This window comes from Hyperoodon ampullatus, assembly GCF_949752795.1.
Source record: "Hyperoodon ampullatus genome assembly, chromosome: 6".
Classification (NCBI taxonomy): Eukaryota; Metazoa; Chordata; class Mammalia; order Artiodactyla; family Ziphiidae; genus Hyperoodon; species Hyperoodon ampullatus.
In genome coordinates, this window is record NC_136919.1 from 77,306,352 (window position 1) to 77,450,530 (window position 144,179).

The window sequence follows — 144,179 nt, forward strand, 5'->3', positions numbered from 1 at the left end:
GCCTGGGGCTCAGCTCACGTTTACTCACAGATGCCTCGGCACCGTCCCCCAGCTTTGCAATGAGGACGCTCCTTGAGGGGGGGCTGCTGGCTGCATGGGAGACGATTCCCCACCTCTGACCAACTTCAGAATTGTTTACCACTGGAGCAAGTGCCCTGATAGGGTTTTCCTCTGTATAACTGGTGGGTTCTGGGTTTTTTTTTTCTTTTTTGGTTCAAGGTAGATTTTATTCCTCTTTTTTGTATTTATAGATATAAGCATGGAAATAATTCATTCATATAAATACATCTATGTGAAGGGAAGAACTTTTTTCTGTTTTATTTTTTTAATTTTATTTATTTTTTAAAAAAATTTTAATTTAATTTAATTAATTTTTTTATACAGCAGGTTCTTATTGGTTATCTATTTTATACATATACATGTATACAGGTCAATCCCAATCTCCCAACTCATCCCACCACCACCACCCCATGGCTTTCCCGGCTTGGTGTCCATACGTTTGTTCTCTACCTCTGTGTCTCTATTTCTGCCCTGCAAACCGGTTCATCTGTACCATTTTTCTAGGTTCCACATATATGCATTAATATACAATATTTGTTTTTCTCTTTCTGACTTACGTCACTCTGTGTGACAGTCTCTAGATCCATTTACGTCTCTACAAATGACCCAATTTCATTCCTTTTTATGGCTGAGTAATATTCCATTTTATATATGTACCACCTCTTTATCCATTCGTCTGTCTGTGGGCATTTAGGTTGCTTCCATTACCTGGCTATTGTAAATAGTGCTGCAATGAACATTGTGGTGAATGTGTCTTTTTGATTTATGGTTTTCTCTGGGTATATGCCCAGTAGTGGGATTGCTGGATCATATGGTAATTCTATTTTTAGTTTTTTAAGGAACCTCCATACTGTTCTCCATAGTGACTGCATCAATTTACATTCCCACCAATAGTGGAAGAGGGTTCCTTTTGTCCACACCCTTCCCAGCATTTGTTGTTTGTAGATTTTCTGATGATGCCCATTCTAACAGGTGTGAGGTGATACCTCATTGTAGTTTTGATTTGCATTTCTCTAATAGTTAGTGATGTTGAGCATCTTTTCATGTGCGTCTTGGCCATCTCTGTGTCTTCTTGGAAGAAATGTCTATTTGGATCTTCTGCCCATTTTTGTTTTGGGTTGTTTGCTTTTTTAATATTGAGCTGCGTGAGCTGTTTGTATATGTTGGAGATTAAACCTTCGTCCATTGATTCGTTTGCAAATATTTTCTCCCATTCTGAGGGTTGTCTTTTCATCTTGTTTGCTTTGCAAAAGCTTTATGTTTCATTGGGTCCCATTTGTTTAGTTTTTTTTTTATTGCATTACTCTAGGAGGTGGATCAAAAAAGATCTTGCTGTGATTTATGTCAGAGTATTCTTCCTATGTTTTCCTCTAAGAGTTTTATACTGTCTGGTCTTACATTAAGGTCTCTAATCCATTTTGAATTTATTTTTGTGTATGGTGTTAGGGAGTGTTCTAATTTCATTCTTTTACATGTAGCTGTCCATTTTTCCCAGCACCACTGATTGAAGAGACTGTCTTTTCTCCATAGTATAGTCTTGCCTCCTTTGTCATAGATTAGTTGACCATAGGTGTGTAGGTTTATCTCTGGGCTTTCTTTTTTTTTTTCCTTTTACACATTTATTGGAGTATAATTGCTTTACAATGGAGTGTTAGTTTCTGCTGTATAACAAAGTGAATCAGCTATACATATACATATATCATGATATCCCCTCCCTCTTGCATCTCCCTCCCACCCTCTGTATCCCACCCATTTAGGTGGTCACAAAGCACCGAGCTTATCACCCTGTGCTATGTGGCTGCTTCCCAGTAGTTATTGATGTTACATTTGGTAATGTATATATGTCCATGCCACTCTCTCACTTCGTCCCAGCTTACCCCTCCCCCTCCCCGTGTCCTCAAGTCCTTTTTCTACGTTTGTGTCCTTAATCCTGTCCTGCCCCTAGGTTCTTCATAAACTTTTTTTTTCTGTAGATTCCATATATCTCTGTTAGCATACGGTATTTGTTTTTCTCTTTCTGACTTACTTCAGTGTGTAGGACTGACTCTAACTCCATCCACCTCACTACAAATAACTCAGTTTTGTTTCTTTTTATGGCTGAGTAATATTCCATTTTATATATGTGCCAGATCTTCTTTATCCATTCATCTGTTGATGCACACTTAGGTTGCTTCCATGTCCTGGCTATTGTAAATAGAGCTGCAATGAACATTGTTGTACATAACTCTTTTTGAATTATGGTTTTCTCAGGGTAGTTGGATTGCTGGGTCGTATGGTACTTCTATTTTTAGTTTTTTAAGGAACCTCCATACTGTTCTCCCTAGTTGCTATATCAATTTACATTCCCACCAACAGTGCAAGAGGGTTCCCTTTTCTCCAATAAATGCCTCTCCAGCATTTATTGTTTGTAGATTTTTTGATGATTGCCATTCTGACTGCTGTCAGGTGATACCTCACTGTAGTTTCGATTTGCATTTCTCTAATGATTAGTGATGTTCAGCATCCTTTCATGTGTTTGTTGGCAATCTGTATATCTTCTTTGGAGAAATGTCTGTTTAGGTCTTCTGCCCATGTTTGGATTGGGTGGTTTGTTTTTGTGATATTGAGCTACATAAGCTGCTTATAAATTTTGAAGGTTAATCCGGTGTCATTTGCTTCATTTGAAAATATTTTCTCCCATTCTGAGGGGTGTCTTTTCGTCTTGTTTATGTTTTCCTTTGCTGTGCAAAAGCTTTAAAGTTTAATTAGGTCCCATTTGTTTATTTTTGTTTTTATTTCCATTTCTCTAGGAGGTGGGTCAAAAAGGATCTTGCTGTGATTTATGTCATAGAGTGTTCTGGCTATGTTCTCCTCTAAGAGTTTTATAGTGTCTGGCCTTACATTTAAATCTCTAATTCATTTTGAGTTTACTTTCGTGTATTGTGTTATGGAGTGTTCTAATTTCATTCTTTTACGTGTAGCTGTCCAGTTTTCCCAGCACCACTTACTGAAGAGACTGTCTTTTCTCCATTGTATATCCTTGCCTCCTTTGTCATAGATGAGTTAGCCATAGGTACGTAGGTTTATCTCTGGGCTTTCTATCCTGTTCCATTGATCTATATTTCTGTTTTTGTGCCAGTACCATATAGTCTTGATTACTGTAGCTTTGTAGTATAGTTTGAAGTCAGGAAGTCTGATTACTCCAGCTCTTTTAATTTCCCTCAAGACTGCTTTGGCTATCCGGGGTCTTTTTGTCTCCCTACAAATTTTAAGATATTTTTGTTCTAGTTCTGTAGAAAATGACACTGGTAATTTGATAGGGATTGCATTGAATCTGTAGATTGCTTTGGGTAGTATAGTCATTTTCACAATACTGATTCTTCTAACCCAAGAACATGGTTTATACCTCCATCTGTTTATATCATGTTTGATTTCTTTCAGCAGTGTCTTATAGTTTTCTGAGTACAGGTCTTTTACCTCCTTAGGTAGGTACATTCCTATGTATTTTATTCTTTTTGTTGCAATGGTGAATGGGATTGTTTCCTTAACTTCTCTTTCTGATCTTTCATTGTTAGTGTATAGGAATGCAAGAGATTTCTGTGCATTAATTTTGTATCCTGCAACTTTACCAAATTCATTGATTAGCTCTAGTAGTTTTCTGGTGGCATCTTTAGGATTCACTACGTGTAGTACCGTGTCATTTGCAAACAGTGACAATTTTACTTCTTCTTTTCCAATTTGTATTCCTTTTATTTCTTTTTCTTCTCTTATTGCTTTATCTAGGAATTCCAAAATTATGTTCAATAATAGTTGTGAGAGTGGACATCCTTGTCTTTTTCCTTTTCTTAGAGGAAATGCTTTTGGTTTTTCACCATTGAGAATGATGTTTGCTGTGGGTTTGTCATATACGGCCTTTATTATGTTGAGGTAGATTAGCTCTGTGCCCAATTTTTGGAGACTTTTATCATAAATGGGTGTTGAATTTCGTCAAAAGCTTTTCCTGCATCTATTGGGATGATCATATTTTTATTCTACAATTTGTTAATATGGTGTATCACATTGATTTATTTGTGTATATTGAAGAATCCTTGCATCCCTGGGATAAACCCCATCTGATCATGGTGTATGATCCTTTTAATGTGTTGTTCAATTCTGTTTCCTAGTATTTGGTTGAGGATTTTTACATCTATATTCACCAGTGATATTAGTCTCTAATTTTCTTTTTCTGTAGTATCTTTTTCTGGTTTTGGTATCAGGGTGATGGTGGCCTCATAGAATGAGTTTGGGAGTGTTTCTTCCCCTGAAAATTTCTTAAGAGTTTGAGAAGGTTGGGTGTTAGCTCCTGTGTAAATGTTTCATAGAATTCACCTCTGATGCCATCTGCTTCTGGACATTTTTTTGTTGGAAGATTGTTTTTGTTTTTTTTTTTTTTTGCGGTACGCGGGCCTCTCACTGTTGTGGCCTCTCCCATTGCGGAGCACAGGCTCCAGATGCGCAGGCTCAGCGGCCATGGCTCACGGGCCCAGCCACTCCGCGGCATGTGGGATCCTCCCGGACCGGAGCATGAACCCAGGTCCCCTGCATCGGCAGGCAGACCCTCAACCACTGCGCCACCAGGGAAGCCCTGTTGGAAGATTTTTAATCACAGTTTCAATTTCATTACTTGTGATTGGTCTGTTCATATTTTCTATTTCTTCCTGGTTCAGTCTTGGAAGGTTATACCTTTCTAAGAATTTGTCCATTTCTTCCAGATTGTCCATTTTATTGTCATAGAGTTGCTTGTAGTAGTCTCTTAGGATGCTTTGTATTTCTGTGGTGTCTGTTACAACTTCTCCTTTTTCATTTCTAATTTTATTGATTTGAGTCCTCTCTTTTTCTTTTTTTCTCTTAAAAAACTTTATTGGAGTATAATTGCTTCACAATGGTGTGTTAGTTTCTGCTTTATAACAAAGTGAATCAGTTATACATATACATCTGTTCCCATATCCCTTCCCTCTTGCATCTACCTCCCTCCCACCCTCCCTATCCCACCCCTCCAGGCGGTCACAAAGCACCGATCCGATCTCCCTGTGCTATGCGGCTGCTTCCCACTAGCTATCCACCTTACATTTGGTAGTGTATATATGTCCATGCCTCTGTCTTGCTTTCTCACAGCTTACCCTTCTCCCTCCCCATATCCTCAAACCCATTCTCAAGTAGGTCTGTGTCTTTATTCCTGTTTCACCCCTAGGTTCTTCATGACATTTTTTTTCTTAAATTCCATATATATGTGTTAGCATACGGTATTTGTCTTTCGCTTTCTGAGTTACTTCACTCTGTACGACAGACTCTAGGTCTATCCACCTCATTACAAATAGCTCAATTTCATTTCCTTTTATGGCTGAGTAATATTCCATTGTATATATGTGCCACACCTTCTTTATCCATTCATCTGATGATGCACACTTAGGTTGTTTCCATCTCCATGCTATTGTAAATAGAGCTGCAATGAACATTTTGGTACGGGACTCTTTTTGAATTATGCTTTTCTCAGGGTATATGCCCAGTAGTGGGATTGCTGGGTCATATAGTAGTTCTATTTGTAGTTTGTTAAGGAACCTCCATAGTGTTCTCCATAGTGGCTGTACCAATTCACATTCCCACCAGCAGTGCAAGAGTGTTCCCTTTTCTCCACACCCTCTAGAGTTTATTGTTTCTAGATTTCTTGATGATGGCCATTCTGACTGGTGTGAGATGATATCTCATTGTAGTTTTGATTTGCACTTCTCTAATGATTAACGATGTTGAGCATTCTTTCATGTGTTTGTTGGCATTCTGTATATCTTCTTTGGAGAAATGTCTATTTAGGTCTTCTGCCCATTTTTGGATTGGGTTGTTTGTTTTCTTGTTATTGAGCTTCATGAGCTGCTTATAAATTTTGGAGATTCATCCTTTGTCAGTTGCTTCATTTGCAAATATTTTCTCCCATTCTGAGGGTTGTCTTTTGGTCTTGTTTATGGTTTCCTTTGCTGTGCAAAAGCTTTGAAGTATCATTAGTTCCCATTTGTTTATTTTTGTTTTTATTTCCATTTCTCTAGGAGGTGGGTCAAAAAGGACCTTGCTGTGATTTATGTCATAGAGTGTTCTGCCTATGTTTTCCTCTAAGAGTTTGATAGTTTGGGGCCTTACATTTAGGTCGTTAATCCATTTTGAGCTTATTTTTGTATATGGTGTTAGGGAGTGACCTAACCTCATACTTTTACATGTACCTGTCCACTTTTCCCAGCACCACGTATTGAAGAGGCTGTCTTTTCTCCACTGTACATTCCTGCCACCTTTATCAAAGATAAGTTGACCATATGTGCGTGGGTTTATCTCTGGGCTTTCTATCCTGTTCCATTGATCTATCTTTCTGTTTTTGTGCCAGTACCATACTGTCTTGATGACTGTAGCTTTGTAGTATAGTCTGAAGCCAGGGAGCCTGATTCCTCCAGCTCCGTTTTTTGTTCTCAAGATTGCTTTGGCTATTCGGGGTCTTTTGTGTTTCCATACAAATTGTGAAATTTTTTGTTCTAGTTCTGTGAAAATGCCAGTGATAGTTTGATAGGGATTGCATTGAATCTGTAGATTGCTTTGGGTAGTAGAGTCATTTTCACAATGTTGATTCCTCCAATCCAAGAACACAGTATATCTCTCCATCTATTTGTATCATCTTTATTTTCTTTCATCAGCGTCTCATAATTTTCTGCATACAGGTCTTTTGTCTCCTTAGGTAGGTTTATTCCTAGATATTTTATTCTTTTTGTTGCAGTGGTAAATGGGAGTGTTTTCTTTATTTCACTTTCAGATGTTTCATCATTAGTGTATAGGAATGCCAGAGATTTCTGTGCATTAACTTTGTATCCTGCTACTTTACCAAATTCATTGATTAGCTCTAGTAGTTTTCTGGTAGCATCTCTAGGATTCTCTATGTATACTATCATGTCATCTGCAAAGAGTGACAGCTTTACTCCTTCTTTTCTGATTTGGATTCCTTTTATTCCCTTTTCTTCTCTGATTACTGTGGCTAAAACTTCCAAAACTATGTTGAATAAGAGTGGTGAGAGTGGGCAGCCTTGTCTTGTTCCTGATCTTAGTGGAAATGGTTTCAGTTTTTCACCATTGAGGACGATTTTGGCTGTGGGTTTGTCATATATGGCCTTTATTATGTTGAGGAAAGTTCCCTCTATGCCTAGTTTCTGCAGGGTTTTTATCATAAATGGGTGTTGAATTTTGTCAAAAGCTTTCTCTGCATCGGTAGAGATGATCATATGGTTTTTCTTCTTCAATCTGTTAATATGGTGTATCACGTTGATTGATTTGCATATATTTAAGAATCCTTGCATTCCTGGAATAAACCCCACTTGATCATGGTGTGTGATCCTTTGAATGAGCTGTTGGATTCTGTTTGCTTGCATTTTGTTGAGGATTTTTGCATCTATGTTCATCAGTGATATTGGCCTGTAGTTTTCTTTCTTTGTGACATCCTTGTCTGGTTTTTGTATCAAGGTGATGGTGGCCTCATAGAATGAGTTTGGGAATGTTTCTCCCTCTGGTATATTTTGCAAGAGTTTGAAAAGGATAGGTGTAAGCTCTTCTCTAAATGTTTGATAGAATTTGCCTGTGAAGCCATCTGGACCTGGGCTTTTGTTTGTTGGAAGATTTTAAATCACAGTTTCAATTGCAGTGCTTGTGATTGGTCTGTTTATATTTTCTATTTCTTCCTGATTCAGTCTTGGCAGGTTGTGCATTTCTAAAAATTTATACATTTCTTCCAGGTTGTCCATTTTATTGGCATAGAGTTGCTTGTAGTAATCTCTCACGATCTTTTGTATTTCTGTAGTGTCTGTTGTTGCTTCTCCTTTTTCATTTCTAATTCTACTGATTTGAGTCTCCTCCCTTTTTTCTTGATGAATCTGGCTAATGGTTTATCAATTTTGTTTTTCTTCTCAAGGAACCAGCTTTTAGTTTTATTGATCATTGCTATCGTTTCCTTCATTTCTTTTTCATTTATTTCTTATCTGATTTTTATGATTTCTTTCCTTCTGCTAACTTTGGGGGGTTTTTTGTTCTTTTTCCTCTAATTGCTTTAGGTTCAAGGTCAGGTTGTTTATTCGAGATATTTCCTGTTTCTTAATGTAGGATTGTATTGCTGTAAACTTCCCTCTTTGAACTGCTTTTGCTGCATCCCATAGGTTTTGGGTCGTCGTGTCTCCATTGTCATTTGTTTCTAAGTATTTTTTGATTTCCTCTTTGATTTCTTCAGTGATCACTTCGTTATTAAGTAATGTATTGTTTCGCCTCCATGTGTTTGTAATTTTTACATATCTTTTCCTGTAATTGATATATAGTGTCATAGCATTGTGGTAGGAAAAGATACTTGATACAATTTCAATTTTCTTAAATTTACCAAGGCTTGATTTGTGACCCAAGATATGATCTATCCTGGAGAATGTTCCATGAGCTCTTGAGAAAAATGTGTATTCTATTGTTTTTGGATGGAATGTCCTATAAATATCAATTAAGTCCATCTTGTTTAATGTATCATTTAAAGCTTGTGTTTCCTTATTTATTTTCATTTTGGATGATCTGTCCATTGTTGAAAGTGGGGTGTTAAAGTCCCCTACTATGAATGTGTTACTGTCGATTTCCCCTTTTATGGCTGTTAGTATTTGCCTTATTTATTGAGGTGCCCCTATGTTGGGTGCATAAATATTTACAATTGTTATATCTTCTTCTTGGATCGATCCCTTGATCATTACGTAGTGTCCTTCTTTGTCTCTTCTAATAGTCTTTATTTTAAAGTCTATTTTGTCTGATATGAGAATTGCTACTCCAACTTCCTTTTGGTTTCTATTTGCGTGGAATATCTTTTTCCATCCCCTTAGTTTCAGTGTGTATGTGTCTCTAGGTCTGAAGTGGGTCTGTTGTAGACAGCATATATATGGTTCTTGTTTTTGTATCCATTCAGCCAATCTGTGTCCTTTGGTGGGAGCATTTAGTCCATTTACATTTAAGGTAATTATTGATATGTATGTTCCTATTCCCATTTCCTTAATTGTTTTGGGTTTGTTATTGTAGGCCTTTTCCTTCTCTTGTGTTTCTTGCCTAGAGAAGTTCCTTTAGCATTTGTTGTAAAGCTGGTTTGGTGGTGCTGAACTCTCTCAGCTTTTGCTTGTCTGCAAAGGTTTTAATTTCTCCATCAAATCTGAATGAGGTCCTTGCTGGGTAGAGTATTCTTGGTTACAGGTTTTTCTCCTTCATCACTTTAAATATGTCCTGCCAGTCCCTTCTGGCTTGCAGAGTTTCTGCTGAAAGTTCAGCTGTTAACTTTATGGGGATTCCCTTGTGTGTTATTTGTTGTTTTTCCCTTGCTGCTTTTAATATGTTTTCTTTGTATTTAATTTTTGACAGTTTGATTAGTATGTGTCTTGGCGTATTTCTCCTTGGATTTATTCTGTATGGGACTCTCTGTGCCTCCTGGAGTTGATTAACTATTTCCTTTCCCATATTAGGGAAGTTTACAACTATAATCTCTTCAAATATTTTCTCAGTCCCTTTCTTTTTCTCTTCTTCTTCTGGAACCCATATAATTCGAATGTTGGTGCATTTAATGTTGTCCCAGAGGTCTCTGAGACTGTCCTCAGTTCTTTTCATTCTTTTTTCTTTATTCTGCTCTGCAGTAGTTATTTCCACTATTTTATCTTCCAGGTCACTTATCCGTTCTTCTGCCTCAGTTATTCTGCTATTGATCCCTTCTAGAGTATTTTTAAATTCATTTATTGTGTTGTTCATTGTTGCTTGTTTCATCTTTAGTTCTTCTAGGTCCTTGTTAACTGTTTCTTGCATTTTGTCTATTCTGTTTCCAAGATTTTGGATCATCTTTACTATCATTATTCTGAATTCTTTTTCAGGTAGACTGCCTATTTCCTCCTCATTTGTTAGGTCTGGTGGGTTTTTATCTTGCTCCTTCACCTGCTGTGTGTTTTTCTGTCTTCTCATTTTGCTTATCTTACTGTGTTTGTGGCCTCCTTTTTGCAGGCTGCAGGTTCTTAGTCCCTGTTGTTTTTGGTGTCTGTCCCCAGTGCCTGAGGTTGGTTCAATGGGTTTTGTAGGCTTCCTGGTGGAGGGGACTAGTGCCTGTGTTCTGGTGGATGAGGCTGGATCTTGTCTTTCTGGTGGGCAATTCCACGTCTGGTGGTGTGTTTTGGGGTGTCTGTGGACTTATTATGGTTTTAGGCAGCCTCTCTGCTAATGGTTGGGGTTGTGTTCCTGTCTTGGTAGTTTTTTGGCATAGGGTGTCCAGCACTTTAGCTTGCTGGTCGTTATGTGAAGCTGGGTGCTTGTGTTGAGATGGAGATCTCAGTGAGATTTTCGCCATTTGATATTATATGGAGGTGGGAGGTCTCCTGTGGACCAGTGTCCTGAAGTTGGCTCTCCCACCTCAGAGGCACAGCACTGACTCCTGGCTGCAGCACCTAGAGCCTTTCATCCACAGGGCTCAGAATAAAAAGGAGAAAAAGTAGAAAGAAAAAATTAGTAGAAGAAGAGAGAAAGAAAGAAAGAAAGAAGATAAAGTAAAATAAAATAAAGTAAGATAACAAAATAAAGCTATTAAAATAAAAAATAATTATTAAGAAAAAAAATTTTTTTTTAAAAACGGATGGATAGAACCCTAGGACTAATGGTGGAAGCAAAGCTGTACAGAGAAAATCTCACACAGAAGCATACACATACACACTCACAAAAAGAGGAAAAGTGGAAAAAATCATAAATCTTGCTCTCAAAGTCCACCTCCTCAGTTTGGGATGGTTTGTTGTCTATTCATGTATTGCACAGATGCAGGGTACATCAAGTTGATTGTCGAGCTTTAATCCGCTGCTTCTGAGGCTGCTGGGAGAGATTTTCCTTTCTCTTCTTTATTCTCACAGCTCCCGCATCTCAGCTTTGGATTTGGCCCCGCCTCTGCGTGTAGGTCGCCGGAGGGCGTCTGTTCTTCGCTCAGACAGGACGGGGTTAAAGGAGCAGCCACTTCGGGGACTCTGGCTCACTCAGGCCGGGGGGAGGGGGGGTGCGGAGGCGGGGCGAGCCTGTGGCAGCAGAGTCCGGCATGACGTTGCACCAGCCCGAGGCGCGCCGTGTGCTCTCCCGGGGAAGCTGTCCCTGGATCCCGGGACCCCGGCAGTGGCGTGCTGCACAGGCTCCCCAGAAGGGGGGCGTGGATAGTGACCTGCGCTCGCACACAGGCCTCTTGGCGGCGGCAGCAGCAGCCCCAGCATCCCACGCCCGTCTCTGGGGTCCGCGCTGTTAGCCGCAGCTCGTGCCCGTCTCTGGAGCTCCTTTAAACAGTGCTCTTAATCCCCTCTCCTCGCGCACCAGGAAACAAAGAGGGAAGAAAAAGTCTCTTGCCTCTTTGGCAGGTCCAGACTTTTTCCCGGACTCCCTCCCAGCTAGCCGTGGCACACTAACCTCCTGCAGGCTGTCTTCACGCCACCAACCCCAGTCCTCTCCCTGCGCTCCGAAGCCCGAGCCTCAGCTCCCAGCCCCGCCCGCCCCGGCGGGCGAGCAGACAAGCCTTTCAGGCTGGTGAGTGCTGGTCGGCACCAATTCTCTGTGTGGGAATCTCTGTGCTTTGCCCTCCGCACCCCTGTTGCTGTGCTCTCCTCCGCGGCTCCGAAGCTTTCCCCCTCTGCCACCCGCAGTCTCCGCCCGCGAATGGGCTTCCTAGTGTGCGGAAACCTTTCCTCCTTCACGGCTCCCTCCCACTGGTGCAGGTCCCGTCCCTATCCTTTTGTCTCTGTTTATTCTTTTTTCTTTTGCCCTACCCAGGTACGTGGGGGACTTTCTTGCCTTTTGGGAGGTCTGAGGTCTTCTGCCAGCGTTCAGTAGGTTTTCTGTAGGTGTTGTTCCACATGTAGATGTATTTCTGGTGTATCTGTGGGGAGGAAGGTGATCTCCCCGTCTTACTCTTCCACCATCTTCCCTGGAAGTCCCTCCCTCTTTTTCTTGAGTCTGGCTAAAGGTTTGTCATTTTTGTTTATCTTCTCAAAGAACCAGCTTTTAGTTTTATTGATCTTTGCTATTGTTTTTATTTCATTTATTTCTGCTCTGATCTTTATGATTTCTTTCCTTCTACTAACTTTGGGTTTTGTTCTTCTTTCTCTAGTTCCTTTAGATGTAAGGTTAGATTGTTTATTTGAGATTTTTCTAGTTTCTTGAGGTAGGCTTGTATTGGTATAAACTTCCCTCTTAAAACTGCTTTTGCTGCATCCCATAGGTTTGGGATCATCGTGTTTTTGTTGTCATTTATCTCTATGTAGTTTTTGATTTCCTCTTTTATTTCTTCAGTGATCTCTTGGTTATTTAGTAACGTATTGTTTAGCCTCCATGTGTTTGTGTGTTTTACGTTTGTTTCCCTGTAATTGATTTCTAGTCTCATAGCATTGTGGTCGGAACAGCTGCTTGATATGATTTCAGTTTTCTTAAATTTACTGAGGGTTTATTTGTGACCCAAAATGTGATCTATCCTGGAGAATATTCCGTGTGCCATTAAGAAGAACGTGTAATCTGCTGTTTTTGGATGGAATATTCTATAAATATCCATTAAATCTATTTGGTCTATTGTGTCATTTAAAGCTTGTGTTTCCTTATTAATTTTCTGTCTGGATGATCTCCATTGGTGTAAGTGTGGTGTTAAATTCCCCCGCTATTATTGTGTTACTGTCAATTTCCTCTTTTATAGCTGTTAGCAGCTGCCTTATATATTGAGGTGCTCCTATGTTTGGTACATATTTATTTATAATTGTTATATCTTCTTGGATTGATCCCTTGATCATTATGTAGTGTCCTTCCTTGTCTCTTGTAACATTCTTTATTTTAAAACCTATTTTATCTGATACGAGTATTTCTACTCCAGCTTTCTTTTGATTTTCATTTGCATGGAATATATTTTTCCATCCCCTCACTTTCAGTCTGTATGTGTCCCTAGGTCTGAAATGGGTCTCTTGTAGACAGCATATATATGGGTCTTGTTTTTGTATCCATTCAGCAAGCCTGTGTCTTTTGGTTGGAGCATTTAATCCATTGACGTTTAAGGTAATTATCGATATGTATGTTCCTATTACTATTTTCTTAATTGTTATGGGTTTGTCTTGGTGCGTACTTTTCTTCTCTTGTGTTTCCCACTTAGAGAAGTTCCTTTAGCATTTGTTGTAGAGCTGGTTTCGTGGTGCTGAATTCTCTTAGCTTATGCTTGTCTGTAAAGCTTTTGATTTCTCCAATGAATCTGAATGACATCCTTGCTGGGTGGAGTACTCTTGGTGGTAGGTTCTTCCCTTTCATCACTTTAAATTTATCATGCCACTCCATTCTGGCTTGTAGATTTTCTGCTGAGAAATCAGCTGTTAACCTTATGGGAGTTCCATTGTATGTTATTTGTCATTTTTCCCCTGTTGCTTTCAATAATTTTTCTTTGTCTTTAATTTTTGTCAGTTTGATTACTGTGTGTCTCAGCATTTTTCTCCTTTGGTTTATCCTGCCTGGGACTCTCTGCACTTCGTGGACTTCGGTGGCTATTTCTTCTCCCATGCTAGGGAAGTTTTCAACTATAATCTCTTCAAATATTTTCTCGGGTCCTTTCTCTCTCTCTTCTCCATCTGGGACCCCTATAATGCGAATGTTGTTGTGTTTAATGTTGTCCCAGAGGTCTCTTAGGGTGTCTTCATTTATTTTCATTCTTTTTCTTTATTCTGTTCCACAGCAGTGATTTCCACCTTTCTGCCTTCCAGGTCACTTATCCGTTCTTTGCCACAGTTATTCTGCTACTGATTCCTTTTAGTGTATTTTTCATTTCAGTTATTGTATTGTTCATCTCTGTTTGTTTGTTCTTTAATTCTTCTAGGTGTTTGTTCCTTAATTCTTCCAGGTCTTTGTTAAGCATTTCTTGCATCTTCTCGATCTTTGCCTCCATCCTTTTTCCAAGGTCTTGGATCATCTTCACTATCATTATTCCGAATTCTTTTACTGGAAGGTTGCCTATCCCCACCTCATTTCGTTGTTTTTCTGGTGATTTATCTTGTTCCTTGATCTGGTATAAAGTCCTCTGCCTTTTCATTTTCTCTATCTTTCTGTGAATATGGTTCTCCTTCCACAGGCCGCAGGGTTGTAGTTCTTCTTGCTTCTGCTGTCTGCTCTGTGGTGATTGAGTCTATCTTAGAGGCTTGTGCAAGCTTCCTTATGGGAGGGACTGCTGGTGGGTAGAGCTGTGTGTTGCTCTGGTGGGCGGAGCTTTAATCTACATAAACCTCTGGTGGAGGGGACTAGTGCCTGTGTTCTGGTGGATGAGGCTGGATCTTGTCTTTCTGGTTGTCAGGTCCACGTCTCGTGGTGTGTTTTTGGGTGTCTGTGACCTTAGTATGATTTTAGGCAGCCTCTGTGCTAATGGTTGGGGCTGTGTTCATGTCTTCCTAGTTGTTTGCCATAGGCTGTCAAGCACTGTACCTTGCTGGTCATTGAGTGGAGCTCGGTCTTGGCGTTGAGATGGGGATCTCTGGGAGATTTTTGCCATTTGTTATTACGTTTAGCTGGGAGGTCAGTGGTGGAGCAATGTTCTGAATTTGGCTCTTCCACCTCAGAGGCACAGCCCTCATGCCTGGCTGGAGCACCAAGAGCCTGTCATCCACACGGCTCAGAATAAAAGGTTGAAAGAAAGAAGACAAAATGAAATAAAATAAAATAAAAGTTATTAAGGTAAAAAATAATTATTAAAAAAAGTTAAAAAGTAATAAAAAAGAAAAGGAAGAGATCAACCCAACCAAAAAAGAAATCCACCAGTGATAAGAAAAGCTAGAAATTATACTAAAAAAAAAAAACGGAGAGAAAGAACCCTAGGACAAATGGTAAAAAGAAAGCTATACAGGGCTTCCCTGGTGGTGCAGTGGTTGAGAGTCTGCCTGCCGATTCAGGGGACACGGGTTCGTGCCCCGGTCTGGGAAGATCCCACATGCCGTGGAGTGGCTAGGCCCGTGAGCCATGGCTGCTGAGCCTGCACGTCCGGAGACCGTGCTCCACAATGGGAAAGGCCACAACAGTGAGAGGCCCGTGTACTGCAAAAAAAAAAAAAAAAAAAAAAAAAAAAAAAAAAAGCTATACAGAGAAAATCACACACAGAAGCATATACATACACACTCACAAAAAGAGAAAGAGGGAAATATATATATATATATCATTGCTTCCAAAGTTCACCTCCTCAATTTGGGCTGATTTGTTGTCTATTCAGGTATTTCACAGATTCAGGGTACATCAAGTTGATTGTTGAGGTTTAATCCGCTGCTCCTGAGGTTGCTGGGATAAATTTCCCTTTCTCTTCTTTGTTCGCACAGCTCCTGGGGTTCAGCTTTGGATATGGCCTTGCCTCTTTGTGTAGGTCACCTGAGGGCATCTGTTCTTCGCTCAGACAGGACGGGGTTAAAGAACCAGCTGATTTGGGGGCTCTGGCTTACTCAGGCGGGGTGGGAGGGAGGGGTACGGAGTGCGGGGCGAGCCTGCGGCGGCAGAGGCCACCGTGACATTGCAGCAGCCTTAGGTGCACCATGCATTCTCCCGGGGAAGTTATCCCTGGATCACGGAACCCTGGCAGTGGCAAGCTGCACACACTCCCGGGAGGGGCAGTGTGGATAGTGAGCTATGCTCGCACACAGGCTTCTTGGTGGCTGCAGCAGCAGCCTTAGCATCTCATGCCTGTCTCTGGGGTGTGCTCTGATAGCTGCAGTTTGCCCTGGTCTCTGGAGCTCGCTTAGGTGGCGCTCTTAATCCCCTCTCCTCACGCACCCTGAAACAATGGTCTCTTGCCTCTTAGGCAGCTCCAGACCTTTTCCCGGACTCCCTCCCGGCTAGCTGTGGCGCACTAGCCCCCTTCAGGCTGTGTTCACGCAGCCAACCCCAGTCCTCTCCCTGGGATCCGACCTCCAAAGCCCGAACCTCAGCCACCAGCCCCGCCCACCCCGGCGGGTGAGCAGACAGGCCTCTCTGGCTGGTGAGTGTTGGTCAGCACCGATCCTCTGTGCGGGAATCTCTCTGCTTTGCCCTCTGCACCCCTGTTGCTGCGCTCTCCTCCGCGGCTCCGAAGCTTCCTGCCTCCACCACCCCCCTTCTCTGCCCGTGATGGGGCTTCCTAGTGTGTGGAAACCTTTCCTCCTTCACGGCTCCCTTCCACTGGTGCAGGTCCCGTCCCTATTCTTTTGTCTCTGTTTTTTCTTTTTTCTTTTGCCCTACCCAGGTACGTGGGGAGTTTCTTGCCTTTTGGGAGGCCTGAGGTCTTCTGTCAGCATTCAGTAGGTGTTCTGTAGGAGTTGTTCCACATGTAGATGTATTTCTGATGTATTTGTGGGGTGAAAGGTGATCTCTACGTCTTACTCTTCTGCCATCTTGAAGCTCCTAAATCTAACCATTTTTAAGTGTAAAGTTTTGTGGCATTAAGTACATTCCCACTGTTGTGCAGCCATAACCACCACCTGTCTTCATGACTTTTCCCACCTTCTCAAATGGAAATTCCATACCCATTAAACAAAAACTCCCCATTCTTCCCTCCCTCAACCCCTAGCAACTACCATTCTTCTTTCTGTCTCTATGAATTTGTCTTCTCTAGATATCTCATTAAAGTGAGGTCATGAAGTATTTGTCCCTTTGTGACTGGCTCATTTCACTTGGCATAGTTGTATTAAGGCTTCTTCCATGTTGTAGCATGTGTCAGACTTTGCTTCCTACTTAAGGCTGTATCATATTCCATTTTATATGTATACCACATTGTTTATTCATTAACCCTTTGTTAGGTACTTGGGTTGCTTCCACTCTGACTATTGTGTATAATGCTGCTATGAACATGGGTGCCCAAATATCTGTTCGAATCCCTGCTTTCAGTTCTTTTTCTGTGCTTTATTTTTCTGTGTAGCATTTATTATCATCCAACAGTTCTCCTTCTACCCCCAACTAGAGATGCAAATGATTTTTGCTTAGAAAAGATAATCCCAAAGTTATAGTTGTAGGTCCTTAAAGGACATTAACCAATTATATCTAACCTAGTAATTTCATTCTCTTTCATTTTTTAAAAATCGTAGTTCTTCAGAGTACTCTTTTGAAGAGCTTTACCATCTTGTTTCATCATAAATGATTAATAAATCTTTGATGTGTTCATTCTATATTTGTATGAGTTAGATTTTTGTTTTTTAATTATTTATTGAAGTATAGTTGGTTTACAATGTTGTGTTAATTTCTGCTGTACAGCAAAGTGATTCAGTTATACATATATATATATATAATATATATATATACATTCTTTTTAAATATTATTTTCCATTATGGTTTATCACAGGATTTTTTTTTTTTTTTGCGGTACACGGTCCTCTCGCTGTTGTGGCCTCACCCGTTGCGGAGCACAGGCTCCGGACGCGCAGGCTCAGCGGCCATGGCTCACGGGCCCAGCTGCTCTGTGGCATGTGGGATCTTCCCAGACCGGGGCACGAACCCGCATCCCCTGAATCAGCAGGCGGACTCTCAACCACTGTGCCACCAGGGAAGCCCATATCACAGGATATTGAATAGAGTTTTCTGTGCTATACAGTAGGACCTTGTTGTTTATCCAGTCTTTATATAATAATTTACATCTGCTAACCCCAACCTCACACTCCATCCCTCCCCCAACCCCCTCCCCCTTGGCAACCACCAGTCTGTTCTCTATGTCCATGATTCTGTTTCTCTTTCATAGTTAGGTTCATTTGTGTCATATTTTAGATTCCACATATAAGTGATATCATATGGTATGTTTCTTTCTGACTTAGTATGATAATCTCTAGTTGCATCCATGTTGCTGCAAATGACATTATTTCTTTCTTTTTTATGGCTGAGTAGTATTCCATTGTATATATACCACATTGTCTTTATCCATTCATCTGTTGATGGACATTTAGGTTGTTTGCATGTCTTGGCTATTGTGAATAGTGATGCTATGAACATAGGGGTGCGTGTATCTTTTTGGATTAGAGTTTTGTCTGCATATATGCCCAGGAGTGGGATTGCTAGATCATATGGTAGTTCTATCAATATTTTTAGTTTTCTGAGGAACCTCCATACTGTTTTCCACAGTGGCTGCACCAACAGTGCAGGAGGGTTCCCTTTTCTCTCTCCAGCATTTGTTATTTATAGAGCTTTTAATGATGGCCATTCTGACTAGTGTGAGGTAGTACCTCAATGTAGTTTTTTTTTTTTTTTTTTTTTTTTTTTTTTTTTTTTTTTTTTTTGCGGTACCCGGGCCTCTCACTGTTGTGGCCTCTCCCGTTGCGGAGCACAGGCTCCGGACGCACAGGCCCAGTGACCATGGCTCACGGGCCCAACCGCTCCGCGGCATGTGGGATCTTCCTGGACCGGGGCACGAACCCGTGTCCCCTGCATCGGCAGGCGGACTCTCAACCACCACGCCACCAGGGAGGCCCCTCAATGTAGTTTTGATTTACACTTGAGAGTCAGATTTTTGACTTTTAAAAATTTATGCATTGACATTCCAGAAGTGTTTACTAGGAACTAAAATCTGCATTTGTGGAAAATTAAATGAATTACTAGTTCATAGTACTCTGCAAGCAAGCTAGGCTGGGGCTGCAGGTGTGCTGGTGTCCCCAGAACTAAGTGGAGACACCAACAGCATATACACTCACAGGGTTGGGGGCCCTCCTGAGTCGTGGCCACTGCTTGTACAGTCCGGGGACATGCAAATCCTGGGGGAGCTTATGAAGACCTGGATCTCTGGGGCCCCTGATCCTCACACAGTCCCCACGAGGTAGATGCCATTTTGTAGATGAGGAAACAAGCTCCGAGGGGTTAAGTAACTGAAATCATGGTATAAGGGGAAATTAGAGACGAAAGACTAAAGTGAAAGTTCTGTGATGATTCTCAATGAATGGTTCTGTGTGCATTGCAATGGTTCGGTAGATTTTTTCTCTCTTCTGCAGTTGCAGCAGAGATAAAAGCTGAGAGGGGAAAGCATGAGGTCTTATCTGTGGTAGAGGCAGCCTCAGCCATGGGGACAGACACCACCTGCAGGGGACAGCACACCTCCAGGGGGCTTGCTGAGAGGTGCCAAAGAAGAGGATCCATCACCAGCTGCCGCTCCCACGTCATCCTGGTGACATGAGGATCGTGGCAGGGTGCTGCCATTGGGGGAGAGCAGAATGTAGGAAAGGAGCTCTTTACACCCCTTCATCCCATGGGGTGAGGAAAGAAGTATTTCTCCTGCCCCAAGCCAAGGGAGGTGAACCCCAAGAGAATCACTTGTGAATTTTGGGTGCCCCAGCCCTCCCCCCACACTGGTGACCATCTTATCTGAGGGACCGGCTGGTGGAAAGCATTGTTGATGGAGACATGGCTCATGGGATGGCCAAGTGAGAGAGGTCAAGGGTCCCCAGCCACGTGTCCTCTGAGGGATGAGCGAAATAGATGTCAAACGAGTTTGCTGGCTGGTGGGACTGGGGGCTGCAGACTTGCTGGGGACATAGCTTGGGTTGAGGATGTGTACACTTTAGAGAACTGTGGCCTGAGGGCCCAGTGGGAGGCTGGGGCTGAGGGCTGGAAGGACCCCCAGTGCCTGGGGGCTGCTCACCGTTTGTCTACGTGGAGTCCCTAGTCAATGAACTGGATCAGCAGAAGGACCCAGACAGGGAGAGGCCTGTGACCTTTCCAAGCCCAACATCTAAAGTTGGGAGATCTCTGCCCAGCTCCCACCCATGACCTTTCCTTAAAGGGGTCATGCAGAGAGGGAGGGAGACAGGGGGAAAGCTAAGCCCCCCCACCAGCACCTGGATCCAAAGTCCAGCCTGGAGGTGGGCAGCTCTTTTCTTTTTTAAATTGAAGTATAGTTGATTTACAGTGTTGTGATAATTACTACTATACAGCAAAGTGATTCCGTTATACATATATATACATTTTTAAAATATTCTTTTCCATTATGGTTTATCATAGGATACTGAATATAGTTCTCTGTGCTCTACAGTAGGATCTTGTTCTTTATCCATTCTATAATAGCTTACATCTGCTAACCCTAACCTCCCACTCCATCCTTCCCCAACCCCCTCCCGCTTGGCAGCCACCAGTCTGTTCTCTATGTCCATGATTCTATTTCTGTTTCATAGATAGGTTCATTTGTGTCATATTTTAGATTCCATGTAGAAGTGATAGCATATGGTATTTGTCTTGCTCTTTGTGACTTACTTCACTTAGTATGATAATCTCTAGTTGCATCCATGTTTCTGCAAATGGCATTATTTTGTTCTTTTTTTAAAAATAAATTTATTTATTTTATTATTTTATTTTATTTTATTTTTTGGCTGCTTTGGGTCTTCATTGCTGCATGCAGGCTTTTCTCTGGTTGCAGTGAGCGGGGGCTACTCTTTGTTGTGGTGCATGGGCTTCTCATTGCGGTGGCTTCTCTTGTTGCTGGCATGGGCTCTAGGCGGGCAGGCTTTAGTAGTTGTGGCTCACGGGCTCTAGAGTGCAGGCTCAGTAGTTGTGGCACACGGGCTTAGTTGCTCCACGGCATGTGGGATCTTCCTGGACCAGAGCTCGAACCCATGACCCCTGCATTGGCAGGTGGATTTTTAACCACTGAGCCACCAGGGAAGCCCCATTTTGTTCTTTTTTATGGCTGAGTAGTATTCCATTATATACATATACCACATCTTTATCCATTCATCTGTTGATGGACATTTAAGTTGTTTCCATGTCTACGCTATTGTGAATAGTGCTGCTATGAACATAGGGGTGCATGTATCTTTTTGAATTGTAGTTTTATCTGGATATATGCCCAGGAGTGGGATTGCTGGATCATATGGTAACTCTATTTTTAGTTTTCTGAGGAAACTCCATACTGTTTTCCACAGTGGCTGCACCAACTTACATTCCCACTAGCAGTTAGGAGGGTTCCCTTTTCTCTCCACCCTCTGCAGCATTTGTTGTTTGTAGACTTTTTAATGATGGCCATTCCGACTGGTGTGAGGTGGTACCTCACTGCAGTTTTGATTTGCATTTCTCTAATAATTCGTGATGTTGAGCATCTTTTCATGTGACTATTGGCCATCTGTACTGCTTCTTCAGAGAAATGTCTGTTTAGGTCTTCAGCCCATTTTTGGATAGGGTTGTTTGGTTTCTTGTTGTTGAGTTGTATGAGCTGTTTGTATATTTTGGAAATTAAGCCCTTGTTGGTCGCATTGTTTGCAAATATTTTCTCCCATTCTGTAGGTTGTCTTTTTGTTCTGTTTATGGTTTCCTTTGCCGTGTAAAAACTTGTAAGTTTGATTAGGTCCCATTTGTTTATTTTTGTTTTTATTTCTATTGCCTTGGGTGACCAAATTAAGAGCACATTGGTATGATTTACATCAGAGAATGTTTTGCCTATGTTCTCTTCTAGGAGTTTTATGGTGTCATGTCTTAACGTTTACATCTTTAAGAGGTGGGGCAGCTTTGAATGAATAGGAATTGAGGTTTGCAAAAGATAGAAACCTGGAAAGAAAACAGTGTAAGAACCAAGAGACCAAAAAGTATAATGCTGAGTTCATCAGCTGTGACAGAACGGGAAGTCCTAGCACAGTTGGGAGCCATTGGAAAAATAAACATAAGTCCTTGAATTCTCTGTGCCTCAGTATAAACATAAGTCCTTGAATTCTCTGTGCCTCAGTTTCCTCATCTACAAAATGGGCATACTAGTGGCATCTACCTCTTAGAGGTGCTGTGAGGATTAACTGAGTTAATCTGTGTAAAGTGCTGGAACAGTGCCTGGCACATAGAAGGTACTTAAAAGACAGGCTTTTGGTCATTTTCCAAGTTGTAACTTCTCCACACATCAGTAAGATGTGTTTTCTTTCTGATTTCCTTGACAGCAGGCATCTCTATGTGGTGAGATCTGCCTTCTGTGAGAGTGGAGAAAGGAGGGGAGGGAGCCCCTGGGGCCAGGCTGCAGGACAGCCAGAATGGCCACATTCTTTCAGCAGCCCTAACTCATGGACCCTCAAGAGCTGGGACTAGGCTTTGTAGAGGGAAGACTGGGCAGTTGTGTCCACAGAGGACAAGCATTAAAGGCATTTTGCTTTAGAAACATGGCTAGATACTCTGTGTTGGGGAACTGGGTGCCCCCAGCCCATCATTGGCAGCAGGGAAGTCATGCGCAGCAAGCTTAAAAAGCAGAATTATAAAGAGCACCAGAAGAGCCTTCAGCCAGGCCACATGGGAGAAACGGGACAGGGCAGAGTTTCCCTTCCACTATCCACTTAACCAAGGCTACCTCCCCTCATTGGACATTTCTTGAGAAAGGTAATTAACCTCTATTTCTCTTCCTTCCCTTAGAAGTCCAGAGGGTTCCTCTCTCCCATTCAGTGAACTCCAAGGAGGCTGACAAGACTGTGGATTATCGGCTTTAACAGGTGACACAGCCTATTGTGTTTTTTCTTCTCTTATAGGTAAGTTTTCTGAGTTGTGGTATACAGATGAATTTATTTTTTATTGGGGTATAGTTCTTTTACAATGTTCTGTTAGTTTCTATACAGCAGGTTCTCATTAGTTATCTATTTTATACATATTAGTGTATATACATTAATCCCAATCTCAGTTTCTATACAGCAGGTTCTCATTAGTTATCTATTTTATACATATTAGTGTATATACATTAATCCCAATCTCCCAGTTCATCCCATGCCCCCCTTTCCCCGCTTGGTGTCCATACATTTGTTCTCTACAACTTTGTCTCTATTTCTGCCTTGCAAACCAGTTCATCTGTACCATGTTTCTAGATTCCACAAATATGCGTTAATATATGATATTTGTTTTTCTCTTTCTGACTTACTTCACTATATATGACAGTCTCTAGGCCCATCCACGTCTCTACAAATGACCCAATTTCGTTCATTTTTATGGCTGAGTAATATTCCATTGTATATATGTACCACAACTTCTTTATCCATTCATCTGTCGATGGACATTTAGGTTGCTTCCATAACCTGCCTATTGTAAATAGTGTTACAATAAACATTGGGGTGCATGTGTCTTTTTGAATTATGGTTTTCTCTGGGTATATGCCATTATTACTCAACATAGTTTTGGAAGTCCTAGCCACGGCAATCAGAGAAGAAAAAGAAAAAAAAGGAATACAAATTGGAAAAGAAAAAGTAAAACTGTCACTGTTTACAGATGACATGATACTATACACAGCCACCAGAAAACTACTAGAGCTAATCAATGAATTTGGCAAACTTGCAGGATACAAAATTAATGCACAGAAATCTCTTGCATTCCTATACACTAACAACGAAAGATCAGAAAGAGAAATTAAGGAAACAATCCCATTCACCATGGCAACAAAAAGAATAAAAATGCCTAGGAATAAACCTACCTAAGGAGGTAAAAGACCTGCACTCAGAAAACTATAAGACACTGATGAAAGAAATCAAAGAAGACACAAACAGGTGGAGAGATATACCACGTTCTTGGATTGGAAGAATCAATATTGTGAAAATGACTATACTACCCAAAGCAATCTACAGATTCAATGCAATCCCTATCAAATTACCAATGGCATTTTTCACAGAACTAGAACAAAAAAATCTTAAAATTTGTATGGAGACGCAAAAGACCCTGAATGGCCAAAGCAATCTTGAGAAAAAAAAAATGGAGCTGGAGGAGTCAAACTCCCTGACTTCAGAATATACTACAAAGCTACAGCAATCAAGACAGTATGGTACTGGCACAAAAACAGAGATATAGATCAATGGAACAGGATAGAAAGCCCAGAGATAAACCCACGCACCTACTGTCAACTAACCTATGACAAAGGAGGCAAGGATATACAATGGAGAAAGGACTGCCTCTTCAGTAAGTGGTGCTGGGAAAACTGGACAGCTATATGTAAAAGAAGGAAATTAGAACACTCCCTAACACCATACACAAAAATAAACCCCAAATGGATTAAGGACCTAAATATAAGGCCAGACACAATAAAACTCTTAGAGGAAAATATATGCAGAATACTCTTTGACATAAATGGCAGCAAGATCTTTTTTGACCCACTTCCTAGAGAAATAGAAGTAAAAACAAAAAATAAACAAATGGGACCTAATGAAACTTTAAAGCTTTTGCACAGCAAAGGAAACTACAAACGAGATGAAAAGACAACCCTCAGAATGGGAGAAAATATTTGCAAATGAATCAACTGACAAAGGATTAATCTCCAAAATATACAAACAGCTCATGCAGCTCAATATCAAAAAAAACAAACAACCCAATCAAAAAATGGGCAGAAGACCTAAATAGACATTTCTCCAAAGAAGACATACAGATGGACAAGAGGTAGGTGAAAAGATGCTCAATATCACTAATTATTAGAGAGAAGCAAACCAAGACTACAATGAGGTATCACCTCACACTGGTGAGAATGGTCATCATCAGAAAATCTACAAACAGTTAAGTGCTAGAGAGGCTGTGGAGAAAAGGGAACCCTCTTGCACTGTTGGTGGGAATGTAAATTGATACAGCCACTATGGAGAACAGTATGGAGGTTCCTTAAAAAACTAAAAATAGAACTACCATACGACCCAGCAATCCCACTACTGGGCACATACCCTGAGAAAACCGTAATTCAAACAGACACAGCCTATTGTGTTTTACAGCTGTGTTGGTTTCACAGAACCTGCCCATTTAGGAAATGGTGTCTGGGCTGTGAGCAGGTCCCATGGGATGGGTAGGAGATGGCCTTTTGGGATGATGTCATCTTTCCCCCACTTTCAGTCTTGTCCCTCCCCTGAAACAGTAAGACACTCAGCCCGGGCCAAGAGGTGAAGTTCTTGTTTATTGTTGCAGCAACTCTTACAGACATTAGCGTTCAGTTAAATAAAGGAAGAGAACACATTAAATACATCACAACCCCCAAAACGGTACGGAGGAGGGGAGGGTGGGCCAGCCCGGTGACCAGACTGTCAGAGGAAGTACATTCAGTGGGTGTGCGGCATCAACATTCCAGGCTCACGTGTATATAGATCTTATTTATATATTTATTTATATTTATATATAGAGATCATTGAGTTTTGTGTATACAAAGAACCATATTGTTACAAATACAATACTATACTTCTCCCAGCGCTTTACAATAAGCTCTATTTCACCCTCTTTACAGAACAATAGTACAAGTTCATACTCTAGGGACTGCTGAATATGTACACGGAATTTCCTTCTCACACGGTCCTCACGACTGCCTTGATGGAGGGTCGGGAGGTAAGGTCAGGGTTGTGTGCTCAAGTCGGACTCAACCAGGGAAGGAGCAGACAGACATGAAACTCAAACCAGCAAGTGGCCTTGTAAGTGGGAGAGTAAACACACCTAAGAGGAGGTGTCCTTGGTTGTAAACATTGTTAACAGCCTCACCGCTGGGCTGAGGGACCCAAGAAGGGCTTGTGGGTGGGTCTCATCTGCGTGCAGACGGGGTGACGGGTGTGAAAAGGGGTGGTGGGAGTGATGGGGAGGTAGTAGGTTACTCTGGGACTCTCTGAGGCCGGTGCTGATGGGCAATGTTCAGAAAGCAGACCTGACTGCAGGGACTCGGAGTCCAGTGCCCCGTGATGGGCTCCAGGCCTGGAGGAGCTGCTCCAGTGAGGGGAGTAGGCTCCAGGCATTGGTCTCTGGGGGCTTCGTCCTCTCGTGAACCCAAGGCTGATGGTGGCTCCCTGAAATGCTCACATTTGAGAAGGCAGAGGCAGGGTGGGTTCTGGTGCATCCTGGCTGGACCTGGAGGGGTCGACGGATCTAGGAATCTGTCCCCAAAGCTGAGTCACCAGCATGTCCTAGCCAAGCTGCAAGAGTGGCTTTCTGCCCGCCCGGGGCCATGTTTGGGAAGGCTTCTCTGTACATAGTCTTCCCCATTACATGGGGTTTCAGATATTTACATATGTAACTATATATACTGGGATGTCAGAAGGGAAACAGACCACCACCTCCCGTGGGACTTTCAAAAACAGAGTTACTATTAAGATTCTGGCTCCTTGGTTAACTTCCGAAGGTGGGCTGATTCCCTCCATCCAGTGGGAGCAGGGAAAAGAATACACTACAGCCCGCTGAACCTGGACCAAGCTCCAGAAACATTCGCTATCTGGGCGTGAGGAGCCACTTTTACAAACACAAAGGTACGTGGTGGGTAATCTTATGCTGAAATGTTAGCCTTCTAGGAGAGTTCACCTCACTGGCCTTTTCAGCACCTGCCAAACTTCCCAAGATTTTTGTGCAGTAGCAATAGAAAGTATATTCTGTCTCCCTCTCCTCTGGGTGAAGAGCCTTATGTAATTATATGGGAGGCTGCCCAGGGACATGCTGGTGGGGTTCCCGTTCCCTGGCCGATTGCGGGGGCTCGGAACAGGCCCTCGGGCAGGTGGCTCAAGCGGTCACCCTGGGAACTGATGGCATGAGCCTCTCTCCAGTGACTTCCCAAGGCTCCTCATGCCTGAAAATACCACCCAGAATGCTTCATTCCTGTTTTACCCGCTCCTTCTGGCAAAGGAAAGATGAACTTAGGACTCTTTAGTATTTAATTATATGTCGTCAGACACTACGGTTTGGTAAGTGGAGCTGAGGTTCCCGGCCTCTCACGTTTGCAGTGGGTCAGCCTTGGGGCTGGGCTCCCAGCAGCATTCAGCTCAGTGTCCTCAAAAGTCATCCAGGGGTCCCAGACTGCCCAGCCTGGACCCTTGGAGAAGGGGCAGCCCCTTCCTAAAGGGGACATGCGGGCAGCACAGCCACTCTTCAGCAGGGCCTGTCTCACGGTCACACTGGGAGTCCAGCCACTGACGCTGCTGAAACCACCAGCTTTCCTGACTCTAAGCAGAAAACTCAAGACAGCACAGAGATCCTAGGGGCACTGACCACACAGCTCTCCGGTGCAAGTATCTTGTTCCCAATCTTTTCATATTCACTTTCTCCCTCCCTGAAATCCCTCCATTCGACGTGTAAATCCATACTATCCAACACGTGCTCACCGGGTTCCTATTTCCATGGACACAACATAAATAACGCAGATGTTGAGAACAGGGACTATATTAATATCACAAAATATATTAAGTTTCTCTTCCTGTCTTTGCAGAGGTCACGAGCAAAACAAAACAAAAACCAAACCAAGCCACACCCCACCCACATGAAAACAAAATGCTCTTTGGACCAAGAGTAAGTGAAAACTGGCTCAGAATCATGATATTACTAAAACATCTGCACCAAACTGAGACAAAACCCATGGACATGAGGCACCTGATAAAACACGTAACGTTCCACACCAAATAAAAGCTTTTTCAGGCCCACGAGGCAGCAAGATGTTTCTGGAACACATTTGGGGCTTCTTAGGCATTGCTTGAGGTCATGATTGTCCCCTTAGTTTTGTGGTTTATATACTGTTCTGGGCTCTCAAAGGTCACGTCCTGCCTCATGGTCCTGAGTGGAGAACAAGGCTGGTCCCACCTTGGGCCAGGAAGCATAACATGATTCCACCGGGCCTCATCTTCAAGGGGAACAGTCCACCGCCCCCAGACTCCCAGTGTGGGATGTGTGTGTCCGGGTGGAGGCGCGAGGGGAGTCCACCAGAACACTTCCAGCCAAGGCGGTGCTGGCAGGGCCGGGCCTCAGCCTCAGAGGGGCGGTTCTCTTCAGACAGGGCTCACCAGTCCCTGCAGGCCTCACCTGCTGGGGGAGGGGGCCTCACAGGGAGGTGACGTGGGTTTTCCAGGGGCTCTGGGTGCCTCGCTGGCGGCAGGGAGAAGGGAAGGCTGAAATATAGGCAAGTGAGACTGTGTGTGTACGTGTGATGTAGAAGGAGGCAGGAAGCACCTGCCTGTGTTTAGCTAATGGTTGGTAACCTTGGGAAGCCACGGATGCCCTGGGAATCGCCCAGTTCTCTGCAACACGAAGGTATTCTTGTCCACGGCAGTTCCCCTTCTATCCTGGGTGAAAAGGTTCGCATTAGAAAACACAATTATGTTGAAACTAAAACTATAGAAGAGGCATAAGGTTGGCTCAGAAATTCTGGGCAGAAATAACGTATGATGCCCCACGTACATGGTGGGCAGGCATTTCCGTAAAGACACAGGCTGGTCCTCTCTGTTACTACCATATTCCCATAAATTGACTGGAGGAGAGCAGAGATCAGCGGTTGGATCGTAGGCACTGCTGAATCGGCTTCTTCACCACCCCTAGGAGTTCCTTCTAAGAGGTCTGCACCTCTTGGGAAGGGAAGATCCTTCCTGAGCGGTGACAACCCTCTTCAGGACCCCCAAGGGTCCTTCAGGATGGTCCTGGGCAGATTCTGGGTGGATACTGGCTGCTCTCCAGCCTCAAGGGAGTGCATACAAAACTTCCCTGGTGTTAAAAAAAAAAAAAAAAAAAGCAAACTAGAGAGAGACAGAGAACAGAGAAGAAGGTCTCTGTGGATTCTTTTCCTTCTGTGTCAAACTGAGTGCTGGGTATGAGAGGGGAATATCTCAGTGGGCACACAGATGTAGCACGAGAAACACAACCACAAGTGAGGAGAGTCCTCCATGCATGCTGCCCGGGGGGGGCGTGGCCTCAGATGTAGACGGGCTGTTCCTGGGCCGTCAGCAGTCTGTACATGGCAGCCGGCATCGTCTTCATGTGAATCTGAGGGCAGAAACGCACTTTAGCGGGGGGGCTGAGGCTCCGGGAGCTGTGTGGGCACTGCCCCAGGGCTAGCGGGAGAGGCGGCACCTCTTGCCATGGGACTCCTTTGAAGGTACACCCCTCGTCCCCCCACCATTCCTAACAGGGGCCTGACGCAGGTGGCCTCCAGGAAGTACGGAATCCATGGGCTTCTAAAAAGTTAGGAGTGACAGAGAGTGAACAATGAAAACCAGGTAAGGTGGTTTATTTCCCAAAAGCTCTTGCTCTCACCAGGCCTTTTTTTTTTTTTTTTTTTTTTTTTAAAGGAGAAAACCCTTAAAACAGAAGGACTACTGTGGGGTTTCGGCTGCTCCTGCCTCCCTCCCTCCCCCGGCAGGAAATCAGCCCCAGAACAGCTGTTCTGACCCCTGCCCGGCCATACCAGGGAACTGTCTCTGGGGAGCTGTTGATTAGATTTGAATCTGACTTAAAATCTTCCAGGCACATTTGGCGGAATTAGCTGGAAAAAATGGAGAGAACTGGGGCAGCTATGGCGAGAAGATGCCGACTGGAGAACTAAAGAGAGGAGGTGGAGAAGTGATGCCAGAGGAGAAGGTTGAGGGTGACATGACGGGATTCTGAGGAGCAGCTCTAAGATGACCACTTGTTACCAGGCTTAAATTCTGGTCCGAGACAGACTGTTCAGTATGGAGGTGTGCTGAGGACAGGGAAGGACACTCAGGAGGGCTTCGTGGAGGGGGCGAGCGCACCAGGGGACCCCCAGCCCCCGACTCTCCCTTACCTCCCCAACAGCGTTGGAGAGGATGTGCACGATCTTCTCGTGTGGGGTGGCGACCACACTCTGCCCGTTGATTTCAATGATGCGATGTCCCACGCGGACACCTCCTCTCTCTGCTATTCCCCCTCGCATGAGGCTGCAGATCTATCAGAGTCAAAAGCCAAGTTACCCACCCTGGCCTGCATCGCCTGCTAGGGAACTGGGTGGGGGTGGAAGACTGTCTTTTCTAGAACCCTCCATCCCCAGCACTCTCATCTCTGAGGAGCTGCCATGGTCAGGCTGTGGACATTTACATCTCTTTGTTTCTTTTTATAAGAGATAGGACTCTGGATGCCCAGGTGGCCCCCTTTTTCTCGCACTCTGCGTAGGGGATGCAGCACGTCACTGGATTTCGCGGCACAGTGAATTCTGAGTATTTTTCATCCCAGCTCGGTCTTGGTAAAAAGAGCTGTTTGGGCCTGTCACAGAGCTGCCAATGTTTTCAAACTGTCAGCCTGTGTAACACAGTTTAGTATTATCTGGGACTCAAACACTGAACTGTGTAATGCTAGCAGCCCACTTTTTAGGGTCACAGTTACCTGAGTTAAAATGGGGCTAGAACCCCACTTCATGTTCCAAAGTGTGGCCAGCTAGAAGGCAGAAGCTCCCTTTGGCTGTCCCAACTCAGTGGTTCTTGTTCAAACTCCCTTCTGGCAGAAATGGTAATGTGGCTGGTTTTCGTCTCAGTGCAGCCAGGCACTGCAGTGGGCAGAGGCTGCAGGCTTGGGGAGGGCTCTGGGCTCAGGGCTGCAGGCTATAGACACCCCTACCTCACACACAAAGCAATCAGAATTTCCCAAAAGAACATGGTTTGAATTTACAGAGCTGGCTTTTTACTCCTGACTGTGCACCTTTCTTTAAAAGCCTATGCAGGGGACTACCCTGGTGGGGCAGTGGTTTAGAATCCGCCTGCCAATGCAGGGGACACAGGTTCGATCCCTGGTCGGGGAAGATCCCACATGCCGCAGAGCAACTAAGCCCCTGCGCCACAACTGCTGAGCCTGCACTCTAGAGCCCGCGAACCACAACTACTGAAGGCCGCACACCTAGAACCCATGCTCCACAACGAGAAGCCACCGCAATGAGAAGCCCACACACCACAGCGAAGAGTAGCCCCCGCTCGCCGCAGCTAGAGAAAACCCGTGCGCGGCAATGAAGACCCAATACAGCCAAAAATAAATAAAATAAATTTATATAAAAAAAGGGAGGAAAAAGAATAGGGTTTTTCTATCTGCAAAGATGAATGCAGAGAGAGGGAGGGCACATCCAAAATCTATAATATCAAGAAGGTTACAGGTTTGTCACCAAAGCCCAGAACTACTATGAGTCCATAACAAAGCAAACCAGGACAAAAAGGGAGTAGTATTGAGTATGGAGTTGCTGCTTGGGATGAAGAAAAAGTTCTGGAAATAGCACTGATGGACACAACCACTTTTTGAATGTACTTAAAGGCACTGAACTGTATGCTTAAAAATGGTTTAAATGGCAAACTTAATGTTGTGTATGTTTTATCACAATAAAGGGGGAAAAAAAGGAAGTATTTGAAGGCAGACATCCAGGTGATGAAAGTACTCTTTATCTCCCAAGTGCCAAATTCAGGTTAAAAAGGCAAGGCAGAGATCATTCAGGCATAACCCACAGGGCTGGGTTCTCAGCCTGGGCTGCGCTGGTATCACCAAGGGTTTGGAAGCCCAGCCCCCAGGGCTCTTCACCCCCTGCCCTGGGAAGCTGCTGGTTGGGGGGGGGGGGTTGGGAAGGTGGATACCTCAAACTATCTCAAGCTGGCAGCTGGGAGGGTCACCCTGCGCATCACAGAGTCGCTGGGCTCTGGGGCACATGGATCTGGGAGGGTCCCTCTCTTCCCCCACAGAAGGCACAGAATTCTCTGCCCATGGAGGAAGTGAGTCTGCCTTCACCCATTCGTCCCTTCCTTGCTGGATTCTTTCTGGAAAATGACCAGCTTTCAAGAACAGCCCCAAAACCCAAACCCTGGGCCACGGTTTCGTGTGTCAGACTTTTGGAAAAGGTGTGGGGTTGTACTTACGATTCCGTTCTGGACACTGAACCCCAGCTGGTAGCGAAGGTCTGGTCTCCTGATCAACACGGTGGTCACTGGGGGACACCTCACGATATTCAGCTTGACCCGGGCCTGATTCTTCAAGCCCTGAAATGTGAATAAAGCACAGGGGATTCGATGACCATTGATGCCAACAAGAGATAAATGCAGACAGCACCAAAGGCAAAAGATGCTGCACTGAGCCTCGGTTTCTTCGTTGACTCCACAGTGCCCCGCGTCCAGCCTGATAGCGCCTGCGTCGGACAGTCCAAGCTAGATTCTGTCAACCTAGGGGAGAAAACCATTAGGTTTACATGGAGCCCTTTCAGCCCACGCAGAGACCAGTTTCTGTGGGCAACGTCTTCATTTTGGGAAACGGGCTGCATTCAAGTCATCTGGAAAAAGCGATCGTCTGTGCAGCTAAGAGGAAAACTGCCACATGTGCATTTTGGCTTGAAAGATGAAGGATGCACAATCTCTCTCCTGGTCAGGTGGGGGACAAGCACGAAAGGAACTTTTTCTCTGAAAGGCATACTCGTAGCAATTCTTCCTTTTCTAACAAAGGACAACTAATTCACACAACAGCCCAATTCATCAGGGCTTGCTGTCTGTCGCCCCTGGTGGTCCTGCTTCCCCATTCTCTCTGCCTGTTAGGGATTCTACAGTTTATCAACATTCCCACGAGCATCTGGGGAGAAGCAGGGCACAGAGGCAGGACTGCAGTCAGCGAAGGCCTCCTTGGGAGAATGAATAGGGTGGTAGGACCGGTGCTGGTGGAGAGGGAAGTAGGAGGAAATAGGGCTTAATGGTCATCTCCGATTTCATGCTCCCTGGTAACTCGTCCCTCCCTCTCAATTGGAATGGCGTATAGAGACAAAATTGGTTTTTAAAGATTAAGAGGGACTCCATCTGGTTTCTGAGCCTATTTAGAGTGCTTCCTCCACCCCACTCTGATCTAAGCTGAGCTCAGGCCTGTCTTCCTGCCCCTTGAACACATGCTCAGCAGGGACCAGAGCCCGGGTCTGCACAGGAGAACCCCTAGAAAATCATCACAAAGCTATGCTTTCCCTCATTCAGGCGGTGGGAAGGTTCTTCTCCTGCCGGTCCTGCCACCGACTTGTGAGCCTCACCCAAGAGGAAGGTGCCAGACAAAAGTAATTCAGTCCTGAAATGAACTCTCCCCGCCCACTGACATCTCCCCAGCCTGCGTGCTCTGCCTCAGGCAACTCCCACTTGCCAGATGGTCCAGACCAAATGGCCAACAGCAGGTGCTTTCCAACCCGCTTCCATCATGGCACACAGGGAAAGGGCCAGGGTAGAGAGACCACACTGCTTGTGGCTGGAGGCCCTGCTCTGAGAGCTGAGACGGGGAGGACTCAGCACTCCCGTCTGATGCCTGTCTCACTGCGCTCCCAGCTCGCGAGGCCAGCTGATTGGGAAACAGCGCCAGGCCTGCCAAGGTCCACTCCTCCAAAGGGCCGGAGCTGAGGGGAGAAGCTCTTCCTAAAAGACGGTACTGTGGGGTGAGTGGACAGCCTCTCCGCCAGCAGAGGAGGGACAGGCAAAGGTAGGCTCTATTCCACCAAGTCTGCCGTATCCCCTGGAGACACCCGCCCCCCATCAATTCACAGATGGGTCCAGTGTGTGCCCTCTATCGGCGAAGTGGAAAGAGAGGCCTGGGAGGACAATGACAAATCCATTTCAGCCAGAAGGGTGATCGCCTCTTATTCTATAAATAGAAATCTGTAAATTCCACAACGCTGCTGTCAACTGTCACCCTCCGACCAGTCTGCAAACTCTGTGGGAGGTCAGGACTTCTGCTTCACATTTTACGGATGAGGACGCAGACACGGACATTAAACCTGCCTTGTCTGAGGCTCAGTGGGGTCGGGACGGGGATAATGGAGCCTCTGCCTTCCTCACAAGCACCTTGCCAAGCAGAGAGGTGAAAGTGGTGTTAGATGACTTTGGTGCCAACAGAATTTGTGGCAAGAGTGTAACCTGCCCCTCTGAGTGGCAGGAGGGACCCACACACCTTTTGCTTCTAAGTAATGAAGATACACTCTAAACTGAGGGATGGATAGGGGCTTTTTTGGCCCCTATGCTCGGCCAACAGGTCCTCAAAGTGGGACACCCCACACCAGCAGCACCAGGACATTTTTGTTATAAATGCAGGGTGGGGGGAGGGATAAATTAGGGGGCTGGGATTAACATATATGCACTACTGTATACATAACATAGATAACCAACAAGGACCTACTGTATAGCACAGGGTACTATACCCAATATTTTGTAATAGCCTATAAGGGAAAAGAATCTGAAAAGGAATGTGTATATATATATATATATATATATATATACACACACACACACACACACACACACACACACACACACACATATGGATAAACGAATCACTGTGCTGTACACCTAAAACTAACACAATATTGCAAATCAACTATACTTCAATAAAAAAAAATGCAAGAGTCTAGGGTCCACCCAGACCTACAGAATCCGAAACTCCAGGGGTGGGACTCAACATTCTGTGTGTTAATGAGTCTTCCCGGTGACTTGATACACACTTCCTGGCAATACACTCAATTTTTGAGAACTGATACAGACCACTGCCGCAGAACAATGAACTCACATGCACTCAGGGATGATCAGAGTCAAAGATGTCAGTTTACTACTCATACCTGTGGCCAGTGTGCTCCGTGAGAGCATGGACTAGCCATGCCAGGGGGAGGGTGACAGAGAGCCAGTTGGCCTGGTGCCCAGTCAGCCACCCCCATGTGTGTGAGCACCCCTAAGGTCACTGTCCATCAAAAACCACCCTGATGACGAAACTAGCCAAACCACCTGTCACTGCACGCTGACTCTTGCCAGGCACCGACCTGGAGTCACAGGAGCTGTCTCCTTTAATCTCCTTGACAAACTGGCAGCTCTAATTATGCCCATTTTATAGAGGAGGAAACTGCAGCTTCACCACTCACCCAAGTTCACCCACAGCAAGATTCTCTCCCAGGTCTATTTGTATTCAAACCCAGAGCATTTTCTCCTACGCCGTGATTCCCCATATAGACAATGGAAGGGTGTGTGTTATTCATGAGTAAAGCCTGCTGGACAGAGAAGCCAGGGAGAGTGACAGAAGGATGAAGCTGTGCCCACAACCTTTTCGCCCAGCCTTGCGCAGGGCCGTGTTTTTAGTTTACTCGCCTACCTGGCGAGACTTCAGGGCTCCGGCTCCCAGGCTGCCCCACTTCATTCGGGTGATTCCAGCTTGTCCTCTCAACGTGTGAGTTTTGAGGAGGTCAGTTTAATTCCCCACCCCCAGCTGTTCCCTCAGTCTCTGGAGTTGCTGTTTTCTGCAGGACTGGAGCCTCCCAACGGCTGTGATTTGGCTTGTGGTGACGTGTGTGCACTCGCAGGCAGCTGCTACCAGCATCTCTCCGTGGTTTCTGGAACAGCTCTAGGAAACTTCTCCGGTTCAAGAAATGTTTCCAAACAAGAGCAACAGAATGTGCCGAGGGCGATTCTCCCGGGGTAAAGGAGGTCTGCGGAGATCGGGGCCTCCCGCACAGCAGCAGGTCCTGTCACCCATGCCCACGGGGATGTGCTGGAATTCTTCCCCTAACAGTGGGACCAGCGGGGCTGGGTGAAGAGGCGTCTTCTGTGTCAGGAAACCTGGGCTGCAGCTGTGTTTCCTCCACCACAGCCCGGGGGGTCTTAGACCCTCTATTCCACCTTCTACCTCAGTCTCCACATCTTCAAAACAAATGCTGAAACCTCCTAAGAGCTCTTCCACTTCTAATTGCTACAATTTCAGCCCTTGTTATGCATTTTTATTCTTTCCTAAGCATGTCTGCTGACAACACCACATCTCAACCATCATGCCCGGAAAAAGCTATTTCTAACATTACAAATCGGCTTCTCTTTTGGGGGTGTTGCTCAGATACCATTCGTGCATATATTTCTTTTTCCCTTGAGAGCCCCCTCTTTATCATTCAATCAGTAGATATGTATGAATCACCTGCAATGTGCCAAGCCATGTGTTAGGCGCTGGGAGTTGGTGGAGCCAGGCCTCTGGGAGCTCAGGGGAGGGCTGCAGGCACAGGCAGGGCAGCCAGAGTCCATTCCCCTTTCTCTCCCCACATCACAAACTACAAGACCAGGAGTGTGTGGGAAACAAGAGCAAAGGATGACGAAAACGAGGAGCACGTTGTCAGAAACACAACCCTCCAGACAGAGCAACCCGCTTTAAATGTTTACACCTACGAAACACTGCGGTTGTTCAGGTATGTCTGTGAGGTACAGGAAAACCTTGGAGAGCTCCTGAAAAGCAAGAGAATGACTCTATTTTCTCTGTTACCTAAAAAGTCCACATCGCTCCGGTGGGTTCTTTTGTGTACATTGATTTAAGATGCTGATTTGTCCCTCAGTGAAAGAATTTCTAGACTGGGGATATTTGCTGCAAGACGAAGCCCAGAGAGATGGCAATCTGAAACAACCAGACCACGCACTTGCTCTGCTGTTCCTCATCAACACTTCAAGTTGGGTCCCATTAACTCGGATTTCTCAGCTGCCACTTTATTGGAGGTGCCAATTAAATAAATGGTCATTTCGTCCCCATGACAACAGTGGAATGGTGTAGCAAATTAAGAAATATGGTGGGAGGGAAGAGTAGGGTAGAGGGAATGGGAGAGGAGAGAAGCCAGAATGGTCTCTATAGCAACGGGAAAGCAGACTCGTGATGATCCTGTGGAAGGTAAGGAAGCGGTGCTCTAGTTTCAAAAAGAAAACAAATCCGGAGGGCAGGACCATGGAGGCGAGGGCATGAACAGGCGGTCTGCTAACACGCTTTGCCTACCAATAATTATGCTTCAGGAACTATGACAGGAAAATAAGAACTAGGGAAGAAAGAAAATAATTCAATACCTGTAATCTATTCTAGAAACGTACTCTATTCCCTATAACCAGGGGAGAGGGAAGGTCAACATGCACTAAAGTGGCAAGATGCAGGACACTCGAAGCCCATTAATGGCGATGTCATCACCGGGGAGTTTGTTGAACATGCAGAATCCCACCCCAGACCTGCCGAATCAGAGCCTGCAGTTTAACAAGATCCCTGGGTGATTCAATCAAAGTTTGCTAAGCACTGATTTTCCAGGATGAGAGCGGCTCGTTAAATTCATCGCAAGGAGCACTGAAGTAACACTGAAACAAGCAATACTAATGGGAAGCCTTGAAGAAGCCCAGAATGCTCCCCTGCGGGGGCCTAGGAGTGAGGGTGGGGCACTGTATCTGCTCAGGGACAGGCAAAAAAGATATGTTTTTACAGAACTTAAAAACCAGGAGACAACCCATTAAATGTCTTCTTCGGTACTGGCAATTCTAGCTGAAATCAGTAGGAAGATTCTCGGGGTGGGGGGAGAAGGGGACAGGGCCAATCACCCTTTTCTATTCGACAAGGCAGCGCATCCTGCAGCGCCGGGAAAGGGCAGCTGTGTCCTAGCTGGGGCCTGCCTGCTACGTACTTCTCTGCCGAGGGTGGCCACAGAGGTGCTGGTTTTCTTCCTCTCCATCTTCATCAGTTACATCTCTTTCATCACCACATGGCCTTTTAATTTTCCGATTCCAGAGAGACTCCATTTATAGACATAAAAGGTCAGCTACTGGTGCAAACAAACCTTTTCCCCTTAGGAAACTGCTCAGACAGTGCGCCAATTGCGCCCTGCGCTAGTCTGTTTCCACCTTGATGTGTGATGCACTGGACAGAAGACCAGTCCCCGTGTGGTACCAGGGGAAGGCAGGCCATGGGTCTCACAGCCTCCCTCACCGTGTCTGCCTCCTTTGTGCAGAGGCAGGGAGGGGTGGACGGGGATCTGGACTCCGTCAGCTGGGGTGTTCTGGGCATGCTGTCTGCACCTTCTGAGTAGCTGATGACTCATCTGTGAACCAGGCATTTGCCATCACCCTCCCTCACAGGCTGTTTTTTATGAAGAGGAAGGGAGGTGACCAGTGCCTAGGGCTGGGCACTGCCGGGCAGGTGTGTAAATGGGCTCAGGCATGCAGCCTTGGCAGTCCTCAGGAAGGTCTGCTTATTCCCACCCAGGCCCCAGCCCCACCTGTGCTCAAGTTATCCTCTCTTCTGGCTCCTCCTCCCCAAGACTTTCCAGATGTAGATCAACTCCCCACCCTTCCTCCCTCACTGACCTCCCTTTCTCCAGATTTCTCTCCCACACCTGAACTATCTCCTGCAGGCAGGCTTTCTCAATCTATTGACATTTGGGCTGGATAATCCTTAGCTGTGGGGACTGTCCTGTGCATTGTAGGATATCTGGCAGCCTCCCTGACCTCCACCCACTGGATGCCAGGAGCATCTCCTTCTCCCTAGTCGTGACAACCCAAACTGTCTTCAGACATTGCCAAATGACGCCTGGGGGGTCAAGATCCCTCAGGTTGAGAACCACTGCCCCAGGGTCTGACCACAGACACCGCTGGAATGATATCAGGGTGGCCGAGTGACCTGGCTGCACTACTGACACACTGTGTGACCTCGAATGATTACGTCATTTTCTGTGCCTGTTTCCTAACTTGCACAATAGTACCTACCCTACAGAAGGCTGCCGTAGGGTTCTGCGAGTGAACACACACATTCTCAGAATGGTCCAGGCGCACAGCACTCAGTCACTGTTATTATCAGTCCTTTCATTCACTTCTCCCCATCGAGGCCAAGCTCCTTAGGGCACGGATTGTGTCTGAGGCATCTTTGGTTCCCATGGCCCCTCGGCAGTTCTCACACATGCATGGGTGTTTAATAAGTAACTTGCTCCCTGGTATGAGAGGGTATCTGTGAAGCTTGGCATGTGTGAGTGAGAAGCCAAATGTGGGTGCGTCCTTTCTTCCTACTCCTGGCCCTCCCTGGCTTCTCCACATTATCACACCATCGGATCAGCCTTCTCAGGCTGGCTCAGACCTGCCTCTCCCAGCACAAAGCCAGTCCACCATCCATCAATTCCAGAAGAAACTCCCAAAGGCCACTTTCCTTTCTGCTATCCACCTGAGTCTAACTCCTCCTTCAAGGCCCACCTTAAAAATCAGGTAGGGCTTCCCTGGTGGCACAGTGGTTGAGAGTCCGCCTGCTGATGCAGGGGACACGGGTTCGTGCCCCGGTCCGGGAAGATCCCACATGCCGCGGAGCGGCTGGGCCCGTGAGCCATGGCCGCTGAGCCTGCGCGTCCGGAGCCTGTGCTCCGCAACGGGAGAGGCCACAACAGTGAGAGGTCTGCGTACCGCAAAAAAAAAAAAATCAGGTAAGATTCTCTGCTCCCCCACTCCAAATGCTCTTAGTATTTCACCTCTATGTTGCCATTAGGGCCCACTGAACCCTTTCAATTATAAATTATCCTCCATGCGCATACTGTCATTCTGGCTTCTTTTTTTATTTTTATTTATTTTTTTCATTCTGGCTTCTTCACAGTTCAGCTCAGGCTAACAGAAGCCCAGTTAAACATGTTTGAATGAATATACATGTTCAAACTAGGACCTTTAATCTTATCTTTAATGCATGTTAAGCAAGAGGTAGAATTTATTTATAACAAAAAGAAATGAGCCCAAAAAGGACTATTTCTTTCTGAGTGTGATTATCTTATAAGGATTTAGATTTGTTTCATTAAAAATAAACAGGCAGGGCTTCCCTGGTGGCACAGTGGTTGGGAGTCCGCCTGCCAGTGCGGGGGACAGGGGTTCGAGCCCTGGTCTGGGAGGATCCCACAAGCCACGGAGCAACTCGGTCCAAGCGCCACAGCTACTGAGCCTGAACTCTAGAGCCCACAAGCCACAACTATTGAAACCTGCGCACCTGGAGCCTGTGCTCTGCAGCGACAGAGGCCACTGCAATGAGAGGCCCTCACACCTCAACGAGGAGTGGCCCCCACTCGCCACAACTAGAGAAAGCCCCCACACAGCAGCGAAGACCCAACACAGCCAAAAATATATAAATAAAATAAATAAACTTAAAAAAATAAACAGGCAAAACAAAATGAAAAGACAACCTACAGAATGGGAGAAAATATTTGCAAACAATATGACTGACAAGGGCTTAATTTCCAAAATATACAAATAGCTCACACAGCTCAAAAACAAAAAAACCCAATCGAAAAATAGAAGACCTAAACAGACATTTCTCTAAAGAAGAAATACAGATGGCCAATAGGCACATGAAGAGATATTCAGCATCGCTAATTATTAGAGAAATGCAATCAAAACTACAATGAGGTACCACCTCATACCAGTCAGGTTGGCCATCATTAAAAACTCTACAAACAACAAATGCTGGAGAGGGTGTGGAGAAAAGGGAACCCTCCTACACTGTTGGTCAGATAGCCACTGTGGAAAACAGTATGGAGGTTCCTCAGAAAACTAAAAATATATAGAATTACCGTATGATCCAGCAATCCTACGCCTGGGCATATATCCCAACAAAACTATAATTCAAAATATACATGCACCCCTATGATCATAGCAGCACCACTTACTATAGCCAAGACATAGAAACAACCTAAGTGTCCACCGACAGATGAATGGATAAAGAAGATGTGGTACATATACACAATGGAATACTACTCAGCCATAAAAAAGAACAAAATAATGCCATTTGCAGCAACATGGATGCAACTAGAAATTATCATAATAAGTGAAGTAAGTCAGAAAGAGAAAGACAAATACAATATGATATCACTTATATGTGGAATCTAAAATGTGACACAAATGAACCTATCTATGAAACATTAACAGAATCACAGACATAGAGAACAGACTGGTGGTTGCCAAGGGGGAGGGGGTTGGGGGAGGGATGGAGTGGGAGGTTGGGGTTAGCAGAGGTAAGCTTTTATATATGGGATGAATGAACAACAAGATCCTACTGTATAGTACAGAGAACTATATTCAATGTCCTATGATAAACTATAATGGAAAAGAACATATTTAAAAAAGAATGTATATGTATGTATAACTGAATCACTTTGCTGTATAGCAGAAATTAACACAACATTATAAATCAACCATACTTCAATAAAAAATACTGATAAAAAAAGCAGGAAAAAGAAAAAAAAAGATGAATTCCTATATAACAACAAACAAACAAAAAACGCAAAGAGGTAGACATGTCTGGCCTATACACTCACCTTGACCTCCCCTCCATCCCAGGGCCCTTGGCCAAGGATGTTGTCTTTTGTGATTTTCTTCTGCTTAGAATAACTATTCTATAAATTCACATTTATTCTCTCTCTCTCTTTCTCACACACACACACACACACACATACAGAGCTATATTCTAGTTAACAGTCTTTCAGGAAACCCCAAGGAACCAAAGAAAGTCATAGGATCCTAGTCTGCCTGTACCACACTGCTTGGTACAGAGCTGGCAGGGTCTACAGATACTGTAGTGAAGGAAAAATATACTTGTTCCTACTTCCCACGCAATCAGCAAGTTCCAGTGCGCTCAAGAGACTACACATGGATACTTCAATCCTAAGAAAATCTAATTTCTTGCCCTCAAATACTCATATTCAATTTTCCTTTAAGTAGCTCTTCTCAGCCTCACGCAACAGTATCAATTCAGGCTGAACAAGAAGTAATTATGTTCAGGTTTTAGGAGTATACAGACTGTACCAGTTTCCTTCCTTTTACGTGGCATGTGTGGCTCATGTTACGCAGGCTCTGGGGAGGATACACTCACCTGGATCACATCACAGTGAAGGAAAGTGCCCTGGGATCTGAAGCACTTCCATGATTTGTAACAGGGATGGCAAGTCATCTCAAGAACACCCAGCTGACTATAAGTGATTGCCTTGATTACTGAGCTGAGGAAAATTCTGTTGAGGCTGAGTGGGGGCTTAATGGGACAGAATGCTGTGATTGATTAGTGATGCCTGCGAGGGCATGGTGTTAGTGAGTGGTGTTCTGTGAGCCAGATACACCATCCCTGAAAAAAAAATTTCAGGGAGGAATTGGTAAATAGCAACTTGATGGTAAACAACCCAAGTGCAAGTCCATGCCTTTTGTATTTGTGTCCTTCTCAGTGCCTGACACTTAGAATATGCTCAAATGTTGATGACTTCATATCACTTCAGGTCTACAAGAGAGGTTGATTTTTCCCATCTCCAGTTACCTTAATAATGCTCTGGCAGGTCGACAGAGGCAGGCCCACCAGGCTGGTGCCATTTATGGACATGATCTGGTCCCCAATATTCAGCTTCCCCGATTTCTCCGCTGGGCCTCCATGCATCATGTTAGCTATGATCACGGTTGGCAAGATGGATCCCCAGCCAGACTCCACAATCACCACACCTAGGATTTCCCCTTTCTGCTTCTCTATGAAGACCTGAAAGGAGGAAAACATGTAGAAAGCCTGAATCAGCAACCATCCAGGGTAGCGACAGAAATCAAAGCATTTTCCCTATTGCTGTCTTGACTAAACATGACAGACATTTCCCTGATGACTCCAACCGAAACGCGTCCTGTCGTCTCTATATTCCATGGCATATATTACCTTGTTTGGAGATAGGATCTTTTCACAGGCAGTCAAGTTAAAATAAAATAATTAGGGTGGCTCCTAGTTCAATATGATTGGTATCTTTACAAAAGGGGGAAATTTGGACACAGAGACATGCACAAAGTGAAGACACAGGGAGAAGATGACCATCTACAAGCAAATGAGAGGCCTGGAATGGATCTTCCCCCTCAGAAGGAACCAACCCTGCGGACACCTTGATCTCGGGCTTCCAGCCTCCAAAATTGTGACACAATACATTTCTGTTGTTGAAGCCCCCCGTCTGGGGAACTTTGTTACGGCAGCCCAAGCACACTAACACACCTCCGTCTGACCTTGGTGTCAATGATTGATTAGTACAGGCTACAAAGGCCTGCCAGCTCTTTTGGCTCTAGGTGGGACAAGGTCCGTCCTGCGATGTGTGAGCTGGAGCTTCCCTTTGGATCAGACTGATGCTCATCTCCAGCAAGGCCACATTCCTCCCTGGCATCCCCACCACCCTGCTGCCCACACTTAGTTTTTCCTGAGTGCACCCTTCCCCCAAATCCCATGAACAAGAATTCCCATCTCAGGCTCTGCTTCCAGGGAGCCTAGGACACTTAACATTCATTAGTGGATAGAAAGATCACTTTCTCACACCTAGTGGATAAAGTCCAGGCCCCTCACCACAGCTGGACTCTCAAGCCCTCCAGTTCTGACCCAAAGCCTGTACTGGCCTCTTCACATCCTCTCCTATGCACAACCCCTGCTGCAGCCTGGCTACCTCATTCATGGCTCCCCAGACAATTCCTGAGCTTTCGGACCCTCATGCTTCTGTTACTTTGGCTCAGCCCTCTGCACTCCTCTACACTTTCCAAAGAATACCCAGACCTCAGACCAGATCAGATGGCCCCATTTTCCTCCAGACACTCCTGTAGAGCTCGGTCCCTGGGGGAGCACAGCACTTATCATCTGAGACCTGAGAGCCGAGATCAGCTCCAATCTGCCAAGTACAGCTGTCTCTGACCAGTGCCTATACCAGCACCATCATTTAAAATCTTCTGTGCCCTTTCCTAGAGTGTGGGCTTGGTAAAGGGCAGGGTTCAGGTCCTGTCTGCCTCTGGAACCCACCCCAAAGTCAGCTCTGGATTGCAGGCAGCAGACAACGCCCTGTCTCACTGGCCATGGCCCTCGGCTGCAGTCTTTATCGGGCCTCATGTGAGGTGAGACAGAGATGGGCCTGAACTCACTCTTCAACCCAGCCACTCTGCCTTCACTTCTATCACGGGTGGGCCCGGCTGGCCCAGCTCAGAGAACAGCTTCTGGAAAGTACCTACATCTTTGCAGTTTTCCGACTTGGAGAAGTGGATCAGGTCATCGTTGTACATGTCCTGGGTGTTGAGCAGGTCGCTGTATTCCTTCTGGCTGAGATCTTCGGGGTTAATCCCGTTGGCCCTGAGGAACTCCTGGTATGCCACGCTGAATGCCTGCCCGATGGACTGTGCAATTAGCTGAGCCTGGAGAGGAGCCGGAAAGGGGAGACGGGGTCAACAGGGCAGCACTGCTGTTGGGCGACCTGGGTCCCTCAGGACTACCGAGCTCTAGGCAGCAGCTAGCCCAGTGGGTTGCCATGGGGCAGCAGTGCCTGCTAGAGGTCATTTTCAAAATTAGTGGGGACAATTTAGTCTATGACAATGATCCTGATGGAGCTCCTGGCATTTGATGGACAGGAGTCAGAGATGCTGGACCTACTGCCGTGCAAAGGACAGACCTACACAGGATGAGCTGTTTTGCATCCTGCACAATTTTCAAATATCCCACTGGACATTCATGTACATATAACAACTGTGTCTAAAGGCTGGGACTCAACTCTAATTTATATAAAAACACAAGACTTTAATTGCACGCTCTAGTACACACTGAACAGTCCAAGAATACAACTATTCTGTAAATTGAGAGAAGACGGTATTTTGTTTTGTCCAACACTTTCCCACGAGTAAGCTTCATGACTTTGGAAAATCATCAGCATCAATGCTATTCGTGGGATGTGGGTTGCCAATAAATCACATTCCCATCAGCCTGCACACTGGACGTAGAGTCTGGTGGTTCTGCATGTGTGTGTGAGTGTGTGTCCATCAACCTATTTTACTTTAGCTTGCTTTCCTTTTATTTCTCCTTTGTGTTATATTTATGGCAATACTTTGGTTATTTTGTGAAACATTTTTCAAAAAGGGAGGTTACATTATCTATGAATTTCATTTCATTCATATTATCTATGGATGGGACATTACAAAATATTATGCATTTTCCAGGTGAGGAGATTGCAGCCAGAGACGTGAGGGAACCTGTTCAAGGTCACACTGCTCACAGGACAAGAACTCTGCTTCTATTCTTTCTCCTGCACTGGGCTTTGATAATCTTTCCCTGCATTAATTAACCAACATTACAACCTGGGAGAGACACCAGCAACTGAGCCTGTGCTGTGTTAAATGCTGTAGAAGCACCGTCACATAAATCCTCACAGCAAGTCTAAGACGTTAAGTATGACTCGTCCATAAGCCCTCATCCTAAGCTCTGAAGGCAGTGTTTCAGAATTCAGAAATGTTCACATTTTAGAAAGGTAACAGGGTGCATTTATCATACATTGTGTAAAAACCCCATTAGAGCCTGGAGAAGTGCCTAAACACAGTAATGTTCCTGCAACAAATGTGTAAGATTCACGGTAAGCGGGACAAATCCTATAAAGTGTCTCATGGCAGCTCAAAGCAGGTTTATCAACCAATTGAGTACAAAAATCCCTTGTTTCTCAGAGCTCTTAGACTTCGGATCTGTTTTATTTGCTCCCATTGGGCAGATCAGGAAAAAGAGGTTGAGAGCTTAAGCTGGGGTGGGGATGGGGGCTGAGAATCCTGGCAGCCTGATTCCAGAGCCCACCTCCTGCCCACCATTGGGACTGCTGCTCTGTCTAATAATAGTGGGTAGAAAGCGCGCAAAACAATAAAAAGCTCTAGGGCAATGTTTCAAACGCACACAACTCTAATCTCCACTCCTCCTTTCCCTACCTTTGGTAATTTTTGCTGAAAGCAGCTAATTAACTGTGATATCAGAAATTTCTGTGTGGCTGGCAGTGGGGAAAGAAATGCTCAACTTTTCTCACTCTGAGAATCTGGTGACGTCACCTGCCACTAGTCACATCAAGGACCACCATGCTGCCTCCTGCCAAGGCATCACCGTGGGCATCACAGGCTCGTGTGAACAGACGGACTAAAAAAAGTGTATCTGAGAACACGGCCAGCGGTCCTCCCGTCACGCGTGCATGCACCGGGCAAACACACACAGGCTACTGATATCTCTGCCGTGTCCACCTGAGCCGCACGGCAGCCTGTTCTACAGAAGCTCAGCAGCTGCACAGCCTGAGCTTCTGTAGAATGGGAGACGGGATCCACATCCAGTTCTCCCAGTTCTGCAGCCCATGCTCTCCCCCTTCTGTCCTGGGCTTTGGAAGCAAAGCAGTAAGATTCCCAGGTCCACTCTTGCTTCCTCATTCTTCCTCTTCATCATCTCCCCCTACAGACCCAAAGGAGCCCCAAGGGAAAGAAAGCCCTCCTTAGGAGCACCAAGCCAGAGGGAGGTGGCAGAGGGTCATACCGGGACCCTCATGTCTGGTGAGCAGAGCTAACTCCACCTTTTCACGTGCCTGCAGGACACATGAAACTTAAGATTCTAAATGTAACTCCTTTGGAACTTTCCGAGAACCTTCTAAACTCATTTTCTCCCAGTTTGCAGGTTTGGCCTCAGTTTTAAAGGAAAAGCGGGGAGAATGGCCAGGACAGGTGCTTCAAGTTCTCTGCCTTCTCAGTGACTGTGTCCCTGGGGCTGCTTTCTAGAGAACCAGACAAGTAAAAGATGGTACAAAAGTGTAAGCGTCTCCTCCTGTCTGTGGCTTCAGCCATGTCAGCTCTGTTTCCCTGGAGAAAAGCAGCTCGCCTCAGACTCCTAACTTCTCAGAGGAAGGCCATTTAAAGCAGCTGGATGAACACTCTTCTGGAGAAAAATGGTCCCTTTTAAGGAGCCAAGGCTACTGTAGGCAATTTTCTTTAAGTATATAAGGGTTCCCTGCTCAATATGAGAAATACAGCTTACTCCACTGTGGTAGGAGGAAAAGTTAGACCAGTCAACGGCACCAACACGGCCCTCCCGGGGAGGCTTTGTAGTTCAAAACCATCGTGGGGGGAATTCCCTGGTGGTTCAGTGGTTAGGACTCTGTGCTTTCACTGCCGAGGGCCTGGGTTCAATCCCTGGTGAGGGAACTAAGATCCCGCAAGCCTCATGGCTTGGCCAGAAAAAAAAAAAAAAAAAAAAAAAAACAAGGCCCAGAGGGAGTTTCCAAGGCCTGTCGAGCTTTGGGAGAAGTATGATGCTAACACAGCTTGAAGCCTGGTGTTCTCGCTTGCAGTTCCAGGGACAACTGGGTAAGAAGGCTGAATGGAAGAATGGGCCCCACCTCTGTTGTACGCTGACTTCCTCTGCTGACTTTATCACCTGGAGAGATGGGCATTAGGGATCACTAGCTTTGTGACTGGAAGAGCAGCTGGTTTTGCTAAGGAGTGGGTGGCTGGTGCTCTTGCCATCTGGTGGGAAGGGTCAGGGATGCTAACTTTCCTGTTAGGAAAGGGCAGTCCTGCGCATCCAAGAACTGTCCTCCACAAATGCCCTAGTGGCCAGGTGAGACCTGTTCGGGCCCCTGTGGGTCTGGCTGAATTCTTCCCACCCTTCTGTCCTCTCCAGTGGCTTGCCTCCTTGCCTTCCCTCAACCTCTGTCAGCAGGCCCCTGTCTCAGGGCCTTTGCACCTGCTCTTTCCTCACTCTCAACTCTACTCAGGTCTCTGCTCAAATGTCACCTCAGAAAGGACTTTGTTCATCACTCTACCTGAAATAGCCCCTGGCCCCTCTATCCCTTGACCTAGTTTTTCCTTATCAAACCTTCCACTACCTAACTTTATATTAAGTATATTTATCTATTTGTTTTCTGTCTCTCTACAACCTTTACAATGAGTATCTTGTCTATTTTACTCAGCCTTATATCCCTAGCACTAGAACAGTGCTTGACACATACTAAGTGCTCAATAAGTATTTGTCTCACATATGATTAAGGTTCTGAGAACTAGAGGGAACCTGGTCACCCAAGGGCAGCCCAGATCACATGGAAGGGAGGCCACCCTTACGTCCTCAGATTCAAAGACGTGGCAGATCATCTTGTACTGCCTTTTTCCATCCTGGGATGGGTGGGAGGCTTCCACGTTCTCCTGGGAGTTGGAGCGGGGCATCCGCCTGCGGGCCATCAGCACAACGATGTTCCCGATGTCTGCAATGTAGGAAATGGTCCTCAGAGGGTGGTCCATCATCGTCTCCTGGAAGGCAGCAGGGAGAGGATGGTATGTCCAGTGCGGCATCTAATGACCCATGAGACAGTCTGTCACCCCACAGCCCAGCCAAGTGCGGTCCACACGTGGGAGCTCGCTGCAAACACCCTGTTGGCAGACTTACATGAGCCCGCCCAGGCCTGGGAGCAATTCCCTTGGCTTGTGATAACCCACAGCAGGAAGTGGTCTGTAGTATGTGAAAAGGAATTTCAATCATTTTACAACCAGTAGAATCTCTGGTGGGGAAGTTAAAAAATAAAAAATCTGCATGTGATGATTGGATGATTGTATTGTGTGTGTGTGTGTGTGTGTGCATGTGCGTGTGTGTGATTTTAAACAAAATTTCTTAAAAGGCTAGTTTGTTCATGAATCTTCTGATAAAAACTTATGAGAGGGCTTCCCTGGTGGCACAGTGGTTGAGAGTCCCCCTGCCGATGCAGGGGACACGGGTTCGTGCCCCGGTCCGGGAAGATCCCACATGCTGCGGAGCAGCTGGGCCCGTGAGCCATGGCTGCTGAGCCTGCGCGTCCAGAGCCTGTGCTCCGCAGTGGGAGGGGCCACAACAGTGAGAGGCCCGCGTACCGCAAAAAAACAAAACAAAACAAAACAAAAAAACTTATGAGAATTATTAGCAAACAATATCCAAGACTTATTTTTTCCTTTGATCTTTAATAGCCCCAATCCTCCCTACCAAGTCCCTTCCCATCCCCCAGCCCCCAGCCCGGCAGCAGGCACTGCATACACAACCTTCTAGCTTGTGTGGAAGCCAGCATCTGGGGCCAGCTGCTCTACAGACAAGGGCACAGTCTCCTAGTTGTCATGCTAAGCTTCACCCCCGAGGAAGGTGGGAGCCAGCTAATACCTGCGTGTCGGCATTCAATACTTTGATTCTCTGGGTAGAAATGAAGAGATCCACTTCAGTCATTGGCTGAGATTCACCTTCAGGAGCCTGAGAAGGAAAATGCACCAAGAGAAAGCTCAGTACGTTACTCTGACCCAGGTGCGTGCAAGCAAGGTTAGCTCATACACAGAGGCATTGAGACACAGTCACCAGAACAGCGATGCAGACTTCAGAACTAGACTGCCAAAGCTGAAGGGACCACACAGTGGATGACACGGGGACGGGAGTGAGCATCTCCAGGTTACAGGGAGAAATGCGGACCCCTCCTTGCTTCTTCTGCCATGGAAGCAGTAACTAGTATATCTGACTCCATGAACAATGGTCGTGAATGGCACTGTCTGCAAGGGTTTCAGAGCCCAACAGATTGAAGGAACAAGGGCAACTGACGCATACCCCCAGGACCTTGGAGAAGTCAGAGTTTGCTCCTGGGGGACAATGCTTACAGCAGGTGCAAACAAGGCAGTTGTGGTAAGAGGGTCTTCGTGTTCCCACACACCACACACCACAGAAGCAGTACCCACTCCTGAAGCTACCCCAGTAAGAGCAAGCCCCAATGCCTCAGTGTCCCATGGGTAGCTCATAAGCACCTAGAAGCTTCACAACCAAAAAAGCACATTAGTCTGATTCACTCAGGGCTTGATTCTGCACACGTGTGGTTATTAGCGAGTTTTCTTTTTTGCATCCAGCAATCTGACAAATCCACAAATCAAACATGACTAGAATTGAGCAGACCCAGGTCCCTGCCACGTGAATGCTCCTGAATGGTGGGCACTTGCACACTACTGCAGGATCCCTTCAGCATCCCCAATCTGCTCCCTGTCATTCCTCTGGAGTGAGATGACTAATGAGCAACAGAAAAACAGCCACTTTGGGCAACTGAGTTTTGAGAAACGTTGGCTTATGGGGCGGTTCAAAAAGAAATCTGAACAAAAACTTGCTGGATGCAGAAAACAAAAACACGAAATAAGAAAAAAGGCAAAACGTAAATAAATGGGGAAAAAAAAAACAGGCATAACACCAAGCTGATGAAGTTGTTTGTACTGCACCTTCTTCCTGCTTTTGGCTAATTTCTGGGCCATCTGCTTAGCATGGAACAAACAGAGACAGGAGAACAGTTAGAAAAGAATTTGCAGAGACTCAGTTGAAAAGGGAATCAACAAACTAATATTGACAGCGGTATAAAGCATTTCTGTGGGAGGAGGACTGACAAAAAAATCCCACTCTATAATTGATTTCCTAGATCAGAATTTAGTAGCTGCCAGGGGCAGCAGTAGGAAGGACATGTATTGAGGTGCTTCTTATACTTCACTGCAATTGATGTTTTCAAAGAACCAACTTTTGATTCTGTTGACTTCCTTTACTGTATGCCTGTGTTCTATTTCACTGATTTCAGCCTGTACCTTTATTCCTTCTTTTTTCTTTGGCTTTAGTTTGCCAATTTTTTTTCTAGCTTCAGATGAAAACTTAAAGTATGGATTTTCAAACTTTTTTCGTTCCTGATATATTTATATAAGACTATGAGCCTCCTCTGATCTCTGCTTTAGCAGTATCCCACAAATTTTGATGTTGCAATTTAATTATCAATTCATTCAAAACACTTTCTAATTTCCACTGTGATTTCTTCTTTGAACATTATTTAGAACTGTGTTCTTCTTAATTTTAATATATTTGAAGATTTCCCAGCTATCTTTTTGTTACTGATTTCTGAATTGTTCTCCCTCTTTATCTCTAGTAATACTTCTTGCCTTAAATTTGTGTAACGTTAATAGAGCCTATACCTACATAGAAATGGATGTAATATTTATTCAAGATAGAATAGTTCATAAAAATAGAAACTGAGGCCAGACTGTCTAAAACTGAGTTCTGGCTCTGCTACCTACTAGTTGTGTGACTTGGAACAAGCCACTTCATTTCTCTGTGCTTCAGTTTCCTCAACTGTAAAATGAGGGTAAAAACAGTATCGACTTCATAGGGCTGTTGTGAGGATAAAATGAATACAGTTGACTCTTGAACAATGTGTGCGTTAGGGGCGCCAAAACCACCGCAGGGTCAAAAACCTGCGTATAACTTACAGTCAGTTGGCCCTCTGTATACGCAGTTCGGTTCCTCTGTATCTACAGTTCTACATCCTCGGATTCAACCAATCACAGCTTCAACCAGTCTTGGAACATACAGTACTGTAGTATTTACTACTGAAAAAAACCCACATATAAGTGGACCTGTGGTCTTCAAGGGTCAACTGTATATACAATGCTCTCAGAACAGTTCCTGGTGCATTATAAGCACTCTCTTTGTGTTTGCTCTTATATGATTATGATGTTAGATGATTATAATCTGCCTATGTCAGGGTGCAACCTCTTGGCTTTGGTAGGGCTTGGTACATACACACAGATGTTGCTCAAACGATGGTGAGTCAATCGCCAAACCATGTAACTGCTGTGCGGATGGGGATGGGGTACAGGGAGAGCTGCGCCCTCATATCCTTGGTACTCACCTGGTGGGAAAGCTCTTGCTCTCAGCAGCATGTCACTATTTGATTAGTGACTAAATGTGTTGTCTGTACTACCTCATCGTGGAGAAACTGGATGAGTCAGCTATCCAAACACCAAATGGCTAATCTTGGTGCACCCGGGAGACTAGGGCAGCCCCACTCCCACAGAGCCACCCCACAGCTTGTACAGGTGGTCATGAGTTCGTGGTGAACAGCCTACTCTGGAAAAGTCTGAAGGCAGCAACTGCAGGCATCATCCTAACCACTGTACATGACGGTGGAAAGACTTGCACATCTGAGGAGTGGCCCTGTGCTGATGCTGTGCCACAGAGATTACGGGGTGGAATCTCAGAGTTCTGCCAGGGATGCTCTGATCTGCACCAGTTATAATCCTCAAGATAAACAACTGCTGTGAGATCCTAACATCTGTTTGTCTTCTACTACCGCCCCTGAATGATATGGCAGTAATATATAAATTTCCATTATTTTTGATACCAAAACCTAATAGCTATTGGTCAAAATTCTTCACTCTCAGGAAGAGTGATCTGAAAGGGCCCTTTTCAAAGGAAAGTAAGTCTGCCACCTTACTGGAATGCCCACATTCTGTTTTTTACTGGAATGGGTGATGAGGAAGAGAATCCAAAAGGCAAACTGAGTTTCATGAAAGGCATTCTGAGACAATTTTTATGAAGCTAAAAATATTTTATGCACTCAGAGTGACACCACCTTTAAATCGCTTATGATATTCAAGTGCCCTGAAACAAATTAAAAATTTAGACATAACATTGGAAATGATGATGGGCTTGGGGTCAGAATGAGAAGCTGGAACAGCAGAGAAAGGTCTAAGAGAGCCTTAAGGCCAGCATGCATCTTGAAGCAGGGAGTGACAACATCCATTTAAATCCTTGTGTTTCATGAGACTGATTATTGCTTACCACCAGCAGGCTGTGGTGCACAGGACATACTGCAGCACTGTCCATCCTATCACTCGATCTGCAATGTGTACTGGGCATCTGCTGTTGTTAACACCCTTTAAGTTTAGTTATGCCGGGGATCCTCCTGGCTATTCTAGCTTTTCTTTCCCCAGCTGACATTTACTGAGCACTTGGTATACGCCAGTATCCTTCTAAGCATTTCATGTGTACCAATGTAAAAGCTTACAACAACCCTGTGAGGTAGGCGCTACATTATCCTCATCTTTCAGGAGAGGAAACTGAGGCACAGAGAGGCTAATTAACTTGCCCGAGGTCACACAGCTATTAAGTGGCAGAAGAGATATTCAAACCCCGGAAATCTCACTCTATATTCCAAATTGCTACTGTGCCATCTGGACAAGTTTCTCATCTATAAACTTCTAAGGCTGTCTGTAAAATGGGGTTAATGATACCTACCTCACAGGATTCCCCACTCCCTCCATTTGGAAGAGTAAATGAGATCATGTACGTGAAGGGTCTGCTACCAGTGTCAATATCGTCTTTATCAACCACAGACTTCAAGTCAGATGGGAAATCAGATGGCTTAGACAACGCTACACTGATAGAAATTTTCATTCTACAATTAAAGCATAATTTTTAATGCTTAAAGAAAATCTCTCTATAAAAGAATGGAAAAATCTGATCTTTTGGGGCAGTCTAGTAAAGACAGAATAACATTTGATAATGCATGCTTCTTACAAAAATGCATGGATCAAAAAATATCAAAACGCCATTTGAGAGCTTCACAAATGGAGAAAGAAAATGGAGACAAACACACCACACTCTGCATGGACATGAAGCAGTTTCTACGGCTCAGGCAGAATTTAGCACATCACCCCGTCTTCCGGCTGAGGAGCAGAGAATGAAGTGGGAATGAGGGTGGAACGAAGCACGGAGATGTAGTGAGAGGAAGGGAGGCGAGTGAGCTAGCTGCACTGGCTTCCCGTTTGGTTCTCTAGGTAGGGTTAAGGCAGGATTCCCACCCTGGGCTGGGGCGGGGGGCTGTCTCTGCATAGTGCACTTTTGATACTGATAGCATGTAGGGCAAAGCTCTCTCCAGAATTTTTCCCTAAAACATGTTTAAAAGAATCCTAGCAACAAGACTATCAGGTACCACCACAGCGATAATGTATTCTGCATTCAAGTAATTGTAGAAGCTTCTGGTTAAACAAACTGAATTAAATTTCCTCAGTACAGGACTTTTCAGAGCCTTTAATAGGAAAACACATGTGGCAAATACCCAAAAAGATCTGTTTGGCAGCGTTTCTTGCGCTTATTTGCCAATGGAACCCCATCAGAGAGAAGCCCTCGGCTTGACCGGAACGTGCAGAGCACAGCTGGAGAACAGAGGCTCCTTCAGGCTGGATGATCCACCCATCTCTCAGGCAGTGGCTCCCAAACTATAGCATACATCACAGTCTCCTGGAGGGCTTATTTGAAAACAGATTCCTGGTCTCTACCCCCATGAGTTTCTGACTGGGGTGGGGCCTGAGAATCTGCACTTGTAACAAATTCCCAGGTCCCACTTTGAGGACCATTGCTCTAAAGCATTTCTAAATCATATGGGAAGCTTCCTGGAAGGATATTACTACTTCTCAAAAATTAGGAACAAAGGCAGAAAGAATATATTAGGGAGGGTGCAAAGATGAAAAAAAAAACTTAAAAAAAATGGCAGATGTCCTGTAATTCTGCTATTGCATTCAGATGCACCTTATTTCTTACATTTTGGTGGATGGAAATGTCTTTTAATTTCAGGTTCCTCAGCCTGCCTTGTATTACTGTTACCTAAACACTCTTCTTGGCTCCCTTATTAAAATGCATGTTTCTCAAGGTCAAGGAATTGGTTGATTTTTATCTCCTAAGATGCCTATCACAGGATCCTGCATAGGGACAGTTTGCTTTTTGAGCCAAATTCATCCCTAGCCAAACCACAACTCCAAACTCGCCTCCCATTTTGGCAAATAAACCTATACATTCTTTGTTAAATTAGGAAAATCATAATTCTTAAGACTCCAAGTGTAAATTCAGTATCATTATTCAATTCCAGTCCATGGTTGGTGCTACGTGAGTGACAGGCACCATGTAATGGATGGACAGACCAGAAATTAAAGCCTGCTTTGAAATGGAAACCCAAACATCAGGTTCAGTGCTTGCTCAGAAAGAAAGCACCAAAAACACACAGCCACAGCTGGACTCCTGGTGAGGTAGGTCTCACTGGCATCCACATCAGGTCAAACAAACAATGCAGGCAGAGGAAAGAGAGGGGCAAGATGGGATCCCTGCGGGGAGGAAGGGAAGAAGGAATCGGAAAAAGAAAGGAGGAAACTCCTCTGTCTCTGTGCAGGTGAGAGCACCAAGCCAGGAATTACTCATCAGTTTGTGGTGAGGTTATTACTGAAGGGACTTCCAAGTACATTTCCCCCCCTTCCTTCCTGGATGGACGTGGCTATAAACTCTGCAGCCTCATTCTGTTCTGCATGTCTCTAGAGGTGGCCCAGAGTAACTCATTCCTGAAAGGGCAGCCTCTCTTTAGGAAACAGCGTGGCACCACCTCCCTCAGAGAAGGGAGCTTGTGTGGGCACCGCAGTGCACGCTCCCCTTGAGACCACCCGAGTGATCTGGAGAAATGCGCTCGGCCCCTCGGTTCCCTGTGCACGCAATGCAGTCTCTGTGCACGATCCTGACGCTAACTTTCTAGGGGGCGTGGAAATAAACCATGGGTTCTAGACGCAGCCTTCTCCACCTACAATTTGAAAAAGCGTCAGGCTGGGTGTAAAGGCAAACAATCTGACAGGCATTTAAATGGATGTAAAAGGAACATGAGGCAGAAAATATATAATGTTAGGCAACAGTTCCTTCAGATGCAAGAAGCACATTGTGAAACGATACTTATAAATGAAATGCAACCATTTAATCTTATTACTCTATAATGAATTCCTCACACTAGAGTAATTTGCTGTAAAAATAAATATATGTTTTCCAAATGCTTTCTCTGCTCTAGGCAGGTCTAAAATGGATTTATAATCAGAGAGCCTCTGTGTTGCCTGTTCTGATTGACAAAGCCATCTAATTTTTTGTTCAAATGACCTGTGGAACTTCTGGATACCCATCCTTTGAAGATTCAAAGTAAGCTTTCTGGGTTTTCATTAGGGAGCTGCACTTTAAAGAAGGGAAAAAAACACTGTCAGAAACCACTGTGGAAATCAGAAAATGCACAGAACACTTGGCACTGGGCAGGATCTGGTACTGGGATGTGGCGTCTTTCCTAAGCGCTGCTCTATGTTCAGGTGATGTGTCTGTGCCTGCTCTCCCCTCAAGGTCACTGAGTACACATACGTGTCACAGGGCAGGGGAAAGACAGAGAGACTCTAGCTGTAGGAGTCAAGGGGACCTGTCAGGAGGCCAGTAAACAGAACCTAGGAAAAACTCATCTAAAAGCAACATGCAGTTTTTGGTCTCAGGGGTCTTCAGTACTATCTGGGGGTGGACTGTTGCTTTTTCTGGAGGATTCATCTGAATGGGCCCTGGTAGTGTTCCTTGACAGGGAAGTGCTCTGGCATTCTGGAGGAGATAAATCTTTGTCATGTGGCTCCGTTCTGGACATTACAGGGTATCAAAGATCTCTGGTTTTGGCCACTAATGCCAATATAAATGTCCCAGACACTGTGACAACCAAAAGCACCACCCCATTTCCAAACACATGGTTCTCTGACAGGGGGTCCCTGTCTGTCAGAGAACCACTCCGGGTCCTTGCACGCCCACTGACCCTGGGGGAGATAACAGTACCATTAACCTGGGAAACTAAGTGCTGGGTTAAGAGTTCAGCTAAGTTACTCCACGGTATTACTGCCTCAGCATCCATCTGGTTTGGCCAAGCAGCTTGCGTGGGCCTTAAAATGACATTAGCTCCTTCATGCAAGCAAATGCTGTGGAGAGCGGCCCGCAGAGTCACATGCAAATGTAAGCTCCTGAAAGGACCCCCTCGATGGCCCTTGTGAACAAGTCTCCCCCTGCCTCCCAGGGCCTTCCCCGTTGGTGCCCCTTAGGTAAGACCCCCATGGAGCTCACCAAAACCCCATTTTGGTTTGAAGTGAACAATCCGGCCTTAGTCTGGCAACCTCAAAGCATTCCACCCACAGACCCCAATAAAGAAAGGCTTATGCCCAGGTCCTGCCTTGACCTCCCCACGTGGCCCCTCCAGGTGTGCAGATAATTCCTCCAGGACCTGTGAGTCATAAACTTCTCTATCTCAATTTCTCTTGTGGTACTTTGCTCACCATCTGGCACTCTGGGGGTTTACTTAGCAAATGTTAATGTAACAAAATCATAACATATTTGGAAACTGTGGGATGGGAGGGGTCAGAAGTACGTCCCTAAAGACTATGTTTTTAAAGTTCTCTGCTCTGTATGAAATAAGGCAGGACAATGCCTGAAAAGCAGCTCCTTCTCTCAGAGAGGTTTGTGCTTTCTTGTTCTGAACGTTGTGCCTGGGAGATACTACATTAAGATGGAGAAGGCTGTGGGGACATCTGTGGGTATTAATGTCACCTCTTTAAGATAACGGAGACAGTGAAAAAGAATCAGGCCAAGCTTGGCTGGGCAGCTCAACAGGAACCTGATGTTCTACCAGCAGCATTACTGAGTCTGAAAGATGCGGAGGGCAGGAAGGTCAGCTTGATACATTGCCAGGGAGTTGTCTTGCTGGGAGTCGCAGGACAAGATGCATCTCTGGGGGTAAGATGTAGCTGTAAATTACTCTCTGGCTTATCCATCCTACTTCCTAAAATGTCGATAATATTATCAAAAGTTGCAGTGTGGGCTTACTGTGCTGTGATAGGTAGTGAAGGGAAGGGCCAGCGCTGACCTTGTTTCATATTCAGCGCATGGCACAGCCTCCGCATGTGAATAAGATGGGAATCAGCCCCAGAGGACCAGTAGCACAGCCCCTGCTGTGTGACCTCTGTGACCTCCGTGGTTGCTGCTCTCCCCTCCCTTGGGCTTTCAGGCAGCATCTCACCTCTCAAGGTCTCTCCGCACTCCTGTGGCCCTTAGTACCTGACACCCCTCTCTCCTCCTCTGGCACCCCCTGCACATACGCTGGCTTGGTTCACTTCTCATTTGTGCTACTGAGCTTGAGGGTAAGGATCTCACTTTATAAATCACTATTTTCCCTCCCTCAGGAGACCTTGCACAGCCTTGCACACATAAGTGCTCAAGAACTATTTTTCCCTTGATGGAGACAGTAAGGACTCTCACGTACAGCCTTCTACTCGTGCTTCTAATCCCACATGCCACACAAAGCCCAGGATGGAACTTGGGGATGTGTGAGAGAGAAGACATGAAAAAGGGACTGGTCCCTTGAGGAGGGAGTTGATTCTGACCAATGGACACCAGACAGAACCAAATCTGGGAAGTCATAACCTATTCCAACTCACTCGAAACACCCGGCTCTGATTTCAATGGTGATGCGATACCTGTGGCTCTACAGGGAAACAGCCTCAGGGGTTCTAGGTGCTGGTGGCACTTAATGGCACTTGAATTACATGATGGCACCATAAGGGTCCCTGTCGCCCTTGGCTTGTCCATGGTTCTAGGTGGCACTAGCATCATGGTGGAGATTCTAGAGCTCTGCATTTCTATGGGATCAAACCAGTTCTGGCTGGTTCAAACTAGCTGTGAATGATTTAAACTAGACATAAGTGCTTCTTCAGGGATCAGATAGGCTCTTTCCTTTTAAATCTTGATAAGACAGATTCAAACAGGTTATGACTGGTTTGCACTGAGTTACCCTTGCACTGACTTGGTTCAGACTAGCCAGGGTAGATCTGATCAAATGGCTCGTTTTAGGTGAAGCAAGCTAGTTCAATCTAGCTTGAACAGGATCAACCGGTTCAAATGCAATGACAGCTAGTTGGAACCACATTGTATCACGGACGTTTTAGTCACTGGTCTCTAGCTGTACAAGGAAATACAGTGATACAGTGCTCAGATATTATAGTGGAAATATAATACTTAAAATGTTATCCTTCCTCATCTTTTCAACTTTTCAAAGCTTATCACTTTTTCCTCAAGACTGGCCATTAAGAACAACCATACTTTGGAAATCTTTTTTCTGTTTAGAACTGTTGGCAGGTACGTGTATAAGCACTGCCTGCCATGTCACCTCAATCTCCTCTCCTCTAAGCTCGGGACATGAGGTGTGGGGTGACCACTACAGCCGGCTCAGGCACCCACATCTGCCCGCTGCCCCCCTCGGAGCACACGGTGCCCCCTCACCTTGATCCTGCTTACTGCTTCCTGGGCCTGCATCATGCGCACGTTTTTGGAGGGGGTTTTGTCTGAGAGAAGCTGGGTGGAGCCAAGGTAATTGGCAGCAAAAATGATTCCATCGATCAAGTCCTCAGGGTCACAAGGTCCAGGAACTGTAACACACAGAGCCACAGTGGTGAGTGAAGCCACCCTCTACCCCCCGATCACACTACCTCTTCCCCGCCGCTCACCTCCAGCACAGGTGGGCCAGTTCCAGAGACCCCTGAGCAGGTGCATCAACCTGCGAGTCCAGAGCATCTCTCTGGTCTACCTTCACTCAGCCCTCATTTGCAAATAGAAGGAACAATTTCTTCTTAGAGAAGCTTATTTCAGCCAGTCCATTTATTGTGAGAAACAATGTGAATATTTATTTAAACATGAAACATAAAATTCAGTGATAAAGGATGTTGTTTTGCCTGTTAGACTGCGAGCTCTTTGGGACAAAGAGCATGTCACAGTCATCTCTGGCTCTCCTGTGTCTAGTCAGTGTCTGTCACCCAGTGGGTATCAAATAAATGTTTGCTGGACAAATGGTTAGGTGAGCAGAAGGCCGTCTTATTAGAAAAACTCATTTTACAGCAGTTCCTTTACTCGCCACCCGTGCATATCACCCCCTTCCATTTTATCCATAATGGGGGAAACAAATTTTATAAATCAGAAAAATGAGTATTTGTTGCCAAATGTTTGGATTCCCAAAATAGCCTCTAACCTGAAATCTGCAAGACAGGTAACATTACCCTAAAGCCATGGTCTCATGCTGCTAACCTTGCTGACTTACAGGCTATAATGTTCCCGGCCTGCGTCTACATACATATCAACTCCAAGGAAAATTGGAATTTTCTGTTCTCATTCACCAGCCTTTTAAATCAAACCTTAGTTTTAAATATTTAAAATGGGGGCATCTGATTCTAACCACAATCACCTGTAAACCCTACTGGAAATTAAAACATGTTTCGGAATAATACATAACTTTACAACAGATGTGCTAAGAAAGGCGTTTTAATTCTGCAATGAAAATATATGTATTTTCTTTGGCTTGAATGCCATATTTGGAAAGACTAAAATATACTTTTTAACCCACTGTTAATTAAGACCTCAGGGTCTTAAATTAGATAACTTGAAATGGAAACAATTTGCTTTTTCCTCTTGGAGAGCTAATCTGAAATGGTTTTTATCTTTATCCTTACACATCCAGCTCATCTTGAGCTTAAACAGCTGCTTCCCACGATAAGCTACTTATCAGGGTACAGCCTTAAAGTAATCTATTCATTTTCCTAAAACCAAGTTGGTGGTGGAAAAAATGAAATTTAACAATGTTTTAGGAAAGGCCTTCACAAAGCATGTGTGTAGTAATTAAGTCAGGAAACCCGTTAGTTTTCTGATTCTCAAGTTTTCTGATTCTCAATCTTTCTGAGAAAGACTCTGGATAAACACTGAGTGGTACACAGCCAAAGCTGCCTCCACCACATACCAGTCACTTACATGCTTCTCAACAGCTACACCCTTCCTACCCTGAAGCTTTTATAGATATGAGAAGGATGCAGGTCATTTACAATGTACAACTTTAGGTATATAGCAGGGAAACGCTGTCAAACTAAAATAATACATGGACAAGTTTGGATCCACACTATGCCTTGTAAAAAGTAAGAGATTATCAGTCTTCTCTCAAATTCCAGTGATAGATTTATAATGTTACATAAACATAATCATTTTTGACAATCCGGTATTGAGGAAAAAAAGGTCTCACCTGGAATAGCAACTTTTAAAAAGCTTCCATTTATTTTGTGAAAATAATGAATGTTAAAAGAAAAACAAAAATGCAACATCTTCTCTATGGGACTTCCAATATCATATATTCATCAGTGGATTTAGCTCTATTTACTGAAAAGGGTCCTTCTTTAACCATAATGAGTATGGATATGCAGATATGTTTAAAAGCAATCCAGATAATATTTAAGTGACTGTATAAATGTCAGGCAGCCAAGAGACAGAAATATTGGACCTAAACAAATATATATTTGAGATATGATCTTATGTCAATTATCCTCTGGGGAAACTGACTAGAATCAAATGTCACAGTATTACACTCACAAAAAACAGCCCGAATTTCATAAGTTCATTTTAGGCTCAGTGCTAGTGTATTTTTTAAAAGTTAAAAAAAAAAAGGTATAATGGTCCTAAGTCAAAGAATTGCAGGTTTTCCTTTTCAGTGCTGCCTTTATGCTGCTCTGTGGGTGAACGAGCACACACGTTGTATCTTCACACTCATGTTAATGCCGAGCTTGAAAATCTCTAGGCCTAGAGGAATGGATATGAAGAATAGTTTTGATTATTCTGAAACAGTCAACTTCTGAAAACTCCCCAAGGTACTCTTGTGGAGTTTTAGAGCTTTGCAAAGATGGTGGAAATAATTTCCAAGTTACTCAAGAAAGAAACCTGAGTAACAACCAAACCTATGAGCTTGTCCTGGGCTTCAGGCCCAAGGGTTCAGGTAGGTTTATGAATCCAGGTAATTCATTCTTGGGCAGTGGAACACACCAACTGTTCATGCACAGGATCCAAAGGCCAGACACGATGTCTGGGCATCCTCTGGCCCCCAGAAAATCCTCCTTCAAGGAAATGACAATCTACCCTACCCCCCAAATCATCTGCTGTCCTCCCTGGTAGAGGATCAGTAGCACACTCTAGTTGTGTGGCCTGACCTCAAGCTGGGATGTCTAGCCCGGATTGAGTTTTGGCCCCACCAGGCCTGTTGACAGGATACGTTTGTGCGGTGAACAACCTGCACAACCATGTGTGGCAGTCCTGCATCAGGTATTTTTTTTTAGGTTAATAAATTGTAATTTTATTATAAATGAATTGAGAAGTCAGAGGAGGGTGTTAGACAAAAATTTACATAATTTGTTTAGCATTAAAAAATTACTTTGGAGGATTCTAAGAAGATGGTAGTAGTAGCATAGTTTTTTATTCTCTCTTAATCACCACCTAAAACAAAAAAACTAGATAGGGAAACCAAAAACCATTGGAATATATTTACAACAAAACTAGGTGACAAGATATTGCCAGGAACAGCAAACTACAAGCAAATTGCCAGAATCCACAGGACCTGCATAATATCAATATTTGTGTGGCAGAAAATAAAGGCACTGCATCGGATACTGATTACAGGGAGAATGATGAAGTCAGACTTCTGGTTCCCAGCCTGTCTCTGCTACTCTAACTGTGGGATCTTGGGAAGGTTGCTCACACCCCGCATGCCTCAGTTCTCTCAGGCATAACATGGGGATAATGATAAAACCCACTTCACAAGATCAATGTGAGGATTCAATTAGTTATTACATAGAAAGTGCTTAGAACAGTACCTGGCAGACAGTAAGAGCGAGCTTGATAAATGTTACTATCACTAGCTCATCCAAGCAAGAGACGGGAATTACTGGGAAGGTCTTTTTATTTATTTATTTTTTAAATGAAGAGCAAAATGTCTCCCTTAGTTAAACATCATTCCCATTTGAATGGGCCTTGATGGATGCAAGAGGTATATTGGACTAGAGATAAGGAGACTTGGGTTTTGGATCCAATATGGCCAGTTCTAGGCTGGGCAAAGCCCCCAGCCTCACCCCAGCCTCAGAGTCTCCTGGACAGAATCAGCAAAGGCAGGGAGGAGGGTCTTTGAGAGGTTCACGGCTACTGCTGTTTTAGTCTAAGATTCTAAGACTTAAGACTGAGAATAGGTGACTTTGTGGTCTCTTTTCCCCACTATCGTCTTACAGCCCAGGGCTTCCAATACCCCAAATGCTAGAAGATTCATGAATGACTCGGTGTTCAATATTTCCTTCTCAGCTCTTACCTTCGACGTAGGTTGGGAATGAAGCCAAGCTTTTTCTTGACTGTAATTAAGACAAAGAGGTTTCAAAAAGGGCAAAGCATGATGAAAAATGCATTAACACAGCCATCTGTGCAACATGAAAAATAAATACATCACCAATGACAGATATTAACCAGTTGTCAACCATTTTTGGCTACAAAAAGTGAAGTGTGAATAAACATATGCATTTATTATTAAAGGTTACTCAAAGCCCAGAACCACCCGTTCATATTTTAGATAATCTAAAAATCCTACATTCTACAATCAGAGAGATGTCTGGCATCTTAAAAAATAACCCGTGGGCCAAAATTCATAGTCAGTAATAGCAATAAAAAGGACTCAATTTGTATTCTTAAGAATTTGGGTGTCTAAGTGAGAAACTGCTGATTAGTAAAGGCACCAATGAAATGATTATATGCTAAAATTAAGAATTCCCTTTGAGAATTTTATTCCACTTTATGTCTTTGCTGCACTGATCTCTAACTGTGCTAAAAATGATTGCTACAGTTTTTATCTCTTCCTTTCATCCCTTACTGATGTATTTTAGTTTAAAAAATCCATTATGTAAGTTATTATTGTGTTACCTTAAAATAAGAACCCAATAAACAAAGAGGTAATTTTAAAACCCTGGAATTTCTTATACTAAGTAAAACCGCATAGCAAAGGTCAGTCTCCCAAAGCATACTTGGAAGTGGATATAATCAGCTAGAAACCTTCTAGAACCTGATTGGATGGCAGTTTAAATGCTAGCTCTCAGAGGAGAAGTACTTACCCCTAGGTTCCTTTCACAAGCAAATGTCCTAGAGTTAAACCTCAGTGGAATAAGAATAGGTAATTCATTCCTGCTCCAACCAGTGACAGAATTTGCAGCTGGTATCAAAATGGTTTAGCCTCCAGGTACAACCAAGAAGCCAATTTATATTTATATTTTCTTGGGCTATTAGATTTAGATTTTAGCAGATGCTACAAAAGAATTGCTTTAGTCTATGGCTCTAAAAGCTGCTGTTTTATTTAGAGTCACAACGGAGGGCATTTGGTACATTCACTTATTCTCTATTCATGAACTCATGACTGGCTTTCTTTAATCTCTGGGGTAGTAAATTTTTTTTTAAAGAGTTTTGTGAGACGAAAGAGTCTCTAATCTCTAATTATTGCACACAAAGAGGATTTTCATCATTATTTCTAAAGATATGCAGAAACGTGTGCCAAATGAGAAACTTGCTTATTATATCTGATGAATAATCAAACGCTGAATATTCAGATGTCTGATTAGCCCTGTGTTTCCCCATATGTGGACAGAGATGAACATTAGTTGATCCTTAACATTCAAGAATTAATAAAGCCACATTCAAGAAGTTAAAGGCCAAATCTTTGGGATGTTCCAGGAGGTCACATAAACCATGTGTAGAGCCCGGAGGCTTGAAAACTGCAATAATAACATACAAGCTACCCTGTCCATTCAGTGTGTGACCTGCAAGTACTCTTCATCGCAGGGATAGCAGATTCTGGTGTTAAGAGCCTGGGCTCTCCGGAGCTCTGGATTCAAAACCTGGCCCTACCACATGTGAGATCTGGGACCTCAGGTAAGTTACTTAACTTCTCAGCTTCCTCCACTAACAAATGAGGACATTAATTCCTACTTCGCAGAAGTATTTTAAGGACTAAATGAGATACTATGTGACTTGCTTGGCCTGGTGCCTGAATGCCATAAATGCTCAAGAAATGGTAACTCTCATTACTGTTAGTATCACTGTGGCTCTTCTTCTTGCCATTTGTTCTTACCTATTCGTGTGCTATGAATAGAGTACAAGGTGACGTTGTAGGATGCAGAGCCAGCAGAAACTGTAAGCCCATTACTCCTGTTCCTGTGGCCTGATGAAGACCAGAGAAGGACAAAGCATATTTCAAATCTAAATTCTAATGTTGGTGCCATTTCAGAGAAGGTCTCCTCACGTTTGTTTGGTTTAATATGAATAGATTAATGAAAAAAATACTTCTCCCCTGCATGATTATTTAATGGCAAACGTATGTGAATTCAATGATATTTTAAGGGTAAATTTTAACCAAGACTCCTTTTAGAAGCGATCTGCCACTCAGGTTAAAATGGAGATCGCTTTCTTCCATTGCATTTAATGGAAAATTATTAGCAAAAGGAAGGAAAAATGAGACAATCATTCATTATGTGGTTTAGCTCTTTAACGCATGTCCTCAGTGTTGATTACGCAGCATCTAAATTTAGAATGAGCTGAGCCCACACGCAGATGATGGTGTGGGCCAGTGTTTACCTGTTGCTAGTTCATAAGTAGGTGAGGGTAGCAGTTAGTCAGGTGCAAAAGGACAACAGGTGCTGGAGAGGGCAATGGCTCCCTCTCAGGGGAAAAACACCTGCCCATTTCTAGCCCCAGAACCCTTAGTGGGAGCAAGCAGCATCTTCTCTCTTAAATATTCTCTGCCAGTGCTCAGCATGGCCTCCATCAGTAGGGTGACCATACGATTTGCTGTCCAAAGGGACACTTTAAGGTTGCACTGTCCAGCAGCCCCTAGCCACACACAGCTATTTAAGGTAATTTAAATGGAATAAAATGCAAAATTCATTTCCTCAGTGCCACTAGCCACACCTCAAGGGCTTGCTAGGCACATGTGGTAGTGTCTACCATATGGGACAGTCCAGAAGTAAAACATTCCCTGCATCACAGAAAGTTCTCCTGGACAGTGCTGCTGCTTTAAAAAGTGAGAAGGGGTGCTCACCAGGTGTACTGCTTGGACAACAGGTGTGAACCGGAACCACCCCAGTTAAGCAAGGAAGCAGTCATCCTGTTGTCATGAAAGATATTTCACTTGGGCCTGAAATAAGTTAGTATTTAAGAAACCAGCCCATTTCCCAAACCACATAGCAACTGTAATGCCATGGCACTGAGGCTCATAACACCTCTAGGAAGAATGATGCTAAACAGAGCTTTTGATGTCCCATGTCCAAGAGAACCTTCTGCCATCATGGCAATGTTTAGTAATCCCTGCTTCCAGTACAAGAGCCACTAGTCACGTGTGGCTACTGAGCACTTGAAATGTGGCTAGTGTGCCTGAGGAAGTGACTTTTTCATTTTATTTATGAATTAAAATAGACACCTGTGGCTAGTGGCTGTCAAATTGGATGGCATGGCTTTATCACCGAATCCACGTTGGAGAGATCAGAATTTTTCTCCGCAGGGTAATCTGGGTCAGCAGCTCTGTTGGAGGCTGGAGAAAGCATAAACCAGAAACAGAATAAGACATAATGGGCTGATGGCTTTTGAAACAAAATGGTACCCTACCTCTTTATTTGTGGAGGCTTCCGTGGGGTCACTGGGATGAAGGGGTGTGCTCGAAGACTCTGCACCCAGGGGTGAGGAACTGCCAGGAGACGGGGACTGGAACACAGACAGCAGAGGAAACCACAGTGAGCATCACACAGTGAGGGACTGGGTGAACCGCCCAGCCCTGGGGGACACAGAGGAACACATATCTGAAGAACATTTCAGCAGTGAGAAAACTTCCTTGGAAAGGAACTGCCAAATGTACATAGAAGGCTTGGATTTGTCAAGCTTTCGTTAGATTCCTGCCCTGTTTTCAAAGGAGCCCTTACAGTTCAGCCTCACCTGGCCCCCCACCTTAGGCCATGTGTTTAAACATCGCGAAAGTTGAATATCAAACTTAAAGCCCTAGATGAATAAAGCTAATAGTGATACTCAAATGTTTCTGTTTTTAAAACATTTTTCTTACTGAGGGAAACAAAGACTTTGGGTGCTAAATGTCTTATAAAATCACCTGCCCAAGATTACCTGAAAGGAAAAGGAAAAATTAAAACATGAATTTTTAAAGAGGCAGCTGGGACTGATTCTGATGACTGGAAACCACACCACCTGTGAAATATTTTGTCTGATATAATCCAGAGGCCACTGAAAACACAGAGATATTTCGGCATCCAAAAAACATTACCTTGTTACTCTTAGAAGAGTTAAAAAATTCTTTGTTTAAAAATAAGGCATAGAAAAGGTTTGGAAAGCATAGTCCCGGGACCATCCAGGTGACGGGCTCAGTCAGGCTCCCTGGGCAGGTCCTGCTTGAATGGATTTGAAGCTCCAGGCCAGCGCCCTTTAAGCCCTGCTGATTGAATGACCAAAGCAAGAAAACAAGCACAGGGATGGGAATAGTGCAGGTGCTGAAAACCCTCCCCAGCTGATTCCCCAACATTTCTGCACGCTCCTGAAATCTGGGGGATGAAGAGAACCTTCAGGTGAGCCACAGGGATGCTTAAGAATTCTGTAGCCATGGTCCTCTGAGAGGAAGAACATGCAGCTTCACAGTCTGTTGGTGATGTTTGATAGAGGGCATAAAACCGAACCCAGGCAAGGACCTATCCTCTGAGGAAGCATGGGGCTGTGAGTGAGGAGAGGTATGTTCTGGGTAAAGAAAGCACTCACACGAGCAATAGCTTGAACCTGCTTCTGACCTCTGGAGACTGAACCTCACGGGGAGGCGGGGGCACAGAGACATCAGTAATACACCTCTGCGTGGGAAGGGAGAATGTTCCACAGAGCAATGGTACTCAGGAAGGGAGGGGGCACGTTCACATACAAGGGGGGGCCCAGCAAGCACTGTGTGAAATCATAAAAACAATAAATCCTTTCCAAAGAGTCTTAATGACAGGAAACACCAAATGAACGGAAGCATGATGTGGTGAAATGCAGTATTATGCACATAGATGTGGTACCACCCCAGTCTATTGCTGTGAAGCCTGGATTTGTTTCCCATGAGCCGATATACCTGATTCTGAGCAGGGAGGTGAGCACCAATGAGCCTCTTCAACACTCACATGCAGAAATCAGCTGCTCCGCAGTTAAGTCAAGAGGATGGGCACTAGGGTAACATCAGACACAAAGTACCCAAACCCCACGGTCCCTGGACACAAGAAAGGTGCCCCAGGGGCTTCCCTGGTGGAGCAGTGGTTGGGAGTCCGCCTGCCGATGCAGGGGACACGGGTTCGTGCCCCAGTCTGGGAAGATCCCACATGCCGCGGAGCGGCTGGGCCCGTGAGCCATGGCCGCTGAGCCTGCGCGTCCGGAGCCTGTGCTCCGCAACGGGAGAGGCCGCAGCGGTGGGAGGCCCGCATACCGCTAAAAAAAAGAAAAAAAAAAAAGAAAGGTGCCCCATGTGCCTAAAAAAGAACACACAGAATTTTTCATTCGGCACCCAAGAGAGTTGGTGGGGACTTGCTGAGTTAGCTCTATGTCTGGCCTACTCAAAATTAATGTAGTAAAGTTTTCATGATAATTTAATGTCTTTGCATTTTCCCAGTTTTTCAAATTTGAAGAGCTTCCTTGGACATTTATGTCTATTTTTCCCCAAGTAATTTTCTCTGTCACAAAAATTTTAAAGGTCTAGTCCCTGGGGAAGCTAGAGCAGCTGCTTTTTCTTTAATTGCTTGGTTTGAGAGCCATGTATATCACCTTCGTTTAAAAAAATAAGTGCTCCCAAAGTATCCCACAGTGCCTATTTCTCTAATTATTTTCTGTTGCAAATCTTCTGAAAATGGAGTCTTTGCCATGCTGTGAGCACCAGGTCATCTCCAGATGTTGTGAGAAGACAGATTATCTGGAGAGCAGGCTGGGATGCAGAAGAGGCAGGTCAGACCCCCCAGTAAGGCTCGATGACCAGTGCCAGGCGTCCACCATGGGACACTGGAGAAGAGGCACAAATGTGACTTTGGTGGGCACTGCTCTCACCGAGGTTCTCAGGGGACCCACACCAGCCTTTATCAGGCAGCACTTCCCCTCAGACGCTCATGCTCTAGCCTTCTGCATGCAAATGAGGCCCCTTGTGCTTCCTTCTGTTTGCATGTGCCGTTACTGACCTCCACCTAGAGAGTTCTCCCGCATTCTCTCCGTCGAAAGCACTCATCTTGCTGAAGCTTTCTCAGACTCTATTCAAGGGACCATTCTCCCCTGATGGCATGTTTCGGGTTTTGTAATTATCTGTTTATGTGTCTGCCTCCCCTCTCCCCAGAACTCTCCCAAGGGTTCTTGTCTTATTCATCTTTATAATCCAAGTTCCTAGCCTTGCGTCTTGTAAACAGTAGGCACCCAGTCAACATTTACTGAATAACTGATGTCAATGTGGTTTCCCAGCCTTACCATGTTTTCCAACTTGCACAGAAAGCAGTCACCCACTACTCTCTTGCATTATTTTTAGTGATCAGTGGTAAGCCTCTTTCTGATAGAAGACCTCTACGCTGTTATGTGTGGAATGTTACATCTGCATTTTGAACTAGAGAAGTGGCCTTTGCCTGTGAAGACTCAGACCTTAGCTCCAGCTAAGCTCCTTTAAAGCAAAAACTGTCCCCAAACAAGAGAGTACCCTACCTGGCGGAAGCCTACTACCCACCACACCATTGCTGACAAAGTCAAGGTGGACAAACACCTTCAGAGCAGACACAGGCTCCATGGAGCCCAAACAAAGGTGTTAACATCAATTAAACTTCTGCCTTGTTATGTGCTCAAGAGTGGAGAGAAAACCAGAAATTGGATAATACTTTTTATATTTCAAAGATGTACTGGAGGCAAAATTTAACCAACAAAGTGATGCAAAAAGTAAAAACTATCATTACATATTTCTGTCTGGAGTCTCATGCCTTCTGGGTTACTGAACAGATATTCAATTTTAGGCAAATGAGACCAAGGGTGGGAAGCAAATGTGGGCTTGGAAATTCACAAAGGTAAGTGCCACACAGGGTGTCTCTAGGGAGGTAGTGTTCAAAGATGACTCAACAATTCCCTGTGTTGGTAATTACAGGAGGTCTCCTTAAGCTCAACAATATGTCTTTTGCAGATCATGTTCCAGCAGATTTCCCACAGCTCTGGGGTTCCACAAAGCAGAGCTGTCAGTCTTAAGACTTAGGCTCTTCAATGCCAGGACGAGAGATGGACAGTCCCGATCTTAGACCTAAGGATGCAATAGCATCCCAAGGGAAAGCCAATCATTCATTTTCATTCCAACTGGACATCTCCTTGGGGCAAACTAACGGCTGGTGGTAGAGGTGAGAGACAAACAGTTCCTGGAATTTTCAGGCTATGCACGAAGGGGAGAAAAACAGTGCACAAATAATTACTATTAATTTATTCCTGCAACAGACATTTCAGTGCCTCCTTGTGCTCCTAGCACTGGGCCAGGGAAACAAAGAGGAAAGCGATGTTGTGGTTCTGTCCCCCACCCCTTTCCAGGTAGTGGGAGGAGACACGTAAAGTCAGCGTCGTGCCAGGTGGCTAGGATATGAATCCATACATAAAGACACAGGGTTGGGAAGGTGTCTCTCTGCAGAAGGGGAGGGGTGTCTATCAGCAATGCTACATTGGGAAGGAATTGCTTCAGCTGAATCCTGAAAACTGGATGGTATTCATGCAGCAGGATGGGATGGGATAGGGAAGAGGTGGAAGGTACTAGAAACAGAGGCAGGGAGGGAAGCACAGCTCTGCAGGGAAGGGAGGGATGAGCTGAAGGGCAGGGACCAGTCACCGGAGCCCCACTTGGTGACAAACTGCCTACTCTCTGCCCAGAGGGTATTTTCTTTGTGAGCCACTGGCCTACTGTCCTCATGGAAGAAGCACAATGTAGGCACTTTAATAACTATTTCCTGAATTAAGGTGGAAAATCTAGAGGGTTGAGGGGTTTGCTCTCCCCTTTCCCTTAATCCTCTTTCATCCTTGGACATCAGCATGAAGAGGAGATTACCACCCAGAAAAGGTGACAGGATGGTAATAGGAACACCCCAAAACCATGGGTAAAGGGCCCCTGGCTCTTTCCAAACGGGCAGCGTTCTTTTCAGAAAGGCCTAAGGACTGAGGCAGGACTGAGAGCAAAGCTGTGATCTGGGGGGGTGTACAGGGATCTTGAAAGACTTTTGGAGGAATTCCAGTCAAAAGACACAAAAAAGTGAGTCTGACCTGGGCCATTCACTCATGTATTTAACATGAAGTACAGACAGCGTCTGGGGAGCCCAAATCCCTGACTATGGCCAAGGAGCTCCTGATTTGGAAGGCAGACAGACCCACAAACAAATGCAGTGTGTCCTCCGTAGCAATGTCTCTGAGTCCCTGAGAAAAATAAAAGTCACCATAACATAAAAACAGCCACTAAGGAGCCGACTACTCGCAAGGTTAGTGTCCACCTTAACAGCCTCCCTCCAAAACACTAGCATCTACCTGCTCCATGTCTTTGTCAGCTGGTCTCTGTTGACTGTTGGGACCATCTGGCATTTCTAGGCAAAACCAAAACACAACAGCAACTGCACTGCAGAGTAGAAGTGCAAATACTGCAAAAATAAATTTAAAAAAAGCAGAATCTCAGAAAGTTGAAGGTGGCAAAGTTGGAGAGCTGCTCAAACCCACTATGGACCATTGAAAAGTTGGTGGAGTTACACCAGCTAACAATTAAGAGAAAAATGGAAGGATGACAATGTTAGAGGTGCTTTAAAAGAGCATGATCAGAACATCTGATAATAGAGGTCCTTGGGAAAACAGTCTTTAAATATTTTTGCTGAAATGGTCCTCTTTATGATTGAAAGGACTGTTTCTGATCATGCTGCGCAAGTCACGTGTGAATTGAAGGCAGTTCTTCTACTGTATGATTCAATGACTTTTTTTGAGAAAAATTACAACTCCCCAAGTCAATACTTCTCTTCTAAGCTCATACAACTCAATAACAAAAAAACAAACAACCCAACTGAAAAATGGGCAGAAGATCTAAATAGACATTTCTCCAAAGAAGACATACAGATGGCCAAGAGGCACATGAAAAGATGCTCATCATCATTAATTATTAGAGAAATCCAAGTCAAAACTACCGTGAGGTACCACCATCATTAAAAACTCTACAAATAACAAATGCTGAAGAGGGTGTGGAGAAAAGGGAACCCTCCTACACTGTTTGTGGGAATGTAAATTGGTGCAGTCACCATGGAAAACAGTATGGAGGTTCCTTAAAAAAATAAAAATAGAGAGCTACCATATGATCCAGCAATCCCACTCCTGGGCATATATCCAGACAAAACTATAATTCAAAAAGATATATGCACCCTTATGTTCATAGCAGCAATATTCACCATAGCCAAGACATGGAAACAACCTGAATGTCCACTGACAGATAAATGGATAAAGAAGATGTGGTACATATATGTGGTATGTACCATACCATTCCATGTATATGGAATACTACTCAGCCACAAAAAAGAATGAAATAATGCCATTTGCAGTAACATGGATGGACCTAGAAATGATCATACTAAGTGAAGTAAGTCAGAAAGAGAAAGATAAATATCATAGGATATCACATATGTGGAATGTAAAATATGACACAAATGAACTTATCTACAAAACAGAAACAGACTTACCGACATAGAAAACAGACTTGTGGTTGCCGAGAGGGAGAGAGAGGGAGGGAGGGAGGGATGGATTGGGAGTTTGGGATTAGCAGATGCAAACTATTATATATAGAATGGATAAATAACAAGGTCGACTGGGATCAGGGACAGGGAACCTATATTCAATATCCTGTAATAAACCATAATGGAAGAGAATATGAAAAAGAATATATATGCATAAAAATCACTTTTCAGTGCAGCAGAAATTAACACAACATTGTAAATCAACTATACTTCAATAAAATAAATGAAAAAATACTTCTTCTCTAAGAATTCACATATAGATGAAATTATAACCAACATGTTGTTAGTCAAAAGATAAACTAAGGGGCTTCCCTGGTGGCGCAGTGGTTGAGAGTCCGCCTGCCGATGCAGGGGACACAGGTTCGTGTCCCGGTCCGGGAGGATCCCACATGCCGCGGAGCGGCTGGGCCCGTGAGCCCTGGCCGCTGAGCCTGTGCGTCCGGAGCCTGTGCTCCTCAATGGGAGAGGCCACAAGAGTGAGAGGCCCGCGTACCACAAAAAAAAAAAAAAAAAAGATAAACTAAGCTTATATTTGTAATTTCTTAGTATTGTCTTTCAAGGTAAAGTTCTAATAAAATCCCTTTCTCCCCATTCTTACTTGAAACTTTGGCCTTTGTTGTAAATGAATTAATTTTAAGTAGGCCTTTGAAGGTACACTGACATAGGGATCCTTTGGGACACCCCTCCCTCTCCTCTGGTGGTTAAAATGTGACATGACAACTGCCATAAGAGGCAAGAGCAGGAGGGAGGAGAGACCATCTGGGTCAAAGAAGGCTTCCAGTGGAGAAGACACAGCCTTTCCTGCCACAGTGTCTGGGACTTGGAAGGCCCTGAACAAAGCCTGTTGCTTGGCAGAAGTAAAAAAAAAATCAATTCCTAAGACACTGGGTCTAGTCTTCAAAGCCACCATGATCTGGCTTTCCAATATTAGGGTCTATTTTCAAAAGTATAGATGATTACAGGGAACACAAGTTAACATTTCTCCTTTGAAAAAGACTGGCGTTTTATTTTGATTTGTGGCAGAACAAGTAAAATTGCAACTGAGGTTTCAGGATACTGAAGGAGTTAAGTGCTCAAGCCCTAGCATCTGGCAGAGCTGAGTGTGAATTCTGGCTTTACCACTCACAGCTGAGACCCTGAGCAGGTTCCCAACCTCTCTGATTCTCCTGAAAACTGAGGAAAACAGTAATTACCTGCCTCTCGGGATTGAGGTGAGGATTAATCGGTGACAAAGCACACAGGGGGTCAGCTCAGTGCCTGGGCACACACAATGCACTCAATCAATATTTGATAAGTCTTTTAAGATTCCAACAGTAACAAAAGTGATTTCACCCCTGTGGGAGAGTGTTCACAAGGAAAACACATACCCATGGGGATGTTTTCTTCATCTCGCTTCCTTCCTTATTAACATTTTATTCATGAATAAAATTAAAAAGCACACAGAAGGCTCTATAAAAATCATACCACAAAGACTTTAAGTTAATTTATAAGCCCCAAGACTCTTACTGGTATACTGGCAAGAATAGCTCATTACTGGCTATGGCTGGGGGGTATACACAATGGCTGTATGCAATTTCTGACATGCCCACAGTCTCCCATTCAAGGTAGCGCATCAGAATATGAGGACTGAGCATGATGCTATTATGGTGATGGATTTACAAAAGAGAATCATGTGCATATGCATTGCTCTAGTGTTAGTTGAGAACACAGCTTATATATAACCATGACACACCGAGATACTCCACTGTTTAGGACACCTGGTGAAAGACCCCAGCCAGCTCTAGCCAAGTTTAACGAGTCTCAGTACCCGTGGATCCAAGTACACATTCCCTCCAAGGGAAAATTTCACTGCAACGAAGGCTAGATATGGAGCAACTCACAGAACCTGAGAATAAGTTTTTTTTTAAGCAATCGACATACTACATGTGGCCCAAACACTAAGAACTCATGAACCTTCTTCACCAGTGTTACGGACTGTGTCCCCCTCAAACATGTATGTTGAAACCCTAGCCCCCAGTGGGATGGTATTAGGAGGTGGGGCCTCTGGGAGGTAATTAGGTCATGAGGGTGGGGCCCTCATGAACGTGATTAGTGCCTTTATAAGAGAGACAAGAGAACGTGCTTCCTCTTTCCCTGCTCTCCACCCTGTGAGGACACAGCAAGAAGACAGCCATCTGCAAACCAGGAAGAGAACCCTCACCAGAAGCTGACCATGCTGGTACCCTGATCTCAGACTTCCCAGACTCCAGAACTGTGGGGAATAAATTTCTGTTGTTTAAGTCACTGGGTCTACGGTATCTTGTTACAGCAGCCCAAACTAAGACATCCAGAGGCTCCTCACTAAGCACCTATTTACTCTCATTTTTAAAGACAGTTTTAACAAGCTCTGAGCAATTCACTCCTCAATTCAAAAACTTTAGTGGTTCCTTTTTGCTTAAAGAATAAATCTTAGACTCTACCTTGGCACTCAAGGAATCCAAGGATTGGCCTTAATTTCTTTACCATTTTCTACCCTTCCAGTTCCTATTCTCTGTCATCAAGCCAAACTGAACTCCTTTCTGTTCCCTGTATATAACCTGTGAGTTTCTGCTCAGAGCCTTTGTTGATGCTCTTGTCTGAACTCCACATGTCCATGACACACCAAAGGCCCATTTCAAATGTGAACTCTTTCATGAAGTCTTTCCAATTCTCTTAGGTGCAAGGAATCCCTCTCCTATGAGAGCTGCTTGTATTTTATCTGTGCCATTCTTATGGTGCATCACTTTCTCCCTTATATTTTATAAAATTCAAATGCTATTGAATAATATTTTAATTACAGTATTTTAATAAGCACCATGAAGGCAGGATTTATTATTAATTTACATTTTCTTCTTCAAGTGCTTAATATGGGATTCTCCATAAAATATACAATGGGAGTTCAATAAGTGTGTTGAATACATGGAAGGATGCATGAACACCAATCCTCTAGTAACAGAGGAAAAAAGACACACAAAAAGGAAACAGGTTTATATACACAGTAGGTTCTGGACACATGCAGCATTGCACTTACGTGCTCATGTGCAAGTTTGTACCCACATATAGCTAGGGTTCCCGTCCATATTTTTTTTTTAATTTTACTGAAGTACAGTTGATTTACAATGCTGTGTTAATTTCTGCTGTATAGCAAAGTGATTCAGTTATACATATATAATTCTTTTTCATATTCTTTTCCATTATCATTTATCACAGGATATTGAATACAGTTCCCCGTACTATACAGTAGGAGTTTGTTGTTTGTCCATCCTATACATAAGTTTGCATCTGCTAATCCCAAACTCCCAATTCATCCCTCCCCCCACCCTCCTACTGCTCATCATCCACAGGTCTGTTCTCTATGTCTGCTCTTTACTCTTTTTTTTTAAGGCTGATTTTATTTTATTTTTAACATCTTTATTGGAGTATAATTGCTTTACAATGTTGTGTTAGTTTTTGCTGTATAACAAAGTGAATCAGCTATACGTATACATATATCCCCATATCCCCGCCCTCTTGCGTCTCCCTCCCACCCTCCCTATCCCACCCCTCTAGGTGTACACAAAGCACCAAGCTGATCTCTCTGTGCTATGTGGCTGCTTCCCACTAGCTAACTATTTTACATTTGGTAGTATATATATGTCCATGCCACTCTCTCACTTCGTCCCAGCTTACCCTTCCCCCTCCCCGTGTCCTTAAGTTCATTCTCTACGTCTGTGTCTTTATTCCTGTCCTGACTCTAGGTCCTGAATAACCAGTTGTTGTTTTTTTTTAGATTCCATATATATGTGTTAGCATATGGTATTTGTTTTTCTCTTTCTGACTTACTTCACTCTGTATGCCAGACTCTAGGTCCATCCACCTCACTACAGATAACTCAATTTCATTTCTTTTTATGGCTGAGTAATATTCCATTGTATATACGTGCCACATCTTCTTTATCCATTCATCAGTCGATGGACACTTAGGTTGCTTCCATGTCCTGGCTATTGTAAATAGTGCTGCAATGAACATTGTTGTACATGACTCTTTTTGAATTATGGTTTTCTCAGGGTATATGCCCAGCAGTGGGATTGCTGGGTCATATGGTAGCTGTATTTTAAGTTTTTTAAGGAACCTCCATACTGTTCTCCATAGTGGCTGTATCAATTTACATTACCACTAACAGTGTAGGAGGGTTTCCTTTTCTCCACACCCACTCCAGCATTTGTTGTTTGTGGACTTTCTGATGATGGCCATTCTGACTGGTGTGAGGTGATGCCTCACCTTTACTAATTCTTGATCACGGTCTGTCTCCCTTCTTTGGCAGATTCTGCTTGTACGTCTGCACCCTCAAATGATTAGAGTAGTCTTGCAGACACAGCAGGAACAAATGTGCTCAAAGGTAGTATTTCATAGACTGCAATCAAGCATTTGGTCATTCAAGTCCTGTCCAGCCTGAACATTCTGGTTCCATTCCCTTTTCTATATGGACTTTCAAAGGTGGGGGCATTACCCAGGGCAGGCCACAGTACATGCTCTAGTTTTCCTGGGAAACTTCCTTTTCGGGGGCTGTATGGAGTTTCTGTGCTTCCAGTGTCCTCACAAAGCTTTTTCACTATGCATATTGGTTTAAACAGCATAATCCTTTTTCTCAAGTAAATGTACATTGTTTTCCTCACTGATCTAAGGTGTTTTAAATTAACCTACTCCATGTTACAATTATTTAAAAAAAACAAATATATGATTAGTTTCTCCTTGCTCCAAGATATGTTTGTGCTTCTGAAAATTGAAACTGCTGGAGAAACCTGTAATTACTCACTCTCAATTCAAACTATATTATCAATGCACGTTTGTATTTCCTTAATGTGGTGAAGCAGGAAAGTTAGCACAGGCATTGTAGGGGCATAATTATGTCATTAAAATGATAATAGCCTGGGCCTAATGAAGTGCTTTATATACACATTTATAATGGATTCAATTAATACCAATAGAACATTTTGAGATAACTGTCAGAATATTCTATTTCCATCCTCTTTTTCCACAGGGAAAATGCTCCCATTCCCATCTCCAAGTCTGTTAAACCCATGGCAAGGCTGTAGTGTGAAGTTCCAGCCCACCTCGTAGCTCGGAGAGAACCTTGCACTGCAGCAATCTCCTCTGATAGAGGCTGCTTTCCTCCTGGGGGGACCACATAGATCACTCATTTTATCACCATCTAAAGGGCTCCAAGCTTCTGAAACCATGTTCTTAAAGGCAAAAAAGAAAAAAAAAAAAACCCACAAAACTGACTAGTTAATTATTAACTAGAGTCATCCCTGCAAGGTGGGATAACTTATCTGATAAAGTTGATCTATAAACCGATGTTATCTTTTCCCAAAAATAGCCTCACTGTATTTACTGGAAAGGTATTACAACTTGTGATGGACTCATTTATGGAGGAAGCCTGCTATTCATTTCTCCATCTAGGTCCATATTATTCCCTGATGGTTCTCCTACACTGGCATCCTCAGGCCACACTGAACGGTGAGAGGAAAACCAAAGTGACTTTTAGTTTGTATTAAGAGATGCAGCTAAGAGCACACTATTTGCTGTAATAATACATTATCTGCTAAGAACAATAATAGCTACCATTTGCAGATGGATTACTATGTGCCAGGCCCTGTACAGGGTTCATTATGCCCATTAGTTCATTTATTAGCAAAACAGTTCCTAATGTGCAAGGCACTAATCTCCATTCAGTTTCATTAGCATCATGGAAGCAAAAGACACAACATAGAGCCAAGAATTAGAGGCTACAGTGCCCAAAGGAACTCATTTTCACAGCAACTAACAATGCCACACTGTTGGAGAGGAAGCAAAGTGCACATCTTTCTAAGTGATCAAACAGCCTTTTCTTTTTTCAGGTCATCTTGGACTTGTGAGAAACAGGCAAACCTGATTACATTTCTCCCCATCCTATTCCTATTCCAGCTCTGTTCACTTACTCCTACTATCAAGGGAAATGCAGAGAACTCACAATCTGACAGGACTAGGAGAAGAAAACCCAGAGCAAAGCAGCAAACATAATTTTGCAGCCCGAGGATCCACCTACCTCGTCTTCGTGACACTCAAATTGGTACATCCAAAAATTCTCCATCTTTACTGGTATTCTTTGGGTAGAAGGGCCAGCTCTTGTGTGTCCACTTGTGAGGTGAGGCTAACTCCTGACCTCAGTGTGTGTCTGATGGATTGTTTCCAGTGGTGTTAGATGTTCCCTAGTCAATAATGCAACTTGTAACAGGAGATGTGACCACATCCCAGGGTGTCTGACCCAGCTGCATTAACTAACCCCTGGGTGCCCAATGTCCCTGGCAGTCGTGCGTCACTGGTGGAGCATCATCACCTGATGTTCCTGAGAAGGGGCAGACATACCCCTTCTGGCAGTGATGCCTACTATTTCTGGGGAAAATAAACTCGGTTTCTGAGGTGCTACCAGAAACTTTCACACACTCTATAAACTCTGCTACGTTTATAGAACCTGTGAAAAAAGCAGCTAGTTCATGTGGATGGAAGGAGTGGGAATTGGGAAAAAGAGGCTCTCTTAAAACCTGTGTCAGAATGCACCTGGGCATGTGGCCAGCCAGGGCCTGGGTCTCTGGGGGCACAGGATGCTGAAAGTGGACCTTCCCTACCTCTTCACACTTGCTGAACATTCTTGTGCTCCAACATCCTTGCACTGCAATCTGAATAAGGGGAAATGGCAAGCCAGATACACAAACACAAAAAGAAGCTGTCCCCAGGGTCGGCATGGTTTGACCCAAACCAACAGGTAATACCAAACTGGGTTTGAGAGCTGGACCAGGTCTGTGGTTCTCAGAAAAAGTCAAGACAAATATGGGTGGAACTGAGCTGGAGGGAAATAATGGAAACAGAGGTGGGCAGGGTAGCTCTGAAGCCTGACAACGGGAAACAGACAGAGAGACCTCCCAGAGCCAATGTACCTCTTAACCAGCCATGGCAATGGGGGAGCATGTGGGTGCATGAGACGTGAAAGGCACAGAACATTCAAGACACTCGTTGTAACGGATGGCTTCGGCCTTCTTTCTCACCTAACTCTTCATGAGACATGCTGACAGGTGTCTCTCCCTGAGTCTACCTGATGAATTGTAATAGAGTCAAAAGGTAGAAAAAAGAGAAGCAAAGGACCTGAACAATCCACAGCTGGAAAACCCACCCATGCTAAGTGACAGTTTCCTGTGCTGTGGACAACTCTGCAGGCCAGACCAGAGAGAGAGGGTCCTCGGGCACTTCTCTGTCCCTCCTCTTTTGTTCTTGGGTTTCTGACCACTCTGCGTGCAGCCAGATCATACCTACTATAATCTGGGTCAGTCTGATGCAATTCCTGTGGCTGTCAGCCCCATTCAAGGAAGCTTTTTCAAAATGGTGGGCAGTGCAGGAGGTATTTCTTCTGAATTTACAGCCCTGGGCATCTCTCAAGACACTGTCTTCTTTCCATGAATTAGTTAAAAGATAGAAAGCCTCTGGGTGTTGACTCTCAAGTGTCCAAATTAAATAGCCCCTACCACTGAACTCTCCCTGGCTCATGTGTGAAGCCATTTTCTCCATTATCACTCTTAAAAATTGCTTTGATTTGGATTCATGAGCCACTCAGGCCAGACTGAAGCCATAAGAATCTTCACTGCTGCTGTGGAAAGCTTGCAATTTGTTCAGTTATTAACCAGAGAACCACCATCACACATAAGACTGAAAATCACCAGAGAGACTGCAAAGAAAACAGACCTTCTGGAAAGTTACAGAAAGCATCTACACACAGTGTTCTGTTTGTGCAACAGAATCCAGAATTCTTCCCCTGGCTCTCTTAATTCTTTCCTTCCTTTTAATGTTCAATCTGCACCTGAAACCTGCTTAATTATTCACCACGGCCTTCTCCATGCCTCATCCATAATGGATAACACCTGCGACTGAACCCCCCCAACCCCCTGCCACATACACAGCAAGACAGCGGTTGAGATGGGAGCATAAAGAACAGGAGCCCCACCCCACAGCTGAGGGAGAAGTCAAGGCACGAGGATGCCAGCCAGCCTCAAGGCCTGTTCTCTTAGCACCGCAAGACCCTTTAACTTGGTGCCTCTCTACCTCCTTTTGCGTCATGGCGTACAGAGAGATGACAGCATTGGGACAGCACGCTGGGTCACCTGGAGAGGGTCTGGAGCCCTGAGTGAAGCTGCCGGAGTTGAAGGCAACACAGCTGGTGGTCCAGGTCGCCCCTGTCTCCGAAATCCAGGGGGATCATCAGCACAGTGGTTGAAAGCTCTGCCTTAGCTTATGAAGGACTCTTTACAGAAAATTCTTTGGGCTCTGGAAGTCCCTTGAGAATAAAGTTAAACTCCTTCTACTTAAGAAACCATGGGGTCATGTGTGTTCCTTGAGGACAAAATCCTTCCCCTTTCCCATTTCCACAGGCCCTTCTGAGCCCTAACCTTCTCTGACACAGCCACCCGCCTCACCTCTGCACTGGCTCACACCCCGATCCCCTTTTTCACCACTTTGGCTTCATTCTCTGTCAGTCATGTCAGGATCTGTAGATCTGCCCATTCCCATCCAGACAACAAAATTCATACAGCCTAGGAGCTGGGAATGGCTGACAAGGTCGGCTGGGGGGAGGAGGAGGCCAGCAGCTGCTGTGTCCTCAGGCTTTAAGCCCAGCCGCTCTTTGCTGGCACAAGGTAATGACAAGACACCAAATGCGGCAGGTGGACTTCTCGAGTGGCCCCTGTGACCCCCAGCTTCTGGTATTCAGGCCCTTGTGCAATCCCCTTCCTGGGGAGGGAGTGTGGGCTAGTGACTTACTCTAAGCAACAATAAAATACAGCAAAGGATGTCATTCTGTGATGGGAAGTCACAGGCTTTTGTAACCCATCTTGCTATCAGACTCAGCCTTCTCGTCCGGCACACTTTATTAACACAAGCTACCATGGAGGAGAGTGCCCAAGTGGCAAAGAACCTAGGAGGCCTGTGGCCAAGAGTCATTTGGGAACTGAGGTCCTCAGTCCAACAGCCCACGAAGAGCTGAATCCTGCCAACAAGTGCATGAGCTTGGGAACAGGGCTTTCCCCAGGTGAGCCTTAAGGTGACTACAGGCCACTGACACCTTGACTGCAGTCTCTGAGAGGCCCCAAAGCAGAGGACCAGTTAAGCCATGCCAGATTCTCAACCAAAGAAACTGTCAGATAATCAACATGGCTTGTTTTATGCCACTAAGTTTTGGGGCAATTTTTTTTTTACACAGCAGCAGATTTCACACAGCTAAGACACTAAAGGTGGCTTCAGAGGAAAACCTCAAGAACAGAGAAGACCTGAGGTCTGGCTGAGGGCTCAATAAAGAACTAGCCTTGAACAGATCATAAAGTCTGCACAGGTAGGCCCTGTGTCTGTTTTAGCCAGAGCCTGCATCTCCGTGGCTGCTGTATCCCTGGTGTCTTGCATGGTGCCTGAGCTATAGAAGGAACTCAGAAGTATTTGTTAAACGAGTGGATGATAAGTTGAGAGACTTTCAATTTGTGATGAGATAAAGTAGTCACAACTCTCTTTGGTTCACTGACAAAACTAAGAATAGTGTGGCTATGTGGCCAAGCCCTATTTCTTACTCATAGACAGTGTCCTATATGTAGCCTGTACTCTATTAAACCCAAAAGTGTTAGCAAGGAAACAACTGTAACAGCTCAATCCAATCACTTTATGACAATTTGCATGGCAGATGGTTGAGAGCACATTTATTCCTCTGATATCATTCGTCTAAGATGAGGTTTCCTATTGGCTTCTGAGTTCTATTTAGCAAAATATCCTGGGGCCCATTTTTGCTGATCTGACAGCAGATGCTTTGGTTCTAAAGTTATGCTTCTGGATAAGTTTCTGGGATGTTAACCTAGAGGGTCTGCCAGCCCCCCTTTTCTAAACAGTATGAACCATATAACAGAACAAAGTTGGTTTTAGAGCCAATACTGGGACACTGGTATACTCTTCCACAGCAGGCCAGGAGAACACTCTGAGTTAAGGATGCTTGGGGTCTAGTCCTTTTCAAGCCACAAAAGGACACAGAATGGAGCTGACTATCCTAGGAAAACTCTCCTCCCTGCCCCCCACCTGCCAAGAATACATCACGTTCCAGCTAGGAACTGATCTACTCAGGGAAATCAGGCCCCAACAGAATACATATTCATTCTAAAGTCGGTCTGCTTGACTGCACATCTCATTTCAACTCCATCCTTTGCTATTCAGATCCTGGAAAAACTATGGCTGGCCAGAGCTCCCTAAGGAATGTGGATTGGCAAAAGGACCTCTCAGAGAAGGATACCTGAACAAGAATCCTTCATGAAAACAGAATCCTTCAGCAGCAAAAACATTTTTTTTTTGGTCAAAAACGGTTCTTTTCACTCACCCCTGTAAGCCTGACAACACAACCATAACAGGATAAGATGCTGCCAACAAGCCTTAATGAATTAGCATGTATACTTGACCTTGGTCAAGAGTTTCCTAGCAACAACAACAAAAATCCACGTAGGCTGATGTTGAATTCAGGATAGAGGGAAAGGGAGAGAGGATGGGGGTAGGTGATGTCAAGGAAACCAAGGCCCAGATGAAGCCAGGATGCTTCTCCACCCTCGTTACATCATCCTTCTCCAAAAAAAAATAAAAAATTTAAAAAAGAAGGTGGGCACAAAAGTGCACATGATCGGGGCAGGTGTTAATATCAAGCCCTCACACTTCCCAGGATTTCAGCAATATCTCCCTCTCAGCAGGAAAGTGGCTGGTTTCTGACTAAGAAGTGTTAGTGCCGAAATGGTTTCCTCCCTCAAAATACTTTCACCAATTGGTCTCTGGAACTGGGGATGCCAATAAAAGGTAAATGTTATGTTAAGGGGGTGGTGCATACTGCCATTATCACTAGTTAGCAGTTTAGTTTGACTTAATCAGACCAGCCCTGCAAAATAAAAGCTGATACTGCAGTGTTGCTCAAAGTGGAATTGGAGACCCTAGGTTATTCAGAGTGCCTGACAAGATGGGCAGTACCGTGAGGGCACAGGAGGGATGTGAGTGCTGGGGGAAGCAGAAGGGCAACACCAGGCTGGAGAAAGTGAGCAAGGGGTGCTAACAGCCAACTCCTCTAATTCAGTTTGCCACTGACCAACTCTAAATGTTAAGAGTTTTGACCTACTAAGGCAACTAATACACCAAACTTGTAATTCTGATTTCATATTTCCACGGAGGACTCAATATCTGCAAAACCATTTTCGCTCAGCCATTCTGGGAAATAAATCTGATAACTTATTTTACTGATGAGGAAACTGAATCTGAGGAAGAAAGGAGGTCACCAACTCAACGCAGCTGCAGCAGGTCAACGATAGAGCTAAGATTTATGTATAATGAATGCTTACTGAGCATCAGCATTGTGTGACTTCCTCTGAGTTACAAGGGGAGGAAAAGACACTATGCCTTCAATAGACTTGACAGTGACTTACAGAGACAATAGGCTAATGCACGTGAGACAAGTAGAAAGACAGACAGTAAAGAATCAAGTTTTAAACTGTAGTTTGCAGTTTAAGTTGGTGGTTACCAATTTTGACTGGGCCTCAGAAATACTGATGATAAGACCCGACCTCCAGAGATTTTAATCAGGAAGTTTGGAATCTGGAATCTATCCATTCAAAGACTGGGGCCCTGACTGCACTGAATACAAATGTGATCTGGTCAGAAGTGAGAGCCAGTGTGGTAAGGAGTGGGGTATGGAGGCAAGTCTGCATAAACAGAAGCAGATGTAGAATTTGTAAGTACAAGGCCAATGAGTAAGCCAATGCAGGGCGGGGGCGGGGGCAGCGGGTCCTTACATGCCAAAGGCGCCATCTGGTCTCGGTCCAGTGGGGTCTGCCTAGTCATACCTGAAATCACATGAGGAAATTACTGCCTGGAGGAATCTGTCTTTGCCCAAGACAAAGGGTGTAGACATCTTGGATAATTTGCCCTCTGAAGCTGTGAAATGTGTCAAAGACCATGATTGGTAGGTCAAGGCTTCTGGGTCACATAACCCAGCTATTTTCAGCTATTCTGTCTGCGGAAACTGAGGCCAAAACGCCCAGCCTGGTTCCAAACCTCCTTCAATCCATTCCCAGACTTCGTCCGTTTTTGGTGTCCCACGGGCAGGATGTGACCAACTAAAGAGGTCAGCCAGGCACACCAAGTGGGCAGCTGAGTGCCCGTTGTCTTACTGTGCAAAACAGCAGGAGAGAGAAATTGCCAGTGGGACTCTTCAGGAGAGTGAGGTGGCCTTTGTCAAAAGAAAACAACATCCTCGCCATGCCTGCTCTCCAGTGAAAAACTGTGTTTCAAAGAAAGTGGATTGACGAGCTACATCTTTGTATTAAGAACATGTTGTCAGATACACCTGTAATGGGAGTATTTCCCATTTTGAAGATGATCACATTTACAGATAAATCGCAATTCATAATTCCATGGGCCCAGGATTTAACTGGGTTACATATGGAATTCAATTAGCTATGATCTATCTGCTCCCCTCCCTGCACCTTCCCTTCCTCCCCTGTACAGCCCCAGTCCACTGACAGAAAATACCGAGAGCGTACAGTTGGGAGAACTGACACAATGGTTTCTAAAGACTCCTGGGAAGTTTCCTGAGCTCCAACTTATTAAGCGAGGATGTGAGGCCAAACCATGGCCCTGCGTGCTGCGTTTCTACCTGGAAAGTGATAACAAAATGCTCTCTGGCAAAATCATGCAGTTCCTTCCCTGTGGTTCTCCCCAAATTTCTTGGCACAGCTTCACATACACACTGACTAGCGAGACAATCCATTAAAAAGTTGAGAAAGATTCCTCTTGGGAGTGGGGTCAGGTCAAGAGAAAAAAACTGAAGCCTGGGGGTTAAAAAAAATCAATCTTTCCCATCACGTATCTTCATTCCATGCAGCACAGATAATTGGAGACCTTGCGTTCTGCTGTGCAGATCATCAGACTGGTCTGTGCTGGTGATTCCAATATGGAGATGGTCTGATGACAGTGGGGAGATACCTGCCTTGCCCTGTAAACAGGGCTGGTCTGGAGCGGAACTGACAGGTAATACTCAAAAGGTGAGTTAAAATAATCAGGAATACTTCAAATCCAGGAGAGAGCAAAAGCACACATTCTCCTACCTCCTTTGGCTTTTTCATGATTGAAATAAATCACATATTTGCTCTCTGATAGGGACTTCCAGGTCAAGCCTTTTCATTTCCAAGTTGTAACAGTAAGATTATTACATGTTTAAAAACATTACCCTGGTCACATCAGGTCCTCATAGTTCACAGAAAAGTGAATTTTTTTAATTGACAACACAGTTCTGTTATTTAGAGCGTTACTCCCCATTGCCAAGGATATGGCCATTTACTGCTGACCCTAAGTTGCAGAATGGGCCATTATATGTACCCTACCATGGCTTATGGCACCTTGAAAATATTTCATTTTGAAAGTACAGACCATTAACCTAAGTGAGTATATAAACCTGAGGAGAAATCAATGCATCCACTTTGACCTCAGCAAGCATCATTCTCACTGCAGCTATTCGTATCCTGGCTGCCATCCTTCCCATGTATGTTCAGCAGTTTCTAAACTCTAAGCCCATTATCAAACCCACAGTTCCTGAACTCTTCAGGTTATTCACTGTCAAGATGCAAATCCACTTATCAATTAGGGTTCTTCACCTTAAGCAGTACAGTCCTATCCTTGACCTACTTTTTAACCTCTTTACTCTTATGTGTGTAATATAAGCCAAATGCAAGTGTGTGTGCTTAATACATACACAAACACAGCACGAAATTAAAATGAAAAACTCATAACACTCAGCTCACCATATAACAGTTAATAAAGCAGTCACTTTCTATAAATTGTGCAAATAATATACAGAAGTGTTTGCCTTTCTCTGTTTTTTCAAGAAAATGGATGATAACATTGAGACAATCCCTTTGTACAGTTAGTGATCTCTGAATAACGATTCCAACTCTTTGTTTTTTTAATAAGGCAAAGAGATACAGAAATAGAGTTTTAAAAGTCAAACAGTACTATATGGCTTATGGCAAAAACTGAAGTCCTTTTCCCTACTCCTCCCCACCCCCTTTTAGCATTTCTTCTGGTATTTACTTCCACATCATAAATAGCGTGTTTACACTGCCTCTCCTTGATTTTTCAATTGCAGACATTATTTCTTGGCTTCTACTATAAAAGACTAGGGTTTACCTATTTTATACTATACCTTCCCTTATCCTCTCAATATTACCATTTTTGGTTAATCAACATTCAGTGTTTGCATGCTGAGGACTATGCACGTGGTATTCCCTGAGACACATGCATTACATTACTGCATTTCGTGCCTGCATAACAACTGTTTTTAGTGAGGTAAATAGCTGCATTGTTTTTCCATTTGTTTAGTTTTCTGTATACTGATCAATAATTTATGCCAAACTCTCTAAGACAATCTAAGATTCCTCTCAGTACAACCATATTAGAAAATCTCAGATGGAGACAAGCTGGAGTAAAAGGACTTGAGCGCACCTCTTCTTACAAAAACACCAAAATCACAACTAACTGCTGAACAAACATCAACAACAAACCGCCCCCAGAACCTACCTAAAAAGATACCCTACATTCAAACACAAAGAAGCCACAAGAAGACATTAGGAGGGGCACAATCACAATAAAATCAAATCCCATACCTACCAGGTTGGTGACCCACAAACTGGGAAATAATTATACCACAGAATTTCTCCAATAAGAGTGAAAGTTCTGAGCCCCACGTCAGGCTCTCCAGCCTGAGGATCTGGCAGTGGGAGGAGGAGCCCCCAGAGAATCTGGCTTTGAAGCCCAGTGGGATTTGATCAAAGGAATTCCCCAGGACTGGGGGAAACAGAAACTCCACTCTCGGAGGGTGCACACAAGGTCTCGTGCATACCAGGACCCAGGGGGAAAAGCAGTGACCTCATAAGAGACTGGGCCAGACCTACCTGCTAGCACTGGAGGGTTTCCTGCAGAGGTGGGGTGCAGCTATGGCTCACCATGGGGCCAGACACTGGCGGCGATAGTTCTAGCGAGTACTCATTGGCGTGAGCCCACCGGGAGGCCGCCATTTTCTCACCAAGACCTGGCCCCACCCAGCAGCCTGTAGGCTCCAGTGCTGGGACACCTCAGGCCAAACAACCAACAGGGTGGGAACACAGCCCCACCCATCAGCAGACAGGCTGCTTAAAGTCTTCCTAAGCACACAGCTTCCTGCTAAACACACTGCTTGACAGAGCCCTGGCCGCCAAAGGGACAGGACCCAGCTCCAACCACCAGTGGGCAGGAACCAGTTCCTCCCACCAGGAAGCCTGCACAGCCTCTTAGAACAGGGGGAAGACAGCAGAAGCAAGAAGAACTACAACCCTGCAGCCTGCAGAACAGAAACCGCAATCACAGAAAGACAAAATGAGACAGCAGAGGAATATGTCCCAGATGAAGGAACAAGATAAAACCCCAGGAAGAACAACTAAATGAAGTGGAGATAGGCAATCTATCTGAAAGAATTCAGAGTAATGATAGTAAAGATGATTGAAGATCTCAGAAAAAGAATAGAGGCACAGATCTAAATGCTTAACAAAGACCTATGAAAACTAAAGAACAAATAGACAGTGATGAGCAATATAATAACTGAAATGAAAAATACACTAGAAGAAATCAACAGCAGAATAACTGAGGCAGAAAAATGGACAAGTGAGCTGGAAAACAGAATGGTGAAAATCACTGCCACAGAACAGAATAAAGAAAAAAAATGAAAAGAAATGAGGACAGTCTAAGAGACCTCTGGGGACAACATTAACTGCACCAATATTCATATTATACGGGTCCCAGAAGGAAAAGAGAGAAAGACCTGAAAAAATATTTGAAGAGATAATAACTGAAAACTTCCCTAACATGGGAAAGGAAACAGTCACCCAAGTCCAGAAAGTGCAGAGAGTCCCAGGCAGGATAAATCCAAGGAGGAACACACCGAGACAAACAGTAATCAAATTGACAAAAATCAAAGACAAAAATTATTAAAAGCAACAAGGGAAAAGCAACAAATAACATACAAGGGAATTCACATAAAGTTATCAGCTGATTACTCAGCAGAAACTCTGCAGGCCAGAAGGGAGTGGCGTGAGATATTTAAAGTGATGAAAGGGAAGAACCCAGAACCAAGAATACTTTACCCAGCAAGGCTCTCATTCAGATTTGATAAAGAAATCAAAAACTTTACAGACAAGCAAAAGCTAAGAGAATTCAGCACCACCAGATCAGCTCTGCAACAAATTCTAAAGGAACTTCTCTAGGCGGAAAAGAAAAGGCCACAACTAGAAACAAGAAAATTACGGATGGAAAACCTCACCACTAAAGGCAAATATAAAGGCAGGAAATCATTTGCACACAAATATGATATCAAAACTAGCAATTGTGAGAAAAGGAGAGCACAAATGCAGGATACTGGAAATGCATTTAAAATTAACAGACCAGCAACTTAAAACAATCTTGTTTATATACAGACTGCTTTATCAAAACCTCATGGAATATCTACAATAGATACACACAAAAAGAAAAAGCAGTCCAAACACAACACTAAAGTTAGCCACCAAATCACAAGAGAACAGAAGAGGTAGGGAAGAAAAAAAGACTTTGAAAAACAAATCCAAAACAATTAACAAAATGGCAGTAAGAACATTCATATAGATAAAATTACCTTAATTGTAAATGGATTAAATGCTCCAACCAGAAGATACAGACTGGCTGAATGGATACAAAAACAAGACCTGTGTATATGCTGTCTATAAGAGACCCACTTCAGATCTAGGGACGCATGCAGGCTGAAAGCGAGGGGATGGAAAAAGGTATTCCATGCAAATGTAAATCAAAAGAAAACTGGAGTATCAATACTCATATCAGACAAAATAGACTTTAATAAAGACTGTCACAAGAGACAAAGTAGAACACTACATAATGATCAACGGATCAATCCAAGAAGAAGATATAATGATTGTAAATGTATCTGCACCCAACACAGGAGCACCTCAGTATATAAGGCAAATACTAGCAGACATAAAAGGAGAAATTGACAGTAACAAAATAATAGTGGGGGACTTTAACACCCCACTTTCATCCATGGACAGATCATTCAGACAGAAGATCAATAAAGAAACATAGGCCTTAAATGACACATTATACCACATGGACTTAATTGATATTTATACAGCATTCCATCCAAAAGCAGCAGAATACACATTCTTTTCAAGGGCACATGGAACATTCTCCAGGATAGATCACATCTTGGGCTCAAATCAAGCCTCAGTAAATTTAAAATCAAAATCATATCAAGCATCTTTTCTGACCACAATGCTATGAGATTAGAAATCAACTACAAGAAAAATAAATAAAAAACACAAACACGGGGAGGCTAAACAATATGCTACTAAACAACCAATGGATCACTCAGAAATCAAAGAGGAAATTAAAATATACCTAGAGACAAATGAAACTGAAAGCATGACGGTCCAAAACCTACAGGGTACAGCAAAAGCAGTTCTAAGAGAAGTTTACAGAAATACAATCTTACCTCAGGAAAAAAGAAAAATAAAAAACAACCTATCCTTACACCTAAAGCAACTAACGAAGAACAAACAAAACCAAAAGTTAGTAGAAGGAAAGACATCATAAAGACCAGAGCAGAAATGAATGAAATAGAGAGGAAGAAAACAATAGCAAAGATCAATGACACTAAAAGTTGGTTCTTTGAAAAGATAAACAAAGTTGATAAACCTTTAACCAGACTCATCAAGAAAAAAAGGGAGAGGACACAAATCAACAAAACTATAAATGAAAAAGAAGTTACAACAGACACAACAGAAATTCAAAGGATCGTAAGAGACTACTACAAGCAACTATATGCCAATAAAATGGACAACCTGGAAGAAATGGACAAATTATTAGAAAAATACAACCTTCCAAGACTGAACCAGGAAAAAACAGAAAATACGAATAGACCAATTACAAGTACTGAAATTGACAGATTAAAAAAAAAACTTCCAACACACAAAACTCCAGGACCAGATGGCTGCGTGCACAAATTCTATCAAACATTTAGAGAAGAGTTAACATCTATCCTTCTGAAACTATTCCAAAATATTGCAAAGGAAGGAACACTGCCAAACTCATTCTGAGGCCACCATCACCCTGATACTGAAACCAGAGATACCACACACAAAAAAGAAAAGTACAGGCCAATATCATGATGAACACAGACGCAAAAATCCTCAACAAAATACTAACAAACCAAATCCAGCAAAACATTAAAAGGATCATACACCATGATCAAGTGGCATTTATCCCAGGGATGCAAGGATTTTTCAATATCTGCAAATCAATCAGTGTGATACACCACATCAACAAATTGAAGAATAAAAACCATGTGATCATCTCAATAGATGCATAAAAAACTTCTGACAAAATTTGACACCCATGTATGCCAGAAAGTGGGCATAGAGGGAACTTAACATAATAAAGGCAATATATGAGAAACCTACAGCAAACATCATACTCAATGGTAAAAAGCTGAAAGCATTTCCTCTAAGATCAGGAACAAGACAAGGATGTCCACTCTTGCCACTTTTATTCAACATAATTTTGGAAGTTCCAGCCATGGCAATCAGAGAAGAAAAAGAAATAAGAGGAATCCAAATCGGAAAAGAAGAAGTAAAACTGTCACTGTTTGCAGATGATATGATACTACTCATAGAAAATCCTAAAGATTCTACCAGAAAACTACTAGAGCTCATCAATGAATCTGGTAAAGTTGCAGAATACAAAATTAATACACAGAAATCTGTTGCATTTCTATACACTAACGACAAAAGATGAGAAAGAGAAAGTAAAGAAACAATCCCATTTACCATCGTGTCAAAAAGAATAAAATACCTAGGAATAAACCTACCTGAGGAGGCAAAAGACCTGTACTCCTAAAACTATTGATATAAGATGCTGATGAAAGAAATAAAAAATGACACAAACAGATGGAAAGATATACCATGTTCTTGGACTGGAAGAATCAATATTGTCAAAATGACTATACTACCCAAGGCAGTCTACAGAGTCAATGAAATCCCTATCAAATTACCAATGGCATTTTTCACAGAACTAGAGCAAAGAATCTTAAAATTTGTATGGAAGCACAAAAGACCCCAAATAGCCAAAGCAATCTTCAGAGAAAAATGGAGCTGGAGGAATCAGGCACCGTGACTTCAGACTATAGTACAAAGCTACAGTCATTAAAACAGTATGGTACTGGCACAAAGATAAATATAGATCAATGGAAAAGGACAGAAAGCCCAGGAATAAACCCTCACACTTATAGTCAATTACTTTATGACAAAGGAGGCAAGAATATACAATGGAGAAAAGACAGTCTCTTCAATAAGTGGTGCTGGGAAAACTGGACAGCTACATGTAAAAGAATGAAACTAGAACACTAACACCATACACAAAAATAAACTCAAAATGGATTAAAGACCTAAACGTAAGGCCAGACACTATAAAACTCTTAAACAGAAACACAGGCAGAGCACTCTGACATAAATTGCAGCACTATCTTTTTTGATCCACCTCCTAGAGTTATGAAAATAAAAACAAAAATAAACAAATGGGACCTAATGAGACTTAAAAGCTTCTGAACAGCAAAGGAAACCATAAACAAAACAAAAAGACAACCCACAGAATGGGAGAAAATATTTGCAAATGATGTGACCAACAAGGGATTAATCTCCAAAATTTACAAACAGCTAATGTGGCTCAATATCAAAAACAACAAACAACCCAATCAAAAAAATGGGCAGAAAATCTAAATAAATATTTCCCCAAAGAAGACATACAGATTGTCAAGAGACACATGAAAAGATGCTCAACACTGCTAATTATTAGAGAAATGCAAATCAAAACTACAATGAGGTATAACCTCACACCTGTCAGAATGGCTATCATCAAAAAGTCTACAAACAATAAATGCTGGAGAGGGTGTGGAGAAAAGGGAACCCTCCTACATTGTTGGTGAGAATGTAAATTGGTACAGCCTCTATGGAGAACAATATGGAGATTCCTTAAAAAACTATAAAAACCAGCAGTCCCACTCCTGGGCATATATATGATGAAAAACATGGATGGAAAGGATATATGCACCCCAATATTCACTGCAGCGCTATTTACAATGGCCAAGCCATAGGAGCAACCTAAATGTCCATCAACAGATGAATGGATAAAGAAGATGTAGTACATATATACAATGGAATACTACTCAGCCATTAAAAAGAATGAAATAATACCATTTACAGTGACATGGATGGTAAGTGAAGTAAGTCAAACAGAGAAAGACAAATATCGGATGATATCACTTATATGTGGAATCCGAAAAAATGACACAAATGAAATTATTTGCAAAACAGAAAAACTCACAGACTTAGAGAATGAATTTATGGTTACCAGGGGGGAAGGGTGCAGGGGAGGGATAGATTAGGAGTTTGGGATTGACATGTACCCACTGCCATATTCAAAATAGATAATGAACAAGGATCTACTCTCCAACACAGGGAACTCTGCTCAATGTTCTGTAAAAACCTAAATGGGAAAAGAACTTGAAAAAGAATATATACATGTATATGTATAACTGAATCAGTTCGCTGTACACCTAAAACTGACACAACATTGTTAATCAACTATACTCCAATATAAATTTAAAAATTTAAAAAGTAGTATATCCTTCAAAGATAAAAAAGTTCTAATTAAATACAGATTTAAAATATTAAAAAAAAACATATTAGGAAATCTCTCATTTCCACCATTTCTGGAAACCTCCTACCTGGAGCCCTACAAGTTCTGGTCCACCCTGGACTGGCTGCTGCCTTGTCCTGCTACATGGTTGTCATCTCCTCCCCCATCACCCTGAAAACTGCTTTGCCTGTTTCCCCTGTTAGATTGCGTTTCCCAGATCCCATCTTCTTTCTTCAGTTTGATTTACACTCCCATTTTGAGGAAGCAATCCTTTAGTAGCTTCCTGAGAAAAGGTGCTTGGGAGGTAAATTTTCTGGGACTCTGCATAACTGAAAATATCTTTTTTCCACCTTCACACTTAACTGGAAATTAGACTGGGTGTAGGCTTCCCAGTTTCCAGTGTTACTTTTGAGGAGTCCATCACCATTTTGATTCCTAATCATTTGTAACCTGTTTTTACCTCTCTGAAAGCATGGAGGATGTTCTCTTTCTACGTTCTGTTCTGAAATTTATGTGGATCTTTTTTAAATTTCATTGTTCTAGGCACCCAATGGAATCTTTTTTTTCCTTTTATTTATTTATTTTTTTGCAGTATGTGGGCCTCTCACTGTTGTGGCCTCTCCCGTTGCGGAGCACAGGCTCTGGACGCGCAGGCTCAGCGGCCATGGCTCACGGGCCAAGCTGCTCCACGGCATGCGGGATCTTCCCGGACCGGGTCATGAACCCGTGTCCCCTGCATCGGCAGGCAGACTCTCAACCACTGCGCCACCAGGGAAGCCCGGCCAATGGAATCTTTTAATCAGGAAACTCTCATGTCCTTTGCTTCTAGGAAACAGTCTTTCACAATTTCTCACTTTTATCTATGTTCCTACTTCCTTCCATCCACTGTCTTAATTATTCTACTTTCTTGAATATTTCCTCTACTTTGTCTTCTAACCTTCCTACTAAAGGATTTAAAAAATTCCTGCTGCCATTTTTTAATTAAAAATTTTGGGGGACTCTGGGAGGGCTCACACCAGGGAGTGCTTCCCAGAATTTCTGCTGCTGGTGTCCTTGTCCCCACAGTGAGCCACAGCCACCACCCGCCTCTGTAGGAGACCCTCCAGTGCTGGCAGTCCCCTCCACCAGGAAGCCTACACAACCCACTGAACCCACTGTAGCCACTGGAGACAGACACCAAAAACAACAGGAACTACGAACCTGCAGCCTGCAAAAAGGAGACCCCAAACACAGTAAGATAAGCAAAATGAGAAGACAGAAAAACACACAGCAGGTGAAGGAGCAAGATAAAAACCCACCAGACCTAATAAATGAATAGGAAATAGGCAGTCTACCTGAAAAAGAATTCAGAATAATGATAGTAAACCTGATCCAAAATCTTGGAAATAGAATAGAGAAAATGCAAGACACAAGCAACAATGAACAACACAATAAATGAATTTAAAAATACTCTAGATGGGATCAGTAGCAGAATAACTGAGGCAGAAGAATGGATAAGTGACGTGGAAGATAAAATAGTGGAAATAACTACTGCAGAGCAGAATAAAGAAAAAAGAATGAAAAGAACTGAGGACAGTCTCAGAGTCCTCTGGGACAACACTAAATGCACCAACGTTCAAACTACAGGGGTTCCAGAAGAAGAAGAGAAAAAGAAAGGGACTGAGAAAATATTTGAAGAGATTATAGTTGAAAACTTCCCTAATATGGGAAAGGAAATATTTAATCAAGTCCAGGAAGCACAGAGAGTCCCATACAGGACAAATCCAAGGAGAAACATGCCAAGACACATATTAATCAAACTGTCAAAAATGAAATACAAAGAAAACATATTAAAAGCAGCAAGGGAAAAACAACAAATAACACACAAGGGAATCCCCATAAGGTTAACAGCTGATCTTTCAGCAGAAACTCTGCAAGCCAGAAGGGACTGGCAGGACATATTTAAAGTGATGAAGGATTAAAACCTGCAACCAAGATTACTCTACCCAGCAAGGATCTCATTCACATTTGATGGAGGAATTAAAACCTTTACAGACAAGCAAAAGCTGAGAGAGTTCAGCACCACCAAACCAGCTTTACAACAAATGCTAAAGGAACTTCTCTAGGCAAGAAACACAACAGAAGGAAAAGGCCTACAATAACAAACCCAAAACAATTAAGGAAATGGGAATAGGAACATACATATCGATAATTACCTTAAATGTAAATGGACTAAATGCTCCCACCAAAGGACACAGATTGGCTGAATGGATACAAAAACAAGAACCATATATATGCTGTCTACAAGAGACCCACTTCAGACCTAGAGACACATACACACTGAAAGTAAGGGGATGGAAAAAGATATTCCATGCAAATGGAAACCAAAAGAAAGCTGGAGTAGCAATTCTCATATCAGACAAAATAGACTTTAAAATAAAGACTATTAGAAGAGACAAAGAAGGACACTACATAATGATCAAGGGATTGATCCAAGAAGAAGATATAACAATTGTAAATATTTATGCACCCAACATAGGAGCACCTCAATACATAAGGCAAATTCTAACAGCCATAAAAGGGGAAATCGACAGTAACATATTCATACTAGGGGACTTTAACACCCCACTTTCACCAATGGACAGATCATCCAAAATGAAAATAAATAAGGAAACACAAGCTTTAAATGATACATTAAACATGATGGACTTAATTGATATTTATAGGACATTCCATCCAAAAACAACAGAGTACACATTTTTCTCAAATGCTCATGGAACATTCTCCAGGATAGATAATATCTTGGGTCACAAATCAAGCCTTGGTAAATTTAAGAAAATTGAAATTGTATCAAGTATCTTTTCCTACCACAATGCTATAAGACTAGATATCAATTACAGGAAAAGATCTGTAAAAAATACAAACACATGGAGGCTAAACAATACACTACTTAATAACGAAGTGATCACTGAAGAAATCAAAGAGGAAATCAAAAAATACCTAGAAACAAATGACAATGGAGACACGACGACCCAAAACCTATGGGATGCAGCAAAAGCAGTTCAAAGAGGGAAGTTTACAGCAATACAATCCTACATTAAGAAACAGGAAATATCTCGAATAAACAACCTGACCTTGAACCTAAAGCAATTAGAGGAAGAAGAACAAAAAACCTCCCAAAGTTAGCAGAAGGAAAGAAATCATAAAAATCAGATAAGAAATAAATGAAAAAGAAATGAAGGAAATGATAGCAAAGATCAATAAAACTAAAAGCTGGTTCTTTAAGAAGATAAACAAAATTGATAAACCATTAGCCAGACTCATCAAGAAAAAACGGGAGAAGACTCAAATCAGTAGAATTAGAAATGAAAAAGGAGAAGCAACAACAGACACTACAGAAATACAAAAGATCATTAGAGATTACTACAAGCAACTCTATGCCAATAAAATGGACAACCTGGAAGAAATGGACAAATTCTTAGAAATGCACAACCTGCCAAGACTGAACCAGGAAGAAATAGAAAATATGAATAGACCAATCACAAGCACTGCAATTGAAACTGTGATTAAAAATCTTCCAACAAACAAAAGCCCAGGACCAGATGGCTGCACAGGCGAATTCCATCAAACATTTAGAGAAGAGTTAACACCTATCCTTCTCAAACTCTTCCAAAATATACCAGAGGGAGGAACACTCTCAAACTCATTCTACGAGGCCACCATCACCCTGATACCAAAACCAGACAAAGACGTCATGAAGAAAGAAAACTACAGGCCAATATCACTGATGAACATAGATGCAAAAATCCATAGCAAAATACTGGAAAACAGAATCCAACAGCACATTAAAAGGATCATACACCATGATCAAGTGGAGTTTATTCCAGGAATGCAAGGATTCTTCAATATACACAAATCAATCAATGTGATACACCATATTAACAAATTGAAGGAGAAAAACCATATGATCATCTCAATAGATGCAGAGAAAGCTTTTGACAAAATTCAACACCCATTTATGATAAAACCTCTGCAGAAAGTAGGCATAGAGGGAACTTTCCTCAACATAATAAAGGCCATATATGACAAATCCACTGCCAACATCATTCTCAATGGTGAAAAACTGAAAGCACTTCCACTAAGATCAGGAACAAGACAAGGTTGCCCACTTTCACCACTCTTATTCAACATAGTTTTGGAAGTTTTAGCCACAGCAATCAGAGAAGAAAGGGAAATAAAAGGAATCCAAATTGGAAAAGAAGAAGTAAAGCTGTCACTGTTTGCAGATGACATGATACTATACATAGAGAATCCTAAAGATGCTACCAGAAAACTACTAGAGCTAATCAATGAATTTGGTAAAGTAGCAGGATACAAAATTAATGCACAGGAATCTCTGGCATTCCTATACACTAATGATGAAAAATCTGAAAGTGAAATCAAGAAAACACTCCCATTTACCACTGCAACAAAAAGAATAAAATATCCAGTAATAAACCTACCTATGGAGATAAAAGACCTGTATGCAGAAAATTATGAGACACTGATGAAAGAAATTAAAGATGATACAAATAGATGGAGAGCTATACCATGTTCTTGGATTGGAAGAATCAACATTGTGAAAATGACTCTACTACCCAAAGCAATCTACAGATTCAATGCAATCCCTATCAAACTACCACTGGCATTTTTCACAGAACTATAACAGAAAATTTCACAATTTGTATGGAAACACAAAAGACCCCGAATAGCCAAAGCAATCTTGAGAACGAAAAACGGTGCTGGAGGAATCAGGCTCCCTGACTTCAGACTATACTACAAAGCTACAGTAATCAAGACAGTATGGTACTGGCACAAAATCAGAAAGATAGATCAATGGAACAGGATAGAAAGCCCAGAGATAAACCCACGCACATATGGTCACCTTATCTTTGATAAAGGAGGCAGGAATGTACAGTGGAGAAAAGACAGCCTCTTCAATACGTGATGATGGGAAAACTGGACAGGGACATGTAAAAGTATGAGATTAGATCACTCCCTAACACCATACAGAAAAATAAGCTCAAAATGGATTAAAGACCTAAATGTAAGGCCCCAAACTATCAAACTCTTAGAGGAAAACGTAGGCAGAACACTCTATGACATAAATCACAGCAAGACCCTTTTTGACCCACCTCCTAGAGAAATGGAAATAAAAAGAAAAATAAAGAAATGGGACCTAATGAAACTTCAAAGCTTTTGCACAGCAAAGGAAACCATAAACAAGACCAAAAGACAACCCTCAGAATGGGAGAAAATATTTGCAAATGAAGCAACTGACAAAGGATGAATCTCCAAAATTTATAAGCAGCTCATGCAGCTCAATAGCAAAAAAAAACAAACAACCCAATCCAAAAATGGGCAGAAGACCTAAATAGACATTTGTCTAAAGAAGATGTACAGAATGCCAACAAACACATGAAAGAATGCTCAACATCATTAATCATTAGAGAAATGCAAATCAAAACCACAATGACATATCATCTCACACCAGTCAGAATGGCCATCATCAAAAAATTTAGAAACAATAAATGCTGGAGAGGGTGTGGAGAAAAGGGAACACTCTTGCACTGCTGGTGGGAATGTGAATTGGTACAGCCACTATGGAGAACACTATGGAGGTTCCTTAAAAAATTACAAATAGAACTACCATATGACCCAGCAATCCCACTACTGGGCATATACCCTGAGAAAAGCATAATTCAAAAAGAGTCATGTACCAAAATGTTCATTGCAGCTCTATTTACAATAGCCAGGAGATGGAAACAACCTAAGTGTCCATCATCCGATGAATGGATAACAACGATATGGCACATATATACAATGGAATATTACTCAGCCATAAAAAAAAACGAAATTGAGCTATTTGTAATGAGGTGGATAGACCTAGAGTCTGTCATACAGAGTGACGTAAGTCAGAAAGAGAAAGACAAATACCATATGCTAACACATATATATGGAATTTAAGAAAAAAAATGTCATGAAGAACCTAGGGGTAAAACAGGAATAAAGACACAGACCTACTTGAGAATGGACTTGAGGATATGGGGAGGGGGAAGGGTAAGCTGTGACAAAGCAAGAGAGAGGCATGGACATATATACACTACCAAACATAAGGTAGATAGCTAGTGGGAAGCAGCTGCATAGCACAGGGAGATCAGCTTGGGGGTTTGTGACCACCTAGAGGGGTGGGATAGGGAGGGTGGGAGGGAGGGAGACACAAGAGGGAAGAGATATGGGAACTTATGTATATGTATAACTGATTCCCTTTGTTATAAACAGAAACTAATACACCATTGTGAAGCAATTATACTCCAATAAAGTTGTAAAAAAAAAAAAAGACACAGACCTACTAGAGAATGGACTTGAGGATATGGGGAGGGGGAAGGGTAAGCTGTGACAAAGTGAGAGAGTGGCATAGACATATATACACTACCAAACGTAAAACAGATAGCTAGTGGGAAGCAGCCGCATAGCACAGGGAGATCAGCTTGGTGGTTTGTGACCACCTAGAGGGGTGGGATAGGGAGGGTGGGAGGGAGGGAGACGCAAGAGGGAAGAGATATGGGAACATATGTATATGTATAACTGATTTACTTTGTTATAAAGCAGAAACTAACACACCATTGTAAAGCAATTATATTCCAATAAAGATGTAAAAAAAATTTTTTTTGGAATGTTCTTTTTTTAAAATGGCATCCTATTCTAATTTAGTGGCTCCCCTATCTTCTCTTACCCTTCTGAGGATATTGATGAGTGTTTTATAGTTTTTTCCTGCTCTGAGTACTGCCTTTATTTCTCCAAGTTCCTTTTCCATTTGCTTTTTTTGTGTCTTTGTCTTTCATGTTAAGAGATGTTCGTCAAATGTCCAGAGATCCTTGGATATCCACTCATATTTAACAGTGGGTCCCAAAAAGCCTGTTGGAAGATCCATGAGCAGCAGTAACCTTCATTGCATGGTGATCAGGTAGGGAACCAGATTTTATGCTGGAAAAGCCCCAAACATGAGTAACTGTAGGTACCTACTCTTGGGTCTTGCTGTTTCCTCAGAGAGGAATATTCTAATCTCCGGCTGGGGCTGGGAGCTGGCAGGTTCTAAGCCTGATGGCTAAGAATTCCAAGGCTTTCTCAGAGTCTCACTGCTTAGTGGGTCCTGTGTTCCATAAGGCACCCCTTATCCCCTTTTTCAGCTGTGGCTAGTTCCAGCACTTCTCTGGTTCACCCTCTCTTTACAGTAAACCTCCCACCTTCTGTGGGGGGTGGAGGAGAAGTGGAAACTTGGTGGCATGGGCTGGAGAAGGGATTTGGAGTCTAATTTCTCCTGTGACACACCTTCAAACAATCCTCTTTTCTTTTTCAGCCATACTCCTGCCATCGGAGGTGTCTGGTGTCTCAAATTCCTTAGCCTTTCTTGGGGGTCCACGGCACAAACAAATCCTCACAGACACTTCACAGAGTAGGGAACACAGAAACCTCATCAGTGTATGAGTGAGAATCGATCAGGCTGTGCTGTGGCAACAAACCACCCCAAATCCCCGAGGCTTAAAACAGCAGAGGTTGCTTCCTCTCTCACACTACATGTCCACAGGGGTAGGAGAGAGCCCGGCTCATCACGGTCCCTTGGGACTCATATGGACAGAGGCTCTGCCATCCTGTGACACCGCCATCTTAGCTTCAGGGGAAGAAGGCACTCTGAGCTGCTCCTGCCTAGAAGCAACATCACATTTCACTGCTCCCATTTCACTGGCCTTGTCTTGCTCCTAGGGGATGAGGAGGTGCAGTGCAGTCATCCCTGGGCTTGAAAGCAGAGGACAACTGGCAAGATGGGGGAGGGGCACTAATGTCTATCACAGCCAGTCACCACTATGGTGTTCCAAAATTTTGTTGTTCTCATCTGCTGCTGTTTCCTCTGTCTCCCGGTGATTGTGGCTTTACGTATTTTTATTATTTTACTGTCATTTTAGTGTAGCTTTTTTTTCCCGAATTTTGTTTTATTTACTTATTTTTAAACAGCAGGTTCTTATTAGTTATCCATTTTATACATATTAGTGTATATTAGTGTATGTATGTTTAGTGTAGCTTTAAGAGAGAGCAGTGATAAAGACCAATTCAAAGTGTACCATACACCACTCCAAGTAGCCAAAACCCTCCCATTACGCTGTGTGCTTGCTCCCATCCATCTCTCTGATTCCACCCCCCCCGCTCTGTTCTCTACTCAGAGTGAGTTTGTTGCCTAAAGAGAGACGGGTAGGCTGCGGAACTTTTCAGAACGGGTCATTCATTAATAATACTTTTCAAGAAGGGGGCTGGGTGGTAGTTTTCAAACATATATCTAGAAAAGAGCCTTGACTAGAAGCAAAGCATTTATAAATACTTTTTTCAGAAAACAATTATATTCACTCACTGCTGAGCATCTAGTCTGCGTTCAAATAACTCCTTGCTAACGAGCAATCCCATTTTCGCATTCTGTAGGACTCACTTGCAAACAGATGCCAGTTTCCTCCAAGTATGAGAAAAATGCTAAAGTTCCGAGTGAATTAAAAGTGGTGTTTAGAGCAGATTTAGCTATCAGCAGATATCTCTGGCAAGTAGTAGTACAGGTGGTTTTTATTACCATCTATTTGCATCACTGTAGTTTCTGATGTTGCTATTTTGACAACGCGCTGCTTCTGTAACAAGAATTCCAGGGCCCCTTTTCCAGGCCAGTTGACCAAAACCACAGTGGGAGAGCCCCTTCCATGAAACCACACCTGTGGTTTAGGTCTAGGTCTCTAATCCATAGAGCTAACATGGGGAAACTACCCAGATGATACTTGTCCTTTAAATCAGTGGTTCTTAATTTTTTACATACTCAAGAATCACAGGGAGAATTTACAAAACAAAAACAAATAAGGAAAACAAACCTAATGAAAAAAACCCCAGATCACTGGACCCCATCTTAGGTATTCTGGTTTGGAAAAGAAAGGTAGTAATTTGTATTTTTAACAAGTACCTTCCAGAAAGACTTCAGGCCACATGGCTTTTAATAGTGCTTTTCCATTTTCTACAACAGTATACATGGAATGAGCATTCAGTAAATATTTTTTGATGCTGAGGAAGAAATCCACAGAATGTATGTATTTCCCCCCCATGATACCATCAAAGAGGTAGCAAATGAAGGTCTTTCCTATAAATGTGGCATGACAGATGAAATGCAACCCACAAATTCAAATGGCTTAAAGACAACTGGTGGAATATTTTAAAGCATAGGTTTTGGGGTTTGCTTTGTATTAACTATTCATAACCCGGAAAGCCCTACTAACCAATTTCTTAGTGTCAAGTTGAATTTCTGACTGGATGGGTTTCTAAAGCATCACCCAATATTCTGGAATCAATTCTACCTCCTGAATGAAACATCTTGCAAGAGGGTTAAGCTGTTTTCCTAGTTCAAATGGATAAAAGCAAGCCTCCAGCCCCAGTGGAGGCTGGGTGATCAGTTCATCGTGAAGCTGCAGGAACCAGGTGGTTAAGCTAGTAGTTTCATGGAGCTGGTACAGGTGAGAGAGCTGAAGGAAGAGGCCAGCATCTGGACCGAATGCTCCTGCATCTTTTTCTCAGATGGCTTTCCAAGTTTCTAAAAAGGATGTAGAACGCGGCCTTTTGACATCTCCCTACTTTTAAAAACCTGCTCCATTTCCACTACCTTTGCAAAATACTTGCTGCACTCCATCCCTCCAAGCCAGAAGGAACCTGGAGGCAAAGGGAGGTCACCGACAATTCTGCACGTGAGCTCACCTATTTTTAACTGTTTGACTGTGAAGCCTGGAAAGCAGAGGGAGACACCAAGCATGCTAAACTAACTGACCCAATGCCGCCCCCTGGCTGGGAGGATGCAGATCCCTTCCCAACCCATTTCCAACCTTGCCTTAAAGGTGCCCGCGATTTAATCAGCTAACAGCCAATGCTGACTGTTACTAAAAGAGCAGGCGAATGATACCTTTCTGACCTGCAGAGCCCTTTACCTATTTAAGTAAAATGAACAAACAGCTTCCAATAATTATTTCTCACTCCAAAAGATATACCGAGAAATAGGCTGGTGCAATCATAAAATGCAGAATTAAATGAAACCGAATTTAACCACTTGACCCTTCTTTTACTCCAAGCTCGCATTTTAAATGAAAGTGCTTAAAAATTATTCAAGAGAATGGAAAAGTGAGAGTCAGAGGAGAAAGAGAATCTTTAGAGCAAGGTAGTTGGGGTAAGGGTTAGCCTTCTTGATTTATTTTGAATAGACTGTGACACTCAAGCTTGCCGAGTTATCAAATTTCTTAGGTATTTCAAACACGGAAAATAAAATGCAGACAGGGCAGCAATAGCTTTCTGTAGCTCTTCACAAGAAAGTATATTTCAGTTCAAAAACATGTCTTTTGTGAGGTGAGAAGGACACTCTGGTACCACCAGAGATGAAAACTAAGCCCCTCCTGAAAGTCACAGTGAAAAAAGTGCAGACACCCCCGAAAGGGCCCAGAAGGATTTCCTTGATTTCCTCCAAAGAGGCCACACTATCCATCCCAAACTTTTTTTTGCGGTAAGCTGGCCTCTCCCGTTGCGGAGCACAGGCTCCAGACGCGCAGGCTCAGCGGCCATGGCTCACGGGCCCAGCCGCTCCGCGGCATGTGGGATCTTCCCGGACCGGGGCACGAACCCGTCTCCCCTAGCATCGGCAGGCGGACTCTCAACCACTGCGCCACCAGGGAAGCCCCCAGCCCAAACTTTTAAGGGATTGATTTAAAGCAATGGTTCTCAAATTGTGGTCCTGGGACCAACAGCATTAACATCACCTGGGAACTTATTAGTAACAACGATGATTTTCACCTGAGCCCGAGATCCTGGAAAACAGCAAAGGTTAAGGGCTCCCCTCCCCTCGTTTTGTGATCTGGAAATGGCTTAGGCAAAGAACCTACCTTCCCATTAGACTTGAGTAGCTCACAGGTGCCCCCTTGTTTACCTATGACAAGGCTAAACACAGACCCTCCAAACTTACATTCTTTGCCTGACAAATGGTTAGTTGAACTGCTGATTAATCAAGACAAAATGCTTATTAACCAGCCTTTGATTAAGCTCCTAGCCTTCTTCCAGGTCCCTGAACTTTGGCCAGCTTACCACCCCTACTCAACAGCTCCTCCTGGGAATAGGCTGGTGTCAGGTTAAAACACTCTCTCATGGGCAATGCGTTCAAGCCATGCTTCATCCCACTTCCTCACACCTTGTTCTTCCAAGGCTTGTTTACTCCTCCCTCCAAAAGAACCCCCTTTGTGCCTAACTCTAGAGACGCTTGCAGATCTTACAGAGGTTCTGCTACTGCAACAGTTCCCCTTCCCCTGTTACAATAGGGCCTTTCCCCTTTGCAATAATGCTTTCCAATAAAGCCTCTCCTTACTCAATCCAGACTTGTTTTTTATTTGACGTTAGAAATACAAATTCTCAGGCCCCGCCCCATACCTTCTAAGTGGGAAACTAGGGGATGGGAAGCGGTGCGCCTGGAAATCAATTTCTGAACAAGTGCTCCAGGAACAGTTTGAGAACCACTGATTTACGGCAACCTCTCAACACTTAACTCCCTCCCACCTGTGTTTCACTCAGGCGCGCTTAAGCACAAACTGTTTCTGAGCATCTCCACAGATCGCTTCTCTCATCAAGTCATTTCTCAATGACAAACGATGCCACCGAGGGCCCGTCTCCCCTCCCGGCCACGCGTGGCGCTGAGCGGGCCTGAACCCGCACACACTTACATCTCCATCCACCGGCCTCTGGTCGTCACAATCCCTAGTGGGACTAATATCCTGGCGCATGACCCAGATGGGCTCTTTGGGCTCGTCGGGGGTATAAGGCGAACGTATGGTCCTGGTTTTCACCTCCTCGATGGCCTCCTTGATGTCCTTGATGGCCAGCGAAATGGCATCCCTCTTCTCCTTGCTGTACCGCTGCACCGCCTCGCCGCCAGCCACCCTCTGCTGCCCCGCCGGCGCCTGCAGCCCGGGGCTGTCCGGGCGGCCCCCGCCCGGTGTGGGGGCGCGCTCCAGGTCCTGCTCGGCCTCGGGCATGTCCTCAGCCGCCTTGTCGAGGCTCTGCGAGCTCATGCTCTGCTTGACCTCGGCCACGATCTGGTCGATGTCCTCTTCCTGCTCGTAACTGTCCATGCGCGGGTAGGGCGCGAACTCGGCCTCCTTCTCGGGGCTGTCGGATTCGCCGTCAGAGCGCTCGTCATAGTGGTGCAGCCGCGCGCCCAGGGCCTCCTGGCGGTAGGCGGCCGCCTCGTCTCGCTCCTGCTCGTACAGCCGCAGGCCGTCGCGCGCGTCCAGCTCGGGTGCGTCCCCGATTTCCTCGTACACGTGCTCCTGGAGGCCCCCGTAGTCGGCGTAGGGCTCGGCATAGGGCTCGTCCTCGCCGCGGTGGAAGAGCCGGTGCGTGTAGACGTAGCCCGAGTAGGCAGCGTTCATGGCCTCCTCGTGCTCCAGCGAGTGGAAGTGCAAGTGGTTGGGCAGCGCGCGGCGGTGCGTGGCCTCGGCGTGCTCAGCCTCCGCCTGCTCCGTGTACTCCTCGGCCTCGGGCCGGTACTGCACTGCGTACGCGCTCTCGTCCTCGGGGTCCTGCGCGCGCTCGGCGTCGTAGACGTCGCGCGCTGCGGCGATCACGTCGCCCTCGGCCGTGTCCGTGTGGTTGTGGAAGCCGCTCTCCGTGCTGGCGGAACGCGCCAGGCACTCCCCGCGCTCCTCCTCCTCCTGCTGCTGTTGCTGCTGCTGCTGCGGCGGCCCGGGCTGGGCGCGGAGGTCCTCGACGGCGCGCCCGCGCGGGGGTTGGCCCGCATAGTGCTGCTGCTGCTCCTCCTCCACCTCCGGGTGCTCCAGGTCGGCCTCCACCGACTCGTTCACCTCCCCGCCTGCCGCCTCGTCCGTCACCTCCACCTCCGCGGCCCCCTCCAAGTGGTTCATGGTGGGCGTCGGCGACGGCTGGGAGAGGGGCTGGGCCGGCTCACTGCGCTCTCATTCTGCTCCACCCGGCTGGAAAAACAAGAAGGGGGAGGGGCTATTACGTGGTTCAGATTGTAGTCAGGAGCTGAGTACCAAGCTACCATAAAAACAGCTGTTATTGATCCCATCTGAATCTCGGTCAATTAAAAAGTGATTGCAAATTTAAGCTCAGTCTGAGAGCACGTAGTTCATCTTCTTCGTAGCATGTGTCGTAATTTGTAATTACATATCTCCTGTGTAATTGCTTACTGGCTTTCTCCCTTCCCCACCCCTCAGACTGAGAGCCTCTTGAGCCTTTAGTTCCCCACCACGCTTACTATTCAGGTTCTGTTTCTGATGCATGTGAATAGAGAGTACTACCAAACTGAATGAGACAATTGACACATTTTCCACCTGCTAAGGGATAAATCTAAGAAACGATTTTTAAAATAAGTTTCAAGGGAAAAAAATAATCTTGGAATGTTTTGAATCGGTTGCTGTCAATACAAATTCGCAGCCATTCTGGGGGAGGCTGTCAACCATCAATGGGTTCTCGTCCTGGCACTGCTGGCTCTGTTGCCTCCGGTTAAGTGGCTCAATTTTCCGGACCTCCACCATGAGACTGGACTCATTTCCTACAGCAGGATGTTAACAGCTATTACCTAGACAAGAAAAGACTCCGTGGTCGGATAAGTCTGGGAAATGCTGACTTCCAGTTGACTTTTCATTGTGAATATTCAAGGGGAGGAAGATACAGGATGCTCGGTTCACAAACTTGTTTGACTGGGAAACACTTTTTTCCTACAGGCCAGTGTTCTGCCAAATGCACTTAAAGAAACACAGACTAGCTAATTTCTAATACTCACTTCCCTCATACACCCTGGATCTAAAATTCCTTGATTCTATGAATTAGCATTATAGCTGATATTGGATAACGCGCTTATTTCTTTAAAATATGGTTAGGTCTCTTTCCCTGTTTTCAGAGGGACTTGAGCTAGAGAGACAGCTTTGGTTTCAACCTCTCTCAATTCTTATCACAAAATAGCTTTATGGCATAATCTGTGTACAGTGTATAGAAATAAACACAAAGGATGTAAAGAACAGCAAAAACAGGCAGGATCCCTATGATTTCAAGACATTTATGGTAAATAGGTTCAACATGTGTAAACTTTTAAGGACTTCCCTGGTGGTCAAGTGGGTAAGACTCCGAGCTCCCAAGTCAGAGAGCCCGGTTTCGATCCCTGGTCGGGGAACTAGATCCCACATGCATGCCACAACCAAGGAGCCCACATGCCACAACTAAAAAGACCTTGCGTGCTGCAACTAAAGATCCCGTGTGCCGCAACTAAGACCCAGCATGGCCTAAATAAATAAATATATATTTTAAACGTGTAAACTTTTCTCATAGTGTTCTTTCGGAGAGCTCATCTTACAAATGGACAAAAGTGGGAAGTGAACTCTTTAATGTAATAGCAGAAAGCTCCAGGAAGACCAGGAACATCTGATGAACTCTCTAATGTTTTGATGCATTATATTCTACTCAACTCCCACCACAATGAAAGCAATTTCCTTCAGGCACTATGGCAGTCCCAGTAGTAAAGGAGGCCATTTTTGAGCTACCAAGTTCATCTTAAAGCAGAAGTATCATCTTTCTCCCATTCTTTGATGGATCCACCACTGGCTAATACTCACTAGAAAACAATTGTGGTTTAGCAGAGATGCTCAATCTTTATTGCTTCCTTCCTTGATAAGAGTCCCACTTCATACAAATTAGACGCTGTCTTCTTTGAAAAACTGTGGCCTCCTCTCATTTAACCCCTGAGAACAGTGACTGTGAACTAGGTATAAGAAAGTTTTCCAAGTACGAGTCTCCATTCAGACCAGATGGATGGTAAATGCACTGAACAGAAGAGGCAAATGCTGGTGCTGAGGGCCTCCAGGTTAGGTGGCCTCCAGTGGATCATGCAAAGTACAAAACAAATATTCAATTCAATACAACACATGGACAACAACAGTCTATTCAAGTTTCCTTTATAAGGACTCTCTGGAAAAGACAACAGATAAAAAACCACACTCATGTACAAATCTAAGTCTGCTGAGCACAAAGAAAGCATTCACTCACTGGGAGGGATACCAAACATGCCAGATACTTCCCTGGGTACTGTTGCCCTGCAGTGCGTCAGCTGTGTGTGGTTAGTGTTAGCAATGCAACAACCACCATCCAAAACACCTGAACAAGCCAAGAATTCAGATAACCATGTGCAGAACTGATCAAAACACTGTCTTCAGTGAAAATGGCACTTTCCCTTTCACTTTGATGAAAATCTACCGATACATGCATCAGAAAGAGATTTTAGTTTATTCTGGGTTAAAATTGTATTTGACCAGCAAATGGTGCCATCTCATAGAGCACTGATCCAAAGGAAATGAGATTTCCATGCATGTCCATACACTGAGTTACGGTAAAAAAAGTTACAAGAAACCACTACTTTAGGGAAAAATACTGTCAAAATAATGCAGTTTTGCTACAGTGGAGCTTTCTATTCACTGGGTGCATTGTCCTTATACCCCCTCCCCCGGCCTCAGGGGAGTATTCCCGCACGCACGGAGTATTTCTATTTCACTCACCACCGTGGTTTCAAGAATATAGTTTGGGTTGTGGTGTTTGTGGCATGTTAATTAATAACAGACATCGATTTGAGGGATTTCTCTAGGGCAAAGGCAACTACCAACTTTTTTTTTTTTTTTTTTTTTTTTTTTGTGGTACGCGGGCCTCTCACTCTTGTGGCCTCTCCCGTTGCGGAGCACAGGCTCCGGACGCGCAGGCTCAGCGGCCATGGCTCACGGGCCCAGCCGCTCCGCGGCATGTGGGATCTTCCCGGACCGGGGCACGAACCCGTGTCCCCTGCATCGGCACAGGCGGACTCTCAACCACTGCGCCACCAGGGAAGCCCGGCAACTACCAACTTTTAAAGATGGAGCTGACGTTGGTGGTCAGGTCCATCGGTAGCACATGAGAGGACGGTTCCCTGTACCCTGGCAACTTTGGGGGTGATACTTATTTAAAAACCCCACCGAGGCTGTTTTGAAAGAACCCAAGGTTATTGTGCGTATAGAGATTGGTACCACCTTTCTGAAAAGCAGCTTGGCAAGATGAATTAAAATCTTAAAAACGTAATATACCTTTGCCCCAGTAACTCTACTTATAGAAATCTCAAAGGAAAAACTCAGATGTGGACAAAGATGTTTCTCACGGTATTTGCTTAAAAAGTAAAGATTATAAACAGTAACTATTAAGCGCTAACATTAAGTACGAATAAGTACAGTGCTAATAAGCGTGTTAGCATCATATTGCAGTTCAGGAAGGCGTGGGGCTTTTCTGGCTGGGCAGCTCCACCTGGAGTTCCCACAGCACTCAATCTCAACCTGCCACAGCTGAACAAATCATGACTGCTTATCCTCCCTCCCCATCTCAGCTCCCAACCTGGCCCCGCCTCCTGTATTTCCTGTATGGCTGAAAGGCACCATGAACTCCCCAGTCCAGGAATCATTACTGAGTTGTCTCTTTCCCTAACCTCCTTCCCCAGACTGAGGACCAAGTCCATTGTCTTCCTAACCCTCGCATCATCCTCACTGCCACTACCTTGTCTCGGTCCCTCTCGCCTACAAAATTTCCTTGAGTAATTTCTCAGTCCCCTCCAGTCGATCCTCACCTCACTATGAGCCAACCTGCTCATCTTTCTAAATGCAGATCTCAATCCCATAGCCCTATTTCTCAAACTCTTCAGTGATCTCCCTCCAGTATATAGTACAAATGCTTAGCTAACTATCTACCAGACATTACTAGGCATTTGCCACATGACATTTAATCCTCACACTAGCCTATGAAGAGCATACTCTTCTATTGTCTTTAGAGAGATTATTGTCAGCTCTTTTAAAAATGAGGAAATGGAGGCGGGTGGTGTTAGGTGATGGCCTAGGTCACACACCTGCTGTCGGAACTGGTGTCACCCCCCTACCCCACCCCCACCCCTGCCCCTGCCTCTAGGCTCTGGTGCTTGAGTCCTACTCCTGACAAACAGAGCCCTTGGGCCACATCACTCCTCCAAGCCTCATCTTCACACTTCACCTCCACCCTGTATTCTAACACCCCAGAGTCCTGACACTGGCCCTAACTGCCTTCCCTATCCTCAGCACATTTTTCACCTAACTTTTCTTTGGTGAATCTGTCTTATCTTCCCCAAAGCAAGTTCATACCTAATGAATGTCTATTACGTGCCAGCCTCCAGGCAATGTTCTGGGCATAGAGGCAGAGCAGTGGCCAAGCCAGACAGACTGCTCTGTTCTCAGGAAGCCACCATTCCAGCTCATGGGGGTGGAGGGAAAGGAGAGGGGAAGAGACAATAATTATGTTAATAAACAAATAAAATAACATGAAGGAACAAAAAGTCTTATGAAGAAAATGAAACAGGGTAATGGCAGAGAAACTGACCGAGGAGAGAGGGCCTCCTATAGTGGCCAGAGGAGATGATACGGGCACTGAGGTCTGAATGATAAAGAAAGAGGCAGCCAACTAAAGATTTGAGGGCAGGGCCTTGAGGTGAGAACGGACTTGCCGTGTTCAAAGACAGAAATAATGTTTGTGAACCGAGCAAGGGATGATGTGGTAGGAGATGAGGATGGAAAGTTGGGAAGGGGCTAGCAGGGCAGGGCCTGGTACATCATGGTAAAGAGTTATTTCAAGTGTACTGGCATGCTACTTGGGAGGTTAAGCAGGGAGGTAATAAAGCCTGATTAACCTCTCCCATCCTCCTCACTGTACCCTTTCTATCTATCTATCTATCTATCTATCTATCATATTATGGCACCTGTCATTCTGAGTAGCAATTCTTCGTAAATATGAAGTCCTTGAGAAAAGAGGACATGCCATTTATCTTTGATTCCCCAGTGCCAAGTACAGAGGGAACATAGTAGGTAGTCAGTAAATTCTTAGTGATTAGAAAGAAAATAATTATCCACCCACTTCCCAATATTAGGGGCCTTCTGGACATCGGCATGCCCAGCCTTTGGAGAACTCATTTCTTCTTTCATTCTTCTTGAATCTTTACTGCCCTCATCTGCCCCTGCGAACTTCTCCACCTTCTTCTGATGCTTTAAGTGCCCAAAGAACTCCAGTGATTCAACCTCTGCCTATATTTGAGGGCGCTGATCCAGTTGGCATTTATTGGATATGTACCAGGCACTGTGCAAGGCAAGAGGGATGCAAGTTTCTAAACCATGATCCCAGCCTTCAAGGGCAGACAGCTTTGGCGATTGTAATACCTCGTGATGAATGCAAAACAGAAATAGGTTCCAGCTACAAAAAGAAGCTAGAGTTAAAACAACAACTGCATCACCTTTGTGAATCATGTGAGTGCTACTGTTCTTATAGGTTCTGGATTTCATAGCTCATAAGCATCCTAGGAACTGAGGCCTAGGAGAGGAGTGCCATCATCCAGCCAATGTTCTTGATTATGACCCATGTGCCCCCGGAGGCTGGGAGAGTAGAAGGGAGGAGTTACAGCTGATTGAAGAAAACCTCTCCCCTTCTACAAAAAGGCTGGATGACCTGGAAGACACAGGCAAGAGAGTCTCCTCTGCAGGAGCAGCCATACAACATGAAAAGGAGGTGCTAAGGCATCTTGGATGCAGAAGTGAGGGAATCCAGGTTGTGGTGAAGCACAGGTGGCTTTCTGGCTCTTGGTTCTGGAATGTTCCACAGCTGAGTTGGAAAAAGTGAACAGAGGGAGGGAACTCCACTGCAGTGCACCATTTAGAAATAAAACATTTCATGATTCAGCAAATGAATCCAGGTAGCTCATAATGTTAGCTGAGGCTCCTGTTGGTTTAGCATGAATAGAAGGGGAGGCTAAAATTACTTTGGTTGATCTGTCCTTAAGTAGTTGGTAATAACAAGTTCCAATAGACTGTTTCTTTTAACACATTCAGAAGTAGTTTTAGAAGGGCCTGACTGAAGACAAAATGAAATGTAAAAAAAAAAAAAGAATGATACCAGATTATTAAGCTGGAGAGTATTGTGTGAGTATGGGGAGGGGGTGGGGTAGTAATGCAGGTGTAGGGAAAACACATGAAGGTGGAGAGGAGAGAAGTGGGAAAAGAAGAAGAAAGTCTGTGCTAGCCATTCTCTCCTCTGAGAAAACTAGAATGAACAATATGATTCCATTTACATAAGTTTTTATATTTTTGCATATATTTAAGGTAGTACAACTACCTCCTGTGGACTTAATGTTGCTTGTCTTGCCCTGCTGGAGTTGGAAGGGAAGTCCTATTTCTTGGGACTGCAGCCTACCCTAATCCACCTGCGCTCATACTGTTCCAGTCAACATGATGTCTGCCACCAAGCCATTGGAGGGGCCGTCTATGACACTGAGACTATTAATTTCCATAACAAAAGCTGTGGTTGCCAAACAAGATTATGCCCTGGATGTAGTGGGCATGCAAATGTGCACACACACACACACACACACACACACACGCAATCTGCATAGGCTGGGAGATTAATGGTTCTCATTTAAAAAAAAAAAAAAGATGACAGAATAGGAATACCCAGGTATTCTTATCTACCTTCCCTAGCCTATAAATGTGTTTCCCTTCCATGAGTTAGATCAATCATAAAACATCTACTAGGGAATTCAAAGGACATCATGAACCCTACTCAAATCATCAGCTCTTCTAAACACAGTGCATCTATTTATAAGAGTAACATATAAAAGACAGAAATAAAAAAGACTAGAGATTATTAAAGCTTAATCTCCTTTGAATCATTTGGAAATTAAATTTAATGATACTGGGAGCCAAGATGGATACAGAACACACATTTCACTTTCCTAAAATCATTACCAGTTTAAATAGGCTTACATGGTCAGAAAAAGTCTCCTCACACAGAGCTATCTTGCCTCAGCAAACTATCATTTTGTTTTCTCTGATATCCTTATGCCTGAAATTGTGAAGCATGGCTTGGCAGATAGTATTGGTAATGGTTTCAGAGTGAGTTGAGTACCAGATGTCAACCAGACTGAGGTCTCTGGTTGGACCTCAGGACTGTGTCCTTCACCCTGTCCAGCCTTGATGAAGACATGGGGGCTGGACATCTTGTTTCCCTCTTCAGATCCACTCTGCACCTTCCCCACCCTGCCTGTGCCCTGCGAGGCTGGCCTCTTTGGGCTGCATCAACAGCTCCCTGTTGCTCTGGCTTCTGTTTGGGTTTGGCCAGTGGAAAGCTCTGGTGGATCTGTCCCTTGATCCAGTGATCTGGGTTCTTCATCTGTGGACAGACTGACCCAATGCTGGCTGCCTCACCACCTTGGATACCTTATTTTCTGGATCAAAAATGCCAACGGCTTGTCTGGGTGGCCACTTGTTGATCCCTTAGAGATAGTGGACTGCCTGCTGGACTACACTTTTGTCCATACTGCAGCTGGATTTGCCTTCTAGCACCTGCTCAACACAGGTTGGTGGGTCCTGGGCCTTCTCAACTAGCCATGGTAGACTCTTTATTTGCATGTTTCAAGGCCACTGCCATTGCTCAAAACACTTTGGCCATTCCTTTATGGGAACAGCTTTCGAAGTTAATTTATGGGGTTTGAAGTTACCAGCAAATTGTTCTCAATATTCTATGCTCATATTTAGTCATATTTGACTTTTGACTCCAAAGGATTATCCCCTACCTTATTTACAAGAGTTGGCTATAAATGGTGCTTATTAGTTTTCAAATACCAAATTTATCCCTAAGGGATCATCCTGTCATTCACTATCCTTAATGAGGTATTGTAGTAGTGTGGGGACAGGTGTGGGTGACATACTGCCTGAATTTGCATCGTGGTTTCATCACTTACTAGCTCTTTGACTCTGAATAATTTAATCACAGAAAATATTCCAATTCTACCATCTCTAAAGTGGGCATAGTAATATTGGGTTGGCCAAAAAGTTCGTTCGGGTTTTTCCGTAACATCTTATGAAAAACCCAAACGAACTTTTTGGTCAATCCAATAGTACTTACATCACATGGTTACTGGATAATACAAGTTAATAGATATACGACAAGTTAATATTTTATATATATGTATAAAACTTAGAATCATGTCTGATACGTTTTAAGGGCTTTTTAACATTCATTAGTGCATTTTCTGCACACACCATAGTTAGTATTTAACAGATCAATATACTGTTTTTAAAAAGCAAAAAAAAAAGTTAATATAATGACTAGAGCACATGGTACATTTATTATTACCCTTTCCTAAATAAGGCTATGTAGAGGTGGAAAACAAGCAGTTAAGCTACTTTTAATCCATTTTGAAGTAAGGCTGGGTATAAATAAATCCATCAAATAATCACAAACCCTGTACTATGTGTAGACCAGTAATATATGTGGTGTTTTACATACTGTATTTCTAACCCTCACAACAGTCTCAGTGGAAATTATTATCTCCAATTGCTAATTTTGAAGCAGAAGCTAAGACAGCTTAAATAACTTGTCCAAGGTCACTCAGAGCCAAAAGGAGTGGAAGTGGGTCCCTCTGGCTTTCGCTATTCTTCCCATTACATTTCCCTGTGCCCAGAAAGTGATGTGATTGATTTTTTAAACAAACATCTAAATTGGTGTAATCCATTTTAGAATAGTCACCTTGGCAGACTCTATACTTACATGTTCCAAGGGCACTGTCTTTGCTCAAAATACTTTGGCCACTCCTTTATTGGAACTGATTTCAAAGTTAATTTGAGGTATTTGAAGCTACTAGCAAACCGTTTTCAATATTCTATAGTCATATTCAGTCATATTTGATTTTTGACCTCAAAGGGTGTCATCCAAATTTATCATCCACCTTGTTTACAAGATTTGGCTGAGAATGCTGTTTGATGTTCTCCAAATACCAAATCTATCCCTAAAGGATGAAGACAGGCAACAGCCAAGATTATTAAAAAGAGTCTATTCAGGCTCTGAAGTCAATTCCAAAAGAGGGCTTTAAATACTGTTTTGGCCAGTGGCCACATCTTTCACATATGCTTTTATCCTTGCAGAGTGAACAGAGGGACAGAGGCCATTTGGAAGAATACATTCTTGTGTGATGGCTACAAAATCAGGTTCATTACTCTCATCGACCTTGAAATCTGTATAATTGTAGCTAACACTAAACAGTCAGGAAAACTAATTCATCCACTTGGATTAATTCAGCCATTCCAACCTCAAAGCTCTGATCACAACCCAGCCTTTGATTGACTAAAGAGAAAATTCTGAATTTATGCAGACTACCTTATTGTCTGGCTCTTTGTCTAACGCTGTAACAATCAAATCATTCATTTATTATTCTGATTCCAATAAAATACATGAAATAAGCTTAAGGCAATCATGGAAACTCAGAGGGGAAATCTTGTAAATTTTATAAAAATTCAAGGGACATTCTCTGGAAATCAAAGCCGATTAAAAGTCTATCTGAGGACTTCCTGGGTGGCACAGTGGTTAAGAATCCGCCTGCCAATGCAGAGGACACAGGTTAGATCCCTGGTCTGGGAAGATCCCACATGCCACAGAGCAACTAAGCCCGTGATCCACAACTACTGAGCCTGCGCTCTAGAGCCCACAAGCCAAAACTACTGAAGCCCGTGCCTAGAGCCCATGCTCCACAACAAGAGAAGCCACTGCAATGAGAAGCCCAGGCATCGCAACGAAGAGAAGCCCCCGCTCGCTGCAAATAGAGAAAGCCTGCGCGCAGCAAGGAAGACCCAACGCAGCCAATAATAAACAAACAAACAAATAAATAAATCTTTAAAAAAAATAAATAAAAGTCTATCTGAATTTCTGTGAAATGCCCCTGGTTTAAAGTCACACATATCTACAAAATCCATATTTACTGAGGGTTACACAAAATAGACATTTTTTTCCCCATTTCAATCCCTTTTTTCATGCCCCTACATAACTTCCTTTCCTCACCCTCCACTACATTTACTGTCTCTGTTGCTACACTACATTCAGTTCAGGGGTACTAAATCACCCGTTATAATCAACCTGGACCATTTTCCTGATATTTCTGTTATTATATAGAAAGCCATGCACACACCACACTTTAGTGTTAAAGACAGTAAATTTCTAAAATCAGTTCAGCCATGTTAGTTTTCAGAGGCTCATTACTTCATCCCGCAAAAGGAGATGGAAACGGGGGAAATACCAGGCTAAGGATGAGTTGAACAGTAATTCATTAGAAGGTAGTCCTTCCTTTGAGACCACATCACCTCAAATTTACTGCTACTGTTACTTTTACAAATTATTTGGCTCATTAGAAAGTCAGTTAACTTGCTTCTCTCTATTCCCTTAAGTTTTCTGTAACATCCTTTAGCATTTTCCTTCCCAAAATTCACACCAGAATGTCAGCCACAATCCTAATTACAAAGCTTCAGATTAAGTTCCTGTTTCTGACATTCTTTTTATTCACAGGTCAAGAAAGCAGCGTCAGGTATGCTGGCCACTGTCCTCAAACATCTTTTCAGTTATGCCTCAAATCTGATATGCAAGATGATTAAAAACAGCTGTATCCCGGAAGGTTCACTCCCTGACAATTCAGCTTCACAACTCCCAAAGAACAAAATTCATTAAGCAACTATTAGGTAGCAACATTGGTGATGACTTGAATTTGAATTTGATGAGCCAGAAATCCCATATTGACTCAAAGCCTCCCTCGACAATCAACTCTCTCAATTTGGCCACATTAGCAAGAAGTTAACAGGGAAAAAAACATATGTGGGGAAAGAAGAAAACTACTTTCTCTTAAAAATGACTCAAGGATAGTCTGGAAACTCTTGAGTTCATTGGACATGTTGACTAGAATATAAAGAGGTAGAGTATCTGTAACTCTTTTTCTAGTTAACTAATTTCATTTAGGCCCCAAATATAGGCCAGTGAAATTCAAACACAGTTTTGCTAGGACCCAGAGGCTTTTAGTCACCTCAAGAGAAGACATGAGTTTCTCCAAAGGAAATTATTTTTAATTTGTTTTATTAAAAAAGAATGTGGATTTTACTAAAGATCTCATAGGGAAGACTGGAGTGAGAGATTACATTGTGCGTCATACCCATTACCCTCCCAAAACCTCATCGATTAATTTTTCCCACATCTTGCTTTTCTGTCATCAGCTACAGGGCTTCCCTCTCTCATGAATTTTCCCCTACAGTCCTGAGTCTTCATGGTTCTTGTCCCTTCCTTCTGGATCACCACAGTGCAGTAGAAATATAATACAAATCAAATATATAATTTAAAAACTTCTAATAGTAACGTTATAAAAAAGGTAAAGTACAATTAATTTTAATAATATATTTTATTTTACTTAATATACCCAAAATATTATCATTTCAACGTACGTCCGATATAAACAATTATTACTGAGACAGTCGGCATTCTTTTTTCCCTACTAAGTCATCAAAATCCAATGTGAATTTTACACTTACAGACATCTCAGTTAGGACTAGCCGCATTTGAAGTGCTCAATAGCCACATGTGGCCACCATACTGGACAGTGCAATTCTAGATCTTCCTTTTGGGCTTCCTAAACCCTCTCCTTTTCTTCTGCAGAACAATTTAGCTGTGTTCAAGCTCTTCCAAAAGCATGTAACGTCACCCTCCTCCATCACCCTTTTCAACAAACAAAAGACCCTCCAATTATCAGAATTTTCCCTCCAAATAACAGGAGATTATGAACAAATAAGTGAATGAGTGAAAAGCCTGATTGTTGCTGTGACCTAGAGCCAGAAGTCCCATACTGTCTGTTCTTTGGTCTCTCAAAGGGACTGGTCCCATATTCTTCCCTCCGCCAATTTTCACTGCTGTCCTTTTGTTTTGTTTTGTTTTGTTTGTTTGTTTGCAGTATGCGGGCCTCTCACTGTTGTGGTCTCTCCCGTTGCGGAGCACAGGCTCCGGACGCGCAGGCTCAGCGGCCATGGCTCACGGGCCCAGCCGCTCCGCGGCATGTGGGATCTTCCCGGACCAGGGCACGAACCCGTGTCTCCTGCATCAGCAGGCGGACTCTCAACCACTGCGCCACCAGGGAAGCCCTCACTGCTGTCCTTTAATCTCAGATCTCTTTGGACGCTGAGGCCAGTGTTGCTGTCCTGCTCCTTTCCCCTCTCGATCACTCCCAGCCTCACCCTCCCTTTCCCCTTCTGTCCCCCTCACTGATAACCCTCAGGGTCATGGCCACAGCACCCAGGAATCTGTGCTAACCTGTGCACCTGTGCTAACCCACAGCACCCCTGCTGTAGAGAACAACAGAAGTTGTGCAAAGATTCCTCAAACAGGCAGTGAGGCTCTGGGAAAGCCAGGTAAGTAAGAACAGAGGGAGCCCTTTTCTCTCACCTAAAGGAGGAGTGGGAAGAGGAAAGAGAACCCCAGGTACTGAGGAATCAAGTTAGAGGCAGTAGAGCATAGCAGTTAAGAACACATGCTAAGTCACGCTGCCTAGGTTCAAATTCAGTTCCAACACTCACTAGATATGTGACCGTGGGCAAGTCACTTAACCTTACATGCCTCAGTTTCCTCTTCCCTAAATAGGGGTAATAATAGCACCTACCTCATAGTGTTACTAGCTAAATAAATGTGTTAATGTAGCACTAAGAACAAGAATAAAAAATATACTTGTCGACCCACAGAATGTACAACACCAAAAGTGAACCCTAATGTGAACTGCAGACTTTGGGTGATAATGACGTTCAATGTACGTTCATCAGTTGTAATAAACGTACCACTCTGGTGCAGGATGTTGTTAATGGGAGAGACTATGCATGTGTGGGAGAGGAGGCATATGGCAACTCTCTGTACTTTCCACTTAATTTTTCTGTGACGCTAAAAGTGCTCTAAAAAAATAAAGTATATGGGGCTTCCCTGGTGGTGCAGTGGTTGAGAGTCCGCCTGCTGATGCAGAGGACATGGGCTCGTGCCCCGGTCCGGGAGGATCCCACATGCCGCGGAGCGGCTGGGCCCGTAAGCCATGGCCACTGAGCCTGCGTGTCTGGAGCCTGTGGTCCGCAACGGGAGAGGCCACAACAGTGAGAGCCCCGCGTACCGCAAAAAAATATATAAATAAATAAAAATAAAGTATATGAAAAAAATTCCATTATTTAAATACTTATATAAATATGTATTTAAAATATAATTTATATATAAATATGTATAATTTATGTTTGTATAATTTATATATGTTTGTATGTATATATAATTTATATACGCATATACGTATTTAAAATATACTTTATATTATACATGTTATATATAATATTATATAAGTAAAATATAGATATATAATTAAATATATATGTGACTACTGTATATAAATAATATAAATATATAAGATATTTAAATATATTCTATATAATATAAATATTATATAAGAATATATAACGACACACATATATATCAATACATATTTTATTACTTACAATATGCAAGCAAGGCTGCTCCACTTTAACAAAACGACCCCACTAGCCCTCACTGACGCTTAAGTGACATTGTGGTTGGCCACAACTCTGCCACTGCCCTATCACTGTCCCAAACCTAAGACCCAATGAACCCAGGTGTGGGTAGCAGGAACCTGACTGGCACAGAGAGCCACCTCCTGGCCACCTGGCTCAAAGGCTAGCCTGTAATGTGTGTGGAACTGCTATTTCCTACAAGCTGGTGCCCACACCCTGGGCTCCTGGTTCACAAAGTGCCTGCTCAGACATTGGAAGCACTCGGCTCACATCTGCCCTGTGACTTCCCAACACGCAGCAGCCAAGCCTCACTCCTCCAGCTTGCACTCTGGTGAGCTGTCCTGCTTGCCCACCTCACGGCAGCCGGCGTCAGCTTACAATACCAGACCTACTCACACCCATGCAGCTCCAACTCAGGAAAATCATACCTGTGAGCACCAAGCTGTGTACTGTCCTTGATTTGCAACCATAAGTTCTTACCACCTTTCCTCATCTATCAAATGGGTCAGCGAAGGGCAATTTGAAAGTATCTATCAAAATTACTACTCTGAGGAATTTATGTATACATTCATACACAAGTGTGTGAAATGACTTACGTACAACTCTACTTAAATTACTAAAGCATGGTTTGCGTTCACAAAAGACTAGAAACAAATACAACTGATAAAATAAATTATAGATAGAATTCTATAGAACATAGGGTGATTTTTATGTACAGATAGTAGAAAGAACTCTCTGATATATTAAATTAAAGCAAGGTCAGAACAGCGTATAATGAATATTGTTATATATGTAGAAGAGGAGGGAAAAGAATACATATGTGTGAACGTCTCTGAAATGACAAAAAATTAATACAAGTACTTATTTCTTTCAGGGGGGGTGGGAGGATGAGGAGTGAGAACTGGGCAGATGGGGGACTTTACAACACATGCATTTTTGTACTTTTTAATGCTTGAACCATGAACTTATTTTTAAAAACCCTAAATATGTAATGAAATTAATAACCTATTCTACTTACCTTGTGGGGATGGTGACTGCTTTATGAACTGTTAAGTGCCTGGGAAAATTTATCACCCTTTTTTTTTTTTATTTTATTTTATTTTATTTTTGCGGTATGCGGGCCTCTCACTGTTGTGGCCTCTCCTGTTGCGGAGCACAGGCTCCGGACGCGTGGGCTCAGTGGCCATGGCTCACGGGCCCAGCCGCTCCGCGGCATGTGGGATCTTCCCGGACCGGGGCACGAACCCGTGTCCCCTGCATCGGCAGGCGGACTCCCAACCACTGCGCCACCAGGGAAGCCCCTATCACCCTTTTTGTTGAGGAGGGCTTTGTGGTGGGGCTGATGAGCTGAATCCCCAAAAAAGCTTTCTCTTCTGCTACTGATGGAGATTTCTCATCATGAGTCAGATTCCTTGCTACCACACTGTTTCTCAACCTCATTTTTTCTTTAGAGTCTCACTATTCAAGTTTGATGTCCCTGTGACAGATTGCAGGGGTGGGTGTGGTGAAAAGGACTTTAAGAGTTGCTATACTTATGTGGGCACTTCTAGCCCAGGCTGTGGTCACTCTGACTGCACTCCAGAAACTCAATATGATCAGTTCACTGATGGAGAGAATTATAAAGTAATAAAAATTTAGAACAGAAAGGGTTGGCAAAGCCCAACAAGTCCCTTATTTTACAGACAAGGATACCAAGGAGTGGAGAGGTTACATGACCAGTTCAAAGTCACACACGTGTCACTGAAGCTGCTACCAGGGGGCAGCATGCTGCCCGGTCTCTTTCCACACCTCCTTCCACTGTCCCATTATAACACTGATTTATTAATTTACAAAGAGGACATCCAGTTACAAGAGGCAGATCTACTAAGTGAAAGGAAATGATTATAAAAAGGTGCTTGGTTAAATGATATCAGAGCAAGGCAAAGGCATTAATATTCAAACAACTCAGAGCAAATCCGATCAACACACCATCCTTTCTATCTGCAGGGCACTTGACTTTGCAGTGTCCGGAACCCACATGCCCTTCTGAGGAGGTGCAAGGGGTACATGCCATTTATACATAACTATGTGGATACAGAGTGTGGCAGAAATGGTTTGCTGCCCACCAAAAATTTGAGCTCACCCTTCATGACATAGAACTGTCACCAAGAACTACATTTACAAGCCCTCTTGAAATCTAGATGGGGCCATGACTAGTTCTCTCCAAGGGAATGAAAGTGGAAGTGAGGATGCCCTTTGGGGGCCAGGTCATTTAGGAAGTGAGTCTGCCTTTTCCATGCTCCCCTTCCCCATTCATGCTACATGCAAAAGAGTCCGAGACCTGCAGGATATCACAAGAAGGACAGAAGAAGTGGCCTGGATCACAAGAAGAAAGTGGCCTGGATCCCTGAATTGGAGGAAAACTGCTTACTGACCAGAAATAGCCTTCATTGGACTGCAACTGTTAGTAAATTAACTTTTAATGTGTTACGACAATAAAATTTTGGAGCTTGTTTATGTTATTCTAATCTGTGCACAGGGACATTTCAGTGAGACCTCAAAAGAAGTCATGACCTCTCAGCTTTAAAAAAGAATCATTGAGGGACTTCCCTAGTGGCGCAGTGGTTAAGACTCCATGCTCCCAATGCAGGGGATCCAGGCTCGACCCCTGGGCAGGGAACTAGATCCCACAGGCATGCCACAACTAAGAGTTCGCATGCCGCAACTAAGAAGCCTGCCTGCTGCTACTAAGACCCAGCACAACCTAGTAAATAAATAAATATTTTTTAAAAAAAGAATCATTGACTAACAAGAGGAAAAGAATATCCTGTTACTATTTTTAGTTCTTCTAAGGCTTACTTCCTTAACTCTACAAAATATATCACAATTTACTGACTTAATAATTTAGACAATATCTATTGACTTCCTGGTATGAAAGATGATGAAAGATGAGAATTTAGTTCACTTAATCTCTCCTTTTCTTGCTGTCTTCCAATGTTTAATAATTATATTTTTATTGGTTACATTTATAGCTTTAAATACCACCTTTTAAAAAAAAGAAAGACTATTTTTAGAGCAGTTTTAGCTTTACAACAAAATTGAGAGGAAGGTACAGAGATTTCCCATCTACTCCCTGCCTCCACACATTCATAGCCTCCCCCATTGTCAGCATCACTCACTAGAATGACAAAGTTTTTGTATTCTGCCTTAAAATGCTTTGATTCTGCCCTTATACTTGACTGATCATTGAGCATAGAATTCTTAGTTCATAATAATTTTTTTCTCATACCATGAAGTCATCATCCTATGTGCTCTAGCCTGTCCGTGTGCACATGAATCACCTTGGGATCTTGTGAAAATGCAGATCCTGACTGGTGGGTCTGGGGTGGGCCTGAGACCTGCAATTCTTTTTTTTTTTTAAATAAATTTATTTATTTATTTTTGGCTGCATTGGGTCTTCGTTGCCGCGCGTGGGCTTTTTCTAGTTGTGGCGAGTGGGGGCTACTCTTCCTTGTGGTGCACGGGCTTCTCATTGCGGTGGCTTCTCTTGTTGCAGAGCATGGGCTGTAGGCGTGCAGGCTTCAGTAGTTGTGGCACGTGGGCTTAGCTGCTCCGTGGCATGTGGGATCTTCCCGGACCAGAGCTCGAACCCATGTCCCCTGCACTGGCAGGCAGATTCTTAACCACTGCGCCACCAGGGAAGTCCCTGAGACCTGCATTTCTAATAAGCCCCCAGATGATGATCTTGTCTGTGGTCTGAGGCCCATGCTTGAGCAATGAGTTTCTAGCATTTAATGCTGCTGATGAGAAGGCTGGTATGAGCCCAATTCACATCCCTCTGCAGTTCTCTCTCTTGGGTATCTTTTAACATATTGTTCTTATTCTTCGTGTTTGTAAATTTCAGAGGATGAGGCTTTAAATTTTTTGTTAATCTTTGTCCTCTGCTCTTGGTAGGCTGTTTCAATCTTAAGGTTTGTATCTTTCTCCAGTTTTGGGGAATGTTCAATTATTATTATCCTTGAAAATGTCCTCCCTTTCCCCCTGGCATTCTCTCTGGCTTTACTTTTTGAGACTCCTATTGGTTAGATGTTGGAGCCTTTTCTTTTTCCAGCTCTATTGAGGTATAATTGACATAAAACATTGTATAAGTTAGAGGCGTGCAACATGTTGATTTGTTACACTCTGTATAGCAAAACGATGACTACTATAATATTAGCTAACACCTCCATCATGTCACATAATTAACATTTCTTTTTTTGTGGTGAGAATATTTAAGATCTACTCTCTTGGCAACTCTCAAGTATATAATACAGTATTATTAACTATAAAAACCATGCTGTACATTAGATCTCCAGAACTTATTCATCTTATAACTGGAAGCTTGTTCCCTTTGGGCAACATCTTTCCACTTCCCTCCCCTGCCCCGCCCCTCCCCCCAGTCCTGGTAACCATCATTCTACTCTTTATTTCTATGAATTCAGCTTTTAAAGATTCAACTACATATGATGTCATACAATATTTATCTGACTTATTTCATTTAGCACAATGCCCTCAAGGTCCATCCATGTTGTCACAAATGGCAAGATGTCTTTCTTTTTCATGGTTGAATAATATTCCATTATATATATTATATGAAAACATAATAAACAGATATAGAGAGACAGATATAGATACTTATCTATATCTATCTAGATATTTCTATATATCTTTATCTGTCTATCTATATCTATATCACATTTTCTTTATTCATTCATCCACTGATGGACAGGTAGGTTTTTTCTATATTTTGGCTATTGTGAATAATGCTGCAATGAACATGGGAGAGCAGAGATCTCTCCAAGATAGTGATTTCATTTCCTTTGGGTAAATACCCAGAAGTGGAATTGCTGGATCATATGGTAGTTTTATTTTTATTTTTTTGAGGAACCTCCACAGTGTTTTCCACAGTGGCTGTATCAGAGCTTTTGGACTACCTTGACTTCTCTTTTCTCTACTGTCTCTATTCTCTTTCCCTTTTTTGCTCTATGTTCTATTAAACATCCTCATCTTATTTTCCCCAAGACCTTCTATTGAATTTCTGGACAGCCTATCTTTAATCTCTAAAAGCTCTTTCTTTTTCTATTATCTGATTTCATGTCATTCTTAAATGGATATTATGAATTCTTGGATCGCTCTGAACATACTAATGAGAGCTGTTGTTTGTTTGTTTGAAGCTTCCTGGATTGTCTTTGCTTCCTCTGGGGTCTGTTTCTCTGTTTACCTTGGCCCTTTCTCTTTCATGCTGCAATTTTTCCCCCTACATATTTGGTGATTCCTGTCTGTTCATACTTAAGAATAAAGGATGAAGTAGATGGTGTGAGTTTTCCTCGATGTTGCACAAGATTGTTTCCCCTAATTTACTCTCCTTAATAAGGTCAACATATATATTGTTTATATAACCATTTTCTTATTCATGATCATTATGTTATTTCCATATTTTTCCCATACAGTGTTTCAATAAACATCCTCATAGATATATATCCATAAGGGCTGATACAGTTATTTCTATGAAATAAATTCCTAAAAGTGAGATTGCTGGTTGGAAGTAATACACATTCTAAAACAACTTTTTATTATGGATATTGTCAAACACGTGGAAAGCTAGAGAGAATGGTATAATTATTCTCTTAATTTGATTGAGAGGATGCAAAAACTTGCAGACATGAAAAAGGCTGGTCTTAATGTATCTATACGTCTAGCCACTTGCACCCCCCGTCTTGGACTATGTTGAAGCAAATGCCAGACAACAAATCATGTCATCCAAATGAATACAAGTTCACATTTTAATAGATACAGCTGTAACCAGGCAGGACCTTATGGGGCCTCCCAGGGACAGAACCCCCCTGCCCTGCCCACTCCTCCATCTGCTTCTTGCTTGTGGAAAAACTTTAGCCTCCTACACCTTCCCCAAATTCCAAAGAATAAACTTAATCAGAGAAGTGAGAAAATGCAGAAACAAAGGAAAAGAGTCAAGCAAGACAAAATAATAATAATTTAGCCATTAAGCAAAGTCAGGTACCTTTAGTTCCTCCTCAAAGGCTATAGATAATACTCTGAGCCATGTTCTTTGAGCTGTTTTGCAGATACTGAAACCCCTACCAGGTGGAAGAAGTTAACTGCATGCTGACCACAAGCATGTAGAGCCCCAGACTGACTGGAACCAGAAGGTTGATGATATTGACTTCTAGTTACCTCAGTACCAACCAATCAGAAGAATGTCCTTGAGCTGATCACATATGCTGAAACTCTCTCCCTCACACTGTCTTTAAAAACCTTACCTGGAAAGCCACCAAGGAGTTCAGGACTTTTTGAGCATTAGCTGCCCCATGCTCCTTGTTTGGCACCTGCAATAAATGCTGCACTTTCCATCACCACAACCCAGCATCAGTAGATTGGCTTTACTGTGCTTGGGTGAGTGGACCCAAGTTGGGTTTGATAATGCTGCCAGGTACTTCCCCCTAAACTTTAGTAATTCCCTTCCAACTCCAAGGAATTTCAATTTTTCCACGTGTAGCCATGGATATATGTATTCTTTTTTTCTTGGGGGAGGGGCATACAGGAAACAGGAAACATTCCTCTCTTTTCTTCCCAAATTCTGAACCAGCAAAGGGATATAGGAGCCACACAAATGGAGATTTTAAAATGTCGTCTGAAAAGCTGGATTGGATGATTTGCCTTTATATTTTTAGCCAAATTGTCTTACTAACACTTCACCTCTGCATTAAATAAATGGACCTCATGGAGTCACTGGGATAGCGGTCAACCACAGGTGTCCCTCACAGGTGTCATGCCTGCCGGGGGAAGCTTGCCATATGGCTGGGAGCACATCAGAATACCCTATCACAGCAGGCAGGCAGGCAGAGTTGGAAAAGAGACCCAGATGGCACTAATCCAACACAGTTTCCTTTCCCAAATTCACGAAACAGTCCTCCTCTTCTGGAGAAAAGGGAATGAGGGGCAGGGAGAGGGGCCACCAGTGTTATTCTACAATGAATCACGAGGCAGGGAAATGGAGTTCCCCCCAAAGATGTTATCAATATATTTCATTTTTGCCAATCTGATAGGTTGTGTTTTACCTTGAGTTTCCCTGACAACTAACAGAATGGTCACTTTTTCATAGGCTTATTGGTCATTGCATTTCCTTTTCTGTGGACTGCCTGCTTTTCTATCAAGTCCTTTTCTTATGCACTTGGAGGAGGATTTTTTAAAATATTAAGAATATTAACCTTTGACTGTCACACTGCTGCAGATATCTTCTTCCACTGTATCATTTGCCTTTTGACTGGACTTATAGGTTCTCTTTCCATAGAGAAACAAAATTTTTATTTAGTGATGCCACTCAGCAGAGATGAGGGTTGCTTTGCTGTGATGAAATACTACAAAAGAATCTCGGGCATTTCAGGTTTATTGAAAATACTGTAAAAGCCCATTGAAAAAGCATGAAGCCCCCACCCCCACCCTTTTTTATTGATGCAGTAAAAAGACATGCTATAACAGCTTTTACCTTTTTTCCTTGCTTGACAAGGGTAAGCTCATTAAAATCTACTAGCAGTTCCCCAGCTATCCATATGTCATCTGGCCACTTACATGGGCAGAAAATTGTAAAATCAATTTAAACAGTTTGGGAAGTGAATGAGGTCACTTCAGAATGATTTTAATCTACTGCACTAATTGCACCTAAAGTGCCTGCGCACATCTCTCCCAACTTACAATTCCAACTAAGGGTTGACATCTTTAAAATACCTTGGCAATACACCCTGGAGGGGGTGGGAAATTTGTGCTGATTTTCCCTTCCTCATCTGTAGGTGAAATTATCTGCTTATATCCCCAGTCCATGGAATTTAAGTATAAGAAAGGCGCTTAGGGCTTTTCTTAGCCAACCTCCCCACTTGTTTAAGAAATGAGAGGAAGAACTAAAATGTCTGTTCCACCTCTCTCTAGGAGCCATCCCTAACTTCCTTTCTCACCCCCTAGTTGGGTCAGGAGTCTGTGTTATTCATCTCTGTAGCCCTCACACCTTGCACTGTGCCTGACACATAGTAGGACCTCAAAGAAGTTTGTTGAATGAGTTTGCAAGATTACACAGTTAGTGTCAAAGCCCCACTGGTTCCTGGTTCAGGACTCCTTCCCCTACTGTAAACTCTCCAGACTCTGGAGTAAGAAAGATCTGAATTGGAATCCTGGCTCTGCCACTTACAAGATGTGTTCCCATGAGCAGGGTTATTAACCTTTCTGAGACCATCTCTTGGTTTCTCCTTTCTCTTTTTTAGTTCTGTGGTAAGCCAACTCCAATCAGGCTCTCATCCATACTGCTCCACTGAATCAGCTTTTGTCCAGGTCACCCACAAGTTCCATGCTACACAATCTGGCAGTCACTGGCCTTGACTGTTGGGCAGCACTTGATACAGTGGATCACACCCTCTCTAAGCACTCTCCTCTCCTGGCTTCCAGAGGACCATTTTCTCCTGGTTCCCCTCCCTGGCTGCTCCTTCAGCATCTCATTGGCTGGTTCATCTCCCAGGTCTCTCCACATTGGAGAGCTTAGTCCTTGGACCCTTCTTTTCACCATTTACCGCAGGTGATCTCATGCAGACTCATAGCTTATAAACCATCTATACAATGACAATTCCCAAATTTAGCTTTCCAGCTCAGACCACTCCCCTGGACTCCTTTCCACACCACCTACCTCCTTGGCATCTCATCATGGGTATTTAGCAGGCATCCCAAAATTATGTCTAAGAACAAACTTCTGATTTCTACTTCTAAACCTCTTCCTTCCACCATCTTCCTCATTGCCCTTATTTCAGTTGCTCAGGCAAAACCCTGGCATCCTCCTTAAATCCTTTCTCTCATATCCTATATCAAATCTGTCAGCAACTCTGTCCTTCTTCCCTTCAAAACAGATCAAGAACCAACCAAGCACTTTCACTCTCTCCACTGCAACCACTGCCAGTCTTATCCAGACCATTCAACAGCTTCCTCATTGGTGTCCAGGCTTCCACAATCCTGCCAAACTGTAAGCAAGATCATGTATCTCCTCCAATGATTTCCTGTCTTCTACCAAGTAAACCCCCAAATCTTTACAAAGACCTACCTTATTCGATCTGGTCCCCACTGCCACTCTGGCCTCAACTCTCAAGCTCCCCTCAGCTAATGTCTGCTCAGCCATCCTAGCTTCCTTGCTATTCCATGAAATGCCAACATGTTCCTTTGCACTCTCTGTTCCCTCTGTCTAGAATGCTCTTCCCCCAGATAGTTGTATGGCTCATTCCTGTCATTTTCTCATGTTTCCTGCTCAAATGTCACCTGTTAAGAGTTCTTCCCAACAATCTATATAAAATAGAAGTTCCCCCATCACTATCTGCTCACCTTACTTTCTTATTTCTTTCCCTTTTTATTATTATTTAATATTACTATATTTCTTACTTCTATTACTTTATTCTTCTTTCTTCATAGCACTTTTCACCTGACATATTACACATTTGTTTACTGTCTTTCTCCCCCACCACTACTATGTTCCCATTGTCTGGAAGAGTATGTGATAATTAACAAGTGTCTGATAGATTTCCGAGTAAATGAATGAACAAGCTTTTATTTAGTGAGGACTAAATTAATGTATGTAAAACATTTAATAGAGTATGGGCACAGTGTGAGTTGCTCAATAAATTAGTAATAAAAACCTGGAAAAAAAGGAGAAAAGTTTGGGCTTCCCTGGTGGTGCAGTAGTTGAGAGTCCGCCGGCCGATGCAGGGGACATGGGTTCGTGCCCCGGTCCGGGAAGATCCCACATGCCGCGGAGCGGCTGGGCCCGTAAGCCATGGCCGCTGAGCCTGCACGTCCGGAGCCTGTGCTCCGCAACGGGAGAGGCCACAACAGTGAGAGGCCCGCATACCGCAAAAAAAAAAAAAAAAAAAAAAAAAGGAGAAAAGTTTGACAGCATGTTTCCAGCAGAAGGGTAACTATGCTATAGAAAAGCAATTTATTAATAAGCATGCTATCTTTTACTTTCTTTTTAGTTCCAAATCAGAGTTTGTTGCTTGAGACTAAGATGACCACACATCTCTGATCCTTGCAACAATCCCAGTTTATACTCTTTTTTTTTAAAGAAAAGTTTTACTTTTATAAAAATAATTTTAGTTTTGAAAATAGTCTAAAAATACAGTTATTTATAATAAAACTGATTAATACATATGTCCAAACATTATATAATTAATAAATAATAGATTTTATTTTTTTAGAGCAGTTTTAGGTTCACAACAAAATTGAGAGGAAAGTATGTAGTTCCTACCTCCCTCCCTCCTACTCACCTCCCCCCAACCAAGCCTCCTCCACCATTAACATCTCCCACCAGTGTTGTATATTTGTTACAATCAATGAATCTACATTGGTATGTTATTATTACCCAGCGTTCATAGCTTACATTAGGGTTTATTTTTAATGTTGTTCATACTATGTGTTTTGATAAATGTATAATGACATGCACCCATCATTATAGTACCATACAGAATAATCCCCTAAAAATCCCCTATGCTCCGCCCATTCATCCTTTCCTCCCCCTTAACTGCTGGCAACCACTGATCTTTTTACTGTCTCCATAGTTTTGCTTTTTCCATAATATCATACAGTTGGAATCATTCAGTAGGTAACCTTTACAGATTGGCTTCTTTGACTTAGTAATATACATTTAAGGTTTCTCCATATCTATTCATGGCTTCAGAGCTCATTTCTTTTTAGTGCTGAATATTCTATTGTCTGCATGTACCACAGTTCATTTACCCATTCACCTACTGAAGGACATCTTGGTTGCTTCCAAGTTTGGGCAGTTATGAATAAAGCTGCTATAAACATCTATGTTCATGGTTTTGTGTGGACATAAGTTTTAGACTCCTTTGGGTAAATATCAAGGAGTGTGATTGCTGGATCATATGTATGGTAAGAGTGTGTTTAGTTTTGTCAAGAAACTGCTAAAGTGTCTTCCAAGAAAATCTATATAATTTAAATTATGCTTAGTGCTTCCTTTTATTCTCATGTCCAAGTTTTATTCAATTTAAATTGAATGGTCATTCTATTTAAGACAGATAATCTCTCCTGGATTATAGAAAAACAGTATTTCACCCCACTATAGTGTTTCTGTAGTTGTATTTCTTGGAACCAAATCAAAATGAATCACAAGTGGCAATTAATCCAAGGACTACTGGGGACAGGAGAGAGGGCAAGTGAACTGGCTCTCATTTTCCTTGCGGGGGAATCAGGACAACAAGGTGAAGAGGCTTTTGCAGGCCCCAGCCAGCCAGCTGCGGAGCAGGAGTGCAGTCAGAATCTCTGCAAACTCCATTAAATGCACCGTCGTCTCTAGACCAAAATCTTCTTTTATTGTCCAATTAGTTAGGGTTCCTCAGCTCCTAAGGATGGCACTCGATGGATTTTAAATGGAAGTGTGGCAGCCCTGAGAGGGACAGTAGTCGCTGATTGGGGAGAGGCCCCTGACAGGTCTCCGAGCCTGGGCTGCAGGCTGGGCTGGGATTGCCTCTCCTGGCCTGTCCTACACGGCCTGCACCATGCCTGGGCTCCCGACTGCTGTGTTGTGCAAAGAGGTCTAGCAACCATTAGAAAGTGGAGAATCATGGGGCTGAAGAAGTACTTGATGTTGTACCCTGCTGCCTTTCCAGACTGCTCCACTGCTTTGGCCACTGGGCTTACAGAAGCAGCACCAGCAATACCCCCTTGGCTGTGCTAACACACCAAGTGCACAGGCTCCAGGACAATCAAAAGCACCTGGACGGTATCTCCTATGTTCCAGGAACTCTTCTATGCACTTAAATATTATTTAACCCTCATACCAACTCTACGAAGGAGTTATTACTCATTTTCATATTAAAGAGAGGAAACCAAGGAACATACGGGTTGAGTAACTTTTCCAAGGTCACAAGGCAGGTAAGCAGTGGGGCTAGGATTTGAAAGTGTACAATCTGATTTGTTCCAGGATCTAGTCTTTTTTTTTTTTTTTTGCGGTACGGGGGCCTCTCACTGTTGTGGCCTCTCCCATTGTGGAGCACAGGCTCCGGACGCGCAGGCTCAGCGGCCATGGCTCACGGGCCCAGCCGCTCCGCGGCATGTGGGATCCTCCCGGACCGGGGCACGAACCCGCGTCCCCTGCATCGGCAGGCGGACTCTCAACCACTGCGCCACCAGGGAAGCCCCCAGGATCTAGTCTTAATGACAAAGCTTTGTGTCTCTTCAATGTGCCAGCAATGTCTGAATTTTCCCCAGTTAACCTAATGGGTTAATTGGATCTCTCTGTCATCATTTCTTCCATTCAAGGGAGCATTTTACAAACAGTAAAAGCATATTAATTTGGATCCAAGTAATTTGACGTAAATTGCAGGCTTCTCAAACTCAATTTCCTTCCCTATAAAACAGGGGTAGATACGGTATTGGCATTTGTTGCAAGAATAAGATGAAGACATGTTTATAAAGTGTGGTGTCCTTGTATCAAGAAACTGCCACAGTCGCAGTGAGAGGCCCATGTACCGCAAAAAAAAAAAAAAAAAAAGAAACTGCCAGAGTAATACTAGCTTCTACTATTATTTGATTGTTACTGTTATTTTTAGGCTGCAGTGGAACTTTCCCTTTGCAATATATAGGAAGAGAGTTTGTAAAATGCTGCCAACAGTACTTCTGGAATTTAAGGTACCTTTAAGGGATATTTTAAAACACTTTAAAAGCATTTGCTCTTCTGTCAACCATCACCAGGCAATTACAAGCCAGGCTTAAATATTGCTCATGGCACATTACAAAGGACCTCTTCTTATTAACCCTTTGCCGGCCAAGTTCCTGTTACTAAACAGAGTTGAAAGTAACACAAGGTCAATTTAAATATTCTTTATCAATCAGAATGGGCTTTCTACAAATTTACTATATAATGAATATAAAACACTTCCGTGCAGTAAGGTGTCTATAGACAAATTCATGACAAGAAAAACAAAGGAGGACTAATAAAATAAAATTCATGTGTTGAGCTTCCGGTTGACCTTCACAGCCAACACTCACAACTACTCACATAGTCTCTCAGTCCAAACCTAACCTTATACACAGGGCTCCTCAACTATCTTCCATAAAGGGGACTCTCGCACAAGAACAGCTTTACTAACAGTGCCCAGTGATTGAAAAAGACACACAATGACCAAAAGACAGGATTAATTCACTAACACATAGAAAGGAATTTAAATTGTATTAATTGCAATAGCATCTACACACAATTAAAAACCATCTACACCCATATGCTCAGGATATACTATTAATTCAGTCTATGGAGAAGGCGTGTTATCTGTGTGGATGGTTTCAAGGAAGGACCCATCAATAAATATGAGTTTCTACCCTCCCACCTGCCATTCCCCACCCAGGGCCTTGGCCCAAAGGTTACAAAGCGACGTTTTGTTCTTCAGTCAGACTAGAAGACAACTTTTGGGGTCTCTGTGCAGCTTATCACAGTTCTACCGTCTCTAAAACTGCTTTTTCATCATCCACATGTTCCTACGGGTTGGCCTTTGTTTGTCTCATTTATTCCACTGGACCTTAGCCAAGTGACTAGGGGTGAGTCCCTTACCCATGATAGGTCAGAGTTCTTTCTGCAGAAATTTAGAAATGGGACCAAGAGGTTTCAGTTCTAATCTGGGCTGGCTGCATGAATGGAGGAACAAAAAACAATTTAGTCATCTTGGACAAAAGGGGCTTCGTAAGATGTGCTAACTGGCACAGAGACACTGAAACTGAGAATCAGTGGATGAGTGAGGCAAAAACAAAATGCAAAACAAACAACAAACACCTGCCTGGATTCTTGCTAGCTTTCCAGTCCCTCCTGTAGCCAGGCTGCATGTTCTTGGGATCCATAAGACACTACATATTCTTGACATACAGATGGCCAATAGGCATATGAAAAGATGTTCAACATCGCTAATTATCACGAAATGCAAATCAGAACTACAGTAAGGTATCACCTCATACCGGTCAGAATGGGCATCATTAAAAAGTCTACAAATAAATGCTGACAAGGGTGTGGAGAAAAAGGAACCCTCCTACACTGTTGGTGGGAATGTAAACTGGTGCAGCTACTATTGAAAACAGCATGGAGGTTCCTTAAAAAACTAAAAATAGAGCTACCACATGACCCAGCAATCCCACTCCCAGGCATATATCCAGGCAAAACTATAATTTAAAGAGATACATGCACCCCTATGTTCATAGCAGCAGTATTCACGATAGCCAAGGCATGGAAACAACCTAAATGTCCATGGACAGATGAATGGATAAAGAAGATGTGGTACATATATACAATGGAATACTGCTCAGCCACAAAAGAGAATAAAATAATGCCATTTGCAGCAACATGGATGGACCTAGAGATTATCATACTGAATGAAGTAAGTCAGAAAGAAAAGGACAAATACCATATGATATCACTTATATGTGGAATTGAAAATATGATACAAATGAACTTATTTACAAAACAGAAACAGACTCACAGACATATTTATGGTTACCAAAGGGGAAAGGGAGTGGGGGAGGGATAAATTAGGAGCTTGGGATTAGCTGATACAAACTACTATATATAAAATAAACAACGAGGTCCTACTGTATAGCACAGGGAACTATATTCAGTATCCTGTAATAAACCATAATGGAAAAGAATATGCAAAAGAATATACATATATATATATCTGTATCTGAATCACTGTGCTGTACACCAGAAACCAACACAACATTGTAAATCAATTATACTTTAATAATAAAAAAAAACACTACATATTCTTTAAATACATCTTCTCCCCACTTTCTTCCCTCTTTAATCTAGTTGCCTTGGTTTCTATTAGTTACGACCAATAGTTCTAACCAATACAAACAGGATCAAGTTGGGCAGGAGACAACTGCTAATTCAGGTAAGGTGCTTGCAAATAGTCATAAAGCATTGCATCTTTTTTTTTTTTTTAAAGTTATCTGGTGTTTAGTCTCTCTCTCCCTTTAGATTCTGAATACTCTGATGGCAGAGACCAAGCCTCCACTACAATTAGGAACCCTCAGGGTGCCTTTTGTAATGTATAGTGTAGGAAGCCTTCTGTGAATTTGCATTCATGATGATGATTTTTCAGTGTCCTGAATCTTACCATTTTGACTCAGATGTGAAATTAGTTTTGATACTAAAAAACCCCAGAATTTGAAAACAAGATATTTAAGTCAATTAAGTTACCAATAAGTGGCCTTCAACACAGGGGCTTTTTTTTTTTTTTTTTTTTTTGCCACACCACGCAGCATGTGGGACCTTAGTTTCCTGACCAGTGATTGAACCCGCGCTCCCTGCAGTGGATTTCCAGGGAAGTCCCCAACATAGGGGTTTTTAAATGTCATAGAAGAGGCAGGTCAAAGTCATCACCTCTTCAAAGAAAAGGAAGGCATTTGAAGAGAGACCTCTGCTCTGCCTGGTGGAAACACTTTATTCCTCTTCCGTTTATAAATCTTCTAAAGCATGTTGATCTTTGAAATTATACAAGATACATTTACCTTTAAAACTTCATAACTTGTACTGAGAATTCTTCAGTCCTTCAGATGGAGGAAGCAATCTGAAAATGAGGATGTCACTTATTTGTACTTTTTGGTCTAGATTCCATTTCATCATCATAAAAATCAGCATTTTGCTCTAAAGGTTAACCCACGAGACTTAGAAAATCTGAAATCGTTCTGACCAGATAGTTCACTACCGTAGCGAGCAAGTTATTCTTATTCAGGGGTCAATCTACTTCAGTTCTGTGAAGTAACTGTTGACGACAGATTGTGGGCTGCCTTTCCTGTCCCCAATTCTATTTCTCTAGGAACTGTTCCTACCCAGGGACTCTGCTGAAAGGACAGCCTGGGCCGCTGCGATTTAACTAGAGGAGAAGGTGGAGAGAGCTGGAGGAGGTCAGAGAACCACAGGGCGACGCTTGCTAGTGGCGTCTGGAATCACAGATCATCCCCAGGGCCTGGCCATCCTCATCTCCGAGAGGTCCCTCAACTTCTCCTTCATTAGAACCAGCTTGAGTGACCCGCCAATCCTAGGGGGAGGGAAGCCTTGAGAAGGATAATCTTACAGTTTTTCCATGTTAAATACACATCACAGGCAAAGGAAAACAATTTTTGCCCTTTTTTCACATCATATATTAGGGGTCCTTTCAAAATATAACATTAAGAAATAAACCTTACGAAGTGAGGAGCGGGAGAGAGCAAATGGTTTAGAGTCAAAAATATAAATAAGGACTTGGGGTCTGTAAGGAGGCTGCTAAACCACGTTGTGCCTCAGTTTCCTGAACTGCAAATGAAAACAATGCCAATGTCTGACCCACCTGCTTCATGGGATTATTCTGATAATAAAATGAGATAATGTATGTGAAAAAGATATTGCAATTAAAGGTGTTAGATGTACATTTATACCTACTTTTGTTTTGAAATCATTTGATAGAGTTAAATATATTAAGAAAAGGTTATTTTTCACAGCTCATCTCCTTTTGGTAGGGGACACTTCTGAATCTTGTGATAATCTTTAGAGTAATAATCAATTGTTAAAACACAGAGACTAGTGAGGAATTCAATTCAGCCACTTAGAAACAAAGGACCTTTTACTTCCTCCCCCCTCTAACTCTGCCGCTGGCATCTTTTTCTCTCATAGAAAAGAAATCTGGAAGTGGGCAGTCCAGGGCTGGTATGGGGGTTCTGCAATACTGTTGAGGACTTGGGTCCTTTTCCTTTTCCAGTTTGTCTTCCTTAGGGCTTGTCTCTCATCCACAACTTTCAAGATGGCAGCCTGAGTGCCTGTCATCATGTCTACATCCAGGCAGGTAGACGGGGCAGGTCATCGGGCAAGAGGGGGTGTGTATCAGCTAAGTCGGCTCCTTCTAAAGAGCTTTCCTGGAATCCCTATCCAGTAATTTCCATTTATATCTCAACCAAAAATGTGTCACACTGACCACCTCTACCTGCCAGGAAAGCTCAGACCCACAGATTTTATTGTTGTTTGGTTTGGGTTTTTGGCTGTACCCCTTGCTACCCCAAATAAAACCTGGTTTCTCTTAGTAATTAAGAAGGAAAGAATATTGAGTAGGTCTCTGTTATACCAGTAATTGAGAATTCTGGTTACTAGAGTGTTAATTTTATTCATTTTCAATTTCTAAGACAAATTAAAGCTGGTCATCTTGGCAATATCCTAAAAGAAACAAAGCTTCACAGCCTTGGCCAGGGTCATGACCACAGGGCTGGAATGAAATCTAAGCTTTCCCCATCCCTGGCCAAGTGCTTTACTCAGCAGGGCACCTCATGTCTGGCTTCAAATACAATTACCATGTGAGGTTCCTACCAATTTAAGAGCCAGGATCAGCAGTGTGGTCAGCAGAATAATGGCCCCCAAAGACGTCCATGCCCTAATCCCCGGAACTTGTGCAGATGTTACCTTATGTGATGAAGGGACTTACAGTTGTGATTAAAGGGATGGACCTTGAGACGGGGAGATTAACCTGGATTATCTGGGTGGGCCCAACCTAATCATTTGAGTCCTTAAAAGCACAGAATCTTTTCCAGCTGTGTCACAGAGACGAGATAGAAGATTGGAAACATGAGGGACTGGACCCCCCACTGCTGACTTTGAAGATGGTGAAGGAGAGTGGGCATTGAGCCAAGGAATGAAAGTGGCTTCTAGAAGCTGGAATGGGCATCAGCTGCTGGCCAGCGTGGAAATGCAGACCTCAGTCCAACAGCCTCCAAGAACTGAATTCTGCTGACAATCTGAATGAGCAAAGAAACGGATCCTCCCCCAGAGCCTCCAGCAAGGAACAGAGTCCTACATACACCTTGATTTCAGCCCCGTGGGACTTGTGTCTGTTTCTGAATTACAAAACTGTAAGATAATTTTTGTTGTTTTAAGTTGATAAAGTTGTGATAATGTTACATCAGCAACAGGAAACTAGTACAAGTGGGCTGACAGCCTTCAGACAGAGGCTGCAAGCCCTCCTATAATATTTTTCATATTTGTAAGCAAGCTTATAAATGTCTCCTTACCTGCACAGGAACAGCTTCTGACAAATTAACAGGTGGAAGCCATTAAAGGGTAAAAGGTGGTGGGGACACCTGAGCTCCCAGGTATTAGAAGAGCCCCATCTTAATAGTAATACAGGCAGCACACACCTTCGTTTAAATAACCTCTGGAGCACACAGGTGCTCGGGCCAGGCAGGTAAATTAAATGAATGCAGCTCTAGGTGTGTGATTGTTTGAGTGGTAGGGACTGTGGCATGAACTGGACAGCATGCCATGTCCAAAGACCATCAAATGCAATTGAATTAAAACACGACACCAGCCAAACAACATCCACTTAAGGGCCAGATTCAACCCCTGCATCACCATCAGTTTCTGTTAGGGCCACCAGAGGGAGCAGAAAGCAGTGAGAAGATAACATGGGAAGAAAGGGGTAAAATGGGAAAGATAAGGTAAGAAATAAGAAAAAGTAAAAGATGAAAAGAAATAAAACCCTGGAAGGAAAGGGACAGGGTCATATGCCCTTGGAGGCAGCCTGGTGCCACCAACATTTGGCCACTGGTGTCCCCAGGGCCAGCCATGTTAGAACACCCTGCTCATTGGTTGGCCCCCCTCCTCCCCACAAAGCCTTTGGTCCTTCTCTTTGAGGCAAACAAGGTCATTTTACTTCAGATCTCATCTGGAGAAGAAGTAGCTGACGTCTCCTTTGTCACAGCAGCTGCTGAGGCAGCAAAGCAGCTGAAGCCCTGAAATGCCCAGGGCGGTGGTAACCAAACCTCTCAAAAAAAAAAAAAAAAAAAGCACAGAAGTAGACAGGGCTTGTCTTCGCAGTGGGCAAGGTGAAGGAGAGCAGGGAAATCACAGGGACAAAACTCAGATGTCTACAGGAGCCAGGCAGGTAATGTAAAACGAATGGAGCCAGCCAGGTGTACGAAAAAGCAAAATATGGGGCAGCGTGTGGGCCAACACCAAACACGGCCAGCTGCAGGCCATTGCAGGCTCTCCGTTTGCAATCTTATCTTTAAAGCAAAACACAGAGATTAGTGGGAACAGGCTGTCAGTCACCCTGCTAGACAGGGGGTTTGGGGGAAGAAGGGGCTATGTCCTTGCTCTCATTGTCCAAACACCCAGCGCAGTGCCTGAGACACTGTAGGTGCTTTGAGGAGTGTTTGCTTAAGACAATAACTATGTCAAGGGTAACTGTCACCAGCTGAGGCCTCTGCACTATTTGTCCTCTTGTATTCTGCCACTCTTTTGTTCTACGGTGTCTAAAACCCACAGATATTTCACTTCCTGCCATCTTCATCCAATGAGTCATCAACTTCACACCTTGTCAGGAGTCATGACATGGTCTCTAAATTTTAATTCCCCCAATTCTTTTACAACTTCTCATAAACCCCTCAGTGGTCTTGGCCTCACTGGCCTGTAAGTGCCCTCTTGTGGTAAAAGAGGGTAACTGCAGAGATAAGCACCATTTAAATCCAAATAATTCAATTCACATCAATTCAATCTATTGTTACAAAATGACTGTGGAAGAAGTGAGTAAAGAACTTTTAAAACAAGTTTGTAATAATAATAAAAAAAAGGAATACCTTTACATGAATACCAACATGGAAAGGAGGCTGACATTAGGACAGAGGAGAAATAATTTTTTTTTTAATAACTTGCTTCCCAGAATTGCTGCAAAAATTGTACGGAGTTTTTCCATCATATGTTAGGCTTTAGATTCTAAATATCTGGCATCAAATTTGGAATCTGGTATGCATAAGATGTAAGACGCATGTCATTTAAAGTCTCTGAGACTCAGTTTCCACATCTGAAAAATGGGAATAATAAGTATACCTGTCTCACTGATTTGGTTGTTATGAGGTCCAAATTAGATGAGGCACATGTAGTATTTTCTATATTGGACCTTATACTCTTTGGCTCATGATATACTCTCATCATTACTCCTCACACGGCCTGTTTTTATTTATGTAGCCACTTAGTTATAAATAACATCATAAACTGTACTTGTAACCTTAAAGTGCTACACAGATATTAATTTCTCAGGGATTGAGGAATAAAAATAAAAAACTCTGTGACAAATGATGCAGTTTATATCCACCAGCCATCTTTCCATAATATAAAATGGGTCAGATTGATTTCTTCTTCCTCCCTTTTAAATGCTCTCTGAAATTTTCCTCCTCCTCTTTCTCAACTTGGGCCATTCATTTGTTTTATTTTTACCTCTTCTGGACTCAGTTTGTTCCCATATTGTTTTATAAGTGCCCTTCGATTAATTTGCGACTGTAGATTCTTATTGGGAATGATACAGGGGGGATTCATGTGTTGGTAGAGGGTTGGTCAGATGACCATGGTCATTCATGCAACGATTCATTTTGCAAATATTTAATGAGCTCCTAGTATACGTGTGGCATTGTGCTAAGTACTAGGGATACAAAGTAAATAAAACAGACAAGATCCTTGCCCTCATGGAACCCATATTGAGGAGTTTACAAGTAATCAAATATACATACTGTGAGTTCTGAGAAGGACTGTAAAGGGAACAAACAAGGATGAAGACACACATGAGAGAGTAAGCGCACAGTTACCTGGGAGAAGAGCATTCCAGACAGAGTGAACAGCAAGTTCAAAGGTCCTGAGGCAAGAGCAAAGAGGAGCATCATACTGCCCCCCCCACCATGTGTAACTAACTTATTGGACACTTTTGGTGTATATGTGTAGGTACACTCTAGGTGTATACATAAATATGTATAATATATGATGTAGATATTATATATGCATATAGGTGTATATATAATATGAATAACTTAAAACTTTAACAGAAGTTATGTTAAATCATTGGCTATGAGGAAAAGTAGTGTTGATATGTTCTACCTTTAAATAATGTTCACTAAACGCACATTTTTTAGAAAGAAAAATGTTTGGAAAAATAATTCAATGGACATCTTTTGGATCTCTAACCAGCTATTAGGCCTTGGTGACAGATTCCAGGGGACGAGGTCACAGCTGCTCATAATGCTGCCACACACTGTGGCTCATAGCAGATTGTGGGGTTTTAAAACTTAATATTTTAAAAATAAAATAATATAAATCTGTTTACTTTTTAATTTTAGCATATAGAGTTTCAGAATCAATCTTTTTTTTTCCTGATTATTTTTTCCTGCAACCGTTAAACTATTTTGTTACAAAAATAAGTCTGGGTGGCCTTTCATATTCCTGGAACAAAAATCTTAATTACTCGGTATTATGAAGTTCTGAATCAGGGAAAGACAAGGCTTTTGAAAGGTTCCATGAAATCTCTTTTAGTGCAAAACCTGTGTACCATGAAATGGTAAATCTGAAACATTTCATCGTTCCTTTTCATCTTTGCTGTTCAGATAGATGCAGACTTTCTCTTTCTCCACTTCCCTTAATTCTGTAAACTTTTAATGCCTATTCTGTGTAAGGCATGGTGTCTGTGATTAATGTAGAAATGGGAAGCACATGGCAGAGGCCAAAATGGAATTGTTGAGAGAGCTTTAAAGAATTACCACGTAGTTCACTGTGGATAGAAAGCTAGGGGTGAGGATTCCTTCAGAAAAGTGGGGGAATGTCTAGAAAGATTGAGAAAAAAGATCATGAAAGGCTTTGAACACTACAACAGAACTTGCTTACAAATTTTTCAATCAAGGTTTTTAAGAAAAAAAGTGAAGTGACAGTGTTGACATTTGCCTTCCAGATGATATTCATAAGTTGGGTGTTTATTCTATTTAGGTGACACCTGGATATGTCCCCACACCCCTTGCTTCATTCATTGTGTTTCTCTCGTCCAGTCTCAGAAAAAGCATACCACAGAGCAAAAGGAGAGTAATCAACTAATGGCTCACTCTTTATGCATAAAATGAAGATGTCCTGCATTAAAATCAATTTACTTTGAGTTCAAACACTCTCACATTCAACTCTGAGTAATTTATCCTCCTGCTTCTCCCATGGAATTTAACAAACCCAAGATGGGAGGATGAATCTACAACATAACTTGTTCTTTTCTTTGAACTGAACTATCAATTCATCCAAAGAAACATTTAAAGTCAATGTTCCTTCTAAATTTAAACTTCTGGCACTTCAGGGCTGGAACTCTCTGGGAAAGTGCATACTGTTTATACTGTTTATTCTGTTTCAGAGCTAAAACTTTACATGAAAAGTAAAGGGATCCAATATATTCATCTACTGGGAGCTACCTTGACAAGTTTTATTTAGTTTTAAAATCAGAATTCAACAGTAGCTTCATTTTTATAGAAACAGAGCTTATAAAAATGTAAGCCCTTTAAAAAATGCTATTTTAAGAGTTAATTTCTTTCTAACCTCACCTTACTTTCTCCAAACAAAATGGTGCTCTGTCTCGGACAATTTTTTTCATGGAGGTATACCTTACATACTGTATATGCACAAATCTTAAGTGTACAGCTTGATGAACATGTATCTGTGTGTGTGTGTGTACATACCTTGTATCAATAAGCTACAGAACATTTCCATCACCCTAGAAAATCTCTTTTTGCCCCCTTCTTACTATCCCCAGAGATAACTGCTCCACTCCCAGAGAACTGCTATTCTAACTTCTGTCATCATAGATTGGATTTTTCTCTTCACAAACTTCACAAAAATGAAGGCTTTCAGTATATACTCTTTTGTGTCTGGCTTCTTTGGCTCAACATAATGTATTTAAGATTCACCCACGTTGTTGCATCTCTTCATAACTCAGAATTTTTTTACTGTTGAGTAGTATTACAACGTATGAATATGCAATTTGTTCGTCTATTCTCTTACTGATGGATATTTGGGTTGTTTCCAGTGTGAACACTGCATTTGACAGATCTTCATGAGTTTAAGAATGGGTGAGAGAGGCATGAGAAATGAACTAAGCTATAAGCACAGACCTTTTTTTAAAAAAAAAATTGCTCTGTATACTTTACAAGTTCCTGGCAGAAATAGAATATATCTTTCTTGCAGCCTATAAAGTGTCTGAATCAGAATTATTAAGCAACCAATTAAATATATTTGGTCCAGCATGGTGCTAGTGAATACAAAAGTGTGGATTGAATCCTGTATGAGTATGTTGGTTTTTCTGGTGAAAAAAGCTTCACTCCCAGGTCTCAGAAAACAATAGAGACCCCCCCCACCCGACCATCTTACCAGTGCATGTCATGGAGCACAAAGGCAGTGGAAAGGGTCTTGTGCATCATTGGAAAAACCCCTCACCTAGACTAGAAATTGAACCCAAAATGCATTGGGTTAATTTGGGTAAATCATAAAGTCATTCAAAAAAAGCAGCTCACAGGGAGATCAGCTCAATGCTTTGTGACAACCTAGAGGGGTGAGATAGAGAGGGTGGGAGGGAGGCTCAAGAGGGAGGGGATATGGGGATATATGTATACATATGGCTGATTTACTTTGTCGTACAGCAGAAACTAACACAACATTGTAAAGCAATTATACTCCAATAAAGATTTTTAAAAAGCTGCTTGTTCAAGTACTTCCTTATACAATGTTAATAAAACACTAAGGAAGTACTAATGGTTATTAACATGTGTTGATTCTTATATATTACATATATTATCGTTATCCTCACAAGATTGCCAAGTGAGTGTTGTTATTCCCATGTGTCAGATAAAGAACCAAACTTCATCTGCCATAAAGGTATGTTAAGTAAATTAAGGTCATGCAGTTAGTTTCTAGCAGAGCCAGTACTCGACCCCAAGTTGGCACAGTCCAAAGCCCACTCAAATGCTTTACACTAAAACATCTTTATAAAATTAGTGGGCTCCATAAATTCCATACTTGAAGAAGTGAGACATAGATGCAACTGGCTCACTTGAGATCCAACCACAGTTTTTTGTTTGTTTTTTGTTTTTTTGCGGTACACAGGCCTCTCACTGTTGTGGCCTCTCCCACTGAGGAGCACAGGCCCCGGAGGCGCAGGCTCAGCGGCCATGGCTCACGGGCCCAGCCGCTCCGCGGCACGCGGGATCCTCCCAGACCGGGGCACGAACCCGTGTCCCCTGCATCGGCAGGTGGACTCTCAACCACTGCGCCACCAGGGAAGCCCCCAACCGCAGTTTTTGATGAGGAGGAATCCAAACCTTTAACATCTCCACATCCAAAGAGTCAGCACACAAACAGACTTCAAAGCTTCCATCAGCACCAAACACTTGCAGGGAGCTTATTATTATTATTATTTTTTTAGTTTTTATTATTTTATTTATTTTTTATACAGCATGTTCTTTTTTTTTTTTTAACTTTTTTTTAGCAGGTTCTTATTAGTTATCTATTTTATACATATTAGTGTATATATGTCAATCCCAATCTCCCAGTTCATCCCACCACTACCTCCCCCCACCCTGCTTTCCCTGCTTGGTGTCCATACATTTGTTCTCTACATCTGTGTCTCTATTTCTGCTTTGCAAACAAGTTCGTCTGTACCATTTTTCTAGATTCCACATATATGCGTTAATATACATATTTGTTTTTCTCTTTCTGACTTACTACACTCTTTATGACAGTCTCTAGGTCCATCCACGTCTCTACAAATGACCCAATTTCATTCCTTTTTATGGCTGAGTAATATTCCATTGTATATATGTACCACATCTTCTTTATCCATTTGTATGTCGATGGGCATTTAGGTTGCTTCCATGACCTGGCTATTGTAAATAGTGCTTCAATGAACATTGGGGTGCATGTGTCTTTATAATACAACAAAGACTTATCTGATGTGCTTACAAAAACAGCTTTCATCAGGGCTTCAGTGACACACCAGTCAAAACAGTTCGTCATTTCTAATTATTTTCTACCTTAAAAATAAAATTATGTTGATTGTGGGACTTTGCTGCCGCCTCTCAAATGAGGCACACCCTTTAGAAATCACAAAGAATGGCAGATATTTTTAGGTTAAAAGAAACACACGTGTTGATATCACAGATTCTGAAGATAAGTCTCTGAGAGCTTTCTCTATTCATTTTGGTTCAATGGTAAGGACACCTGCAGAAAGGTGGGCTCTCTTCACAACATGGTTTCTAAAAAATTCGTCACAGACATAAACAGATGACAGGATAGAGATAAGCTAAGGGAACTGAAGAATGATGGATGATTCTGACGTCTTGCACG

General features: G+C 43.2%; 1 protein-coding gene across 1 annotated transcript; it reads right to left on the minus strand.

Moving 5' to 3' along the window:
* Positions 1-28,677: 28,677 nt before the first annotated feature.
* Positions 28,678-105,433, minus strand: APBA1 (amyloid beta precursor protein binding family A member 1; the record flags this gene model as incomplete). Its single annotated transcript, XM_079706301.1, has 12 exons — positions 28,678-28,749; positions 29,531-29,671; positions 31,611-31,730; positions 41,794-42,006; positions 43,491-43,670; positions 47,379-47,564; positions 48,439-48,525; positions 49,524-49,556; positions 58,219-58,364; positions 62,099-62,138; positions 65,428-65,523; positions 104,234-105,433. 12 exons carry the CDS (start codon positions 105,431-105,433, stop codon positions 28,678-28,680), a joined length of 2,514 nt encoding a protein of 837 aa, XP_079562427.1.
* Positions 105,434-144,179: the final 38,746 nt, after the last annotated feature.